The sequence below is a fragment of the Bacillus rossius genome, chromosome 7 (assembly GCF_032445375.1).
Source record: "Bacillus rossius redtenbacheri isolate Brsri chromosome 7, Brsri_v3, whole genome shotgun sequence".
Taxonomy (NCBI): domain Eukaryota; kingdom Metazoa; phylum Arthropoda; class Insecta; order Phasmatodea; family Bacillidae; genus Bacillus; species Bacillus rossius.
Genome location: NC_086335.1, coordinates 39,998,221 through 40,142,399, shown reverse-complemented (window position 1 = coordinate 40,142,399; position 144,179 = coordinate 39,998,221). Strand labels below are relative to the sequence as shown.

At 37.9% G+C, this 144,179-nt stretch overlaps 1 protein-coding gene across 10 annotated transcripts; it reads left to right on the top strand.

Moving 5' to 3' along the window:
• Positions 1-34,913: 34,913 nt before the first annotated feature.
• On the top strand, positions 34,914-127,293 carry LOC134533871 (treacle protein-like). 10 transcript variants are annotated; one of them, XM_063371587.1, is made up of 24 exons: positions 34,914-35,163; positions 43,704-43,816; positions 47,586-47,638; positions 50,531-50,760; positions 51,641-51,921; positions 52,203-52,341; positions 53,159-53,273; positions 54,718-54,856; positions 54,940-54,987; positions 55,071-55,264; positions 56,197-56,471; positions 57,266-57,508; positions 64,290-64,535; positions 65,567-65,760; positions 68,936-69,533; positions 73,839-74,047; positions 78,845-79,106; positions 87,450-87,629; positions 93,177-93,384; positions 94,677-94,846; positions 95,315-95,632; positions 96,165-96,384; positions 100,145-100,291; positions 114,752-127,293. In XM_063371587.1, the coding sequence occupies exons 5-24, from the start codon at positions 51,746-51,748 to the stop codon at positions 115,135-115,137; spliced, it is 4,467 nt and encodes a 1,488-aa protein (XP_063227657.1). In that variant the 5' UTR covers positions 34,914-35,163; positions 43,704-43,816; positions 47,586-47,638; positions 50,531-50,760; positions 51,641-51,745; the 3' UTR covers positions 115,138-127,293. The 10 variants fall into 10 exon arrangements, 8 of the variants coding, with proteins under 8 accessions (XP_063227657.1, XP_063227658.1, XP_063227655.1 ...); XR_010075403.1 differs by lacking the exon at positions 47,586-47,638 and adding an exon at positions 112,054-112,185 and having other exon boundaries at positions 34,924-35,163; positions 93,273-93,384; positions 95,315-95,623; positions 114,752-114,838; XR_010075402.1 differs by lacking the exon at positions 47,586-47,638 and adding an exon at positions 112,054-112,185 and having other exon boundaries at positions 34,924-35,163; positions 114,752-114,838.
• The last annotated feature ends 16,886 nt before the right edge of the window (positions 127,294-144,179 follow it).

The following is a 144,179-nucleotide window of genomic DNA, read 5'->3' as shown; positions in this document are numbered from 1 at the left end:
ACGTTACCAGCAGATATTAAATAATTTTTAACTATTATTTACGTAGCTTACTTCTTAAAACTGCATTCATGTAAACTGATTTTGTGTGAGACTATGTTGAGTGTTTTCTGCTACATGTAGTTTTCTGAAAAAAGTCTATTGTGGCTTAATAACTTGTTAACATTGGTGCCTGTCATGAAAAAAAAAACTCAAACGTAATTATACGGATACATGTTGAGTATAGTTAATGAATGGTTCACGCATTGCTGAAAAAACAAAAAAAAAAACATGTTTAAAATTTTACACATCTTTTTGTTGTCGCATCGCGTCCATCGCGTTGTACATACGCAACTCTGAAAAATAAATATATGGTAAAAAAAGCTATAATAAAATAATATCGTATCTTTCTTTATTCTTTTTTCTAAGCGCTCTAATGGCTTTCGATAGTTTTGTTCTTTTGTGTACGCTGCTTGGTGGAGGTTTCTTCTGCATTTATTCCTGAATAAATCTCACGCTTACAACAAAAAACATCTAGCTAAATCACTGTGCTAAATAATAACAGAGAATAACCATTCAATTATACGCCGAGCTATACCAAACACGTTCTCTTATCTACTGAAAATGAGTACGTTGACCTTCATATCAGTTTCCCGCGAAATCCCGTCTCCCCTTCGTAAACAGCAGACAGCTGTGGCTGGGTGGGAACGAGCTGCAAAAAGTTTGGAAAACTGTCGCAAGGTGTCACTACGTCCAGCGCGCTCCATAATTCCTCGTATCCGAGCTTGCACGCTGCTCAAATTTCTACAGCTACATTTTTACTTTAGGTCCGACTGCAATAAGCTAAAGACTAAAATAAAGTCAATCATTCAGCCGACATATATGTAGGCGTTTGAATTACAAATGAAAACGCGAATGTTATTAAATTCGCAAATGAATATCACGTAATTTCGTAGCAGCTTATTTATTAAAATTCAAATTGTAAATACGTTAAATTAATAATGATTACAGATAAAATAATGGTCACAGTCATATCTCCCGTGTCTGAAAATTTATCTGCGAATGTTTTACCACTGAATTCTTTATAGTTTTTTAATAAAGCTTGAATTTAAAAAAATTCCCGAAAATCAGCAATAACTTAATTAAAATAAAAAAATAAAAAAATAAATTTTACACCAGAATGGTTCAAATCTTCTCTAGCAGCTGAATCATTAACAAATATATTGTTTTTTTTAATTCGATGCTGGTGCACCAATCCCCTTAAAGAGATGCTGCAAAATCAATCTAATCGATCTTAACTTCAAACATCGTGAGATGGTTAAAGCTCTTAGTGTCGAGTGCGGCGTTCAAATGCCTGTCGACAAACACGACGGTCCGACGTAGCTTTTCAGTGGATCAGTAAAGCGCATCAAAGCCAGTGCCATAAGAGCGTGAAGGATATTGATACTCGTGCGACTGCTAAAGTTGTCGGTATCGCACGCAAGGAGATAACATAACAAATACGTCCCTCCCCCTCATCCTTTTTTTGTTAGTCACACTTTTTATCGTTCAATTCAGTCATTCTTTTTATTTGACCTTTGGTTTAAATTTCTGTACAGATGACACACACACAGATGTTTCACAACACGAGCATCAAAAAAAATTCGATGATTCCCCTCCCCCCTTTTTTTTAATTAGTAGAGACTTGTATTATGCGTTCTGTGCTGTGAGTGTACGAAAAATCTTATTCCGAAGTAAAGTGCTTGTATGTCAGTAAATTCAGGATTGCCGAGATTTATGAATTAAGAGCTTTCGCCTTCCCCCTTCACTTTAATTTCTCACACAAAAATTGACAGTGATGGAACATTACCCTCCAAAAATAATTTTTTCGTGCATGTATATGCGTGCAAATTTGTTAACAGATGACCCATTGTGAAAATAAAAATTGAATCACCGTCATTTTTATTTATTTGCTATTGATTAAAATGTGCTGAGTTAAGATTTTTTAATATTTATTTACCCTTGTATTGTTTGGCCATGTGTTCATATTATTAACATTTATTTAGCCTAACTAAAACTACGTGTTCTTGTAGGGGTGATCCATGTTAGGAAAAGACTAAGAACGTCTCAAGCAGAAAGCCTAGACGCCTAGTCACGCTGGGATTAGCCATGCAGGGAAAGGGTGGCATGCATCGTGTGCTTTGTGCGGGATTGGCCAGTAGGGACGGCATATTTATTTATTTATTTTTTTACCATGGCAACTCTGTTGGTAGTTAAGTTGGGCCCATGTGAAACCTCCACGCATTGTAATATCTTGGCACATACAGTAATAAAGCAAGCAGAAAAAATTATATAGCACAGGATGGCTAGATCTTGGTTCTACCGTGCAGGAGTTTGGTAACTTGGTCCGAAGTCTACTTTAATTCATTTCTCCACGCGAGTTTGTAATGCAACCAGGGACGCATGCGTCCCTGGTGTGGATAGCTATGAACACGTAATCTGTCCGCCTCATAGCACCTTAAAGCAATGGAAGGGAATGAAAGTACACTCAGTTAAACACCACCACCTCGCATCGGTGTGTGTTTCGCTTACCTACTTTATTTTTTTTGGGGCTAGACAATTTATTGGTTTCGTTAATTATAATATAGTAGGCCTGTCAGCGTATTTAAGTCACAGACGAACGAAGACTAAAAATCATTAGGAATGTTGATTTTAGCTTTTTATTTGAGTTAGTTCGAACACAGCGCCGTGGAAACTTTTTCCCCGCCGGTCGTAAACGGTGAGACAGGTCGCGGCAATGGGGAACCACACACGACTTAGAAACACAACTTAGAACAGTCATAACTTAAACCTCGAAAAATTTCACATAACTTAGAACTGTCATAAGTTAGAGCGACCATAACTTAGAAACACACGACTTAGAAACGTAGTAACTTAGAAACGTAGTAACTTAGACAGTCATAACTTAGAAACGTAGTAACTTAGACGGTCATAACTTAGAAACGCCGTAACTTAGACGGTCATAACTTAGACGGTCATAACTTAGACGGTCATAACTTAGACGGTCATAACTTACAAACACAACGCAGAATCAAACAACTTAGAACCATCGTTAACTTGTGTTTTCTTGTATTTTTTGTTCTGTTTTTTAGCTGTAGTCGACGTGATGGAAGAGTTCCGCAGAAATGGGAGAGACGTGGACTTGCCAGAAGAGGCAACGATGCTCAAGTGCGTTAAAGAACCTCAAGCTTTGCGAACCCAGAGCTTTTCACGAATGTGTGTTTTTTGCAAGGCTAATGGCGAAACACCAGTGTTCTATGGTGGACATTCATTGAAGGTAAATTACACTTTAGAAAATTCAAATCTGCAATTAACTTTCTTGTGTGGTATAATTTTGTTTGTGACAGTTTATTTTTCTGTATTGTTTTTAATCCATTAAGGGCACTGTATGTTGGTAGATATATCCTCCTATATGTAAACCATGTGTATTTGGTTCATGAAACTATAATAACACGTGGCCTTTATACTGCTGCTGGTCGCTTGGGTAGAGGTGTTTAAGGCTTCCGCCTACCTGGGCACATATACTGTTTTCAGAGCTTCAGAAAACAAAAATGCAATTTTAAAACTGCTCAAGATATTAGAATGGCATTTGTTGACCAAAATCATTAAATAATAGACTCTGAGCAGATGAGTAGTTTGGTTTCCTTATCTTGTTTTTAAACTGTATTCTTGGGAGAGTAAAAATGGCTAAAATGCATGTTCATAAAAATCTTTAGCCCTAAAACACAGTTCAGCGTTCAGGCATTTACATGTGACGTGTTCAGTACTCCTGTGGTTCGGCTAGCCCTGAGAAATCAGTTGTACCATTGAATATATATAACTTATAGAAGTCGCGAGGGGATAGGATTTATTATTCCAATTTTCGGATCCAAAACTGAGGTAGTTGTTAGCTCCGCCGCTAGACAGCTCTTCTTTCCAAAAGAGGGTACTCGTAGTTACCAGCTTCCACGCCAGAGCGCTGTAGCGTCGCTTTTTTCAAGGTCGTGCGCGTAATTCTCTGTTTCACTCTATCGAGAAATCCGAGCGCTTAGATACCGGCGGGCGCAACTGAATTGGAGGAATACGGCCACCGAAAAAAAAAAGAAAAAAAGTGCGGTTAAAAGATGCCAACATCAAAAATTAAGTTTTAATAATAAGAAAACTACAGAAATTTCTTAAAGCGTATCAGATGGGAATGTACAGTATAGTGTACATTCCCACTGACATTCGTAGTTCAGAATTTATAAAATGTTGTGTTAACGGAGTGGCGCATTGAGTAAAATGGCAAAACACAATTTGGAATAATTCTTGACAACGTTGAATGATTTTGGTAGCTATGAAACAACTATGGCTGCGATGACTGTTCAAACGCGTGCACGTGTTGTTATTAGTAACTGAAACTAATGGTATGATGTCATACTTTGTGGCTATGCAGTTTATAATTTTTTTAACATAAGATGAAGCATTTTTACATAATGTATTGGTTGTTTCGTAATTCAAAATAAATAATCTTAAACGTTATATGGTGAATATTCCCAGTAGCGAATGACCACAAAAAAAATCAATTTTGCCAACATAGATCTGAAAAGTTAACGATTAACTATGTTAAGTTGCTTATAAATAACGCACATTTCCCGGATCTCCAAAGAAAATAAGAGTGTTTGTTATAGCATTGAGTTCCCACTCTTTATATTCCTTGCTTTGAGGTTAGATACACAAGTGCTCGTAAAAATGATGCGCAAGTATTTTGAATACAAATATATTTTCTTTTAATAACCGAAAGGTAAATATTATTTCCATGAAATATAATACAATTCTTAAAACACAGACAACATATAAGAGCTTGTGGTATATTGTGCGCTGCCAGGTTGGCAACGCACGTCCGGACACACAGTTCCGGGATGGGAGGCTGGTGATACACGGCCAAACAAAGACTGAGGCGCAGTTTGTACATTGTAATCCCAAGGTTACTACATTGGCGACGAGGATGGGATTGGTTTCTTTGCGTGCATTACGGCTCGTGTAGTGTTCAGAAAGAATGTCGGGGTTTAAAGTTGAAAGTTTTACGCCCGGCGAGGACACGTGGGACTCGTATGTCGAAAGGCTGGAACAGCTTTTCATCGCAAACGGCGTGGGAGACAAGCCAGAGGATCAAGTTAAACGACGTGCAATCCTTATTTCGTCTGTAGGGAAACAAACGTATGAAGTGCTACGCAATCTGTGTGAGCCCAAGAAGCCATCGGAGCGCACCTACAGCGAGCTAGTCACTTTGTTGACGAGCCATTTTTCTCCACGGCCGTCTGTGATTGCCGAGCGTCACAACTTCCACAAGTGTGTCCAACAAGAACAGGACACAGTTTCAGATTTTGTGGTGAATTTAAGGAAATTAACGCGCTCTTGCAATTTTGGTACCTTCTTAGACGCCGCCTTGCGTGACCAGTTTGTGGTAGGGTTAAGGGACAGAAACATTACCCAGCGGCTTTACCTGGAAACCGATGACCTCACCTTCGAAAAGGCAGTAGGCATAGCAGTTCAGCATGAAGCGGCCGTGGGAAATGCAGCCCTTCATGTAAATGTGCCGAAAGTTGAAATTTCACACGGCTCGGCGGAACAGACCGAGGGACCAGTAAATGTACACGTGGTGAAAACACGTTCGCGGGAAGATGGCGTCAAAAACCAGGGCGGGCCTGGGTGTTTGTGCTGTGGAAATGTTACTCATTATGTGCGTGACTGCAAGTTCCGTAAGTACAAGTGTAATAATTGTAAACGTATAGGACATCTTAAACGAATGTGTCCGAACTTCATGTCGACTGATACAAAGGACCGGACCCGTCATAATTATGTTGTGCGTGAAGACCCTGATTGCCAAAGTGTACACACGTCGGACGAGGATTTTGCGTCTGTATTCCAGTTGTGTGGGTTGGCAGCCAGGTCACGACCTTGGGTTATGGAGGTGTCGGTGGGGGACGTGGTGCTGGATATGGAAATCGACAGTGGCGCGTCCATATCCGCTATTTCAGAAAGGCTGTATAGGATGCAGTTTTCAAAATACCCCTTGTCTCCGACACGGGTTAGTCTCAAGTCTTACACGAACGGTGTAATACACCCATGCGGGACAATTACAGTACTGGTGCAAGTGAAATCGAGCAAGCCCAAGAAGCTAGATTTGTTTGTAGTTCCAAATGGAGGCCCTCCACTTCTTGGCAGGGATTGGTACGATGCTTTAGAGCTGCCAAAACCGAGTCTCAACCATATCAGGGCCACTTCAGATGAGGACAGGTCAGTGCTGAGTGTCATTACCAAACAGTACCCTGCCTTGTTCGATGACGGTTTGGGTACGTTCATTGGAAGTAAGGTGTCACTGCATGTACGTGAAGGGACAGCACCAGTCTTTTTACCTGCTAGGCCCCTGGCCTTTGCGCTTAAGAGTAAGGTTGATAAAGAGCTAGACAGGCTTCTGGGGTTAGATGTACTTCATCCAGTGTCATTTAGTGAGTGGGCCACCCCAATCGTTCCCGTTGCAAAACGTGATGGTACGGTCCGTATTGGTGCTGATTTTAAGATCACAGTCAACCCTAACCTTATTGTGGAACATTTTCCTTTACCGCGAGTTGATGAGTTGTTTTCCAAGCTGCAAGGGGGGATAGAGTTTTCTCAAATTGATCTTTCCCAGGCATTCCAGCAGTTGCAGGTCGATGAGAAGTCGCAGGAGCTGTGCACTATCAACACGCATAGGGGATTGTTTCGGTTTAGCAGACTCCCTTTTGGAATAGTGTCTTGCCCCGCTATTTTTCAACGCACAATGGAGCAAGTCCTACAGGGGTTAGAAGGTGTTGTGTGTTTTCAAGATGACATTTTGGTAACAGGCGCTACCAAGGAAATTCACTGGCGAAATCTTCATGGACTGTTACAACGTCTGCAGGACTCTGGTTTCAAGGTAAATAAAGCGAAATGTGCATTTTTCCGTTCATCAGTCTCTTTTCTGGGGCATAGGGTAGATAAGGAGGGGTTGCATACGAGTAATGATAAAGTCAAAGCAGTAGTAGATGCACCGCCACCTCGTAGTGTCAGCCAGTTGAGGGCATGGCTAGGTCTGGTTAATTACTATGCCCGTTTTCTGCCTAACCTAGCCACGGTGTTGGCACCTTTACATGAGCTTTTGAAAAAGGGTCACAAGTGGGTTTGGGCACAAAGCTGTGATTCTGCCTTCAAAGAGTTAAAACAGCTGATTGTCTCCTCACATGTTGTCATACACTACAACCCGGATTTGCCAGTTCGTTTGGCATGCGATGCGTCCCCATATGGTGTGGGAGCAGTCCTAAGCCACATCCTACCCAGCGGGGAAGAGAAGCCAGTTGCATTTGCTTCTCGCACCTTGTCGTCTGCAGAGAGAGGGTATTCTCAGCTAGATAGAGAAGCCTTAGCAATTATATTTGGAGTTAAAAAGTTCTTTCAGTACTTGTACGGCCGAAGCTTTACCCTGATTACCGATCATCAACCATTAACACACATTCTAGGTAGCCATTGTGGTATTCCGCAGCTCGCTGCCAATAGGCTGCAGCGTTGGGCAGTGCTTCTTCAGGGTTTCGACTACACAGTTCAGTACGCCAAAGGTGACGCCAATTCGAATGCTGATGGCCTCTCTAGGTTGCCACTTCCAAATGTTGAGCCTTCTTCAACCCAATTTTCATATTTGGATGTTGGAGTGTCAGAGTTTTTGCCAGTGACGCCTCAGGAAATCAGGCGAGAATCTGAAAGGGATGGAGAGTTAGGTAAAGTCATTAGGTGTCTTAGAGATGGTTGGGCCACGCAACTGTCTGACACGCTCAAACCGTTCTATGACAAAAGAAACGAACTTGCACTAGAAGGGGGCTGCGTTTTGTGGGGGCACCGGGTCGTCATTCCCCAAGCCTTGCAGGATCGAGTGTTGCAGGAGTTGCACACCAGTCACTTTGGTATATGCAAAATGAAAGCCTTGGCACGTTCGTATGTATGGTGGCATCGGATAGACAAGGATTTGGAGAGGGTAGTTTCTTCTTGTACCCCATGCTTCCAGAACAAGTCCTTGCCAGACAAGTCAATCCTGCTGCCGTGGGCGTGGCCCGACCGACCTTGGCAAAGAATTCATGTGGATATCGCCGGTCCATTCATGGGAAAGCATTTCCTAGTCCTTGTGGATAGCCATTCAAAATGGCCAGAAATCAGTGTTCTTCCCAGTATTACGTCGGATGCAGTGATAACACAGTTGCGTTGGTGGTTCGCTGTATACGGGTTGCCAGAACAGCTAGTTTCAGATAATGGTGTCCAGTTCTCGTCAGAAGAGTTCAGTCGTTTTTGTAAACACAATGCCATAAGGCACACGTTTTCACCTCCGTATCACCCTTCCTCAAACGGTCTGGCGGAAAACATGGTCAGAACCTTTAAAAACAAACTCAAGTCATTGGTTCACTCTAATGTTCCGCTCAACACAGCCTTACCCCGCTTCTTGTTGAGCTACAGAATAACCCCCCATACAGTCACGGGGGAGTCACCTAGCAGTTTAATGTTCGGTAGGGTTGTTCGTAACCGTTTGTCGTTGCTAGCCCCGTCTGTAGCTAACACTGTTGCAACTCGCCAAATGGGTTCGGTGGTCTCACGTTCCACCCTCAGGAACAGAGCTTTTGATGTGAATGACAGTGTTGGATTTACTGTTTATGCACGTGGGAAACAGAGTTGGGAGAAGGGGGTGGTCGTTGGCAAGTTGGGTCCACTCACGTACAGTGTGCAAGGGGCCAGCGGAGTCACCCATCGCCGCCACCTAGATCAGCTTCGCCCCCTTCCGCCGTTGTCGCAGATGGAGGCAAACACGGTCAGCAGCAACAACATGCGGGTCAGTGGTAGAGAAGCACAGCTGCCACCCTGCCACCAAACGTCCTCAACTTCGGAGCCTACAGGCGGCAGGGCAGCACTGACAGAAAAGGAGCCACAGGAAAACGTGATGGAAAGTGCAGCTGGCAGTGTCCAAAATGAAGAAAGGAGTAGGTGTAGTGATGCGGAAAGCGGGTTTAAGGGGTTTGTGCTAGGGGAAGACAGTGTATTCGTGAGTGGTGATGCCAGTAGTCAACAACGATACCCCAAAAGGAACAGGGTCCCCAAAAAAATGATGAACCTGTGATGTGTGTGAACATACATTTCTAGTAGTACTCTTTGTCCATGTGTCGTTGTTTGTTTGTTCGCTACTATGGGTAGGAGAGGAGTGTGGTATATTGTGCGCTGCCAGGTTGGCAACGCACGTCCGGACACACAGTTCCGGGATGGGAGGCTGGTGATACACGGCCAAACAAAGACTGAGGCGCAGTTTGTACATTGTAATCCCAAGGTTACTACAGAGCTATTTTTTGTTTATTATTCCATCTGGCGTGATAAATATTATATTTTAAAAACTGTTTGTGGATTTTTAATATAAAATAAATATTTATTTATGACATCAATTTAAGTTGTTCAAAAAATTCACTTTGGTATGAATTAAACCAAATTCATGTTATCCAGGGCACAAAATTAGAAACTACCAAAAAAGATTATTTACATTGCTGTTTTGTGTAAATCTGTGCACGGACTTAGTAAGTGACATATTTATAATTCCTCATTTTAGCAACCCATTTTAACACAAGAGAAAAATGATTTTATACTAAAAAGTTATTATTTTAAACCATTAATTAGCAGGAAACATGTATGAATAATCTATTTAAATTTGCATTTGAACAGTGAATATTATTTTGCAATAATAAATATTTTTATCATCGTATATTACTGATGAAAAGTTTGTATTTCCATCTAATCAGAAGTATTATGACACAGTTAATTAAATTGCTTTACAAGTTTTTATTCACATGAAAATCATTAAAAATTGGTTGGGAAGTTATATAAATATACAAAAACAAATCATTATACATACAATTTTATTATCTTAGTGGATTTAAATTAATGGTGTCCCAGTGACTACTGCGAAGAAAAAAGTCTTGCGAAAGGTTTCCTCGTAATTGAAATTCGTCAAAAAAAACTATCTCTCATTTTTGGTGACATTTCTGACAAGTGGTACGATGAAATTTGAGACTGGCAAATGAATGTTGTGAAGCAATAAACAAAATATCACATTCGTGAACTACAAATGCATAATTGTTTTTATTTTATAATAAAAGTGTATCTAATAACCCGTGGCTTTGCTCACGTAATTTCCGGGTATTGCTGATATTCTACCATTTTAAGAAAATATGTATTAAATTTCAAAGATTTTTGAAGAATTATACACAAAGAACTGTCAAGTATAGAACATATTTAATAAATAAAAATATTTTTACGACTTATTTTTAATTGGTTTAGCGTAAGTCTATTTTAACTTTTATTTAAAATTAAGTACCTACCTTATTTTCTATCTCCCGGTTTAGTGACTTTGAGAATATATTTTTCCTTGATGAAATCTTAACTCTTTTCCATCTGACGAAGCCAATTAAAAAATAAACTAAGACTCGCGCACTTATTGTATGTTAAGACTGCCATCGTTTTAAATTACTGTAATTTTTTTAGTTATAGTCATGCTTAGTATAATAACATAATATGCCTTATTACGCATACATTTCAGTATTCATGAAACCAATGCATTTTTATTTGAAATGTACAGCAGTTACCAAATTTCTTATCTCGCATATTGATCTTTTGGTATGGCTATTATTACTTAAACTAAATTTTTTGAATTTTCACTGATGCGCTGTTTTCCCTTTTCTATGTGATTTAGAAAATATAGCAATATACGTAAGCCAATTAAACCAAAATCATCCTGAATTTTTATTACCGAAAAAAGTTAATTACAAAAAATTTTAATGTGCGTATTTTAATATTGAATTTATATATATCTTGCCAATACTGATTTAGTGGGTTACATTTTTTTTATTTTTAAAAATAATATCTACCCCTTTAACTACTTAATAGATGACGTTGAATAAGAGAAGGTTGTTTAAGGTATGTTGATTTTCCTTGCCAATATCTAAAAGTAAATTTGTACAAACGCGAAATATAGTTTAAATAAGTATTTTACTTTTAAAATAAAACCATATTTTGAACGTAACACTGACTATTGGCCCAATACAAAGTTTTAATAGCTAATTTTCACTTCACTCGGGTACAGAATCCCATCATTCAGTGATTTCCGTGGCTAGCTTCTTTTGGGATTTCATCATTCACAAACGACGGTAAGGGAAGCTCCTCTTCAAGGTCGCCTAACGATGCTGATAAGACCTGCCGGGTAATTTGAATCGTTGGTCTGGGATTTTCCTGGGGGGGGGGGGGGGTGGGTGAAGGATGATGTCACGACTGGGCTGGTTAACCTAGTTCTGCCAAATACCGCCAGGGGCGTACACGGCCGATACCCAGCGATGAAAGCGATCGCAGCGGCGGAGCTTGGAACTACAACAATTCTTCTAAGAAACCGGACAGAAAATTTAACCTGGGCTCGCGACTTCTATACATTATATATATTCAATGGTTGTACTATTATGTTAAATAGAATTATATTAGGTTATAAAAAGGAAAAAATAAAAATGTTAGTTTTTTTCCCCCTAAAATGACTACTTGTCGTATATTTATCGCGCTCAGCAGTATTTAAAGAAGTCTACGTTAAATTATGTGTCGTATTATAAGTTTATTTGCAATACGAGAACATAAATTTGCTCATTACTGATGTTGGATGTTTACACATCACTTGCAGGTACCAAAAGACTCACCTTTTTTAGTGTAGAAACTATTGACCGTAATATTTTTTGGTTTAGTGTGCATACTTTTTTCTATGATTTCTTTTATTCACATAGACTTAATTATTTTATTCACGTAGACTTAAGAGAATAATTATTTAAAAAGAAATTATTTTTAATACTTTAAAAACCACAGTTCATGGTTATTTTAACAATCGATACAAATTTTTGGTAAAAGCCAGCATTTAACATTTTTTAGTACTTAACGTCTACGAAACTGAAAGATGGTAAGTATGCAATGGGTGTGATTGCTAAGGCGTCATGCTTATGTGGGTTTTAACCCACCTTAACTCAGCAACACTGAGTCTGTATCAAACGTGGTTCACAGCCCATTGTAATTATGGATATTGCCATCTGCAAGTAATAAACTTGTGTGGTGTAAAACATTATTCTATTACAAAGGTTGGCTGGTATGTATTTTAATAGTTTTAGTGCTGTGCGGCTGGTGGAGCTTGGCGTTGATGTGCATGGACAAAAACTCTTAATCCACTTGGGTACACAACATCCTTTTTGCAAATTATGCCATGACTGAGCTTATTTCTCAACCACTCCTCTTCGTTATCTGCCTAATGGTTTAAATTAGCACAGCAGTGTAATCGGTAATGATGTGTAACAATTCATACCACACAATTTGTCAATTAAATTTTACTTGCAGCAGCTGTTCAAATCCCACCATGTAGTAAGCTTATCCCGACTAGGTTGGCTACTGGCGTAGTCCAATGCCAGAAATATCATAAATGTTGCTATACTTGTAAATTTCTCTCTCTTTCTCTATCTCTAGGATGAGCTTGGGCGAGTGGTGTGTCCTGTGCTTGTGCGCTACGTGTGTCCTCTCTGCGGCGCTACGGGCGACAGAGCCCACACTGTCAAGTACTGTCCTTTGAAACCAGTTAATGGCCACTATAACGCCGGAACCAAGACCTGGGAACGTAATGCTGTCGGGAAGGTTGTGCCTGCAAAGAAGTTTCTGCCCATCAGCAAGTAGAGTATTCCTTGCAAAGAATGTTCTTGTACATAACTAACATTGGAAGCACTGTAATTTTTGTTTGATTTCCGTATTACTGTGACAGCAACATGTGTAATTTTATCAACCCAGTTAGGTAGATATATTGTTTTACACGAAAGTGTATAATACTGTAATGCAGTGTGTACTTTTATTTTTTGATAAAAAATTAATGCAAATATGTCAAGGTATTTGCAGTACAAATAATGCTTATAGTCCACATTAAGCTAGCATTTATGAGCATGGTTGCATTGTTCATGTATTTAGTAATTTTTATTCAATCGGTGTATTTTTATTGCAGATTTTTTTCGTGCTTTATCACTGGTAACCGTGTACCTATTTAAGTAATGTTTACTTCAAAAATGTTAAGAACGGATAGCTTTAATGTGTTGATTAATTATTGCAATAAAATTTTATGCACTACCTTTTAGTTTAGTTTACTGAAAGATTTTTTGTTTTATGTTGAGTACTACCGCATACCAATTGATTTAATAGCTCTGCTTTTTTTTTGTTTTGTTCCAATTCTAATGCTTTAATGAACATCTTTTAGTAAATAGTGGAGTGTATGTACTTGATATATTTTAAATTAAAATAATTGTTAATAATTTTGGAAAGTGCATTCCAAAGTACTGAATCTTCAGGAATTGATAATTCTTATAAAGATAAATTTATTACAGTTGTGTTAATATCAAAGTTAATTTGTTATTGGAAAATATTATAGAATATTGTGAAGAAATCTCAGCTCCATACAGTTCTGTATCATGTAAGAGCAATTAATTATACAATGTAGGTACAGAGGCATTGCATGGATGTTAGTATGATAGATTTTTAGTCAATTTTTAGTCAATTTTTATTTAATTCATACACAGTGCCTTCCTTTTTAATGTACTCTACAATTCATTTTGTAGTGAAAACTGATTTCTTTGGACAGAATAAACTATTATTAGAACAAATAAAATAACATACAAATATTTTATGTTTAGGCATAGATAGCGTGGCCATGATTATAGCAAAATATATTAATGTAGCCAACTTTTATAGTAGTTATAGTTTTGAATGCATCTGTTCTAGAATATGTTTTCAAATGAAGAAAGATGACTTTTGACAATTTCAACATTGTAATATTGCAAATATATTTTTATAAAACATAAGTTAAAAGTGTTAATTTATTACAAAAATAATGCATTTGTTTTTCCTTGGATAAACATAAGAACGCTAACAATGAAAACCTTACATCTCTAGGAATACAAACATATAGACGGAGCAAATTTAGACTTTTTTGTCAGTATTTTAATGTTTGTTTTAACAATTTGACATTGAGTGAAGTATTTGTAGTGCTTTTTGTGGAAAATCTTATTCATGTACTGTATTTAATTTTTAAATGTTGCTCTGAGATGCTTGGTTTTTATTTTTAGCAATTGTGATAGAATACAGATTCAGGTTTACCTATACGTTATGGCCGTGTTTGAAGTGATCAATTCGTAATTCTGTGATTTGGTAGGTTTTAACATTGATCAAAATTTTTGTTAGTTTTTTTCCTTAAGTGAAGTATTTTTGTTATTTGAGTTATGCATTGAATATTGTCTGTTATGTCAAATCATATGTACCATTTCACTTTTTCTTGCATATTTTATTTTGTACTGAATATTAAATAAAAGTATCTTGAAATTAAGACAGTCGTGTTACAGGTTCTTTTTTTTTATATTTTGAAATTATATTTGTGTAATTTTTTTATCATCTTATTTGTTGTGGGTATTAGGGTATTAATATTCAATATAAATACATATTAATATGTAAATTCAATGGTTTTAATAACTTATTTTTGTTTGCTGTAATTATGCACAGTATTTTTGTTTGCTGTAATTATGCAGAGTATTTTTTTTGTACCTTGTACATTACTGAGCTGTTATTACTACCTTTTGAGTCATGGTATAAAATTTAAGTACTGTTAATTGCTTCAGCGCTAACGACCATTGTCTATGATATGTTGCACTTTTTTCATTTAAAATAATTATTTATAAACTGTCTTTAGTAATTTGTAAGGTACTTAAGGATTATCAGAGTATTGTCAAGATGTAGCACACAATCTGGCATTGCTCATCCCTACCAAAAATTTATAACTGAAACCATCAAAACCCAACAGGAATCTCAGGATTTCCTGTTGTATGACAAATATGATTTAAGTTTATTTTATTTGATCCTGTTGGTTTCTGCAAATTTCATGTATGTTCTGCACGTTGCTGCTAGAATTTGCTGCCTAAATAATTGTAAACGCTGTTTGCTACCATCATACGCAGATAACAGCATGAAACAATAGAAATAGCTCAGATAGAAGCGGAAAAGGTTTAAAAAAAATATTAGACACCGGCTTTGAACATGATTTTAAAAAGGAAAAACTGAAAATTCTATGACTTAAATGAAAAAGAAAGGAATGTTTTAAGCCTTAAGGTATGTTTTGTTTATTATAAATGCAGACTTTTTTTGTGGAAAAAATAATGACTAAAGTACATTTATGAAAATCTTTACAGATTTTTTTTTTAAATTAGTATTTGAGCAAAATTCTTATCACTTAATAAGACATCTTTACTAGTCTGTAGTTTCTGCTTATTGGCACCAACTTGAATCGTATTTTTGTGTATACTGATGCAGACTGTCAGTGCCCCCTCTGGTCGCACAGGCAGTTATGCCAGTAGGGGGAGCGTGGTGGTTCAGGGCTCTAGAGGTGGGTGTTGCCGCACGGCCACATGGTGGCTCCTCAGGTAGTTGTCATGTGACGTGAAGCTGTCTGCTGTTGTCACAGCTGGTGGCTGCCATATTGGTTCATGTTTTTGAAGTTAGGAAGCGCTAGTGTGGTGTGCTAGTGTTATTTTTAAGATTAAAAATCAGTACTGCAACAGGTGCTGCCCGAACCCAGGGATTCGGATCGGTAGGCAACATGCTAATCACTACATCAGGTTGACTGTTGGGTGAGAAAGAATTAAATAAGGAATATATTCTGTAGTTAGTGGCGCCAAATTTAAACACCAGAGGTGCATCACGTTTAAACACAGTCCACCAACTTTTTTATAGTACTACGTAGTTGTTGGTGGCATATTCAAATTTAAAAATACCATTGTTTGCTGAAGGCAACCATCTTTATTATAGTACTGGCTTGTAGCAGCGCCAAATTCAAACACCAGAGGCGCACCAATTTTTTAAACTTAGACCGCTGTCCTTTTTATAGTACTGGTACCAAAATTTAAAAATAGTCGGCTGCTAGTGACCACTATATTGTTTACTGGGGCTAAGTTTAAACCCAGTCTGCCATATTTTTTATAGTACTAGTTCCTGGCAGCATATTCAAATTTTAAAAAAAGTCTATTGAAGGCCACCAAACTTAAAATAAGTCTTAAATACTAAAGACATTATCTTTGACATATTCTTTATATAAACTTTAGCAAAACTATGTGTTTATTATAGTTATTAGGAAGTATCTTTTTTTTTTGTTAGTGCTAGCTTACAGCCATATTTTTTTTACTGTGTAGTATTCAGTTGCTTCCAGCATTCCTTTATACTTGAGTATTTATAAAAAAATTATACCTACAGTAAAAAAATATATATTTCATTTTAAGTATTCCTCATAAAAAACTCTTTATAGTGGTAGGTAGTATTTTAAATATATATGCATATAATCGCTAAAAGAATAAACAATTCCTACAATCATTCTGATATTTCCTGTTGTTATAGTTTTAAACTTTGACAAACAGACAGCATAGCTGTGCAAGCATGGAGAGACAGTCACGTTGGTGTCTGCAAGCCCATGTGGGAGGGCTAGATTATTTTTAAAACTGACGTGGCGCGAAGGCAGCTGCGGCCATGCCCACAAGCCACAGAGCTACGTGTAGCTACCAAGTTTTTCATGAAGCAACTGAAAGTAACTTGCATAGTTAACGTAGTATTAGTCCTTGTTGCTGCAAACTAATATTACCAGCTAAAATGAACATACATAGCAGATTGAGCTTATTAAAATAATTTAGGCGACAGCAAGCATATTGAAGTTAAAAGTATACTTGATTTTTTTTTCCAAAATTTTATTTTGCTCATTTGCCAACAAGATGGCCACCACTTGGGTAATGGGCAGTGTCGGTATGTGTGTGTTGGAGGTGAGGCATAGCCCCGTTGCTACTCTATGGTGAGGGGCCATGCCACCACCTCCACCTGCTGTACGGCGACGGTTGTGGAGGGTGGATGCGGCACAGCCTCACTCATGTTTTCCATGAAAGAGGTGGAACGCATGCCCTCCTCCACTTCTTCCTCACATGGGTCAAGCATCGCAAAAGCTTCACGATAGCATTTAAATCAAGCTATCCTGTGTATTATACTTCACTTTAAAACCAACTGTCCTGTAAATTGTTACGTTATTTTAAAATCAGGCTTATCATTAAAACAAGCTATCCTGTAAATTTTAATTTTTTTTTTAATCGTAACAGCAAGCTATTGTGTAAAGTTTAACTTGTTGCAGCAAGTTAAATGTATACAGACATTATACATACGGACAGTTTATTCTCCATATGAGTAATGAAAGTAGATCCAGTGGCACAAGGCTGACTTGACCGTGGGGTGGGAGGATTAGAGCGTGCTGTAGTTATCCTAAAACCACCCTCAAGAGTCAGCTTGGGAGGGAGGGGACCAAAAAAAACACTGGTGGGTGCCTTATACCGACTTAGGCGTGTGTATAATTCTTAAGTTTTTCGATTGTAAAACCAACTTTACCAAAACTATATAGGATGTCAAGTCATTCCTCTAGCGGAAATATTCCGACTACGTTTCGATCAACAAAACATTACGATAATTCCAGTAGTTTGCATATTATTACTGTTCAAAGAGTATATTATATTAGTTAGATTTGAAATACTAATTAACCGGGTGAGTTGTTAGGTCAGTTAGCTACATTAATAATACTTTGAAATTAAGTGAATGGTTGGATTACATTAGATGTAAGTTTTTGGACATACGCCATTGCTAGCAATGGCGTATGTCCAAAAACTTACATCAAGTCATGCACTCCCATTGCACAAATCTTTTAAAGATAACATCAATGCCCGGTATGGACCCGGTATGCATATTTCTCTGAGGAAGTTGGAAAAGAAATTAATTGATTTATCACAATGTTCGAATAACTTTTCTTAGCAATGGCGTATGTCCAAAAACTTACATCAAGTCTTGGATTACATTAGTTTAGCTACATTAAAAATACTTAAGAATTTTGTGGTTAGTTATTTTTCAATATATATATATATATATATATTTTTTTTTTTTTAAATTTCATAGTACCTCCTTTTGTTACACTTTCCTATATAGTACTAGTTGGATTTAAATGTTAAGTTATATATTTTGACTTCGTACCTCCTATAATCCCCAACCTATTATCCATCCCTGCTGGCAGCACACACCCTCGCAACGTGTCCGCTCGACGATGGTAGGGAGTGCCCAGTGAATTTCCCCCATCCCACCCGAATTAGGAGAATTTATTTATTATCATTTTAATCTGGTGAAAAACTCCAAAAATGAAAGTGCACTCTAAGGATGTGTGTGACCCCTGCAGGGCATTATAGTAAATCAACACTCAATATTTGTGGGTACCATCTTCAGCACTATTTGATGGGGGAAAGTATAATTATGTAATATTAAATGGAATAGCCCAAGCAAGTGACGAACAATCTTTCGTTTGACTCTAGCAGCCAATATTTATTCATAACATAAATAATCTTGTAAATCATAATACCTGTTAAATTAATGTTCAATGCCATTTAATTATAAAGAAAAAACTCTTGGTTTGTTGTAAGTCTGCATAAGAATAGTTAAGTTTTGTTTGCATAGTCTTGGCGCGAGATGATGCTTCTGCCTCTCGTTCCCCTTAGCCGTCACAGGGAGTCTGCACCCAACCGCAGTCACGTTTCACATCGCGGGAGAGCCTTCGATGTTGAAACTTTGATCAAGTTGTTCTGTTCGGTAAATAATTAAGCCAGAGCCTTGGCCTATGCTAATCAACGTGACTCCCAACCATTTCGCAGTAAGGGATTAACTTTGTTCGGCTACAGCTCAATCGCCAGAAGACCCTCGTGCGCGCAGTATTCTTAAGTACAGCACTAGCCGACTCCCATCCGAGATCTGCGGGTGATTGTGTCGCGCAATCACCTACCGATTGCACTATCATTCTATACAGCTATTGGTGTGTAGAATCTACTCCATGGGACTGACCAGTTAATGGTATCTCGCATACTGACTGCTGGATGCATGGTTAAAGAGATTGCCACATAATCAGGTCACAAGTGATTACAGTACATTGTTTTTTAGTGTGTGTGTGCTAACACGGCTGTGTAGTGTCCTGACCAACGTGTGTAATTAAAGTAACAGTAACAATCGGATATAATTATTTGTAGTTTTTCACCTGTCCGCACTAGTTAGGCATCAGCATCTTAGGCTGAGCAGGGAATTGGCACAATTATATTTATAATAGGTCTCGAACTATAGCAGCATCTAACTTAGTGTACCACATCGGGGCAGACAACCCACCCCTCGCTCGAGTTAGCTCTAGAAACTAACCTGGCTCTCTTTGCGGAAATTCGCATCCGCCACACTGAGTTCAGCCCTAGGATTTAGACACAGGACCACGGGTGATGGCAAGTTAGATGTTGTTAGACTAAGAACAGATTCATATTTTAACAGTAAGAATAATAAATGTTCGAAAGAATATTGAAAATGAAAACAGAGCCCATTTAAGTATTCATGTATTGAGCATCATACCTATTGTTTAAAATTTAAATTATGCGAAACACTGAGAACATGCATTTAGTAGAACTAAAACAAAATAGCTAATCCACCTGATGAAACATTCAGTATTCACGAAGTTCTTTCATATGCAAGACATGGATTTAGTTTGAGCATACAGGACATTGCTACTATTTAGCCTGATATACTATACGTAACTCAACGAATGTTTATTTCAAAAGACATTTGTAAAATGTACAACAATCAGTATGGATTTTTTTAACTTCTTTTTTATATATATTTTTCCATACCATCTCAGTATGCCGTACAATGGAATCGTAGAATTATTGTAACTTTAAAACATCATGGTACATAGAGTTTACATTATTATTCTTCGAATAGCTCACAATTTAGGTTCTAAAGTTTTAAATTACTGAATAATTAAACAAAATCCTGAATAAAATTGATTTAAAATGGTAAAAGAACACAAATTCAGAAAAACTTCACACTGTGAAGTTCTACCTCCTATGACAGTAAAGTCCAGTCTCCATTACGCTGGCGGAAGGCACCCTTGCATCAACTCGGCACCAGTGTTGCCAGGTCTACTGTTTTTGCAGTAGATCTCCTGCATTTTAAAAAATCTACTGTTCTACTGCTAAAAAGCGAAAAGTCAAGCAAATCTACTGCTTTTTCCTGCCTCAACAATTTTTTTATTAAAATTAACAAAAATGGCTTGAATTTTAACTAAAAAGTGTATATTTTTATGTTCTTGAGTTTTCTAGCCTGTAACAGTTCAAATTTTAGTGTCACACTGCGATATATCGATTTACTGCGAGATACATTTAAATCGAATCTCTGATAGTTACCTAAGGGACTTTCCCCTCGTTAGTGGTGTGTGGCTGTGGCATGAGCGTATCGTTTTCCGGGAGTTCCCTACCCCAGGCGCCCTTTTAAGTTGAGATAAAGCTGTCGTCACTCGTGACTCGTCTCGTCCGTCTGTTGTGTCGTCATCGTGTCGTGTCACTGTCGCCTGTCGGTACTCTGTTTATCAGTCATCAGATTTGTGTGCTTTGAAGTGAAACAGTTTATGTTACTGTTATTGTCTCGCGGTCGCCTGTAATAATTTCGGACGATGTGGTGTCACGGACATAGTGTGCCGTTGTTTATTACGAATGGATTTTGATATCGCTGAATTGATTATTAATTATTTGTTATGAGTAAAAAGGTGAAGTATTCTCAGAAGTACAAACGTGAGTGGGAAAACGAAGAGTTGTTTAAGGGTTGGTTACAGTCTAGCAAGAAAGGATGCGGTTTTGCATATTGTAAGTCATGTAACTGTGATATTAGCATTGCTTCTGGAGGTAAAGGTACATTAATTAGACATGTAGAGTCTGATAAACATGTGCAATGTGGAAAGGAACTTATTGGTCAAAAAACATTAACTTCATTTGCATCTCAAGCAACCAATTTAAGTAATAAAGTCAAAGAAGCTGAAATTCGTCTTTCTGCATTTGTAGCAGAACACAACATTTCATTTAATATAATGTCACTTGACACTCCTTATTAGATCAGTTTTCCCTGATTCTGAAATTGCAAAAAAAAAAAAAAAAAAAAAAAATCAAGTGTGGCCGAACTAAAGCAACTGCCATTGTTAAACATGTTTTAGGGCAGGAAAGTAAGGAATTACTTTGCAATATATTGAGGGAAAATAAATTCTCGGTGATTGTTGATGAATCAACTGACACAAGTTCTACCAAACATTTATGTGTAGTCGTACGAGTGCATTCTGGAGAAGGGGTTGTAGTTGACGCATTTTACGATCTCATTCCTGTGAGTGAAGCAAATGCTGTTAACTTGCTTAACAGCTTGGTACAGTCATTTGAGAAGGAAAATATTCCTTACAAAGAAAACCTAATCGGTTTCGCTGCTGATAACGCTAGTGTAATGATGGGTAAAAGACATTCATTATCTATTCTTTTGAAAAACGACATGCCCGACCTTTTTATAATGAGGTGTATTTGCCACTCATTCCATTTGTGTTCATCATATGCTTGTGCGAAGCTTCCAAGGGAACCGGAAGATTTGGTCCGTGATATTTTCAATTATTTTCATTCAAGTTCTAAACGTATTGAATCCTTCAAAGAATTTCAAAGTTTTGTGAATGTAAAGCCACATAAGCTGTTGCATCCAAGTCAGACAAGATGGTTATCCCTTGAGTTAGTTGTATCTCGGGTTTTGGAGCATTATGATGCCCTCGTACTTTTTTTCACCCAGACTGCCTTTGAAGATAAGTTATTAGCATCAGATGCCATTCTTCAAAAATTAAAATCACCCTTCAACAAATTGTATCTCGAGTTTCTTCAGTTTGTTTTGCCTATGTTCAATATCCTGAACAAGCAAATGCAGAGTGAGCAACCACAAACTCAAAATTTGAGGCCGAGTGTAGTTTCTGTATTAAAAACTCTCCTCGAGTGCTATGTTAAACCAGAAATTGTAAGATCCATTGATGTAGATAAAGTTGATTATAAAGATCCTAGAGTTTTTCTGCCATTGGAAAATGTCTATTTTGGGGCAAAATTTAATATTTCTTTGTCAAAAAAAAACTTTCTGAGCAGCATGTGAAACTTCTCAAATTGCGTTGCCTAGATTTCTACATTGAATCTGTGAAACAGATTACAGATCGTTTTCCTTTCAATGATCCTATTTTCACTATGCTTGAAGTGCTAGATCCTACTAAAATATCAACTTGTCAATCTATTGCTCCACTGGCTTCCCTGTTTCCAAGATTAATAAAAGAAAATGAGATCCAACAACTCGATACAGAATAGCGATTGCTACGTAATACGGAAATTGGTGGTAGTAGTGGCAGTAAAGACACAGTACAAGATTTCTGGGATAGTGTCCGTAAAAAATCATACGCAGATTCCAACCAGGTATTTCCTCTACTAGCCAAATTTATTTGGAGTCTTTTGAGTCTACCCCATTCGAGTGCTACAGCGGAACGAGTGTTTTCAGCAGTGAATTTGATGAAAACGAAAACCAGGAACAGGCTATCTTCAAAGACAGTATGCGGTCTGTTACACACCAAGAGACTAGTTTCTAAATCCGAATGCTTTTCTTTTGATGTAACTAGTACAATAATTAAGAGAGTTCAAAACAAATGTATGACAGTGATGATGATGATGATGATGATGATGATAATAATGATGACGGACATTTTGGTAATTGAAGAAGGAGCAGGCTACAAACAACTTTTTGTTTTCATCACTTTTTTATAAGGTCAGTGAAAATAAAAAAAAATTCTTGTGGTTTGTGTATCTTAATATGTAATGTGTGTGAAACAAGTTTTTTTTTTACTAATTTAAAAGTAAATGTGTGTAAAAATAGGTTTACTAAATTAATTGTAAAGGAAAGCTATATGTTTAGGATAGCTACTTCTTTCTACTGTTTTTTCACGGTTCAATCTCCTGCTTTGGTGAATGGTAGACCTGGCAACACTGCTCGGCACGAATCAAGTTAGTGATTGTGTCCGCAACAAAGTAATTATATCATGCTGTGTGTTAGGCACCTGTATGAGTACCAGTTTATTTAAATCCCATACAAATTTATTTATCTTTAAGTATGTTTGTGATACCTTAAGATTACCTGGGTTCACGAATGCCTAAATATATTTTGCAGTCCTAGGCCAGTTTTAATATGTAGTGCTCACGGCGTGTGTTTAATAATATATAAATAGTCTGACTCCAAGTAACGGAGTAGTCCACAAGCAACAAAGAGTCTCTGGTTTGACTGGTGATTTCAAGAAAATATTTATAGAAAATATACACACATTTAGACCTTTTGTCAGTCATTTCCTACTGGGGAATTTAACTAAGTAAATTGTAAGATATTAAATAAATAAGTTTTACGTGGATTATTTATTACTACTGACGTAACGACCGGGGACCATTAAGCCCGGCCTCGACCCGCCAGTATTGGCTCCTGCTGGTGGAATGCACCCCACGCAAATTCAACCCGGGTCAAACGCGGAGTAGATACGCAAGTACTCCCAGTGTATAAATTTTGTCACGGAATTGCACCTGATGCAAACAACCGATAATAATTCACGGAGTAAGCTCATCAAGCCATCCCCTTAAATTAACACGTGATAAGAAACGTGCATCGTAGAGCACAAGTGTTAGCCCCCTCCGGGCACAGTGTCTAATGAATGCCCTTAATTCTCATCGCGGCCTAGAGCCTTAATTTAAGTAAGAAACAAGGTTCTGAAGCAATATCCAGAACAAACCCACAAACATAAACATAACCAGTGGTTTTTACCAAATAGTCAGTAGTCTTTAAGTTGACTCATCTTTTAAAATAATTTTTGTTCAATTTATTAAACTAAAGATTTAATCAATATTTCATAATACATATAATATCAGCATTAATATTCAAACAAGGGTCATGTACAATTAACAAATAGTTTTCAATTAAAAACAGAATAACAGTAGGTAATTGCTTTTCTTCACTCGTGGTTTGGCGCGCAGCGGAACTGTTTCCCCCCTGTGCAACAGCCCCCTTCGGCAGTCCAGATCAGCTCGCGGCCTGGGGTGGATATGTTCGTGTGTTCGTTCCATGGGGAACCTTCAATTTAGTAACTCACTGATCTTCCACTCTGGTAAATATAGTCATGAACCAAATCCTTTGTAACGTCAATTCCCCACGCGATCCCGGGTTGGTTTTTACGGTGTAGGGCTTAACCCGACCATCGTAATTCCTGCCTTAAGGCCACGGGCCACAGACCCGCCTTAAGGTCAGTCACTTTACGGACCTGGCCGACTCCAGGGCAACCAACGAACTCCCCCCTCTAACGGACTCCCTTAGGGAGAGACAATCATAATTAATCAAGAGTAGTGTCGAGTAATATCGTGTATCAATTATGTCCAAATTATCAACCAAGAGTAGTGTCATGCAATATCGTGTACCCAAATATGTCCGTTAATAAATATGTGTACCACCCATTTTCAGTTCCAGTGCGTGTATTACATCTGTAGATAGGCACCAGCCATTTTATGCTGAACAGGGAGTATCACCATTGTCTACTAGCAGTTAATACCACCCTTAAGATACAGCCACCGAGTCTATGGAAACACGCTGGGGCCGATCGACCAACCCCATTGGTTAGACGTATGAGTTAACCTGGCGCCCTCCCGGAGAAACACACCATAAAACACCACCAGCCCCTTAGACTTGACGTCGTCCGACCGAAGGCCACCCTAAAGCCCGACCTACAACCGCCAGTATTCAACCCCGCTAACGGAACGCGCCCCTAGGGAGCCAACCACCGCCTTCCAGACCATCGCACTGGACGTGATGGGCCCCTACCCCCGAACGCCCCGCGGGAAATGCTTCCTGCTTGCTGTGACAGACTTGTTCACGCGGTGGACCGAATCAAACCCGTGCAGAAACATCAGGGCCACCACTCTGCTTCACATCCTGACCAACGAGTTCTGTCACGTTGGGGCTACCTGCAGTCCATCTTAACAGACAACGTCAGTCAGTTCCTGGGCCGTCAGTGGAAGACCTGGTGCGCTGACCACGAGGTCAAACACCACACGACGCCGGCCTACCACCCGAGGGCAAACACCACCGAACGACGGAACCAGGAACTGAAAGCGCAACTGCGCATACGACTGGGGCGGACCACACTCAGTGGGATATCCACGTACCAGACGCCCTGTTCTGCGTCCGGAGACGCACCAACGCCGCCACAGGCCGCACACCGGCAGAGATGGTGCAGGGGCACAACCTGCCACTGCCGGGGGAATGGACCAAACACGAACCACCCCACCCGGCTGAAGACGCAGCCGACCGCGATCAGCGACGCACCGTCGAACACGGCGAGGCTCGGCAACGTCAGAGTTGATATGCCCAGGAGATAACCCCCACGACTGAACAACCCCCGCCCGCGGTGCGGATAGGTGACCAGGTGTTTATCCGCGTGCACCCCCTCTCCAACGCGCCCCGCAACTACTGCACTGGACTCGCCCCAAGGTGGAGCGGTCCCCACCCCGTATGCCGACGGCTCGGGAGGACCACTTTCCTAGTACGAACCAGCGGAAGACGGGACACAAAGGTGCACCGCGACAATCTGCGGCTGGCCCACCTACCCGGGGAGAACCCCCCCCGACGAGGGAGCAGCACTCACACCTGACACCGAGGGAGCACCTGAGGGGGACACGCCCCCCGAGACCACCCCAGCACGAAGACAAACTGGTCAGAGCCGACCACATACGCTCGTGTACGAAGACACGACAGCCACACCGGCATTAGAGGTAGCCGACGAACCCAGCGGGACACCTACCCTCGAAGACGAGCACCAAGGACCCCTCATCGAGTGGCCCCCCGACACAGACGAACCCACGACTACACCGGGACCGCCAGAGGACGGCGTCGGGGCACTCTCGATCACCGAGCTCGCTGACCCTCTCGGCACCCCGACAGAAGACGGCGATGCTGATACCATCCCTGTGGTGACGGAACCAGACGACGAGGCCACCGACCTGGGGCCGCCTGGCATCCCAGAGCGGGAGAGACGCCCGTACCAATCTACGCCACGCTCGGCCCCGGACGATCTACGGCCAGACGCCACCGTGTCTCCCCACAGGCCCCTGGGCCCAGGAAACGCCCCAGGGAACCTCCCCCAGAACACCCGCCGACCACCCAGGTACCTGGACGACTACGTACGGGAGAAGGCGCCACGGGCCCCCACCAACGTCCCACCACCCGGACATCCGACGCGGGACCATCCAGGTCCAGAGCGCAGGCCCTACCAGCTGCCGGACCACCCCGGACATTCGACGCGGGACGACCCAGGTCCAGAGCGCAGGCCCTACCAGCTGCCGGACCACTCCGAAGAACCGACACCCGGCTGTTCGACGTGGGACGACCTGGGCCCAGTACGCAGGACCTACCAGCTGCGGCCACCGCGAGCACCACCTGGATGGAGCTGCTGCCGAAGCTAGGGGCGCCCCCACATGGTGGGGTCACTAGCGGCGCAAGGTCGGGCTTCTCGAGGGGGGGGGGGCGTTTGACGTCGTCCGACCGAAGGCCACCCTAAAGCCCGACCTGCAACCGCCAGTATTCAACCCCGCTAACGGAACGAGCCCTAGCCATGGCCCACCCGAGTCAGGCGAGCCACCAGCAACCAAGGTAGAACCCGGCCCCCTAATAAACAGACCGACATGACCGCCGACCACGTTGCAAAAACAAACACAGAATATTAAAAAATATTTTGTATAAATTATAAGTTGATTAACGAAAGTGCGATGTAGGAGTGCACGAGCACTCACGTGTGTAAATACGTCGATAAATGTGTGAGTGTCCCCCTGGCAGCCTTCTGCCTATATTAGTTAATTAACCATGTGACATAATTATTAAACCCTTGTGTTCGTTATTAACCCCCACCAGAGCAGTCCGGCAAGAGACGAACAGTCGCTGGTGTGACGTATATTTAGAGGACATAATTCGTAAACATACTAACTCCAAGGGACGATCTACTGCGAGGATCTAGGGACGAGTGATGTTAATTTAGCCTTAATAATTAATGTATGAATTTACCGCCCTTAAAATCTCTTATTAACGTGTCACATTAGAAACTAACGTAATGAGGTCAACCCTGGCGCGAGGGCCACCGAGCCTCGGCAAGGCGCCATGACATCACGCCAATACAGCGCGACTCGTGGACCGGGGCGGACGCACGTCCCACGGAAAGACATCATCCATTGTCTGCATTGAACTCACTTCTGGTAATTATAGTCACTCCTCGAAACCTCTTTTTACTTATCTCTCCGTGTGTACCCGGTCCAATTTTCGGTCCAGGACTCAATCCGGCCTCATTACTTTTAAAACCCCCTGCACCACACTTGGTCTGCGGGGTAGTTTCAGCATACGGCACGGGCTGCCTCCCGAAAAACAGAACTTTAACTAAAACCAGTCGCTCCGGCGCTGACACCACCCCGTAAGGGAACTTGAGCGAATTTAGCTGCGGTCCGCGCTCCACTACAGTGGACACGAACACCGCCTCGAGATATTGATATACGGGATTGGCCGCCTCCAATCGCCCTCACCCCCCTTTTGAGTAACCAGGCTCAGAACCGCCTAGTGCCACGCTAATACGTAATATTTAGTAACTTTGTGCGACGCCTTGAATCTAGAACGTTTTCTTTTGTAAACTTGTGCGACGCGCCACCGCGTAACATTCAATAAACTTGTGCAACGCACCTTCGCGTAACATTTGTTGTGAACTTGTGCCACGTCTTATTACGTAACTTTCAAACTAACTTTGTGTAATTGTGTAACTTCTGTATTGTGTGACGTCACCCTCTGTACGACGTGGCGTGTAAACAACGGTATTACACCAAGCCCACAGTCGCATGAATAAGCGACACACGTCATTTGTTGCATCACTTCAGCGTCTGATTAATTAACCATACGACTCCCAACCACCGCCAAGTAGGGAATTCCTCATAACCCACACAACACCGCCGACGGTCCTAGTGGGCCACGCAGGGCAACCGACCCCATGACCCACCTATCGACTAGAAACAGAGCTAGTCTGGCGCCCACCCGGAAACACTGCATCGACAACCGCCATTCCCGCTAGGAGCCGCACCGGGACTCGAGCCCGAGAACCCGGATGACTGCAGACTCGCCGCGGGACTCGAACCCGAGACCCCGGCCGACGGCAATACTTTATGGATGTGGTGCATGTGGGCGCTGTTCTTCTACTCTCCTGCCGCTCCCCTCTTGAGACAGTCTTCAAAAGTTTGCAATACAAGGCGAACATGACCATCACATATAGCAGCTGCAACACTTACATCATTGTGATATGCATGCCGTTAAATCTTATTAATCAACCGAAACCTTCGGTGCTTAATTTACCACGAATACCTGAACCAGTTTGCAGTGCAGGGCATGATCTTCCCACCGTTACTTCTCCTTCGCTGCATGACTGAAACATGGAGTTATAAAAGAGTACAGGGCCGACTGATTCGGATTGCACTCTTTCTATAGTGGAACGGCTGCCAGAGGGCATAGACGAGTAACGTGAATTGCAACATGTATTAACAGTGTTTCCAGTGTAATTTTTAGCATACCGACTCAGGCTTAGTACCTATCCATCGGCTCATGTAAATAAATTCATGCCAGTCAAAATGTTTGTTTTATTCAGTAGTTCGTCGCTCAACCCACTTAGGAATAAAGCACTCAAGGATGTCGTTAGTTAGTAGGACCTTCACCAATAGTTAAAGCCAACGAATTTATTGAGCCACACTGGGGCCGGTGACCCACACCAACCCTTGGGTTAGACGTCTGGACTAATCTGGAGCTCTCCTGGATCAATTTCATATTTAAATTATTTTAAATGACTTGCCGTCGTCCGGGGTCTCGAGCTCGAGTCCCGGTGTGGCTCCTAGTGGGAAAAGGCGGCTCTTGATACGTATGGTCCGGGTGGGCGCCAGACTAGCTCGGCTCTAGTCGTGAATTTGGGGTCGTGGATGTATGTGCCCCTGCGTGGCCCACTAGGGCCGGCGGCGGTGTTGCGTGAGATGATGTTTAAATAAGAGACGTGGAGTTGAGGTGGCGGTGTCATACCTTTTATTCATAGGAGCGAGTCGTACACAATACAACACTCTACATAGGTCCCCGGGGGGGGGGGGGGTTTACTCGTTATTCCGTGGCGCCGTATTGTTTGTGTTCCGCGTTACGTGGGCCTCGGCCGCTGTTACGTCTCATACGTCTCACTGGTTACGCGGGTAACGTAATTTCGTAACACAAAGGCGGGACACAAAAGTACACTGAATTAAGGGGGTGCGCACAAGTTACGTGGCACTCGTTACTCGGGTAACGTAAGCTAGTAATACAAAATACGGGACACAGAAATACACTGAATTAAGGGGGCGCGCACAAATTACGTGGCACTCGTTACTCGGGTAACGTAAGTTAGTAATACAAAATACGGGACACAAAAATACACTGAATTAAGGGGGCGCGCACAAATTATGTGGCACTCGTTACTCGGGTAACGTAAGTTAGTAATACAAAATCCGGGACACAAAATACACTGAATTAAGGGGTGGACGGTTGGAGACGGCCAATCCCGTATACGAATGTCTCTGCGCGGGTGTTGTGCCCACTGTGGTGAAACACGCACCGCAATTAAGTTTGTCCAAGCTCCCTTGCGGGTTTGTGGTCAGCGCCGTGCGCGTGACCTTAAGTAAAGTTCTGTGAGTTGCGGGAGGCGGCCCGTGTCGTATACTGAAGATCAACCCCGCTGACCAAGTGTGGTGCGGGGTGTCTTTAAACTGATGCGGTCGGACTAGGTCCTGGACCGAAAAGGGGGACCGGGTACTCACGGAGAGGTTAAGTAAAAAAAAAGGGGTTCTGTTAATTAGTGACTATATTTACCGGACGTTACTTTCGATGAAGACAAAGGCTGTTGCCCCTCCGTCGGACGTAGGTCCGCCTCGGTCCGTGAGCTGTGCTGAACTGCCGAACTGGCATGGCGTCCGAGGGAGCCTCGGCCTCTCTTGCGCCAGGTTTGACCTCATTACGCTAGACTCTAAATGGGTGTGTCTGGAAGAGACTTTATTGTCGCTAAAATCCTAATTTAATGTTCTAGGAGGAATGGGTACGGTTCTTCTCTTGTCTACTCAGGTTTTCGCGGGTTTGCCTTTAATCGCTGTTCGGCTCGCCTGACTCGGGTGGGCCATGGCCAGGGGTGTGTTCCGTTAGCGGGAGCGTATACTGGCGGGTGCAGGTCGGGCTCTGGGGTGGTCGTCGGCTGGACGACGTCAGACTTATGTATCACTATGTTCAACCTGGTTCTTAGTCTCAGGACCGTTGGGTGGTGGCAAATAAAAGGGGGTGGGGGTGGGGGTTTGTGTGTAAAGTCGGTTTACGGACGATAATTTAATGTGATAGCATTATAAGAAAACATTAATAAAAAATTGCAACCTTTTTAATTTTCAAATATTATTTACAGTTTTTTTCAAATTTAATTTAAATAATTTGTTTAAATATACTGTAAACTGGGGTGAATAAGGACAGTTTTTAATTGTTTTTACAAGTAACTTTTAAATGTAATTTTTTTGTGAACAGGCAGTAATTTTTCCTTCTTGCAATACCCTTAAGCTATTCATAGCCTGTTATAAATGTTTGCTACCTGCGGTCATTTAACATATATTAATTTTTTTATTGGTGTCCCTATTCACCCCAATGTCGGGGTTAATAGGGACAATAGTGTATCATTAATGGTAGGTAGTCCCTATTTTTAAATCACTGGGGTGTATAGGGACATAATTTACAAAGCATCAAGCAGACATTTACATTTGTACCAAATAAGGAAATAGTAATTATTTAATTTTACATGGTATTTTCTATTTTATTTAATGAAAGGAGGCTCCTAACGAAATGTTGACAATATTGTTCTGTTTACAAAAAAAAATCTTTATAGCAATGATCAATGCACACTAATAATATTTGGAACACATGTCAATAATTATAAGAATCATGAAACTGCTCTCAAATTTACTCTGAGTTCAAGTCGAAAGTGGATTTGGAGTGAATGAGTAATGTCCCATGCGCACAGTTGGTTCATTCAGGGCAGCTAAAATGTCATTCTTTGAGAAGTCACTTTCATCTGGCACATTGGGAAAAACAAATATGTTTTGAGCACTTGGTTGATTGCCGCAGAAATGTTCCAATGTACCAGTGCTCATCCGTCTCAAATTTCTTCACTATCCTTCCTATGAAAATCTTGATGCCCCGATCGTATGCAAATCTGACTTTTACCCAGTCCCCTTCTGTTGGATCTTTTTCTCCTTCCTTGCCATTAGGTATCACACATTCACTGGATGCGTGTCTATTTAAAACCAATTCATCATGTTCTGACATCACATGTTCTGATTCATAATCACTTGTATCAGATCCCTCTAAATCTGCAACTGTCACACTACGCCCTGCAGGGACATTTAGTCTCTTTTTTCTGCCCCTTGTTACTTCTTCATCAGAAGTTCCATACCTCATAGTTTTTTGGATTTCTGTTAGGCTGCTGTCTACAGTCTGTTCTTTTTGTTCATCCTCATTATATCCAGAAGGTAGCTTGTCGAGGACTCTTTTCCTGTTGAGAGGAAAAATGCCTGCCTTAGCAAAACCAGCCTGGATGTTATGTTCAAGTTCCCTCTCCATCAAATTCATGGTCTTTTTCAGGAGGGAAATATTTCTTATCAAATGGCTTGTGTTTTCCTTGAGCCTTGGCCTTCGTTTCTTTTAGAACTTTTCTCCAGCTCATCTTGAGAGGCCTGAATAGACTGACATCCAAAGGCTGTGTCAGATGTGTCGAGTTTGGAGGAAGGAAAACAAACAAGATTTCATTTTCCTCGCATAATCTGACTACTGTAGGAGATAAGTGTGAGCTTAAGTTGTCACCTATGAGAAGTTTTTTTCCTTCGAATCGACGACAGTATGGGATGATAACTCGTTTGAACCAGTCGAGAAAGCAGTTGCCATCCATCCAACTGGACTTACTATGATTGTAAAAGGTTCCAGGAGGTCCACCTTCACTCCACAAATCGTACAAATATGTGGACTTGTAAATCACATATGGAGACAACATCTTCCCAGAAGCAGTTGTAGCAAATATGACAGATACACTTGCTTTACTCTGATTCATTACTCGTTCGGGGTACTTGCAGCCTCTTTTGAAAATGAGTTTCCGCCGGCCTGGGTCGTCGGAGAGTGCTGTCTCATCATAATTAATTATTAAATGTGATGGTATGCCATCTGCAGTCGCTTCTAGTTCATCAAAGAACTTATTGATGACAGGAGATGAGACTTCTGCTCTGCTCCTTTTAATGTTTTGACATAATCTTTAAGAGAGGTCAGTTTTGTGTCGAGTTAAAAAGAGAAGTGCCCACTCATAGCCAGGCATGTTGTATTTGAATTTTGCTATGGTCTTGCCCTCTCTGTCTAAGTGGTATTTGACAAAACAGCGTAAGTCGAACGCACTTAGAGGATATCCCCATCCAGCACAAGTTTGGAGGCACTCAACAATATTCTTCTCAAAATCTGAAGGGAGCAAAGTTTGACCACCTTTACTCTTGAAATAAATATGTTTACCTTCATTGTCTCTAAACTGCTTCAAATAACGATCTAGGGCAGACCTTGAAACTCCAAATTTTTCTTCAGCCTTCCTAATAGTTATGCCATTTTTAACTGCTTGCACTGCCAGATTCACCTTTTTCCTGTCTATAGGACGATGCTCTTTTGAACGAGGATCCCTTTTGTATTTTCTAGGCATTTTAATCACTGAAAAAGAAAGTAAAGTCCTAAATTACAACTTACAAAAGAAAATATAGAACTGAATAATGTTAGTTATAATTAATTTAATTTAATAATATGACTAATAACAAAAACTGTAACAACAAAATTTTTGTAAGTGATTTGTACAAGTTGATTTTATGTCCCCATTCACCCCATTTTTATGAAGAAATTACAAGCTTGATAAAAATCAACTGATCATTTTTTTTTCGAAATAGGAGGATCTTTAATATTTTTTGTGTAAAAAATTACCAGACTACACTAAAAGCTGACATTTACTTCAAGAAAACATAGAAGCTGAAATAAGCTTGTAGCAAACAACATTATTTGTGATGGCACAATATGGCCTCCCAATTCAACAGCTGTTAACTAGGGCTGCCAACATTAAATAAAAGATACAAAATACAATTGCACTTGCTATTTTAGATAAACAAACAATTTTTTAACGTAGTCTACTATATATAAATTTCATACTCATTAGTTTAAGCAAAATATATTATAAATATAGTTTTTCCCAGTTTTTGTCCCTATTCACCCTCATGTCCCCATTCACCCCAGGTTACAGTAATCACAATTAGTTAAAACGCCCACCTTAAACTGTTTGATATTATAGATTTTCTCGCATGATGGTTAGCCGGTTCTTGCACGCTCTGCTCAGGTGGAATGTGATAATTTTTTGTGTGTGTAGCCAGCGTTTATCGATTTGTAAGACGTTATCACGTCAAAAAAAAAAAAAAAACACCATCACCACAATTTGCACCAAAATACAATTTACATCTGTATAATGATTTTAATAAACCACAGGAACATTAAAAACATCTTTATTGAAGTGCATTTTATATATTTTTACAATGTATTACAGCATTTTTATGAGAATATAATCTAATTAATTTAAAAACTCTATTGTTGCATATCACAACACAGCACCAAAGCAATATTTTGGCTCTCAATCTGGGCATGGCATGGCTTAGGGAATTCTCCAACTCTTAGCCTGTGTCAGCGCCGGTAGGTGGTCTTCTCCATACTCCTTGGTCGATGCACATTCCCAGCTGGCATAGCGACAAAATATATCAGCCTGTGGGTTTTGTCAGCATTACTCAAATTCATCAGTACCGATTCTGTGAGTTTGGAAGCTTTTATGATTTGGAATGTCTTGTCGATATAAGCCTCTGTAATTAATCCACGGGGATAATCACTTCTAGTTTTTTATATGTATAAATACCATAAGTGCGTTTTGACTCCAAGTTTGATGTATTTTTGGATTAATTACAGAGGCCTAGAGCAACAAAACATTCAAAATCACAGAGCTTCCAAACCAGTTGGTTCCAAACTCCCAGAATCGGTACTGATAAAATTTGAGTATTGCTGACTACACTCACAGGCAGGGCCGCAACTAGAATTTTTTTTTGCTTGGCTAGGGGTGAGGGGGGGCAAGCGGGGCATACTCCCCGGGCTCAAAGCTGTGGGGGCGCTGTATGTATTGCATTGTATGTCCTACTATAACTGGTGGTGGGACCCCCCGCTTTATTGGTGTAGTATGTGCAAAAAAAGAGGGGGGCGCATGAATCCATTCATGCCCCGGGTGCCAGAGACTCTAGTTACGGCCCTGCTCACGTGCCATTATGTTCTGTCTCCGTGAGTCCTCACTTAAGGGGGTATTTAATATTGGTTGATAAGAAATGCTGTTTACACATTATGTTCTTTAAATTTTGAAGGAACAAATTTACACACGATTTATGGTTATTATTATATTTAATAGAACTGTTTTAAGTTTGCTGAAAATTAAAACGTTTTAAAGACTCGAATTAAGAATAAAATATTTTTTGCATTTTCCATAGATGAATTTATTTTGATTATTCTTAGCCAAAAATTAAATTAAATTTATTTTGTAGTGGTATTTTATCCATTTATCAAATTCTTTTTTACTTTGTAATAAGAAAAATATTTCATTAATTTTTTATAGAAAGGTTGGTTACATACCGGAAGTGCTTTGATGCTGAGATTATATTTTGTAGTCCTTGCGTGTAAGCCAATGTTTTGGAGCATTGAATTGAATAGCCGCCATTATTGTCTTTAGTGCGATGTTGTTAAACAATTGCAGGTTAAAATTTATAAACAGAGCGTTTTAACTTTATATGATGCAGTTGAAAATAGCATTATCAGCACCTGTTATTAAATTAATTGATTTGAGTTATTTTGTCGTTGTTATCAATTGTATATGGTGGTGTTTACATTGATGTGTGAAGTTTTCATATATTGGAGTGTCATTTTAAGGTAAGATGTGTTGTTGTTTTGTTAAAATCATGTCGATTTATGTTAGTTAGAATACTTATTATTATTATTTGTATTGGTGAATGTTTTTTATGTGTTTTTTTGAAATGTTTTGGTTTTGAGAAAAAATATTTACATTTTGTCAAAACGAACCAAGTTATATTTTCGGTTTGAGCTGGTGGACGTAACAGATTGTATAATTTAAAACACAATTTGTCTGGTTGGAGTTCACCGACCGTTGCGAATTGTATTTACTAAAGTTTTTTCTGTGGTGTTATTGGTATTTACTTCAGTTAACTACTAATTTTAAAATCGACCATTTTTTTCTTTTCGTAGTTTTAACTTTCTATAAACATGAAATCTACAATTTTATGCATTGGAGGTTTTTTTAGTTGCTGTTTGTTTGATATTTGTATTATTTGTTTATTTTGTTTATAGTGTTTATTAATCAATATGGTAATCTGAAATATTAGAAGCATTAGGTGTTATTAAAGTTAAGTTGTACTTTTATATTAACATTTTAAAGTTATTGAGTGCTATTTTTGTAATACATAGGAATATTTATTTTTGCCTCACAGTTAATAATTTATCTTAGTACTACGTATACCAACTGAACATGTTTTCCTAATGGGTAAGTAACCTTAAAAATTTTCTTTTGTTTTTAAATGAGTTTAGATTGTTAATACTGGAAGATATGGCCAGAAAATAATATTTTATTAGTTACTTCTGCATTAGTGAAAACAACTTTTCAATCTGAAGATGCTGTTGATTAAGAGTTAGGTGAAAATGATTAAGGTCTTATACCACAAGTGAGCAAGCATATTATGCTTCTATCTGATTTGCCTCACCATGGTTTCATACATTTACTTTAGTATAATTGGCCTGACCCTGGTTTCATGCAGTCTCTGTAGTGTGTCTGTTGCATTTGGTTTGCGTGGTAACACATAAACAGTAGTAATATAGGTTTTTTTTTTTTAATATAATTATCTTGGCTTTTCTCTTTAGTTTTAGTTGAGATAAATAACCATGGAAATGTGAAATGCTGAAATTTCAATATACATTTCTTTAAAATTTAACTTGACATATATAGATCGGTTAAACTTATTTTCATGCTTTTGGAATATTATTTGGTAATTATTTGCATTTTTAGGTACTTTATTTTCCATTTGAAAGTAATTTAGTGGAAAACAAATACTAATTCAACAAAATTGTGCTCAAGACAAAGTGATGTAAATGATTAAAGGTAAATATTGAGAATGGTTGAGAACGGGTGCATCAAAACAAAGGCAAAGAAAAATATGGAAGTGCATTTCTTTATATTCTTCCTAATCACTGTAAAATGGTATTAGGATACTCAATACTTAGTTCAGCATAAATTACAGTTCTAATGGTTAGGAAGAACAATTCAACCACATTTATCTGTTTGTGAAGGTTTAAAATTATTGGAAACATTACCTGTTATGTAAATATAGTGACTTACATTTGTGTTTTCTTTAATAGCGTAGCCTAGGCTGTTTTAAATGAGAGGTATCTCTGATCCTGTTGTCGTTTTACTGTTTTCTTGATACTTTGGTTCTCTGGAGATCGTTAAAATATAGTGTAGTGCTGAGGCTGTTTTAAAAAAGTGTTTACCACCCTAATACTTTTTCCATTTAAAGTGAATATTGATCATTATTCCATTCACATAATATTTAGGCTAATCACTTTACTGATATGAGCACTCTAATTTGTTGAAAGTAAACGTGCTTGCACACCTCGACACTGTGAAGAGCAACTGCAGTAGGATTGCATTGGACTGCAGATGCACAAGGTCCAAGCATACACCCCAAGATGAAGGACCTGCTTAAGCCCGGTCTAAAATATTACTTGAAATATAAATAATTAGGGTGGAAAACAATCTTTGCCCCAGCTGTAACTACAGTTAGCATAGTTGCTCCCAACTAGTAAACAATAGTACAATCAGTTTACAGAGCGTATTTTTCAGTCCAATAAAATTCTGAAGTATTCGCAAACTACATACAGTATTGCAAATTTGTTTTATAGAATGTTAATGGGAAATGTTACGAACTAAAAATAAAATGCATATTTGAAGTTCAAATTACATGCTAAGGTATTGATCCAAAAATTCAACAGTGAAAATCATTCTTTAATGTACATGCTACTGTAAAATAATTCTGCAGTAGCTAATGAAATAAAATAAATATTGCAGGGCTGTTTAACAGTGATTAGGAAGAAGGATGTATAATCAAATTTTGGTTTGCCTTTGTTTTTGTGTGCCCCTGTTCTGAATATTTACCCATTAAAATTCAATTTTTTCCAAAGAATATTTTTGTCAGTTTTTTCAGTTTTGCATTGTCTATGGCGAATATTTTTCATATTGAATGCAGATAGTCCATTCTGACCTTAAAAATTCAAGTTTACTAGTTCTGATTGACGGATCAGTTCTAGTGACTGCACCATCAGCGTGAACCAGTGAAATGTCACATCTGCATCTGTACTTACTATTAGCTAAAACAGATGTTACTGCGTGATTGTCAGGCCCATAAATTTAACAGTTTTGTTTTGCAAAATTAATTTATTTTATGGACATTATTTTAGTTTTAACCAATGTACAAAAAGTTGGATGTGGATTCATTGCTTCAGTTAACAAATATTATTTATTATGTGTTTAAGGTCATGCAGGTCTCTCGTATCATTTCTTATGTCATGGTAAACACTGTACCTGTATTAAAACTGGTGATAGGTAATGTTTGATAGCTAAAAGTATGGAAAGTTTTAGGAAGGCATAAGCATTTAGAAATAAGTGTCTTCACAAGTAGTGTTGTTTTGCTTAAATTTAAGTTGGAATTAAACTACTAAAGTTAAAAAAATTTGTAGTTTTTGCTGTACTAGCACTAATGGGAGAATCTAAATGTGCTTACATGTAAGACAAATTCACACTGAATGCATCTTTTACTGATACAGCTTTAACCAAATGTCAGCAGTTGGCTGGCTAAGCAACAGTGTGTCATTACATGTTTCTAAAAGATAGCACCACAAACCCCTCAGAGGCCACAGAAATGCATGACAGGACATGCACATTTTGTCCTTTCATTAAAGGCTGCATCAGCAATTCTGTAAAGAGCTTGCAACTACTGGGAAGGTCAACAATAATCCTTTAAAATGTACTTTTCAAGGAACTTTTAGGCTAAAGGTTTTTAAGAAGGTATTCAAAAGAAGCCATATGTTAGGTGGTGGGTAATAATGTGAAATGGATGTTGGCCAAGAAGAATAAGAGATTTTAAGAATGTTTATAAGATTGGTATGAGGTGAAGTGGTATGTCTATTTTGTTATAAGAGCAAGAGATGGTTTTTGGACACTGTTAAGTAATTTAATTTTCAACATAACTTTCTTTTTTTGTTAACGAGTTATGGCAATTTGTGTTACTGCCCTACCTGTTTTTAATTTTTTTAGTTGCTGTAAATATGACCTGAGGTGTTAATACAAAATAATTTGTTGAGAGATGAAGTAGGACCAAAGTGTTATCATCAGCCACATAAAAAGGGGGGTAAAATTGAGAAGAGCAGTGTTAGGTGATTTTGAAAGAGTTTATAAATTTATAGGTTAATGAGTTATGAGGGGAATGTGCTAGAAATAAGTACTGTTGAGGAGCATAAAGTGAACATCAATTAAGGTCAGTAACTTACTATGCTGTAATTTTGGCTGTGGTATAATAGCACTTTTGACTTTAAACCTGCGTTACACATTTTTACAAGGCATTCAGTGAAATGCTGGTTTTAGGTTAATAAAGAGTGAGTAAAAATCAATTCGCGAGGAACTTACTGTGTTTGTATTGCAACATACAGTAAAATAGTAGATTACATGAGATTTTAGTATATGTTTAATACAAAAATATTTAAGTTAAGTATTGCACAAATTACTAGAATTACAATACATGATGTCCACATTATGAAAAGTCAGAGAAGTTACTTGAAATCATTGAAAAGTCATGGAAATTCACCAGTGATAGGATTTTAAGGGGGAAATGTTATGCTTCACTCTGCCATTACCCATACTGAAGGCATTTTTTATATGGTATTTAGTGGATTATCGACCATATTATAAATGGTGTATGTAAAGTTTGTTTGAATAAATTAAATGGAGGGAACGAGTCCAGATATGGGGATAGTGGAGGCTGGATTTTCTTTAGTTACTTTAGAAAATTACAATATAGTTTAATGATTAATAAAACTATTCAGGGTACATAATTTGAAATTTTGGTCAGGGAAATCATATAATATGTTTGTGTGTTATGTTGGGTATTATATTGTATACTAAATGGTTAGAATTCTGTTTTATTATAATATGTCTACTCAAAATGTAATTTCATTAAGAAATGGATAGCAAAAATGTTATATTTTCTCTCCCAAAACCTCCATTTATGCACTTGCCCCGTAAAAAATGTATGAATGGTAATTACGTGTCACCATTTTGACGAGATCATTAATATGGTAATGGGTTATTAGTATCATCATCAAAATGGTGACAAATCTATCCCCAGAGTCAAGTTCAGATGAAGAGGTGATAAATTTTAAGGCTCTGTCTCCCACGCCATGTTGATTTTTCTTTTTTTTTTCCTTCTCAACAATACTTTAAGGGCTATTTTGTAAATTGTATCAATAACTCCCGTTTATTTGTTCTGTCACAAATATTTTCAACAGATATTCACTTAGTGTAGTATAATGTATGTAAAAAGTAGTGCAAGTGCAAATAATTACTAACTTGCATGTTTACGCTTAATATATTACACTTACTAAATATTTGTGGCAGAATAACAAATGGCAGGGGTTTTTGTTAAAATTTACAAAATAGCCCTTAACTTATGACTAGAAAAAAAATCAACACTGTTTAAGACCAAGTTTTAAACACTATTATTATCATTTAGATACCTCAAATTACTATATTTCCTTCGATCTAATACTAGGGATGCAAAAAGCAGGTCACCTACTTGTCCAGGATGTCTAACATTTTTAGCTGGGTGATAAAAATTGAATTTTAGTTTAAAAATTATGTTTTGTGCCTAGAAATATTTGACATGTAATCAAAGTTTGAGTTTTGAAGTATCTCAGCTTATCTTACAAGGATGTGTAAATCCAACTGGAATATAATTTATGGTAATAATGCAGTTTGACATATAACACTATTGTAAAGATGTTGTTATGGCAACTCTTGCATAATCTGCTCTGTGATTTGTCTGCTAATTAAAATGAGTATTTTTTTTTTTTTTGTATTTTAAGTATGCCCTAAGATGGTGATCACAGTGACTTCAAGTAATGGTTAAAAAATAATAAAAATGATTACTTTTACATTCACTTATTCGTTTTGAGTTTTATGTCATGATTCTTTATGTTAGCATTGCAAACTTTACTAAAAAAAATAAGGAATAAAAAATGCCACAAAAAGACTAGTGCTTGAGTTTAAGTTTATAATATTTGCAAAGATATTTTTTGTTTGTTTTACAATCCACCTGTGTGGTGTTTTTAAGTTATTTAAACATTCAAAACATATAAATAATGAATGCATTTTTCTTGCACGTATACAGGAAACTATTTGCTTCGTAAAATTTTATTCTGGTGATTGATATTGTTTGTAATCTAACATAGTTAACGTTTCTTCAGTCGTAATAAATTATTTCCATACGTAACACACATTTTAGCTCTATAGTTGTGTTAAAAACAAGTTATGTTTCATCTGAAACTTAACTTTAAATTGGTGGGTCAGAAATAGCATAAATTTCTTTAATTCTCTTGTTATTTTCAATGCACCTCGGAAAATAAAATAGTGATAATTGTAATACTGGGGGAAAAAAAAATTATTACATTGTTTGAGTAGCCTTTATTTTCTCAGAAAAAGCAGTAACCTTTAATATTAACCATCGCTTAACATATTCTGTAGTCCTTATTTTATTATTTTCTGTCTTTGCCCTGCACCTTTTCACGAGATTTTTTTATTCACTCACATATATTTATGCTTATGTAATTTATTTTATGTAGCACATATGATACTCTTGAAATTTTTTGTGTAAAAATTGTTTACCCTTACTGTACAACCCTTATAACCATGCCCTCTATGCATTTTCATGTCTACCAAATTCATCAGCAACACTAATGTAGTATCTTGCAATTGTAAATCCATATGACAACTTTGTCAGACATGCGACTATGCAAATATGGCAGAGCTTTTATTCTATGTGCTTTCACTGTAGCGTGCACCCTCCCAAACATTTCTTTGACAGAACATCACTTAATTAATATAATGTTTTGGACATACATCATTGCCGTTTTGCACTGTTTGTTATTGTAAAATCCAAGAATGCAAAATCAGAAATAAAAATGAAAACTTAAATCCACAGAGAACAAGCCTAAATCAGCTGATGTCAAACTTTAAATATACAGCACAGAAAATTCCATGAAAGGAATTTAATTATGAAAAAAATAGCACAGGCAATCATAGTTGGCTAACAATGACAAGACAGTATCAAAAAGAGCCATAAATACAAAGAGTTGTACTATATCAAAATTCCCTTCCATAAATCATTAAAGAAAGCATGTAACTCATATTTCCTATTATATTACCACATAACACTCTTTTTACAACAATGTTTATAATAGCCCAGAAAGATTGTCTTAGCTATGATTCTGTACCTAAAAGTTTAGCTGTAGTGATGATTTAAAAACTATGTGAATTCCCATGGTTGTTACAGGACTAGAAAACCGGGAAATGTCAGGGAAATTAAAATGGTCAAATGGTCAGGGAATTCCCGGAAATGTCAGGGAAAATTCTACGAATTCTGGAAATTTTAAAGTTACTTATAATTCAAACAAAGCTTTGTTTTGATGCGCTCGTACTGCTACCGAACGACTTCGCTAAATTTTTTACTTGGTCTACGATTGTCCATTGCAATAGGCTGTTACAACCACCCACCATAACTTCTGGCCAATCCAGGCACTCTGTTCACTAGCGAACCCGGCCTTCATTTGTTCGTGTTTTGATCCTTTTTAATTTGCCCTTGAGACTTAGTGTTTTGTTCTGTTCCATGCAGTGAACTACAGAACTGGCATGGCGTCGTTTATCTTTTAAAGGCTATTTTCACGTGGAATAAGATGAGTACAAAGCTTATTACGTGAATTTAAAGGCGTTGTTTCAGGTGAAGTTAGTTTTTGATGCGATCATAAGAAAATAAAGTGCATTTTGATAAAGAAGCAATACCAATTCTCATTTTGAAAACTACCAAGCTGATACAAAAACACGTGGATTTTGTGTGCGGTAATGTTTTTGCATTTTTTCTATTTTTTTTAATTACTTTTTTTTTCAACCGTTATAATCCGTGAGTTCTGTTGCGTGACACTTACATTGTGTATAAAAAATATGCATAACTGAACATGTTTTTCCCCAGAATCGTTAGTTAACATTGTAAGAATGTAAGAGTATTGCATGTTGTAATGCTGCTATTGTAATTCTCTAAGTAGGCCCGTTATATTGCTAGGTGTGAATTTGTAATAGTTTTTGTATTTGTGTAGTAGTATTTTTTTAAGAATTCATAAACAATAATTTTTTAACCTAACCTGAAAATATTAATATATACTTTTTTTTTAGCTTAGAGATCTCGAATAAAACTACTTTTAAGGAGAATTGGCTCAAGGAGTCACAGTTTCAGCATATCAAACCCTCCGCTAAAAACATAAATTCTGCGTACTGCACTTTGTGCTACAAAAGTATTCAACTCGGCAATATGGGCCGAAGAGCTCTCACCAGCCATGTCAAAGGAAAAAAAACACATTCGCAATTCTGCCGTCAAAATAACACAATAAAAAAACCTTATTTTACCTCATGTTGAAATTTTTATATTACATTTAATCACATGCACTTTAATATTTATGGTATGTACTTCATAAGAAAGTCAGGGAATTTTTCTCTTAAATTTCTGGAAAACAGGGAAAAGTCAGGGAATTCTAAGATTCTATTTCTGTAGCAACCATGATACCTTGTTTGTTAAAAAAAATATCACCTGCAATTACAAATTTATAGGAGGAGCAAATACCCACAAATAATCTTATAGCTTCTATTTCTTTGAGTCATTTTATCATTTAATATAATTGTAGGTCTATTCTTGGTAATGATTTTTATTAAATAACTGAAGTTATTAAATAACTGGTGAAGTAAAAAGATTTTTCCATTAAACAATAGATCACCAGAAAACTCCACGATTTAGTTTATTGCATTCATTAGAAATGTTTGTGTTAGAAAGTTTGCACTTATTTATTGGACAAAAAATTTTATATGTAAATACACTGATATAATACATTCAATTAACAAATATGTCATATCTTCCATAGTGAGTGTATCTGGTCAGGAATCACCACATGCAAAAAAAAAGAGATACAAGATGCATTGAACAATAATTTACAAGTTGGTACTTTTTTGTTAAAATAACTGAACTACGTGTATAGTGTGAAATTATTTTTTAGGGCAAGATAATATAATTAATCTGGTTTGTATACAGGTGATAGGAGCTTCTTTAGTCATTGCAAAAACAATGTTGAAACAAATTTTGGAGAGAAAAAGAATATGATGCACAACAAACATCTATACTCAAGAACTGCCCACAAATAAAAGGTGTGTGTTTTTATTTTGTATTTTTATTTTGTACATGCAAAATAAAGTGCCTACAAAAAATATGGAACATAATTAAAAAAAAATTAAACTTTCAGACTTGTAATTTTCAGCCAAATGTGTATCACAAAGAGCTGAAGTGCTGATTTTGTCAACTTAGTAAATAATTCAGTTCATTCAGATTTTATAAGTGTGTGTGTGTATATGTGTGTGTGTGTGTGTATATATATATATATATATATATATATATATATAGAGAGAGAGAGAGAGAGAGAGAGAGAGAGAGAGAGAGAGAGAGAGAATCTTATTGCAGGAAACACAAAAATCTTGGAACCTTGCTTAACATGAAAGTTAATATAATTCACTAATGTTTTACCTTTTCGGTACTTAAGATTTGCTGTGTTCGGTTGCAACTGTCATTACAATTAAACCTCTACCATGAATAGCCTGTTAGTCAACACTTCTTTCCCGAATATGCTGCATGCAAAAAAGCTAAAGCGGCGATAGAGCGTTCGCAGTTCTATTTATAACTAGCTGCAGCAAGAGATGGGCTTCAGTGTTTCTGAGGATGGTCGTGTGAGATTGAGGAGGGAAGTGGGATGTACTGAGAATAATTTCCACCTGGGATTGTGTTCGTGAAACGTATAACCTACGTTTCAACCCAGCCTTTCATGTTACTTAAAACAAATTTACAAATAATTATCGCTGAGTCGTAGCCCACTGTAATGTTCCCAATAAGTAGGATATCAGTTTGAGGATATCTGGCACGTAGCTATGCAAGCGTCATTGCCGTTTCGTGGAGACAAGTTTACTTGAAAAGGGTTAGTCAATTTCTTGGCTGACGGATTGTTTTAAGGGTTTTCGTTCGCACATTGTGTGGAAGATCAAAGTGCGGTAGCGAAATTGAATCTCAAGTTCGACGGTCATCGACGTGTTGAAAAACATCCGCGCGGTTGTTTCTGGTGGATGAATTATTTGAAAAAAAATCATTCCATCTTTTTCTCGTGCTGTTCTACAGTTTTTTTATTCATATGCGTAGTACTTCTTTATTTTCCTCTAATGATGTTAATATTTAACCCATTGCGTGCCGTTTTGTTGTACATCGTCACCACATAAATAGTGGGTCAGCAGAAAAATTATATTCAAAGTTTATAACACAGGTCGGAAGAAAGTAATGTTGGCGAAGTATGGCGTCACCGCCGGTCTAAAAGAAACGAACCTGCGTTCCGAGCGAGCCCCTATCCTGCACGGCTCGAGTCGCGATAAGCGTGCAATCGACCCATTGTCGCGGATGCACCCAGGTGAACACCCCGGAGGACAGAGCGCGCCGCTACCGCTGCTGCCGCTGCCGCCGCCGCGCATGTCAGCGCGCCAGATTGATTTTCTGGCCGTCCCGCTGTCCCTCGTGACGTCACGATCACTTGTTTAGTTGTCATGACGATACCTCTCGTGGTCTGTCGGCACCCCTGTCCACAACGTGTGTTAGCGTGGAACACACCTACCTACCGACTTGTTTCTTTGTGCTCTGGGCAGCTAGCAGTCGAAAACGACTCCCGAGTTAGAATGGAAACGGACGTTTTCAAAGTTACTTCAGGGACGGTTAACGGGCTCGTTTTAGTCGAGGAAAGTGACTGTACGTTAGAGCTATATGCGCTGCAGGCCCTTGACGTACCTTCCCGGTGCACGGATTTAGGCGACACGAACGGAGTTTCGTGTTTGTTATTTTCTCGCGGCCGTGGCGCGGATGCTGCGCTGTCGGTCTGGCGCGCTCCTAATCGGCGCCCCTCGTGTTGATGCCATTTTCGTCCGGCTTCCTCCCTTCCCCACCCTGGCTCCCCCTTCCTCCGCCACAGTGACCCCCTCAGCAGCTCCGTGTGTAGTTAGGTCAGCGGCTGCTGTCGGTAAATCAATAATGACTTCCACGGCGTGTTGGCGATGTTCTTATGAACATAATTTAATTCCTTGACAATCCGCGATGCTTGCACAGCCATATCGCTATGTTTTTTTTATAGAGCTGTATGAATTGTAGTCAGTTTCAGCAAATGGAATTGTGCAGATGTATCTTTACAAAACCAATGCCGCGCGGATGCGGTAATGTACAACTCGAGAGTGACGCAAGTCAGGGTGTCCACAAGGAAAAAATATTTCGTACCAATTTAGGCGAGAAAAAAGTACTAGATTTGAGAAAAAAAAAAGTACTTAATTATAATTTGTTATGGTTTTAACAATTTAGGAAGTTATCATGACATTGCAACGCTCTAACTTAAATATCACACAACACACGCATACATTCCATAGATTTTAAAAATAATTACGCTTAATAATAAAACATATTGGAGTTACTGTAATATTTTATATTAAAGAAAAAAGTACTAGATATAATACGAAAGTACTAACTGTGGACACCCTGCCGCAAGTATCTGGGGAGTGGCGTCGATGTCGGCCGAGCGCCGCTCGGAAGCGCGGACAGACTCGAGCGGCCGCTGCGCGCAGACGCGAGGCCCCCCGCCCCGCCCGACAAAACGGTTGACAAGTGGGATGGGAAAAGATGCGGCGTTGCCGCGTGACCTCTCTTCGATTGCGCTCAGTCGGTGTTTTTCCCCTCTCTTTGTGGCGCTGCCGCGACGTGGCAACGCCGCTCGGCCGCCCGCGCCGTCGGACGGATGCTCGGCGCTAGGTTCGGGCCGCCGCGCCGTGGCGCTGTTGCGCGCAGTGAAGTATAGCCGCTCCCCTAAAACATACATCCCCCTGGACGTGCAAGGGGCTTTTATGAAATGTCATGTAATTTTCATTGCGATTTAATATTTTTGATGTGTAAGCATCTTAGCTTTTGGTATACAGCATTTGGTAGGAGTAATTTCGTGAAAATGAATGGAAGTTGAACAAAAATGTGACACAAAGACTTAAGTAGTTATAGTTAAAAGTTATCTCAAGTTTAAGAAAAACAGACGTTACAATGATTATAAAACATATTCTCCTTACAATATGTCTACGGGCCCGGTAGCACAGCGGTAGAGCACATGCTTGTTAACCTCAAGGGACATGGTTAGAATTTTGCCACAAGAATTTTTTTCTTTTTTAATAACATAAAATAATATATAATAGTGTTGACTGAGCTCAATAAGATTAAGGTTGGTTTGTATTATTTACAAATTTACAAACTGATTACAGTCGTAAGCAAAAACAAGTATACAAACTTATATTTAGTGTTATAGTATTTCTTGTAATTTTTTTTTTTTGCATTTTAGTAATGCAATGAAACTTTAACTTTTAAAATGTGCAACATATTTAAAGTATTAGCTGTTTAATAAATTTTTTCTTGTCGAAAATCAGGTCCAACGCTGGAGTTTGAGATTTTTCACTAGCAAAATTTACGATTCAGGAAGCGAATTCTAACAGCGGGCGCAGAAAGTGTGTGATGATTCACATCTATAAATTTCATTATGTACTTGAAAACAAATATTTTATTAATCAGAATATTTATTATGTCACCATTATTTTAAAGAATTCCACTTTAAAATCATGTCTGGGTTTTGTATTATAAGTTTATATCCAACATGAACATCATGAAAACATGTGAATTTGCTAGTTACCAAGGTTAGATGTTTACACATCACTGGCAAGTACTGAAAGACTCACATTTTTAAATTATTTTTTACATTTATTTAATATTTTTATCGTAATTTTGATATACATGCTCGTAAGGTTTGGCTTTACTGGTATTCAAACACAATTCTTTGTTCATACTCTACTGGTCCTTTTTTTTTTACAGCAGTTGCCAGTTGATACACAACATGAGTGAACCCAGAAATAACATTGGACATGGTAATACAATCAAAAACCAGCATCACTTATTTAAATTTGGGATGGTGGTTTAAATTTTAACATTGTATTTTTTAAAAAGGAAAATTTGGAAATACATTTTCTTGTATTTCGTCAAAAGCATAATCTATTAAGTTTTTACTTTTAAGGAGATGTAACAAAAAAGACGTCTATTTCAACCATTTTTTTTCAACAATTTTTTTTATAGCTTTTAATTTTACAAATTTTGCTTGTGTTTAATAAAAGCACATTATTTAATGGAATTCCTTGTTATAAATAGTGACAGACGAGACTGCTACAAATAGTTTCTTTTGTAGAATTATTTATATAGATTTTTTTTCCAGAATGTTTTCAACTGAAATAATAATGTCAATTACACTATTTTATGGTCTTAGAAAAAATCAACTAGCAAAATGAAAGAAAATGCAAAGATTATTATTAATTAATTGTGGTGTATAATACAAGATTTTTATTGTCAACAAGTCAAGTAGTATCAATCTGGCAATAGATTGTACTGCAATCTAAGCGTTAGATATTAAAGAATATATAGTTCTTTTTTCCACAAATAAGCAATGCAAACAATGTAACTTCAATAGTCTTATTTTGTAATAATTTCTTTATAATAAATTGTAAAAAGGCAAAAAAAAACTCCAACTTGGAGTGTGAAGTTGAACCTTAAAATAAATTACTCTTGCACATTTGCATATATTTTAAGTGAAAAAAGTTTAGTTTTTGGAGATGATGAAGTACTTTGCAAAATTATGTTTTGTTTATTTTTTCAAATTTTGGTTTTTTACAGAGCACATAATTAATAGTTCACAGTACCAGTCCAGTCTGAAATAATAAAAAGTTTATACATTGTTTGATATCACATTGTTATGCACAGAAGACTTAGGCCCGAATTCAGAGTTGACCTTCGAAAGCGCATCCAACTCTCATTCATCTGGCAGACTCTCCACCTCTCATACTTCAAAAACGCCTTTCGAATGACTGCCAGCTGAAAGCTTGTTCCCATCCACTTTCAGTGAAGATCTGGCAACATGGCACAAAAATTTTCTTAGATCAAGTACTTGGAGTGTGTGTGGAAAAGCGCCCTATTTCATTTCGATTGTCTTTTGTTTGCTCTCCCGCTGAAAATAATATTTTGTTTGGATTGGACACGAGGTTAGGGTTACCAGACACTGATAATAAAAAAGGACGACATTCATCTCGCAAAAGGAGGACATTCCACTAAAAAGGAGGACAATATATATTTTTTTAAAAAAAGCCATGAATTAATTACAATGGAGTACGATATTTTACAATGTTTTGGCATTTAATACAGTTTCAGTATAAAGAATCAAACAAACTACGCATATACAGCATATTAAAAACACGTGCTTCTGCATGTGCTGCTACCTGTCAAGCTGTCATAGTACTACTTACTAGTGGGATGACTCTGCGGACAGCGCGCGCTTTGCCCAGAGTGTAACTGCAGGAATTATCTCACTTTATAAAAAAAGCCGGACATTTTGGAGCATTAAGGAAAATACGGCCGGACGCAAAAAAATACATAAAAAGGAGGACATGTCCTCCTTTTGCCGGACGTCTGGTAACCCTACACGAGGTTGAGAAATTTTCTTAAGATGGATACGTTGCCTAAAATTATAGTGTTTTCTCCAGATGAAAAAGCGATTATTTTTGATCTCGTGAGAAAGCACAAAACCGTAATCGAAAGAGAGAAAAAACGGATGCAGTTTCTTACAGAGAAAAAAAATTTTGTTTCGAACTCTTGATCCCGACAAAAATCAAACGGGTCTGCTAAATTTCTTATATACCTTCGCGGAAATGGATTTTCATTTTTAAGATCATCAAAAAATTCAAATACCTCGTCAATGTGATTTGGAAATTCATCCAAATCTTCTGCCATCGCTACAAAACACGTGTCTGATGCACACTTTGCGGGCGAAATGATTTCTTTAAAAACGCATATTTAATTCCAAAACATATTTTACATATCTGCCATATGACAAAAATGTTTTAAACAATTACAAACATACATGAACACGTTTTTATGTGGGAATTATATATTAAAACCATCAACTGCTCCGCCGATTTTCAACTGAACAGGCATTCGAATGTGCTTCAGACCACGTTCACTTTCAAGTGGTTGGCTCTCCTTATCCAGCAGTCAACCAACCACTGAAAAACGTCTCTGCCGAGCAGCTTCAATAGAAAAGTCTTTCGGTGTGTTGATAACCGACGAAAGAGCTCTCTGAATTCGGCCCTTACAATCCTCATTCTTTTATTTTTGTCACACAAAGGGTGTGAATGACCACCTTACAAATTAATTGTACAGACATATACATTTAATTAACCTTTAAATAATTAAATTGGTTATTTCTTTGTTTGGTGTGGCTAAAGATCTCTTTTTTTGTATAGCATTGTCTTTTTTCCGTAGTGTATTTAAAGTTTCTTTGATTATGAGTATGATGTTCTAACAATAAATTTTACACATCTACTTTGCATTTGAAATAAGACAATAGTCTCCCTAAATGTTTTTACTGAGGTCTTGAGTGAAATATGAGCATACTTTAATACTCAGAATTCCTATATTAAAGCATAGAGGAAAATGCATATAGTTTCAATCACTGTAATATTTTAGTTTCAAAAACCTTTTTTTTTTAATTACCACCTGTGAAAGCTTGATAATGAATGTGACTTCATAACATTTCTCTTTGGTGTTCAAGTAGCCAGTTCTGTAGCGTACCTATGACTTGCAGTGATTGGGCTGCTATTGATTTAACTTCCAGTCATAGCAAACAATATTACAGACCATTAACAAGTTTTGGATCCAACTTACTCGGACACAATTGCCTTATAAAATTAGTGTTGACGTAACTTTTTTTTTTGCAGGTGTTGAATTGGGGAAGAGCGGCCTTGCGGTGTAGGCCCTCTTTCTGTAGGTGTTCGCGCTAGTGGCCAAGACGTCGGTCCCATCAGTTATCAAGTTAGGAGGCGCAGGCGGCACTGGATCGGGCCCCACCCGCGCTCCAGGACAGCCACAGCGCCATCATGTGCTGGGCCCGCGAGCGACGGCTCGACTCGTGCGTGGCACATTCTCCAATAGCTTTGTTGTTGGCCAGGTGAGTGGGAACACTTTGAAGTGAACGCATTTGTAATGATTTACAATCAAATAATTTATTTGCCTCCAAGCTGATCGGGATTTGATTCCTGGTCACTTTAGGAAAAGTAGGTAGCTTGGATTTCTCGGAGTACCCGTCTCCTCCCCAATTCTTTTTATGTAGTGAAGTATGCAGTGCAAGTGCCTCGTAATTACAATGTGTGCAAATGGTTTTACGTGCAATTATTTTGGAATCCATTATTGTTATGCCAAATGTAAAAAAACATTGTCTCACTTTTATATGTCCATGCGTAGGGACTGGAAAAATTTGTGGTTTGAATGACCTCTAGGATGGACTCCACGATCCTCTATGTACGCGGGAATATTACACCAGCTCATTGGCTACCGACACGTGACACCTGCTAACTGGGATGCTTATGATTCGATACTTCTTACGTTGAGGGTTATTCATTGGCTCACAGTCCTTCAGGCAAACTGTGTTCCAATCACTGAAGCGGCAATAAGTTACACACACTTGGATTCTAGCCTGTTCCGAAATGAACCCGCAAATGTTTCCTGTCTCTATCCATGCCTAGTTTTTGAAAGGGCGTTTAAAGGTTTTTTTTTTTTTAAGTTGTCAAAATTTTAAATTATTTAACTTTTTTATTTAAACATTCTTGAATTAGGTATGTTTTTAATGGAGGTTGTGGTATCAGCATTCAAATTTGATTTTCTGAAAGTTTCCTGTAGAGCCTTTTTTGGGAACTTTACAAAATTGTAAAATGAGGTTGTTTTAGTTATTGGACCATAAATTTTAAGTTTTTTTTAAAATGTAAATAGTATGTTTGCTTTATATTTGATTAGGTATGTTTATTACTATAGTTGTTGATCATATGTTTTAGGCGACATCGGCCACGATTGTGCCGTCAACTGCATGTGGTCGTCGCAATGGCACTGCGCCGGTGGGGACATTCATCCCTCTTCATTCCCAGGGTAGCGATGAATCCATGAATGTCATCGTGCAGTTGGGCACAACTGTGGTGGCCTCTGCTGCCTCTCCTAGCCCATCGGTGGCATTTGCTCGAATGCAGCAGCCGCATGCGATGCAGAAGGTTGCCGTGGTGACAGTGCCCAAGCCGTGCACTGTCGTGGAGCCATTGGTGCAGTCCATGAAGACTGAAGTGTAAGTGCAGCTTTGTATGTGATTCTTGCTATTTATTTTCATGATCTCATTTAAGTCTCTACTTCGGTTTTTGCTCGCTCCATCACATTCCTGATTGTGACTTACCTCAAAACTGACAACATACTCCTCATATACTTCATGCCTTTTGCTTTGATCTTCTTGGCAAATATGTACCACCGTATCTCAATTGTGCTCATTTGTGGCGCAAATAAGTTAGCTGTGGGTTTGTGCAATTTGTGTTGGAAATAAAATAAAAAAATTGTAATGTATGTTCTGTGAAGGGCTCAGGCAGAAGAGAAGGTGGACGTGAAGGTGAAAGTTGAGGAACTGCAGCAGCCGGAAGACTTGAAACCAACAACATATCATCACAGTCCGTTGGACCATGCCACCACTAAAGAGCAGAGGCTAGAAATTTTGAAGGTTTGTTCTACAACTGTGTTAAATGTGTATCTGGCCTTGAAAACCAAAGAACATGCTGGTCCCTATTTATAATTTTTTTTTTGTATATTCTTTACTGAAACATTGCCATGCAAGGCACTTTTAAGTTCTAAATATGACATTAATGGATATGACTTCCTAAACACTAACACGTGCTGATTTTATTTACTTAAACTCATCGCAGACTAGCTACCATAAATTGCTTACATGTTCAAATTTTTTTTATTTTAAATGCCAAAAATGTTTTCTTTTTAAAGTCGTGGTTGTAGTAGAAGTACATGTCGTAGCAGAACTACATTCATAGTGCACTGTATGTGCACAGGTGGAAAAAAATAATGATGAGAAATAGGGTGTGTGTTTCTGGTTTCTGCATATTTATTTGATCTAAACTAAGACCACCAACTATTATATACAGACATATGTACAAAATTACAATTTGTGGTAATCTTGAAGAATGTACTTATGAATGAGAATAAAACAATGTCCTGCTTTATCATTGCCTTGCACAATTTTTTTTTTTTTTGCTTTATGGTTTTTTGGCAGTGTTTTGTGTAAAGTGGGGTTGCCTTAGTACGGTGAGTTTTAATATATTTAATACATGATACAAGCAACATTTGTTGATGTTAGCCGTTAAGCAATGGCAAGTGTAAGATTTTAATGAAGTGGTTTTTATTAAGTGTAGATGTTGCATCAAATGACTCCTAATCAGTGCTCGTCTACACTAAAGATAGTTCCTAACAATTTGAACTTGTATGTGCTGGGTACTTGGAAGTTCTGGCAAGATGTTTGTTGTTTACAGCTGGTTCTTCAGGATCACAATTATGTTGCGCCACCGGTGGATGAGCCCCCTAAGTCTGCTCATGGGCCTCCCATCACGGCAAGCAGTTATGTGTCGAGCAGCATGTATCCATATGGTGAGAACACTCAGTGTAACCTATTTATTTTGAATAAGAGTACTATCTGAATGGTATCGATCAACTAGTAAAGTTGTACACGGTTAAATTATTTCTATTGTACTGGAATTTTCTTCAGCTAATGCTAAAAAGATTATTATGAAGCTTCTGGTCTATAAAACTATTAACTATTTCTTCGTGGAACCAAATAAAAACTGCATGTATAATAGTTGTTTTGGGAACATTGTTTAAATGAACGTATATCTCAATATTTTGAGAACTATTTTCCATCAGAATTTACTCAATTAAATTTTATTAATTAAAATTGAAATATGAATTATACTGTTACTTAAACAAGTGATCCATATATAATATAAAAAAAAATACTACTTAATTTTCCCGTCATTAAGTCATCTGAGCATAACATGGAAATCTAGCCCTGAAAATATTTTCTTTTGGTTTATTTAGATGTAAAATGTATTTGAATTTTTAACTTACTTGTTATTATTATTAATTATGTTTGAGAATTTTGGTAAGTAGAGTTCGACTAATTAAAAATTTGGTAGAAAGCCAGCGTTCGCAACTGAGGTTGGTTTTTTTTTTTTTTTTTTTTTTTTAAGTTGGATTTGGGTGTTGGTATCTGAAACTGGCCTTTGGTGTTTATGTTTTTATGCCATCAATATATGTTTTGAATTTATGACATAGATGGTACTTTTTACATTGCTTGCAAGAATTTACTGAATTCTACCTCTAAAAATTTTTGTCATTTTAAAGACTACCATTTAGGAAACAAAAGATAAATAAAACTTTTTTTGTTTAAAGAAAACAATTTACTTTAAAATGGTACTGAAATGTCTGAGAAAACAAAGATGTATTACTGATATTTATATCCAATGGTTTCACACGAACTCCTGGTACAATCCAAGGATGACTAAAAAAAATTTGAATTCTCGTTGCATGCCAACACTGAATAATTCTAAATAACATGTCTAAAGATTTTTAGAAATCGGTGCCGCCTCGACCGCAGCTTCAAAATTCCTTAGCTACATGATTATATTATTTTTGAGCCATCGCCCGATCGTGACCTTCAGTACTATGATCACATGATTAAAGGCCGACCTGAGTATGACCATCCACGGAGGGAAGTGGTCACATGTCCCCTACAACCCATCACATACAAGCTTAAGACACTTTCAAAAATCAGCCAATCAAAGCACATGTTAAGAGAAATGAATAAACTCTCCATACTAGGGATTTTTTCACCTTTCGCCAAATAGATGATACATTTGTCCTTGAGTTCCATAGATGAGCTTAAATCTACTGTATAATTGATATTATGTTCGGATTGAATCCAACATTCTAAACTTTGTTGCTAAAAAATGTTATGTTTTAAGTTCAATATTATGGCTACTGCTCTATTTAGTCATCAGCAGACATTATTTTTAACTGGTGTGTATGTTTCCAGGTGGGAATGTGGAAGACGACGACGCGAACAGTGTAATCAGCAGCGGCACGGGCAGGGAGGTGGAGCCGGAAGGGGAGGAAACAGAGACGGCCCCAGAAGGTGAAGGTGATGACGACGACAGTGTCACTCGTTGTATCTGGTCAGTGGCCTTTTGTACCCTAACTTGTATTGTGTCTCAGCTTTTTTGGAACGTCTTTTCTAACTCTGCATCTTTCATTGCAGTGATTTTCAACACGATGACGGCTACATGATTTGCTGCGATAAGTGTTTGTAAGTACACAGATGATTGCTTTAATTATTTAATTATTTTTTTGTGTTAGTGTAGGTGCTGACATGTTTGTTTGTCTGTGCAGCGTGTGGCAGCATGTCGACTGCATGCAGATAGACCGCGCCAACATTCCGGAGCTGTATTCGTGTGAGCGGTGCCAGCCCAGGAAGGTGGACAAACAGAGGGCTCGTACGTTGCAGATGCGTAAGAGAGAGGAGTTGTTTCACGTTGACAGCTCCACGGACAGCAGTAGTTCTTCGTCGCCTGACTGTGCCACATGTGAGTCCACTATAAGTTTTAACTGTAATTAATTGACTATAGGAGAGGGGAATCGTGCCGACATTGCGGCGAGAAAAGATCATGTGGGCGCTGAGGGGAGGGTAGAATGCTGGTGATGCTGGGAACGGTGCTTGCGCAGCCAGATGCATAGCACTGTGCGTGTCTGGCACGACGGGAAAGGGCAGCCTGGATGTAAAGAAAAATGCAGCACCTGCACCAGGCACTTGAGATCGTACGTAATAACACAGCGTGGGTGGCGTGATACGTCTGGCCGCAGTGGCCTGACCAATTGGTTAAGCATTAAAGTTTAAATTATAAGAACCTATGTGGTACATAAATTAAAGAAAATTGAAAACGAGCCTCTTGATGCTCATCAAAACATGAATAAATAAAAAATGTAAAAGTGTACCAAGGAAATCCCTAATTTTTGGCACATTGCAGTTAGGGACCAATTTCTGTGTAACTATCTAGAGTAGCTGCGTTTGGGGGGGGGGGGGGGGGGGACTGAAGGAAAGGTTGGTTGTGTTAGGTTAGCAAAATACAAACACCAATTTATTTTTATTTCAAGAATTTAATAATTTTAAGTATAATTAAAGTACCTGATTTCACCTAACTGACCCTTTACCTCAGTTTTATTTGTTTTATTTTCCAAAAGCTATAACAACACTACTTAGTTATAGTTAATGTTATTGGGGAAAAAAATTTAATGGGATACTGATATTCGTAATTGATTTGAACAGGCATAGTAATGAATTGATACTATATTGATGTTGAAAACATAACTTTCGCTCTTTAGTGTCTTATCTGTTTTGTGTGCATAATGATAGCTTATCTAGACTAGTTGTTTAATGTGGTGATTAGTTTGACCACCTGCTGTTCCTGTTTTATCACGGCATCAGCGTTACATGTGGTTCCTGATTCATTGTGTGCAGTGCGCTCCAGCACCAGTACTGCCACGAAAAAGAGAGGGCCGGTGGTGCCTCCATCTACTGCGACAACATCCCGCCGCAAGAGTGAGCCTGGCCCGAGTGGCGGGCAGGCAAAGTCTAGTGGCAAGAAGTCGGCGGGCAGCAAACAGCCTGCTGCTCCCCTGCCGCCCCCACCCCCGCTCAGGCAGAGGCGGGAGTCGACCACCAAGGAACAGAGGAAGGCTCCGGCCCCGGTGATCCGCAGAAAAGAGAGCAAGAGAATGCCAGTCAGGAGAAAGGTGAATGGTGCCTATTCTTATTTTGCATGTTGAGGGAAAAAAGTTTTTCACAAAAAAAAAAATTAGGTGTACCTTTGTGTTAGTGTTATTTCTTATTTAAAGAATGTGGTAAAATCACTGTCCAAGTGGCCTCACGAATTGGGAACCCTTGAATTTTTGAATATTTACCCACCAATAAAAATTACAGCTGTATTGACATGTTACAGATATTGTTATACATAAGAGTTTTATTATATCCAATAAATTTGAGAAATTTTGTCCTACTTTGGAAATAGTGACAAAAATTTCTCCTGTTTTCAATTCCGTTTTACATGTGTTAAGATTATATATGGTAATCTACATTTGATTGTTTTGCTTTAGCGAATTGACAGGAATAAAAATGATGGTAGTTATGTATGATAAACAACAGTACAGATGTTAAGAGACAATCCTGAAAATCCAGATAAACACATAAGACAGTTCACATTCTTTCTCCTGATTAATGCTACCATGTGGTTAACAAAATTTGAGTTTTTTTTTTAATTATCTGCACTATTACCATTCATAATTTTAGGAGAAACAAATAAAGAAATTACTTATTTACAATTGCTAATTTTCTGTGATGTTTTTATTTTTTCTACATATTTAATTTCATGTAACATCATAAACTGTATGAAGCAGGAAACATAATTATTCAGCTCTGGCTTCAAAACTGATATCTGCACTAGCAGGGCTACTGGAATTGTTCTTTGCTAGTTTATATCACAAAGGCTTACGATTATAGATTATTAATGTGCTGTTTATTGGTTTGTCAGAGCAAGAGTCGCACAATGGTTAGCGACTCTGACGATGACAGCGATATGGAGAAGCCCAGCTCGGTGCAGGAGTTGCGGCAGTGGATCGAGCACTACGAAGAAGCTGTAACGAACCACTATTCCCCGGAACTGCGAGCTCGCATTTCCAGCATTAAAGTCAATGGCATTCATTCAGACCTTAGGGTTGGCAGCCTTCCTGTAACACCTAAGTGTCGCACTACTATTCTTGGATCAGGACTTCGTGTGAGTTTTTTTTCTCCCATTAATATAATTTCATTACTATAAACCTGGTGCAGTGTTTTCTTTTTCTCTCATATATAATTTTTTGTGATGAAATTTTTATTAACTTTAAGCATTATCAAAAACTTTATTTAGAAAGATTTTTTTTTTGTGATTACATTTAAAAAATTTAATTTCTCTTTAATAGAGGGATTACAGATTTATAATTTCCGAACCATTAATAACAGCTTAAATTGCGTCATTCAACATAAGTTTTCAAAAGTGACAGCAAACTATACTTTAATATAAAACAAAGAGTTCTGAGTACACCAAAACCCTTTATTTACACTTTTAAGGGTGCACAAGGTAACAAGTGTAAATTGAGGAAAAACTCTAAAAGTCATCTAATACATTATGTACCCTATTTCTTGTATGTATTATTTGTTCAACAAATATGTAACATCAAAGAAAAAATAAATACTGACACGCATCAACATTCAAGCCATGCCCAAAATACCATCATATTTTGTTTCAAAAAAATTCAGTTTAACTGACATTATACAAAAGAACTTTCGCGCCTGATTTTTAACAAACTGATCAGAAATCATTGTTTACTTCTTTGAGTTTTTAAGAGATACAATTTACCTCCTTCAGGCATACAAGTTTTTGAATACACTGCCACACTCTTCAACTTGATAGATAGTTCTGTAGTATTTGAAGAGCCATTAGAGTATTTTTGATGATAAGTATTGTGAATTCTTGCTCGTACTTGTCTTCATTATTATTTGGGACTCAATTTTATGAACCACAAAATTCTCGAAAAAGACTACATTTGCCCGTTTTTAAATTTTTTGACGAAATTTAAACATTTTTGATAAAACACTGTGAAATGTGATTTTTTCACGAGATCATTGATGCCATTTCTGAAAACGTCATGATATGGGTTATTTACAGTAGAACCCTGTTATAATGTTCCTGCTTATAATGTTTTCCTGCTTATAATGTCATATTTTTAAAGTCCCAATATTTCCCCCATAAGGACAATGTATTTATTTCCTGCATATAACGTTCATAAATATTGTAATTTCCTGCTTATAATGTTTGCTTTCTAACATTCAATAAGTAGAGCCAAGATTATATGGTTTTATGCGAAATCGCGAATTTTCACGCGAAATTCATCCCAAACCGCGAAAAATGCGAAATGTTTTCTAACCACAAATAAACACCTCAATATTGATTTAAATCGTTAACTACCGACTATTGGTTGATTGACAAAAATTACGTATCTGTTTGTAGAAGAAATGGTCATCATCCAACTGCAGTGTGGTGGTTATTTAATGCGTTAATTATTCATCTTAAAAAATTACAAGATATCACAAAAATTGACGATTTCACGAACAAAAAAAGATCGTTATCGGAGTTAGGTTAGGGTTTTTAAACGCATCTAGCCACTAGAGATCACGCAATATTAACAACTGACGATCGTAAACTTAAAATTATCAAGTTAACAAACACAACAACGTGAAAAATATCAGCGCCTTGTTTGCTGTATCCTTTGAAAAATACACGTGAAAAAAAAAATGCATTCATTAAATAAATACGTATGAAAATAAAATAAAAGCGAACATTGATATTTAATGATCACTTAATATTAGGAATGGGGCGACCGAATCCAATATCCGCCGAATCCGCCGAATCCTAGGGATTCGAAGATTCGGCGGGTCTGATATAGGATTCGTCAAAGGATTCGGTTTTTTACTATTTACGGAAAAAAAAAATACAGTAAAACTCGCTTACGAGGTCCCGCATGGTAAGTTTTTCCGTATAAAGCGTTTAAATTGCCCGAGGTCTCATCATTTACGCCATTAAATGTGTGATATAAAGTCCATTAAAATTTTTTCTGAAACTTCCTGTCTCAAATAATGGCGCACGTAAATATGAAGAAAAGACAAATGAACAACAACACACGAAGAAATATGGATGATGTACCATAACTACAGTACAAACCCAATAGTTATTTTAAGATAATTACCATAAAAAGAACTAAAGATTCTTTGTATAATACCATAATTACTACAGAAGCATGATAGCTACCATATTTGCACTATAGTTACCGTAACAACCGAGATGTATATTTACCGTGATTGTAATGTATTATTTATTTATGACATATTAAATTAAAGAACATTATTGAAAAAAAAGAGGATGTTAAACTTTGATATGTAAGGATGGCACATGTTGCTAAGAAATAATGCGATGTGAAAGAATGCAGTACTACTACGAAAAGTGAAAATGGTACTCGTGGATTTTTAGGTTATGGCAGTCTCTTTCGTTTTTCAGTAATATCGGCCGAAAATTAACAAGCGTACTGTATCGGAAGTCGGCAGAAATGCCGATTCAACTAAATATTGGCAAAATCGGTTTCTTCAATACAGCTCTACATTTAATGACATGAGTAAACATATTTCAGACTTCAGGATATTGAAAAAGACTTTAATTTCCATGTAGGTTTTTGTGTGTATGTTTTTTTTGCAAGTGTAAATTGAATGAAGTTAAATGCTTTTATTTTTATTACTTTCAATTGATTAAACTTTAATGACCAGTTACAGATATTTATGACACTAATTTTGAGGTTAAGCAATTTTACTAAAGCATTCCAGCCAAGCAGGTTGCCAGCGAGAGACGCTTCTCTTCTGCTGGAAAAACTATCTCCAATCGTAGAGCTAATTTAACTCCTGAACGTGCAGAACAAATTATTGTTCTGCATGATAGATTAAAGAACATAATTTAATACTCTGTGACAATCTCTCTCAGAATTATTGTGTTGAAAAGTGGAAATGTTGAAACAATGTGAATGTACTTTTCAAACAACATGATTTTTGGTGCTAAGTTTGTTGAAGCTCAGTAAGGACTCCAGAAAAATTGACAAGGATGAAATTTTCCCAAAGATATGTTACATTTACACAAACATATACTTGGTTATGTTAGTTGGATGATATCAGTTACTAATGAACCAATGGAAACAGGTAAGATTCAATGGAAAAAAATGTTATTTTTTTCTAGCAGTTAAAATGTAAACACACACTGTAAATAGTTACCCAAAATTAATAAGCCCACTCCATTTTAATACTCTATTCAAACATTATACTAAGTTTAAGATAAAAATAATTTCCCAAAAGTGTAACTGTACCACATACGCTCGAGCTCGGCTGGAAGTAAAATTCTTAGGCTCGCAGACCTCTAGTTATTTATAGAAAAAATCCTAACCGCTAATCTGTACTAAAACTGAAATTTCTCAAGAAAAATTTTTTGTCTTTATATACACTTAGGCTATACCAGAAATGTACCAAACTACATGTGATAAAGTCAAGGGACTTTTAGTGCAAGCAGAATACATCTCACTTACATTAGATATGTGGACATCATCTGTTAAAATATTCGGGTTTGGGTTCGAGATTCGGCAATTCCAGTCTAGGATTTGAATTAGGATTCGGATTCGAGGAAATCAGGATTCGCCCCATCCCTACTTAATATTTAATGAAATTTCACTGTAACGCAATTTTGTGTGCTTGTTGAATAAGCAAGCAGTTTACCGTGAAGCCTTCATTTTCATTTCACACTTCACAGGCGAGAGTGCCAAAATCGTAACATAATCGAAGTTTTCCGATCGCTAATGAAAAAGCACCATGTTGCAAGGATTTATTTATTTTACGGTCATTAAATATTTTAAATAACGCTTACCTACCCAACCCTCCCGGAAAATAAATAAAAACATTTATTTCACTGACCTGACATAACCTAACCTTTTACTTCGGGTTGAGTATATGGCTCTCTCGCCTGTAAAAAGTAGGCTTCCCGCGGTTTATTTTTTCGCTAAAACTTCAGTAAATGCTAGTTTTTGGTACCTCCGGGCTTTGTTTACAAATGACGTGCATAAATGAAAGCTAAATTTCTTAATCATGCCGAAAAATAAAGCTACTGCGGCATCACGTGCTGACGAGTTTAAGAATGAGGGATTATATGTCAGTGACGGAAAAATACTTTTCTGTAAATATTGTAATTGCCGTTTGGAGCATGAACGTAAGGACACGGTAAACAAACACATAATTAGCGACAAACATGTAAAAGCTAAACGATCCCCATGCACTTTGAAACGACAGCTTTCTATCCCAGAAGCAGGAGTGGCGCAAATATGCGCAAAAAAACAAAAGGAAGATTTTATTCTCGAAACTGTTGAAGCCTTTGTAGCTGCAGGTATTCCTCTTGAGAAACTTGACAACAGCAAGCTGACTGCATGGATGCAGAAGCATGTAAGTGGTGCTGGTGATCTTCCAACAGCGGATTGGATGAGGAAAAAGTACATTCCCCTACTTAGAGAGAAAAAAGAAGTGGAAATCAAGCAGCAGCTCTTGGGGCAAGATGTGGTCATACTCGCAGATGAAACCACTGACAAGAGTAATAATTGTGTTTTCACATCTTGTTTAAAATTCTGAAACCAGGTGCTGAACAAGATGTTATCTTAGGGGCTTCTTGTGTCCTTGATGCAGCAAATGCTGTTTGTTGTTCTCGGGCAGTGATTGATGTATGCTCCAAATATGAAGTCAAAGAAGAAAACATAATTGCGTATGTTACAGATAGTGCCAAGTACATGACAAAATCTGCTGGTACCCTTGAAGGTGTATTTGGTGACCACATGTACCACATACAATGTTGGGCCCATAAAGTAAACAAAATGAAAGCGGATTATCCTGCATTTGCAGCTGCTGCTTTAAAGTTAATATGGATACCTGCAACGAATGTGGACTCAGAAAGATCTTTTTCTAAGTATTCTGTAGTTGTGACAGAAGATCTCTAAAACCAGAGAATGCTGAACTGCTGACAATGGTGGCTTTTTCCTGAGCTTAATTATATTGCATTTATAGAACAAAAGTTTAACTGTAGTTTCTATTTTAATTAATTTAGACTCTCTCCTGAACTCAGGAACAGTAATTACCTGCATAAGAATACTAAATATTTTAGTTGTTAATTTTTTATGTACTCTCAACATAGTATTGTTTAATGTGCATATTGTAAGTCTCTAACCACGAATTATTGAAGCATTTGATCAAGGCAGCTCTGCTAGGTGTGTACATGTTATTACATGTGTTTTAATTTTTTATGACGATAAAGACGAAATCCACAATTCTTAATGACGAAAAGTCCTTTTTCATAACACCATAAAATCTTGGCTCTATCAATAAGTGGGGAAAAAATGTTTTAAAACCAAATTATTCCAACACTTACGATAAAAAGTTTCCTTTATGTATGTTTATGTTTACAATCACTGCCATACAATACATGAAGTTTGTTAAAATACAATTTTATGCAATATACTGAAGGTACACAATGTTCATAGTTACGTGTCAGTTGGCACCCTTAGTCAACTCTTCTCTTCCTTGCCATTCCAGTGGCTATTCAGATGCACGTACATAGTCCTACGATATTTAAGTTGCCAACCATTGAGCGAGGGCATAACTAAAAGTGTTTTCTATTGCTTACAAATAATTTTTTTTTTTCATTCATATGTAGGAATCCCAAAATTGAACATTTTCAGGTGGCGAAGGAGTAGACGTTCTCACTCTTAATGTTGTCATCATGAATCGTGAGACAATTTTACAAAACAATGTGGCAGTGTATCTTTAAAGACAAACAAAATTTAACCAGGGAACAAGACGAAGTTGAAAAATTGTTGGCTTGTTTCAGAAAATTCATGTATCAAGTATACTATCTTTGGTTTTACCATTAAAGTTGTTTACGAAGCTTGGTGAGTCAATTGGTACAAAGCTCGAACATTGTTAAGAGTTAAATTGAGATTTCCTGCTTATAACGTTTTCCTGCTTATAATGTTTTTTTCTTGTGCTCCCTTGAAAAACAGTATAACAGGGTTCTACTGTATTTGTAACATAGGAAACAAATTTCAATATCGGAGTATTTAAGTATTTCTATCGTAGTATTTTTTTCTACCAAGGTGCAAATTAATACTTTGGGAAAAAGAATACATACAGGAAATGAAGTACTTATGTATTAGAGTTTTCCTCAATTTATACTTTACTGCAATATTGTCACTAGAACATTCAAAGCCTTTATTTAATCCAGTTCATTAGCTTTGTCAAAAGTGTGTTTTAAAAAATTTAAAAGCAAACCAAATAGTTTTTTTTTACCTAAATGTTTTCAGTGATTATTCAGTATGTAATAAGTTGTAGCAACATACCCTTCAAAACTATAAATAAATTTGTATTAACTTTTATGGAGACTAACGTGGGGAAGTATGGTTAATACATACCTTGTTATTACGAAGTTGGTAAATTTCTGTTCCCTCAGATTTGTATTATTGAGGTTTCACTGAATAGTTTTTTTTAAAGTTAATTTAAAGCTGTCTATATCTGATAACTTGCAGACATGGCTTAAGACTTACAAAGAAAAATGCTATTTTGGGTATTTAATACTCCCATTTTTTAATAAGCCAGTGAAAAAAGTAAAATTTAAATTTGAAAATATTTTTAACCTTCTTTGGAACTAAGAAATATTACAGAAAAATATTTAATGTTTTGATTGCAGTTTTTTTATTAACTTTTAACAATATATTTAGTATTGTTTTATATACATATTTTAAGCCATCTTACCACAAATTTTTGTTGCAGTTGATGAATGTTGTATTTTATATGTACTTATTATTACATGTTTAATGGCAAAATTTTCATTTTTATAACACCATAAAGTCTTGGCTATTCGTATTGGTTGTTCTGATGTATTGTTTGTGCTTCAGATCCTCTACGCAGCTGCCAATCTCCCGTCGAACCAGCCAGTCATAGAACTTCGGGGGAAGTACATGCTCTCTATTCAGCACCATGCATCTGTGTCCATGCAGAACAGTCGGAGGGTTCGGTTACCCCCTGGACCGTATATATTTTTTTATCGGTTGCCAAAAGATGGCACTGAGGTGTGTGTGGACACGAGCACGTATGGGAATGATGCTAGGTTCGTCCGGCGGTCCTGCAGGCCTAATGCTGAGGTGAATATACTTTTGGTTGTTTTTAATACACTTACCTAGAAAATACTGCAAATAATAGTTACTGGTACATGGCTAGAGCCGGGAGGAAAGGTTTATGAAAGTTTAGTTTGAGAGAAAAAAATCTAGAGCGGAAACTGATTGGGATTTGGTATTAATTGAGATGACAAATTTCTGTAATTTCTATACTTTAACAAGAAATTATTATATCATTGTTATGTCGACATCTAGTGATTTTAAATGTATAGAAATGGGTTATTTCAGAAGTATATCAAAAAACTTAAATAATGGTTTAAGATGCTGGGTGAAATAAGCTAAATTTGTGTTTATAATACTAATGAACAAAAATACATTGGTTTTCACGGTATTTTATGGTTCGTGAAAATTTTCTGTATCAATATGTAGAGTAGCAGGTTTTGGAAAATAAGGCGAATAGGAACTGAAATGAAAATTTGGTTGGTTAGGTTAACTGCATAATTAAAAAGTTAGTTCAATATTTAAATATTTTAACAAACATTTGCAATATAATTATTGTAGTTTACTTAAATCAACCAATATTTCACTTTAGAAATATTTGTCTAATTTTATGAAATTGTTATATAGCATGAAAAAAATCTTTTAGTGGATTCTGATTCCCATTGTGAGTATTTGAAATTGTTATTCGTATTCGTGATAATTAAATATTCGTAATCAGTTCGAACCAAAAAACTTATATTTGCATCAGCCAATGAACATTCCAAAGCAGCAGGTGGTGAATGCATATTGGCAATGTAGTAGGAGATTGAATTAAATGGGAGAATTAATGAAGGAAAAAGAAAGGTTCATGTGCCACTGATAGCCTGCCAAAACATTTTTTATTTCTCACTGCATGCAACATGCAACAAATTTCAATGTATTCACTATTTATAAAACATACCATATTTGCCTCCCCGTGCAAAAACATCATTAATGAGGTATATGCATTAAAACACAGTATTTCAATTTATGCTGTATGGTTTTTTGAACATATGTGATATTGTAATTTTTGGTTACAGATGAGACACTGCATAGAGAAGGGAACCCTACACTTGTACCTTGTCACGCTAAGCAAGGTGGATAGAGGTGCAGAAATAACGATTGCCCACGATAGTTCACAAGAGAATCTCACTCCAATATCTTGCGCCTGCGGTAACCCCAGTGAGTGCTTAGCATTCTCTCGCAAAAATGGTCTCCACGAACAAATTTCAGAGTAAGTATTCAGTGTTTTGCTTGATATTTTTGAGATTAGCTTTTAAAAAATGTGGTACTGTATATCATCAAACTTCATTTCATAGTTCTTTTCAAATCATTATTTCAAAGTGAAACAGTTGAATTAAGTGTATAACATCCTAAATAAACAAAGGTGGGATGGAATGTGTAAATGTATACTCCACATTTTGATGGGGTTAAAAAATAAGTTTTAATAAAAGTTATTTCACTATTGTCTCGCAATACAGTTGAGGAAAAATGGTGTCAACAATAATTGTAAACATTTATTTATTTTTTAATTTTAATCTTAAGAATAAAGTATTACAGTACAACCCGGTTATAACATTCCCGTTTTTAACATTTTCCCGCCTATAACACCATAATTTCATGGTCCCGTCATTTCTCCATTTATCACAATGCTTTAATTTCCCGCCTGTAACAATATTAAAATTTCTACATTCCCGCCTTTAACGTTCAAATTTGCTTTGATAACTGCCACAATTTTCAGCATCCCTTCCTTCAAAGTCATAATTTAGAGCGAAACTATAGCTAGAAAATACAACACGCATATACAAACATCAGATGTTTACATTTGTGTAGTTCACCATAGACGTGGTACACACGCACTCCACAACTTGCACCGGATTGACTATCAAAATGGCGTCCTGTTCGCGCTCGTTAGCCTATGACTTGTTCCGTTATACTTATGATGCGCATTTTGTGCACTGATACATGGTCGGAAACAGTGCTACTGTATTCTATGGTGCTGGTTTTTGTATCGAAGGTTTAACACCTTGAGATGGTTAAATGTTCTATGGATATATTCACGGCTTTTGTTTGTGGTTAACGTTTACCGTAATTATTTTTTTTCACTTACTTATTGTAGTCACGGTCGTATTTAATTAAAATACGCCGTATTGAAATTTTATTCAGGTTATTGTACGGCTATGATGGCCGATAAATATAAGCGAAAATCATATTCTGTAGCTGAAAAAATTCAGTTTATTAACCAAGTGGACAGGAACCCCAACAAAACGCGTGATGCGATTGCGAAAGAGTTGAATATTTCTGTTTCGACTCTGAACTGTATCGTACTAAATTTTTATTTTTTTTTTTTGCATATTAGAAATTATCTATAAATAAAATTAACCAATTTTCCATTCTATTGCTGTACTTAGTGTATTACTCCTGTATTTTGTGTTGTTTTACCTATACTCTTTAATTTAATCAATCCACGCGTAATTTATACAAAGTGAAGATGTAATTTTATGATTTCCTGCTTATAACATTTTCCTGCTTATAACATTTTTTTAAGTTGGTCCCTTGGAGAATGTTATAACAGGGTTGTACTGTATTTGTACAGTAAAACACCGTTTTAACGAACTTCATTACAGCGAACATTTCATTACTACGAACTATGCCTTTGGTCCCGTCAGACGTCCATATAACATAACGTAAAAAAATTTAACTAGTACGAATTTTTTCGCTCAAATTTTTAAAATATTCTTTAAATATTCATTTGAACGAACACTTTTTTGCCCGGCACGGTAAACGACAAACGGATAAAATCTTCGCCATTCACCCACAAACTGCCATCTTATTTATTTTGATACGCGCCATAGATGACTGCAATGGACTAGTGTTGAAACTAATGCACAAAACTGGTGTAGCGACTAAAGCGCTGCATTGTGGTGTTCGCTGACACTACTCTTTGTTCTATGCTCGCACGACGTGTTTAACCGATGCGAAGTTCTACATCATAAAGTATTGCTACACACACATCTCTGGTCGTTTCCTTGTTTATTGTTTGAGAAACGTGGCTATACTGGGAAGCCAACAACTTACGTAGTTTCGGTTCCCTACCACGTTCGTGCAACTTCGGATTTCTCTCAAAAATTGAAATTAAAAAAATCGAAGGGATAGGTTAGGTCAGTCACAAACATGCTTGTTTTCATTGGAAACTTCTGATTTAGCGGCTGAAGTGGCGTTAATACCAAAACGCAAAACTTCGGAAATCTTCGGAAATTCTTGCAGGGAACCGGAACTACGTGAGTTGTAGGCTTCCCGGCTATACTACGAGTATAACTTATTTTTACATGTGTCGGGTCCATTTGTGTTTATAGTTTAAAAATCCGTACTACTGAACATGTCTTCTAGGAAACTAAAGGCGATTGATGTGAAACTTGAAATGTTAAAAGCAGTAGATAAAGGAAATAAAAAGACTTAAGTGGCTAAAAAGTTTGGTATCTCCAAATCAACATTATCCACAATAATTCTCACCCAGCGATCCAGTTTGGAAGACAATAAAATGTAAAAAGTTTTTCCTAACTTTTAAATTTTATATTTTTGATTTATTACAGCATTTTTGCAACAAGCTTGTCTTGATTCCAAAGGTAGGCTTACTGCTTTGGCAAACAACTTATCTACGTATTTCTGTATTGTACATATACATACTAGTATGTATGTATGTATGTATCTTGATCCCAAAGTATAGCTGTTAAAGTAATTGATGCTTGTACCACTCATATTGGTATTAGATTTTCTACTTTGTTTTTTTTAACAAGATCGAGTTATGTTAAAAACCCCAAAACAGGCAATATTTGTGATTTCGGTATAAAGAACTTCATTATAACAAACTGCCATAATTTTGGTCCCTTCGTGTTCTTTATAATGAAGCTCTACTGTATTATGTTTTGTCATGCGTACCAGTTGCAGGAAAAAATTTCAATTTATTTTATGTAAAACACTAGCCAACTTTTCAAATTTTTCAGTGACTTAACTGACAAAATAAAGTCTTTCAGGTTTAAATTCCGTGTACCTTGTGACTTCGTGACATATTTTGCAACTAAGAAATTTCATTTACGTAAGTGATTAAACTATCAGAAATTATAAATTCTTATACTATTTTGTTGTTCTTTGTAGTCTCCTATAGCATAACATTTGTTTGGAAATAATAGAACATTTTATGTGAATTCTCATGATTTTTGGAGTACATGGTGAATATTTTAGTAGAAGTTATTTTTTGTTATTTGGTGTATTTAACAGGGTAATTATGAACACTTAGTCATTCTGTTGATTCAGCATCAGGTAATTTTCAGTTTAATTATTTTTTTTTTTTTTTAATTTACATTGATTTGATTTTTGAGGTTTATTAACAAGTGATGTTTATTGATCAGTCGGGAAAAGCGAAGAAGAGTTCGGAGATCGTCAACAAATGACGGTGACGGACAGGCAAGTCAGTCACCTGCTCCGGCCCCGGTGTCACCCAGCAAGCCTTCTGCTCCCGTAACGAGGAGAAGCTCTGCAGTGCGGAGTCCAGTGAAGCAGGCCCCGCCCCCTAGACCGGCCACGCCTCCTGCGGAAGAGTCTAGTAGCGCCACGTCTGGCAGTAGTTGCTCTCCCAAGGCGAGGACAGACACTGCTGCAGCCCCGCCGACGGTGGCCACCACGACCGTCGCTACAGTCGCTGCCACGACCACCGTGGTCGCTGCAGCCACCACCACTACCACCACCACAACCACAACCTCCACTGCCGCCGTGGTGGCGGTGTCCCCGTCAGAGAGGAAGGCTGCTGCTTCGAGCTCAGTGGCCACTGCCGGTGGTGGTTCTTCTCCTGCAACTTCAGTGACAACGGCAGCGACAACTGCAGTTACCACCACGACCACCACAGCTGGTGTGAACACTGCTGCCACAACCTCAGCTGCCACGAGTACCACTGTGACCGCTTCCACGTCAACTGCATCCACACCTTCAGAGGAGTCCAATAAGAAGTTGGTAAGATACTTGTGCATTTGAATTTTTTTCTTTCCTAATGTTCTTTGGTAACTTTTGTAACGAGTTTGTTCACTTTCTTCCGTTGAGAATTGGCTTTACAATAAAACCTCTATTTAATAAAACTTAAGCGACTGTTATATAGAGAATTTCCTTAAAAAATGGTTTAACAACTGAAAGCTTAGTCTGCTTTATAATATTTTTCATATTTTCTGTATGTAATGGTAAAATTTGTTAGTGTAACAGTCACAACTTCTGTGAATTTGTTGTAGCAATTGGTTTCTGAGAGAAAATAATTTTACACTTAAAAGTTAAAAAATTACCTAACTGAAGTACACTAGAGTCCCGTTATAGCGAGGTGTCACGGTTCCGGGTTTGTTCCTCACTATAACCGTGTCCTCGCTATAACCGAATTGGACAAATTTTGGCCCCCAAAAAATAAAAATTAACCGAAAATAGCATAAAAATTGTGTTTAAACCTGTATAATTGGAAAATAACAGGTTATATTAACGAAATCTTAATTTCTGTGAGCATATGTGTGAATTCTCTTTAAAACGATACCCCATAAGTACGGATGCGATCACCGATTGCGTCAAAATAACCAGATTACCCTACCACGCCACGTAAGTACAGCATCTCAGCCCGCGGCAGACGCAGCATTGTCCTGCTATCTATTGTCGACGCGGGCTGTCTGCTGGCGGCCATGTTGGTTTGGGATGTTGATAAGAGGTGGTGCTAGTGTAGCGCGACGATTTAATTCCTTACAAAAAACAGGAGTGCGGCTGCGGCAACGCACGTACGCCTCAAACGAAATAGTCGCGGAAAACTATACTTTTTTCATTTAAAGAAACCTGTCAACTTTTTTAGAAAATAAATTTGTAATTAAACTCAAACAATCACCATCCCTTTCCCGGACAGATACCACAACAACTGACCGAAACAAAAGTTACAAGAAAACTGTCCTACCGATTCGGAAATAAATACGGTAGTGCCTACTAGAGGTGTAAAAGTAACGAAAAAATGTGTACCCGTATGTATTCGTTACTATAACAATTAATACTCGTTACTATCGTTACGTTACTCGTTACTTCTGATACCGCATAACATGCTATGTTATGTTGCAGCAACGAATCCAGTCGTATTGCGTACGCGTACAGTAATTTGTAAAAAATACTTTCTTACGTTGTTTCTGTTCCAATCTCAAACTTTGTCTACACACAGCACAGATAACTAACGGAAGTTTGATAAAAGAAAGAAAGGACGGGATTCTATTTTTAAAGCCACGCACTTAGGTGGCGACTGCAAGGCTGAAGAATGTGACAGGCGTCAACGGCAAGATGTCTAGTGGCGAGTGTCCGAGCGAGAGGGATGGAGATAAAGCAGACAAATAACAAAAGCGCGCTTCAAGCGATCACACCGTAAATTCCTCAAAAATACCTCGTTATAGCAGTGTTCTCGCTATTACCGTGCTCGCTATAACGAGATTCTACTGTATATACATTACTCAAATTCTCAAAGGATGTGCAGCTTATTTATTTTTCTTGTCTTTTCCTTTACTGTATTGGAATACCTTAGAATTTGTAACATAGGTTTGTGATGTTGCTGTATTTAAATGTATATGAAAGTTTTCCCCCCCATCTTTATTTTAGGGTATTGTTGGCAAAAATAAAATTGCCTTGCTCTTGCCATCCGCTGTCCTGTTATCAGGGCTGTTTGGTCCTAAGACTCTTATTTAATTATTACTAATACAATTTTTCCAATACAATCATTACAAGCTTCTCTATATTCTTTAAATTTTATAGCTTCTCTGTATTCACATAATGCCACAATCACATGTGGATTAGCAATATTTAGAGTCAAGATTTTGTGGTGTTATTTTAAGACAAATTTCGGGGTACTGAAATAAAGATTTCGGTGTTATATGGTTTTATTTTTTTGCTCAAAATACCCACGGCAAAATTTTCTTGCTTTTCTGTACGACATGCAAATTTATTAAAACAAATATTAATAAACACTAAAACCTCATGATCTAATTACAATTAAGTTCATTTGCAAATTTATAGATAATTAAGTTCATTTGCAAATTCATAAATTCAAACTTTTAAATAACTACTAAAAATTTCACGACTTAATTACAATCACATACACTACAAAATTACACAATTAAGCACTTCCAAAGTTACTATTAAGACGGTTTTATTGAAATACTATCATAGTTATTTTTCCGCATTTTCTGGAGTGAGACGTTGTCTTCTGTCACTAACTACCAGTGAGTACCTGGAAAATGAACGTTCTGCATCAACATTTGATGTTGGGAACCAGATTGCCCTTAAACTGGCTTGAGCAAATTCACTATAGTCCCCTTTAAGGGAGCAAAGTACCTTTGCAACATCAATTTGGCTTGTTTCTGGCAATGAAAGTTCATCAATTATTTTTTTGAAAGCAACAGAGCCATGTATGAATGAAACAGAAGGCAAGTTATGAGACTTCTGTAGGTTTGCATCTTCTATGCTAACCCTACTCACATTTCTTGGGTTGCACAGCAAATTAATGGCATTAAAGACTCTTAGACAAGGATGTCATTTAACAGATGAGTTTTGCCTCAAACGCTTATGTTTCTCACTCGCGACATGTTTCACAAGCGTATCGTGTTTCTCGTAGTCTAGCCGGCAGTTACAGAATTTGCACATTAAAATTTTATCACTGATATAAAATCCTTCGCTGGAAAATTCTTTCGTTCGGTCACTGGCAGAAACCTTAGTTTTAGGCATTATCAAAAAAAAATTTAATCACATAGGAAGAATTTAACCTCTAAATACGCTAAAACTTGATCAAAACAATGGAGAATAGAAATAGATGCGAATACCAACATACGTACGTGAAAATTAATACCGACATAAACATGTACTATTTATTATTTACAATCGTTACGTTAAGCAGGGTTAATTTTATTTTTGTAGCCTACGTACTTTATTTTAAATAAACAGTAAAAGCAATGCGCTTTAGTGTGTAATATTTAATGATTAAAAACGTAATCTTAGAAAAACATATTTTGGACGTTTGTTATTATTGTATTTACAGAAAGTGAACGGCGGCCATTGTATCATAGTTATCAACATCTTAAATTATTATGGTACACAAGATTACCGTTTAAAGAAAATATTACGTTAATTCCGAGACTTCATTTTAAAATCTATAATGAATCACCATCGCATATAGTATACCTATATGGCTGCTAGTTACTGTAAGAAATATTTGATTGTGCTGAAGATAGTGAATTGTCCTTACAGAATGGGGGGGGGGGAAACGTAAATAATCAGGATAGACGAACTTTCGTGACATATCGCGGATTTCGTTTTATTTCGTGTTTTCAAGCGGTTTTCGGTGTTATTTCGTTTTATCGCGCATTACCATATAATCGTGGCTCTAGCAATATTATGCTGGTCCCATGCTGGAGACAGTGACCTCAGATCTTATACTGAAGTGCAAATTTATTTATCAGTTTTCATAATTGAAAAGATTACATATTAAGGTAGTTGTACATTCAAAGTAGTCATACATATGTCACTATACTGAAGGTTGTTTTTTTTTACACAGTGTCTTATAAGCCACCTTAGGTCCACTAACAAATTTTTCTTAAGTAGGACTTAATTTTCATTGGCTTATAAAAGCAAGTGTCTGAGCTTGTTTTAATAATAATAATGCAGGTTTGGTGCATACTATTAATCTGGTTTTTCTATACCCTTATTTAGTAGTAGTTGAATTCTATTGCTTAGAGCAGCTAGAAATTTGCTAACTGGGAAATATGCCTTCTTTTGAGTTGTTCCTATGATTTTTTCATTACTGTTAAGCGAGACAGTAGTGAAAAAACAAACTTAATACTTGTTGCATGTTTAAAATGTTGCTTATTGTTCTTATTGATTATGAAGTCCCATTAAAACATTAAAAAAAGGCATTTATATCACCTAAATGACTAAATCTCAACTGTGAATGTTGGTATACAACAAACTCACGAGGTATGTTCTTTCAAATATTTTGTAAGGATACTAAATTTGTTACTTCAAGGTCGAATTGAATATTCACACAGGCCTAGTTATTATAACTATGCGTGCCAAACTTAATGCTTAAACATATTGTACATAGCTCTTAATGTCCTCTATTTTTATAGCAAAACAAAATGCCAGCAAGATATTATGTTACAATTTTTTTCATTTGCAGTAGATTAATTTAATGCTTTACATGGCTCTAGTTTTTATGTATTATTAATTATTAAATTAGTTGTTAGTAATTTTTGGTAACCTGTTTAGAGTCGTGAAGATCGGAAAATGGCAGCTATACTTAAAGCTATTGAGAGAATGGAACAGCAGTCACAGAAAAAGGAAGGCGGTCAGACTAAGCAGGCTCACCGTAGGGAATCAGAACCTGTTAAGAAACCAGAACCAAAGCCAGAAGTGAAACCAGACCCACCAAAGAAAGAACCTAAGAAGGCTTTTGTTGAAAGGCCAAGAAGGAAAAGGTAAGTTTTTATTTGCTGATAAGAAACTGCAAGGTCTTTTGCTTTTATGTTGTTAACCATTGGGGTAATTTAATACGCTGGAGACTACCTGCTCCAGATATCCGATCAATCATATTTTAGTTGCACCGTCTAGCACAGGTAATACAGGTGTGCTGGGTGTGTCCTTGAATGTCATTGTTTTCCCAATGTGTGGTTCCTTATATTTCTCTTTGTCTTGAAAGCTATTAAACATTTAAATTTTAATAAATAGAATTGTCTAACATAACATTTTATGAGTCTCCAGGAGTGATTGGTTTGCAATTTTGGCCTTAGAGGAATTTGGGTTAGGGTTCTTATTACATAACATCAAAAAGTAAGTACTGTACATAGTGGCTATTGAAGAGTTCCAACATTTGTGAATGTTTCATTGACTGGTGTCTTGAATAACTTACGTAACCGAAATTGACTGAAATGAGAGACACAATCACAGCTTATCATTTATTATTTTATCAGTCTGGTCATTTTTGTCATTTTCACAGTGTGAAAAATGTTAGTTTTCGGTTTGGGTGTTTTAGTTGATTTAGATGGGTCATAATTGGTCCAAATTGTAGTAGCAACTTGTTTGCAATGAGGACTATTTTTGTGTGAACTATTAAAGGTATTAAAAACAAGAATATATGTTCTATGGTTTTTAGCATGACTAAAATAATACACTTTGGCTATCAAATAACAGTGTTTATTGCACACCATATATCTGTGAGTCTTAAAGCTACAAGAAAAAAAACTTGGTAGGCATAGTCATTGTTTCGTGTTATTCTTCTGATGTGATTTAGTTACTTAGTAGACTTGGTTACCCCTTCTTTTCTAACAAAATTAATTCATTTAACTACTAAATGCACAATAAAAATTAGAGATGGACGAGTCTGCAAATTTTTGGTTTGGTCGAGTTGAGCTGAGTTCCATATTTATACTTAAGAGCAAAGTAGAGCTGTAGCAAACCGTATGTATTCGTTACTGAGTAACGGGTGTGGCATCTAGTAACGAGTAACAAAACGTTACACACGAATGCATTTCGTTACTCGCATTTTTCGTATGTTTTACGCATGCGCACGCTTATTCGTTACAAAGAACTATGTTTGTTTATTAAGAAAAGTATAATTTGGAAATTCGTCGTCCAAGTTTTTTACTGTTATTAAAGGTATTGTGTGTGTAGACAAAGTTTGAGATTGGAACAGAAACAACGTAAGAAAGTATTTTTTACAAATTATAAATATGTATGTTTTTGTTTTTTATTATCGTGTATTTTCACGGTTTTTGTTCTTATCTTAAAAGAGATATTATAATAAAGCTGCTCTAATGAGATGCTGCTCTTTAGAAGTTGTAATGGCATTATACTTTGCAAATGTACAGTCTATATTAACATATGGAATTATTTTTTGGGGAAACGCATCACTGTTCAAAAAAGTGTTTAAAATTCAAAAAAAGATAGTTAGAATAATAAATGGTAAGACACAAAGGACTCACTGCAAACCATTGTTTAAACAATTAAATATTATGACTTTTCCTTGCCTGTACATTTTTAATACTATACTTTACACAATGCGTAACTCCACAGTAATATCAAATAGTAATATACACAGTTATCAGACTAGAAATACACTAGAGTCCCGTTATAGCGAGGTGTCACGGTTCCGGGTTTGATCCTCGCTATAACCGTGTCCTCGCTATAACCGAATTGGACAAATTTTGGCCCTCAAAAATTAAAATTAACCGAAAATAGCATAAAAATCGTGTTTAAACCTGTATAATTGGAAAATAACAGGTTATATTAACGAAATCTTAATTTCTGTGAGCAGATGTGTGAATTCTCTTTAAAACGATACCCCATAAGTACGGATGCGATCACCGATTGCGTCAAAATAACCAGAATACCCTACCACGCCAGGTAAGTATAGCATCTCAGCCCGCGGCGGACGCAGCATTGTCCTGCTATCTATTGTCGACGCGGCATTGTCCTGCTATCTATTGTCGACGCGGGCAGTCTGCTGGTGGCCATGTTGGTTTCGGATGTTGCTAACAGGTGGTGCTAGTGTAGCGCGACGATTTAATTCCTTACAAAAAAGCAGGAGTGCGGCTGCGGCAACGCACGTACGCCTCAAACTAAATAGTCGCTGGAAAACTACATATACTTTTTTCATTTAAAGAAACCTGTCAACTTTTTTAGAAAATAAATTTGGGATTAAACTCAAACCATCACCACCCCTTTCCCGGACAGATACCCCAACAACTGACCGAAACAAAAGTTACAAGAAAACTGCCCTAGCGATTCGGAAATAAATACGGTAGTGCCTACTAGAGGTGTAAAAGTAACGAAAAAATGTGTACCCGTATGTACTAGTTACTATCGTTACGTTACTCGTTACTTCTGATACCGCATAACATGCTATGTTATGTTGCAGCAACGAATTCAGTCGTATTGCGTACAGTATGCCGTCGCGTAAATAATAATAAATAGAATATAAACAATTAACAATATTTGATAATTAATAGTTTTTGTTAACCAAGAAACAATTAAATCTCATTAGAGCGGCTATTTAATATTATCTCTTTTAAGATAACAATCACAAAACGTGAAAATACGCGATTATAAAAACAAAAACATATTTCTAATTTGTAAAAAATACGTTGTTTCTGTTCCAATCTCAAACTTTGTCTACACACGGCAGACGGCACAGATAACTAACGGAAGTTTGATAAAAGAAAGAAAGGATGGGATTCTATTTTTAAAGCCACGCACTTAGGTGGCGACTGCAAGGCTGAAGAATGTGACAGGCGTCAACGGCAAGATGTCTCGTGGCGAGCGAGAGGGGTGGAGATAAAGCAGACAAATAACAAAAGCGCGCTTCAAGTGATCACGCCGTAAATTCCTCAAAAATACCTCGTTATAGCCGTGTTCTCGCTATTACCGTGCTCGCTATAACGAGATTCTACTGTAGATGTGATTTACATTTAATCACACATAGAACAAAACTATTTTCACAAGGACCCTACTACAGTAGTATCAAACTAATAAATAAATTACCAACTGAAATTAAGGAAATTGTCCATTTAAATAGGTTTAAACAAGAACTAAAGAAATATTTGGTAAAAAAATCCTTTTATTCAGTTGAAGAATACCTTAGCGTATAAGCATATTAATATGTTGGCTTTTGTATTTCAGCAAGTATGGTGGTTAGGATGTATCAGCAACCTAAATAATATTGCCAAGACAAAGATTGTAGTATCCAGGAGTGTGGTTATGTTTTGTATTTAAGATTTGTGTTTGTCTATATGTTTTAATTTTTTGTATCAATTTTGTATATTGACAACTCCCTTCTAGTATGTACTGGAGAAAACAGGAGGCAACCAAATAAATAAAAATAAATAAAATATTGTTTCTTGGTTAACAAAAGCTGTTAATTATCAAATATTTTTAATTGTTTATATTCGATTTATTATTATTTACGCGACGTCATACTGTACGCGTACGAAATACGACTCGATTCGTTGCTGTTACATAACATAGCATGTTATGCGGTATCAGAAGTAACGAGTAACGATACAAAAGTAACGAGTACTAATTGTTATAGTAACGAATACATACGGGTACACTTTTTTTCGTTACTTTTACACCTCTAGAGCAAAGTCCAGTCCAGTCCTATCTTGATTAATTCTAGTCAAGTCAAGCTTGAGTAGTTACAAAAGGGTTTTTTTTAGTATTAAAATTTATTATGTTAGAATACTATGGATTAAAATAATTAATGTTTACAAAAACTTACTAGTAAAGATTATATTTTGGTAATTGTTTAAAAATGTTCATCATTGGTAGTAGGACAGATAAATTAACAAAATAAAGTTTATCAGCATCTGGGTGCAATAGTATGTTTTTGCCCTGTTCAAGAATATATTAAATATTTTAGTATTTCTGCAGAAAAGTTTTTTTTTCCAGGATTAATAACTTAAGTGAAAGGTTGGTTATGTTAGGTCAGCTACATTAATTACATATTTATTATTTTTGTATGATATAGATGTTATTAATCTATCTTATTTAACAAGCCATAAATTTTAGTTTGACTTTCCAGAATATGTAATGTTTTCTATATATATAAGTAACCAAATTAAAATTATTAAAAAATTTTTTGGACGTGTTAAAAAAACTCCCCTTTTACTCACTCATTTTAAGCAATAATGGGATGCGAATTGCATTATAGCCTCGTGTATAAAAAAAAATGAAGCTGTCCGGCATTTTAAATAGATAATAAAAGACATATATACAACTGCAGGACTTATTCCTAGGTTTTCGTCTGTTCACGCTAAACATTGATACTTTTGATTAACACTAGTAGAAAAAAAGTTTGAAGGATACATTAAAAAATATCATTCCAAAATTGTGTCAATCTCTAGTGTATGTAAATGCATTTAAATGCTAATTTTACAAAATAAATGCTAATTTTGGGGGGGAAAGTTTTTAATTTTTTCAGCCCCTGCTTATTAAATATGTATCAAATTTAAAACAGTGTACTCTCTGGTCTTATTTAGTCCAGTAGACTGAACTCGACTTTGAGCCGAGTGGAGTTGAAGCTACTCTCGTGATTGATTTATTTTAAGTTTTCGAGTGTTTGCTTATCTCTATTAGAAATTGGAAGTAGATGTTTTGTATTGGTGCGGTAAAACAAATAAAACTGGAGACCTGATATTTGATCAGCCCATCCCTAGTATTTAGTAATTTCTGATTAATATTTGATGCATTAGATATGATGTACTGATTTTGGTTGCCAGGAGGCGAGGGCGAACTCGAACAAACAGCACCTCGACTCGCAGAAGTCGCCGTGACTCGGTAGACTCTGAAGGAAGCTCTGGCGAAGAAGGTGCACAGGGGCCAGTGCAGTCGTCCCCTGGAGACTCTCAGGAGCCAACAGAGTCTCCAGGCCAGGGTTTGTCGACGGCTGCCGGGCTGCTGTTGGCTCTCGCCAACGCTACCACTCCACAGCAGAACCCACCTTCTTCATACCGTCCTCACACACCACCATCTTTGGACAAGGTAAGCTGTGCTTACTGGATTTTCTTTAAATTTACTGTGATATTTTGCTACGGCCGTCGACCGTTAAGATGGAAATGGAGGGAATATGTGCATGAAAAGTTGATAGTGAAATGAATCGTGAAGGATGATGGGGAAAGGGAATGGAAGTGAATCTACCGGGATCGTATGTGTTCCTGATATCGTGACGGCCCTGTCATGAGTATCAGGTTCTGGGGGCGGTTCCACCACTCGTGTTTTTCCTTAAACAGTCCTTACGGTAGGGTGACGAGTCCCTAATGCAAAACATTTCAAAAAAAGAGGTTAAGGGTGAACGTTTCCACAAGAACATGTTTATTTCAGAAGTGTCAACTAACAGTTTATTCAACACATACTCAATTCTCTACTTCCTGGGTCTTTACAAGTACAATTTATAACCTCCTATTAATAACACATAATTACTGAACCATAGTCGTGCCTATCAGGGATACTGTCGTTAATAAATAAACCGTGCTGTCGGCCATTTCCTAGAGCTTATTCTTAACCTCATTTGTCTCGGTGATTCGTAGGTGCCTTTCCCTTGTTACCAACTGTTGCAGACTAATTTATCCCAAGTTATGTGACGGTTTACTTTAAATTATTAATAATGTCGATAGAGTGATTGTTAAAGTGAGTATTTTTAGGTTTGAAATGAGAAAGATACCTACTAAAACCAGCTACATGGGCCTAAGGCCGTTGTGCTGCTGTCTAGTATTAAACCATCGTCGCATCGTGGCTGGTCACTCACCAATCGTCGTCCTGGCGGCGGAGTAGTGTAGCTTCCCACTGACTCTGTGACTCTCTTCTCGAATAAAATCTCCCGGTATAAGAAGCCCCTCCTGACCCTGTTTGTGTGTGTTGTTAATAACATAAACAGTTCCTTTCGGCGCCGCTTCTGATGTCATTACACACTCCCCCTCAATCCCTGTGCTTATGACCAAGTTTCGCTGCGCTGTAACGAAGGTCACGCCAGCTGAGCGAGCGTGGCAACCCCCTGTTTGTTTCCGCGGCGGTGTTATGCTATCGTTCGCAAACATGTTTCCGCAACTCTCGCTTGACATGTCCTGCAAAGTTTCCTGCTGTGTTTGTCATTTCCTCATCGTGTCCTGCTGGTCCTGATCGTTGTGCTAGTTATTCTTTATTATATAAAAAAAAAAAAAAAGCTTTCACTGGTATCCTACAGTATTTTAGGCCGTTACAATATAAAAACATATTAAAGTTTACTTTTGTTTGTACAGTGAAACCTCTATTTAACAAATCTCAAGGGACCAAAATTTGTTGTGTTTGTTGTAAAGGGGTTTGTTAAATAGAGGGTTTTGCACGATATATTTCTAGTCATCATAAAGCTTCACATAAATGGCTAGAACTGGTTTTTTTTTTTTTTTTTTTTTTACTGTTTAATACAATATGAGGAATTAAACATGAAAAAGTGCATAGAATACACTTGTTTAATGGCATGTTTAATAAGGTCGAAAATAATCACTAAAAATCATCAATTCCCATCCCCAGTGCTTCCTGGAGTGCCTTTTATTGTAAAATTGGCCTTAGACGTTGATGTTAGATGCCCTAACCTCCATTAGCCAGTCAAAAAGTATATTGTCCAAATCACCATTTTTACATACTTTCACACGTTTTCGATTTGTTCCTACCAGAGAAGCGTTGATTTCGATCTGTTCCCGGTTGGATAATATGGTCGAAAGTGTAGACGCCGGGAAGTCTAAACGTTTTGCTATATCACTTTTTTTTCCCACCTTCAACTGCATTTAAAATTTCTAATTTTATTTTAATGTCAATCTATAGCCGCTTTTTGGGATTAGAATTCATTTTACAGTGGTACATAACGTTTTGATTTCCGTAACTACGTGTGGAAATAAATAAACAACAGTAAAAACAGAAAAAACGGAAATGTACTACACCATAGTTAAAAATAATTGTGTGTGCGCATCTTCAACCATAGAAACGCAAAATATACTAGTTGTTCGTCTTGCCAGAGCGATGGTACGAGAGGTTTCCGCCACTAGCGCTAAATGTAACCGCCATTTTGAACAAAGTGTGGCATGACGTGTGTTATCCATGATGCTTTGTTTATTTGTATTCCGCGATGGTGCATATTATTTTAAGGTTATACGCACGTATTTTTAAGCAGTGATTGCAAAAAAATTAGTGGATATCTTGTAGGAAATGTTTATTTTTGCGTGTTTTTTCAAAATCGGGTCAGTTCGTTGTAAAGGGAATTTCACTATTTCGGAACAAATAAAATTCGGTATTTAGAGGTTAAAACAGCATTGATCTTATGGAGGTTCGGCGGGACCAAAATTTTATTTCGTTGTATGGGGTTTTTCGTTAAATAGAATATTCGTTAATAGAGGTTTTACTGTAATAGGGTAGAAATGTTCACTGAACTGTTTTTAATGAAGTATTTTATGTAATTAAAAGGTGAATAATTTTTTGGTTCTGTTTGTTTTATTTACTATACTAGAATGAATACAATAAAGCTTCACCTTTAATGAAACTTCAGGAAATCTTAACTGTCACATTTTTCTTTACTGAATTTAGTTATCTTAAAACCAAGATGTAAAACATTTGTAATCCAAGAAATTTTACTTACCATTAGTATCAATGAAAAAAATAGAAAATGAATTTCGGTGCTATATTGGCATTGACAGTAACGTTACGTTTTAGGAACTAACATAGTTCTATGTTAAAAGCATTTTAATTCGTTAAGAACGACAGTAATTAATGACTCACCCTTAGAGTCAAAACTAAGAAACCATTGTAATAAATATGAATGTATCTACAAATTAATATTGTTTTTGTACTCTGAAAATAAGGTTTTAGTACTTTTGTGCAACTTATTTTAAGAATTTTGAATTTAGATTCATCTAGCATATTAATTTTTTTGTATATGATATCTATTTTTGTACAAATTTGCACATGAATTGCTTACCGATATATTGTTTTCATAGCATAGGTCCAACCACCCTTGTTAGACAAAACATTATTTTTAATGTAAAAAAAATAAAACAATTTTTTGTCAACAGCAGTAAAATTTTTGGTTGTACCGTAATGATTCATTCTATTTTATTTCTCAATTTCTGGTAGTAGATTCACAATCTTTTTTTTCTCTCTCCCCTTCTCCTTTCCTTTTCTCTTCCCCCCCACCCCCCCCCCCCTCCATATTCTAAATTTCTTTAAACCTCAGTCATGAGACCATCTCCATTTAGTGTTTTATCGCCATTTTTTGTTTAAACTAGGGATGGGTCGGTACCGGTTCTCGGTTCCTACGGTTCTCAGCATTTTAACCGGCACCGAGAACCGCAGCTAAAATGTCGGTGCCGGTACCGGTACCGGCAGTATAGCAAAACCCTTTACGAAAATAGCCCTTCACTACAACTTAACTGCAGCATAAAATGGCTCAACTCACGTTCAATTCACATATGAATTATTTTTTGGATTTCTGTGGAATAATATTCATCTCTTAACTATAAAATAAATTACACGTGAAAATATTTAATGTTCTTGTCACATCTGTAAACAAAGTACGTTATACAATCAAAATATAACAGTTGAAGGCACCATAGATATATGTAGTTCATAGATGTGTGCAACTCTATGACGTGCCTCAGCAGAGATGTGAGAACAGAAAGACGCCATGTTTGTTTCAATTTGTTTTTAAAAATAGGTAGTTAATTGAGTCGTTGACACGTAAGTAAGGGTGACTGGTGTATAAAGAACAATAAATTAAAAGTGCAAAATTCCACAGAATATTTGTTTAATAGAATTAATGATTGATTAAAAATGTGCCGTAATAATTTTCGGCATTCTAAAATTTTATGCTTTTTGTGCAGTGCTTTGGACTGTGAGTTCATTGCATCTGCAGCCATCTAGCGTAATGGCTAGTAACTTCCTCTTTTAGGTAAACGGGATTGCTTTGAAGGGGGAAGTTTTTTTTTTAAGTAAAGTTGTGTATGGATGTGTAGATGTATTTTACTATTGGCTGGTCAAACGAAATGCTTTTTGACAATTCTAAACTCTAAGTATAATTATTCTGGCCAAATAGAGCAAATTGTGTAAGAAATGGCATCAGAAGTGTGGCAGTAATTTACTGTTGACTGTGCAAACAAACTGAATTCAATGTAGGCAATAAGTTTGATGGACAATTTAATATTTTAATTCTTTGGAAGTTCACCAATATTGTATTTATTTACATTATTGTAACATTTTCTTTTTATTCCTATGTTTTAAAGGAGGGTGTATGTAGATTTCTTGAGGTAATTACTAGATTGATATAGTAAATTATAGTTTTATTAAGTGTTCTCTATATTATTTCGAAAAATTTTTTTATTAATACATATTACATTTTTAATAGGTTGGTGTGTTTACTGTAGCTTGAAACAGTGCTTTTTTGTAGCCAAAACAATAAATAGTTTATTACTTAAAAATAGAGGTGGGACGATACCACACTTTCGATACTTAATTCTGTATTTTTTTTCAGTTCGATACTTTCGATACTTCGATACTTTCGATACTCCAGGGAAAAATATTTTCCCATTAAGTAACAATTATTACAAATAACATAAATTAGTTTTAAACTATATAAATTCCCTCTTTATTACAAAAATACAAACTGCAAACATCTTTAAATATTTGAGTATAAAAAATAGAAGCGAAATACAAACTATCTTCAAGAGAGTTAGCCCTTTATTTTCCAGTGCACTTTTTTTTTACCGCGAACAAATGTAAATAAAAAGAAAATCAGAAAATTTGCTTGTTTGTTTCATGTTACAAACAACTTTATGCAACAGAACAATTTTAAATAAAATTTTAACGTGAGAAACGTAAAATACAAAACAATCCGATCGTAAGAAAACAATAACAAATGGGTATATTCAGTTCAAAGATTAATGAATGCACAAAATATGAGTTCCGTACCTTGGTAAAGCGCGTGAACCATTTTCATAATCATTGATAGTTTGCGCCACTATCCTCGCTTGGTGCTGGCCATAGATGCTACTATCAAAGTGCACAGTCTTCCTGATACTAACCATATCTATGGTGCGATAAAGTTATTTTTCTACGTTTGCAAAGGTAAACATAAACAATGAACTTTTTGAAAATAAAAGCATTAAAACGTTGTTTATCAGGAGGAATATAACAAAAAAAATTGTGAATTTTAGGACTTTTCCGCTTCGTAAAAACATATGAAACGGAAAATTAATTATTTTATAAGTGTATGTTCCGGGAAAGTAAACCATTGTAAATATAGTACTTTCGGCGGGACCAAAATTAATCGGCGTATGACACGGGAAAATGTATGAAACGGGAACGTATCATCGAGGTACTACTGTAGTTGTATTTTGTACGATGGCGACTCAAAACTTAATTCCATACAAATGAACAAGCATTCCGGTATCGAAAAAATGTATCGAACTTACAGTTTCGATACTCGATACTTTGCGATACCGTCAAGTATCGAAAGTATCGAGGTATCGAAGTATCGAAAATCCTATCACTACTTAAAACACCTCATAAATAATGTGTGTATAATATTTATTTTATTGTTTAAGTCAGAACCGAGAACCGATTTTTAAGAACCGGTACCGAACCGAGAACCGGGAAAAAACAGGAATTGACCCATCACTAGTTTAAACATCACTTGCCTTGATTGGACAACAAAAAATTGTGTTCTATAAAAAGTTTGAATATCACAAAAATAAATGAAATTTTAATTCCCAAAACACGTAAAAAACTATGAGTAAAATTTAATAGTCTACTCTGGAAATGTTTTCTTTTGTCTTTCTGCTTGAAGTAAACAAACCATAGGCCATAGACATGATCATTTGCACATGTACAGTAAAAATTGCTTATGATGTTTCCGCATAATACTTTTCCTGCATATTATATTCAGAAAATTATTCAACTCATTGTTTCCATATATCCGTATGTTAATTCTTCCTATTTAAAAACATTTAAGTTTATAAATATTTCCTGCACATAACTTTCAGTGTTTGTGTAGAAGAAAATTATAAATTTGTTTATTTTTTAACTATATTTATCATTATATACACTGATACCTCATTTTTGCATTCTTGATATTTAAGTTTTCCTGCAAATAGTAACTTGTTCTTTAGGTCTCATTTACATGCAATACTTTCTTTGAAATTACATCGCTGTAATTACTTTCTTCCCACTGTTTGTTATTCTCTCACAATACAAATTCCCATTACATGTTTCAGTCCTGCCATTTTCTCCGTAAGATATACGGTTTATGTCATTATTTCTTATGTACAAAGTTTCCCAAAAACTTCGTTAACCGTTTAAAACAATGTTTTATTTTTTAATGTTGGACTTTATTTTTTTTCTAGAAAATTGGTGTTTACTTATTTATTGAACAGAAGTATGATGTCTAATGTGTAAATTCTCTTTATATGTGTTTTAATTATCTATTACGTTGCTGTGTAGCACATTTGGAAACTTAGGCAGTGCTAGTTGGTATCATGTTTATTTGAGTTGATGGCTGCATAGTGTGTGCTTACTTTATCTTGTGCTGAGTAAACTATAATTGATAACCCCCAAATAGGTGTTTTGATTTAATTGTGTTTGGTTTGCGCGCTTTTCGGAGGTTATTTTATTATCAAGCATAATAAACAATTACGTAGTGTTCGAAAAACACTGCATAATTTTTACAAGTAGTAGAGGACCGATTAAATCACTGTTGGAAAAAAACCTGTTTTTTTTTTTTTTTTTTTTTTTAATTACCTTAGTAATTTTGGTTCTTACTATTGTCAAATGAAAGCCATACAATACAACATCCCACTTTCTGCAACTCATGTTGAACCAGAAAAGTTATAACGTCAAAGAACTGAAGTCCAGCAAATTTGCACATCTGACTGGGTGTATTTCCCCACAGGATGATGATTCTCCATAGATTGAGTGTTTCCCACAGGATAGGGATTTACAGTGGTCAGGGATTTCCCAAAAAAGGAATTTTTTTTTACATGCTTTATATTAGCTTCACCTGTATGTTTGTCTGTCCGTCTGTAACTCTTTTGACTAAGAGTGAGTGGCTCATCACTGTAAAATGTCCCACCAATTTCATTACGTTCGTTAGCCGAGCGGTCTAAGGCGCGCGACTTCTGGGACGTTAGCTTTCGTATCCAGCGATCGTGGGTTCTACTCCGGCCATGCCGACAAAAAGTGTTTTTTTTTTTTTTTTTTTTTTTCCGGAAATTCTAAGATTAAATCCATACATCTAACTGTAAATTATTCGGAGAGACTTTACCATTTCTTTGTGACGTTGCAACTCCAAATAGTTATCTCAGATGGTAATAGGTAGTGTCGGTAACTCATTTCCCTATGATAATTATACATAAATATAGTTTAAAAAACTAAAAAAAAACATGCTTTTAAAGAATATCAAACTAAAGAGTTAAAAATAAATATAGTTTAAAAAACAAAAAAAACCATGCTTTTAAAGAATATCAAACTAAAAAGTTAAAAATAAATATAGTTTAAAAAACTAAAGAAACATGCTTTTAAAGAATATCAAACTAAAAAGTAAAAAATAATTTTAAAATTTAATTTATGACAATAGTATATAAGCAATACTAGTATAAATGAGAAAAAAGCATGGGGCGCTTAATATACAAAAAATATGGCACAAAGCGCCTCAAGCTTTTTTCTCATTTATACTAGTATTGCTTATATACTATTGTCATAAATTAAATTTTAAAATTATTTTTTACTTTTTAGTTTGATATTCTTTAAAAGCATGTTTCTTTAGTTTTTTAAACTATATTTATTTAAAATAAAAAAAATATTTATATATGTATATACATACACTTTTTTTTTCTCCACTTTTGACAACCATTTACTAATTATTTTAGAAAAGTATTTAGCTGGTTAAAATTCACATTCTTATCAGATAATTTAATTGATAAGATCTGGATTAGTATATAATTATTTGTTTCTATAAATAATATTATTGAGCAAACTATTTTTGTTCTCGGGTGGAATTAGACCTTATATTAAAATTTATTAAGATAGTGTATTTAAAAATTCATTTAAAAAAAAATAATTTTAAACCATTGTGGTTTAAATCGGCCAAACCTGCATTAAATGGAAAGTATTGGTACCTATATGTTATAAACATTAAATATTACTCTAATTTGCTGTAATACCTTATCTTTGAAATATTACAGTATTTGATGGTGATTGTACTGATGTATTAAGGTTTTTAATGTGTGGCACTTAAGATTGTACTGTTTTTAGAATTTTTGTAAGTACTCTGTATATTTGATTGATATTTTGATTCTGTTTTATGTGCAGTTGAACTCTGAAACCCTGGGTGGCGTGAACCCAACACTATTTAGTTCAGTGTGTGACAGTGGAGGAGGAAGTAGCTCACAAGGTTCAACGCCACCCACCCCTTTGTCTTCTGCATGCTTATTGGTAGCTGCTGCAGTGGATAACCTTGCTCCTGGCTTCAAGTTCCCCAAGACAAAGAAGGTAGGTAATTGTTACATCACAGACTTATCTGTATTTTTGGTATATCAGCTTTATGGAAACAAGTGAATTTAGAGGGTGAAATAAATCTGTATGTGCAAATTTTCATTTACAGTAAAACTCGCTTAAGATGTTCCCGCTTATTAAGTTTACAAAATTATTCCCTTGATCACTTCCATATATCACTATGTTAATTTTTCCCATTCATAACGTTTGTTTTAATAGATGCTTCCCGCAAATAACGTTCAGCGTTTAAAAAATAAAATCATAATTATCTTTGAACTTTTAAACTCTATTTAGTGTTAATTTTAAAAAATTTATGTATTTCCAAACAATACCAACATTTTTATTGCACATGACCGTCAAAACCTTTGCGGCATGCCACACGCTGTTTCAAGTAAATTTTTCAACCAATCATCTGTCACATTTATGTAGACTGAAAGGCTGTTTCATCTGCACGCCATTTCCCCCATTCAAGGTATAACATCTGACGAATAATAAACACACAAGAACATTGAAACATGTACGCTGTTACTAGTGAATTTTTCGACCAATTATCTGCTTGCATTTGTTATACCAGGTGGCAAATACACTTTAAACCAGAATACCATCAGCCATTATTCTTTGACCTGTTCTGCATTTTATTTTTTGCAAGCAATGCGCACACTTTGTATTGTGCTCAGTAAACCATAATTAATAACCCACAAATTAGTGGTGTTAGTTTGCAATCTCTTTAGGGGTGATTTTAAGGTTATCAAGCTTAATAAAAGTTTAGTGTTGTGAAAAACAGTGCATATTGACATCTACACGTAGTGAGGGACCCATTAAATGTAAGGCGTTATCATTTGAAGACAAACTAAAAATAATATTGGAAATTGATGCAAATCCCTTGATACCAAGACTCCCAGAGTGAGTATGGCAAAAAAAACTAGGGTTGTCGCCCTCAACTTTGAACGGAATCATGATGAAGCGGGACAAACTTTTGGATACTATGGTTTCATCAAAGTGAACATGAAGGTTGGTATATGCACAAATATTTCAGACAATGTGAGGAAGAGCTATTGGGAACTGGACAATTTTCTGATGTATCAGTCTGAAAATGTGTTAAAACAACTCTGACCCAGTATTTTTCCAACCAGCAAATGTTAGTGTTTTTTTTATTGTGCTTATTGAATTAAATTCAGTTTAAATAATTAGTTCAGTTTACTGATATACTTGTATAGTTTTTCCACATGCTGATGGTAATAATAAATGAGTTTAATTTTTGAGTTAATGCAGTATGTCATTTGAGTAAAATTTGTTTTTATGTAGCAACTGAATTTGAAATACAGTAAAATCTCGTTATAACAGTCTTATAAAGCTAGAGATTTTGTTCTTTATACTGAAATTTCTTTTAACTGAAATATCCCAACGTACATATACTATTCCCATACTACAGAATGCAATGGCAAAACAAAATGGAAGTACAGTAAAACCTCGTATTTACGTTCTCGTTATTTACGTTTTCCCGCAAATAACGTCATTTTATGTAGGTCTGTTTTATTGTACATTAACTTTCGTGTTGCATTTTCCCTGAAATTACACCGCTACGTAACCAAAAAACCCGGAATGTACGTTTCAAAACACGGTAAAAATGTAAATACTCGTCACGTTAGTCATAGATGTGAAAAGTTTGAAGTAGTTCGCCTATTGTCTGTAACCTTTCGTTTTGATGTATCGACAAGTTCTATGGTGCCTATCCTCTACTAACGTTTTAATCTTTGCTGCCATAGAGAACTTTCGTAGCAGAACCACAAACGGTTTTATTTATGGTGTCATAGAGCACTCTCGTAGCAGAGCATAGTCCGAAGCGCTGAGCTATCGATACTACCGGAAAGCGCTCATACACAGTACGTATATTTAGTAGTGCTGCATTATGTACAGTACATATCTATGATGGCTTTCATTGTTTACATTAGTCAACGTCCGTTTTGGTTAGCACGTGTTTTTTTATCGTTCACAATATTATTTATGGCAAGATTTTGATTGAAGATGGATAGGTATAAAGTTCCACGAAATACTTTATCTATTGAAGATAAAATTAAAATTATTGAGAAGTTTGACAAGCATGTGGGTACCCGAGTGGTTTTGGCCAAGGAACTGAATATTCCTGTTAGTACTTTAAACACAATAATTAAAAATAGGTGTTCTATTGAAGCAAATGCTGCCCAATGCGGGCCTAGTGCGAAGAAGCGCAAGTACGTGAAAGACTCTACATTTAAAGAACTTGAAAGTTTGTTGTATGAGTGGTTCATTTGTGCTCGCTCTTCAAATCTTCCAATCAATGGCAACGTACTACGCGAGAAAGCAAAAGTCATTGCTTTGAGGCTTGGAATTGATGATTTTCAGCTTCTAATGGATGGATAGACAGATTTCGCCAGCGCCATAATGTTGTTTATAAGGTTGTGTGTGGTGAAAGCAAGAGTGTGGACGAGGAAACTGCTGATGTTTGGAAAAACACGTCGCTCAAGGAACAGTTGGAGGGGTACTCAGCTAAAGATGTTTTCAATGCTGATGAGACAGGTTTGTTTTACTGTGTATTGCCTAATAAAACATTATGCTTTAAAGGGGAAAAATGCCATGGTGGCAAGCTGAGCAAAAATCGCATTACCATTCTCTTACTTACAAATGCTGATGGTTCTGAAAAATTTCCGTTGTTTGTAATCGGCAAATCAAAAAAACCACGTTGTTTTAAAAACATTAAAACTTTGCCAACTTTGTATGAAGCAAACAATAAATCCTGGATGACAGGGTCTCTTTTTCAGCAACAGATCCAAGCTTTTGACAGAAAAATGGCGCTGTGTAACCGAAATGTCTTGCTATTCATTGATCAGTGCCCTGCCCACAAAATAAACATAGAGCTGAGGAATGTGAAGATTGTGTATTTCCCTGCGAATTGCACAAGCACACTCCAGCCCCTAGATCTGGGCATCATCAACTCTTTCAAGTGCTATTACCGCAAATGCATTGTATCCAGAGCAGTTGCCATGCTGGACAATGGCAAGGACCCAACACAAATGAAAATAAATCTACTAACTGCACTACATTTCGCAGCAAGAGCATGGAAGGAAGTTACACCAGAAACTATAACCAACTGTTTCCAGAAAGCTGGTTTCTTTGTTGACAGTGGACAGAGTGCTGGATCCAGTGAAAACTTGCCTGGAGCAGATAAAGTGAAAGAAGAATATCTGCAACTTTCACAAAATGGAGACTTCACTGACTATGTACAACTGGATGATAATGTTGTAACTTGTGAAGTCCAGACTGTGGAGGACATTGTTGATAGTCATCTGGCAGAAAAACAAGAAAGTAGTGAAGATGATGATTCGGAAGTGGAAACTCCCATACCGACGACGATCGATGCACTTCAAGCCCTACAGACTCTAAGGAATTATATTCTCAGTGCACCAAACAGTGAAAATGCAGTTGATGCACTTCATTCCTTGGAAAAATAAATTCAGACCATACAAACTGAACAAAAGAAAAGTCAAACAAAAATTTCAGATTTCTTTAAAAAGTGTTGAATTTATACTAGTATGTACCTATAAAACTGTACTAGAGAAAATTTAATGTAGGCTTTATGTTGCATTGTTTTTTATATTTAAGAAAATTATATTTTTGCAGTGCCCTAAATGTGTTGTAAACAACTATTGTTTGTCTTGTAGCACTTGTAAATGCTGATACATTTTTTTAAGCTAAAATTTAGCATTAACTGCCATTAAAAGTGCTTTCCCACAATTTACACTTTCCCGCAATTTACACTTTTTCCTTGGGGTTCCTTGAAAAGTGCAAATAAGGGGTTTTACTGTATGTATGTACCTACCCTATAATCATCAATATTATTTGAGCTGCATTATGCTACATGGTTAGTTATTTATTTTGAAAAAAACATTAAATTAATTCAATCTCTGTAAAAGAATATTCTTTTGCAGTTGGAACTGAGCTATGATTGTTCATACATCTTCACAATCTTCCCCCATTCTTTCAGTATTGTAGAGAGTGCCAAAGCAAACTGCTTGGTCACGTGTGATTTTTATGTGCCTTTGTTTACTTCCTTCAAGATTTCCATTTTTTCTTTTAAAGAATACTGTTTCCGTTTTTTTTTTTATCGTACATGATGATAAAAATTAAACGGAAACTTGGTTAGAAAAATAATAAATGCATAAATAAATACAGCACGTCACTGAAAATCACTGATGGCAACAAAATGTAGTAAACAATCAATGATGGAAACGGAAACCGAACAGACCAAAGACTGAACGATATTTGCAGAAAATGGAAACCATTTAGTCGCTGATATTGCCAGTTTTAGCGGCATTTAGTTTTCCAGTGAGTTAACTTTGTGCAAGTTTTTCATAAATTTTACCGCTACGGAAAAGCTGGTTGCCATATCTCGCCACAAATAAAATAAGTGAAGTGCGCACATCTAAACATACAGTTCCTACTACTAGTAGTGAATTTTTAAGTCTATGGCCGTGAGTAAAAGCAATTGGCCATATCTTGGGTAGAAAAAAAAGAAAACAAATGCACATCAAACTTTGCAGTGCCGTTTTCAATGTAAATAGACAACAAAATAAAGCAGTTGAATGCTTGAATCATTGAAATTATGCCAAGAGAACGACAGTAAGTAAATATTTTGAAGCATAGACTAAATATTCGGTAAATGCATATGATATTGACGAAGAAAACCGGTAAAATGCTTTCGTTGTAGCGAAAATATATTTAGTAAATTTGAAATATTTTAACCTTGTATGTGTACAGTCATTGTAGGGGAATTTCAAATCATTCGGTAAAGTATTTTCGTTAATGTGAAGTTCGTTATATCAGTATTTTACTGTATGTATTTTGAAATTTTAATTTAATAATCAAAAATGGAACCTGAATTTTTATGTTTTAGGAATCGGCCCAATACTTAATTATTAATATTCATACAGTTGCCGTTAGTGTTTCCAAGAACAATTACTGAGTGTTTTGTGCATAAATAATTTGCTAAAAACAAACATTTAGCCTTTTTCACTCTTCTAAAATGAAATTTTAAAAATTTAATCTGGAAACGGGACTATTCAACTGCTCTCAGCATATTCTGAAATGCTTTTCGTAAATAGACATTACTTGATTGAGCGATTTTGAATTTGTGTAGTTTTTCCTGAACTCTGCACACATAATGTGTGCCGAGATAGGTGGGGCCCTTAACAGGGTTTTGCTGTAAAAATATTTTTTGATTAGAAATATGGAAACATTTTTCTAGACTATTTAATTTTATCTGTTTTTAAAGTAAACTCTGGATGAAGTGGTGGTTAGATAATGGCATGTTCACTTGTAGCCTATATGACATACTTATGATATAAATCTATTTATTTACTTTATTTTTTTTTAATTTAGACCCTATTTTGTGTCAACATTTAAGAAAATTTGATTTTATTCTTTAGTTTGTGTTTAGTTTCTTTCATCCAACTACTCTTTTATTTTTGTTTGTTTTAAACTATGGTCTTGACTTTATATCCTTTTCAGGCGTTGATGAATGAGTGGTTGAATCAGCCCCCCACCCCTCCTGAGGTAATGGTAGACAGTGCTCTAGCATTATCGCATAACAAATGTTTGGTGCAGGGGCAAGGTGTTACCCATGCTAAGGCTGGGTCCGGTTCAGCAAAGAAGCGATGGTTGCGTCAGGCCATTAGCGAAGAAGGGGAAGTTGGAGGAAGTCCTAACAGCCGTGCAGGTGGGTTCTGTTTCTGTTGAAAGATTGTGTGAGCACAGTTTTCTTAGTTATAGCATTATTTGGAGTGAATAACTTCAGCCTGTGTTAAGATAAATATGGTACCATGACATTTCAATATCTTGCAGGTGATGCTGAAAATAAAGTAGAATAGTTTTTTATGCTGAGATTGAACTTTTTTGGTGCATCTCTTGACTTGTGTTCATGGAAGTTAATTTCGTAGATCTGTGGGAAAAATAACACAAGCTCAGTATACTTTTAAAACTACCTGTAAAAATTAACTACTGTGATTTAGAATTGTATACTACTAATAAACTGCAGGCATTTGGTAACATTTAGATAGCTCTACATCATTTTACTTCAAACAGAATTTATATGTAAATACTTTTTCATGTGATCTCTGTTTATTTGAGATTTACACACCCCTTTTGCAATATATAATGTTTGTATAACTCACAATTGCTTTGGTGTGGGGAAGATTGTTATACTACTGCCACATTTTTTATTACAGTATAACCCCTTATTTTCACCCTTCAGGAAGGGAAAAGTGCAAATAGAGGGAAAAAGAATACTTTAACTTTACATTGAAGAAAAGTTCTATGTGTACTGGCCGCCTACTATACCATCAATACTCAAACCATGCCCAAAATACACCATATTAAAAAAAAAAAGTTTTATATTGCTCAGATGTGACTACTGCGACCACTCTAAGTAACGTCTGATGTAGTCTTAAGGATTTGCGACTTCTTGGCAACACCAAAATTCACAATAAAGTTAAAAGAATGTGAGTCAGTGTTGTTTAGTCTTCCAGTGTTTTTTGTGAAAACAATGTTATATCAATCATTTGCATTAGTAAAATGATTGCATTTTTGTCAAACATACTAAATAAAACCTCCTAAATTTATATTATTTGAGGAAGTTGCTATCCTGAAAATTTTGCTTACATTTTTCTTAAATTGATTTTGTTAGACTATTTTATTTTATTACAGTATCGGGTGAGAGAAAAATTCATAGTAAAAAATGCATTTTACGTATCAGAAACTGTGAAGGTAAATTAATAATCACAGATTTTTTTTTTTTTTAATTTTCTAGGTTTTTTTGGAAATTTGGTTGATTTATATTTGTGGCAGCCCTTTGTCAAGTTATTAATATTTGCTGTCTTTAGTTAAAGTTTTCATTCTAATGTTTAATGCACATATATTAAAAGTATTTATTTATTTATTAAGGAAGATAGGTAATTGCTATTGTTCAACAGAGCAGTTGTGTTACTTTTCAATGATGTTTATTTTCTGCAGAGTCTCCCCCAGGCTCGGACTGTGTCCCACCCCTGAAGAAACGCAGGTTTGCTAGAGAGTCGATGTCTTCAGAACAGTCCGTCACGCCTCCACTTACCCCTACACAGACAGTTGACAGCTTCTTGCTGAAGGAAGGTGGAACTGCCAGAACCACCACTGTCCCTTTATCTGTGAGTATCATCAAAATCACTTTAGAACTCAGGCATTATAATGCAGATTTTGTTCTTCAGGATTTAAAACGAGATTGCTTTTCAATTTTTTTTTCCATGTTTAGGTAATTAAGAAATGATTCTGTAATTTATGATCCTAGTATAAAACAAAATAGTGCAGCTTTCGTAAGCTAGCTGGCAGCAGGCGTCCAACTGCTTGCTGTGGGCTCTGGAAACTAAATATGGATGGTTAATCTAGTCATGTAACTTGCTATTGCTATGAAAACTTATTTTCTCCCTACTTTTCTGAGTAATAATATTGACTATTAGTTTTTGTAGTGATTAGCAATAGAAAATAGTAGTAATATAGAATATCTGTAAATTATTGTAGTTGGTGATTGGTATCCATTTTAAAATAATAATTATTTTTTGTATACTTTTTAGCGGTTGTACGTCAATGTAGTAGCAGTTTGTGTTTTCTTTTTGCAGTCCATGTGTGAAGATGATGATGATGAGGAAGAGGCAGAAGAAAGCACTGATGCCGTAGATGAGGTGGAGGTATTGGAGGAGATACCTCGTGTCGGTCACCATGTAGAGGAGGATAATAGCAATGGCACAGAGGAGGATGTGTGCAGAGGGTTCGAGCAGACAGAGAGCATACTGCCCCGACCCGAGCTTGCACCCTTGTCGCAGCCTGCTCTGCCGAGTCTTGCCCCAAATCCACAAGATGAAGAAGAGGATGATGAATCGGAATCAGAGTCTGCGCTATCAGGATCGAAAAAACCTGCAAAGCGCAAGGTTAGAACGGTAGGGACTGCACAGTCCTTCGACGTTACTATCACTGTCTGATCTTAAATACTTCAGTAAATCTTTGCTATAAATTACTTTGATACTAAATTATTGTTGGTTTGTTGAGTCACGTTTATTCTGCATTGAATCAAGTGTTAGCTGGGTGAAGTAATTATAATTAGATTAAATTTTAGTGAACATTAGTAGATGTTTTTTTTATGAGTCTATTTGAATTTATCTCTGCATATTTTGCATATCTTGGTTGTATGTGCGGTTTTGTAAATGTTGCATTTCGGAAGACTAAGATCACAGTGCGTAATGTCATGTTGTTTCATATTTATCTTAAACATTTCTTAGAGAATCACAGATTACTTCTGTATGGATAAAAAATAAGTGAGGAACGATTCCAAAATTTATCTTTAGAAATGATAGTCTTTTTAATGTTAGTGAACGTGTGTTCGAATAACAAAGTGAAACTGGTCCTTAGTCATAGTCTCATTTATGGGTTGATAACTATTTTAATTATAGTTGTTTTTTTTTTTTTCATTAGTTGTCAATATCAGAATATTGGCAACGCAAGCAGAGAGGCAGCTGCTCAGAGCCAATGAAAGCTGACGATGATGCTCCAATGCCTGCCGCTGACGGGAAGCAAATCCATCGTTCTTCAAGTTCTTCATCTCTTTCGTCAGATGATGAACCTGAGCACTCTTCGCCTGCTCTTACAAATCTTCCTGTATTCAGTGCATTGGATTCTGCTGAAGAAAAGAAAGGTAAATCAATGTTACATAATTATAGGTTACAAGTAACCTCATATTTGTATAAATATGATTAAATAAGTTAAATCTTAACAGCTCACCATTAAAAATGTTTATGATCGACTATTGTTTACCAGAATCGAGGGAAACCTGCACATAGTTCAGTGCACACTTATACTGTTTCATAAAAATTATCTTAGGTGTTTGTGGTAAAGAAAAACACTTTGCTGTAATGACAAACATATTCATTAAAATATACTGTACATTTTAGTGCAAGAAACCCCATGTATTTTTGAAAGCCATCTGGATTTCAACAACAGGGATGTTGAAAAGAGCTTAGTTGATAAACTGCTTGTCGTACTGATGAACTGCATCACTTTTGCCATTTTGTTGTGGAGCTCTTTTCACAGCTTAGTTGGAAAACTACTCACTGTGCCAATAAACAGCATCACTTACACCATTTTTGAAAGTTGTTTGCTGGCTAACCTCCCTATCAGATGTGAGGAATGCGATGCGACAGGTGTTTTAAATAACTAGGTGGGTGGCTGTTGCAGAAGGTGGAGGAAGTCATAACGTAATTGCTTTTCTTTTTTCTCTTACGCTACACACTGTGGCAGTTGCTGAGAGTCACGCCCTGGAAATGTTGGAATGTGGACGGAAAGCAAAGTATAGTTCATTTGTGTTAAAATAAATATTTTGAAGGCCATGCTAAATTTTTCCATCCAAGAAATTTTGAAGTTTATGATTTTCTAGCAGAAATACTGCTGTGTGACTCAACAAGTGTACCTAGACCATTTTTTTTTTAAATTTAATATCTAATGCCATAATATCTCAGCGGGGCTCTGGGAACATGCCTAACCCATGAGAGAGAGAGAGACAGGGTTGGGAAAAAAAACATGTTTTTTATTGTTTTAAACTTTTTTTTTTTTAACAGTTTGTGATGTTTTAAAGAGTTTTTTTAAGTTTAAACTTTTTTTGTTTTTAATATTAATTTTAATCAAAACCACCACAATATGTTTTGCACATATGGTTTCAGCAGAAGTCCCATCAGGTGTAAGGTATATTGCTAAACTTTTTGAATATGGAATTCCCTGGCATTTCCCGGTTTTCCCTGACTGTAGCCATTCCGGATATTATTAAGTACAAGGCAAAAAGTGCACCTTTCAAGGAGTACTTATTCAGTCCTGACTTTATGTAAGCTTTTGGACATACGCCATTGCTAGGGGCCGGAAAAATTCGCAATTTGCGATAGATGCGATTTTTTTGCGAATTTTGAGGTTAGATGCGATTTTTTACTAATTGTTGTTATAAATGCTATATTTGCGAAATCGCGGTAAAATTGCCATTATCGGGCGAAAAACCACTATAGAATGCAACAAAATGGCTTGAACACACATTCCTCAAAGTATTTTTTTTGAAAATAGCCACCATAACACAATTACCGTAAACAATAGCTTCTGACAAGGCTTGTTGAAGGAATAAAATCCGAATCCTAACCTTTATTTATAAAACATTCCTTAACCAAATATCACGCATGATAGTATAGAATAAGTAATTTTGTAAATTTATTCTTTACGATTTACTCAAGATACCGTTGAATGTTGTTTAGAAAAGAATGTTCACACTACTTATCGACGCAGTTATTTTGTTTTGTTAGATCACATCACGTTCGCCTACGTTCGCCATTGCATCGTGTGTTGCCTGTTCATGAAGAGTATCTAACCTAACAAAACAAAATTTCCCGGGAAGCGCATCGCGGAAACCAACAACCTAGAAAATATCTAGGTCGTTGACGGGATCGTAGTGAACTTGCAAAGATAAAAATGAAAATATTTTAAATGCTGAAAACTACTACAAATATTTTAGTACGCGGTTTTTTACATTCGTTGATAATCACTTTAGTCTTCAAATTTTTTTCTGATCAATATTTTACATAGGGACAAATCATACATTTTGTGGTGCACGTTTAGCGTACTGAAGTTGGTCAACTCGAATCGTCAGTTTGTTTCCATCTGAAATTACTAGTGGTCAAACGTTTGTTTACAAATACCGTTTAATGATTTTGGTTTGTGTTAAAATTCGTCATAATGGGTATAAACACTATTACAACTTCTTGTATTGTTATGTAACTTTAATATCTTATGCAAATTTCTTAAAAATAGATGCTAATTTCTGGAAAATAGATGCTAATTTTCAACATCATAACTGCTAATTATGTAATAAATAGATGCTAATTTTTCCAGGCCCTAGCCATTGCTAAGCACAAGTATATCTGTAGAAGAAAACTACAAAAAACACAAATGACAAAAAAACAAATAAAGCAAAAAATTTCTGTTGTCAGGATATAAACACCACACAATACTCCACTTTTCATCTTGTTTTTCGACCATTTTGCGCTGTAGGATACATACATGTATCTTTGGAGAAACGTTTGTTTACATGACGGTTATGAAGACGATTTACTTTAGACTTCGGCGGTGAAATTCGTATTAACCGTTTACCTACTTATACACGTTAACAGCTACTTGAGGGTTCAAAACAACTTCGTAATTCATATTAATCGTATTTCGTATTAAAAGTACTGAATAACATAGGAAATCATACTTTATTTTCCGGGACTGTGAAAGTACTTCGCATAAACGAGAATTTTGTACTAAGCGGATTCGTATTAATGAGGTTTGACTGTAGCAGTAATAGAGGGACAGGTGTTACCTGTATCTCATTCCTCCTGCAGGCTAGCGTGCATGCTGGCTGGCCAGCATCCTCATAACACAATGTTGTACAAATATTTCCTTAGACTTCATCAGTTGATTAAAACTCAACAGATGAGGAATTGAAGTTTATATTTGTGACCTCAGTGATACATGTGGCACAAAATAGATAACATTGCTTCGCACTTAATGTGGTTATGTAATATATATGCAGTTATAATTTTTACAAATGGAAGAGACAGGTTAACTAGCAGTAACCGTATTTATTGCCCTAGACTTCCTTGATCGTTAATGCTATTTTTTTTTGTGGAAATTTGTACCTCATTTTCCTGCGTATGGGTCAGGCATTTTATGCTGATTTTTTGTTTGTAAAATATTTTGTGTAACCTTAAGCAAGTTTTCAATTTAGGTTAAAAAAAAATTAGGTCATGTGGCAGTGTTGACGGTTCTCGCCCTCTTATCATTGTAAATGTCCTGTGAACTGGAACCGTTAACAATTAACGTGTTTATGATACAAATGTGCCCAAACAGTTGTAGTTTTGGCATGAGTTTTACCATGCTTTCAGTTTAATATTCCATGACAAAACTGTAGCAATTGGTAATGTTTATAAGTACACCTTTTATATTCCTTCAGCCCCGTATATGTTTGCCTTCATTATAACGTGAGTACTAATTATAACAGAAGGAACCGAACTAGCTTGCCGCCTCTTCTCTCTCCGTGGCAAGGATTGGTAAAATAATAATAATAATAAAAACAATAGACAAATGGGAAACAAGGGTATAAAAATGGCTTTTTTGTTAGGATGTGCATACTGAACATATTTCATAGTTGCCCTATGCCCAATGAGAAGACTGCGTGTCAGTTCAGAGAAGATACAGCATTAGAAGCACTAGGTAGTGTCACACTTGTCATTTAACCTCACTAACACACACCCCTGACTAAGGAGTCCTCTTAACAAAAACTAATCCAACCTAGTGGTAAAAAATGTTGTGCAGGATTTTCTATGTATGTGAAATTTATGTGAATATAATATATTATATTTAGGTTGTTCATTGTTGCCCAGGTGGAGAGGATCTGAACTACATGAAGTGGAACTCTGCTCCGACTATGGTGGAACAGCAGCGGGAGAACCTGACTGAGAGACTGCGCAGAGAGTTTGGTTTGTTCTTGAGTGATGACGAAGAACAAGAACGTGTTCGCAAGCAGCAAAGTAAGATTTATTTGGTTGAAAATAAGCATGTATTCGCTAGGCAACATGTGATGCTCAATGTGTTTAGCAACGTTGCACAGTAGCGTGTGATGTTGCGTGTGTTACAAAACTCTATATTTACTTTTTCACTGAATTAACATGTCTTTAGGTCCTATTTATGAGCGTCATTTACAGTAATGCAAACTTTTCTTCAAATTACATTGTGGTCATAACTTTCTTCTCATTATCCACATCTTGTATACAAAATGAAAATCTGTTTTATTTATGTTAAACTCGTGTAAAATGTTCCCACTCAATATGAATTCCCATCAGATACGGTAAAGTGTTTTGGCCTCATCATTTTCTCCAAAAGATGTATGATGTTCATTATTATTCCCCAATTAAGATGTTGCCCAAAAACTTTGTTTCCTGATTAAAACTGTGTTTTTTAACTTTGAAATCCATTGTTTGTTTGGAAAATACAGTTTACTTATTTAATTAATAGAAATACAAAGTCTGAAAGTAAATTTTCATTTTCAAGTATCTGTTCCCTCACCGCTGTGTAGCATGCATGAAAATGTAGCTAGTGGTATTTGGCATCATGTCTGACTTGATGCTTGTATAGAGTGCATATACTCTGTCTAGGAAAGGGTAAACTATTTTTGTTAGCCGGCACTATTGCGTGGTTAGTGTGTACTACAATGGCGATTGTTATCTGTACACTGCGAAGTTCCATCTTGTGTATAGGTAGAGCCCATGAATAATGGTAAATAAAACTGCCTGATTTCTGTAAATAAATTATAGGATTTCGGTGCTATATTTCGGTAAAAAAAAAGTATTTCGGTAAAAAAAAATTTTGTTTTACTAATTATTTAATTTCATGATACACACACAAAGCTGTACGTGATACTTGATACAGCAATCGCTAGATCCCTGCGTAAGCCTTACAGAAGTGGAAATGTTTTCTAGTAGATTATATACACATTACTTAAATATTTGCAGAAACAAATGCATGCACTGTATAGCTTGCAAATTTGACTTTAATTTCCTTTGCTCGTTTATGGAGAACAATATTATCCTCGAGTGTCACTTGCCTTTTAACTCTACAACCTAATGGTGATGTTTGACTTTTTTTCTTCTCTAAATGAGATGCTCGCTGTTTGCAGTGTTTTTCACAAGTATCTTTCCTTTTCCAATCTACTACCGTATTGCAAAATTTACACATCATTATCTGCTTTTCTTTATTAAAAACAATGAATCCTTCATGCTCGTATTCTTTAGCTCGTTCTAACACAGATACAACCTTAGGCATTGTGAAGTATCAAGTAAACTTCAAACAAAACAAACCGCAACTACCTATTTTCATTCACATTTACCTACAGTAAAACCCCTTATTTGCACTTTTCAAGGAACCTCAAGGAAAAAGTGTAAATTGCGGGAAAGTGTAAATTGTGGGAAAGCACTTTTATTGGCAGTTAATGCTAAATTTTAGCTTAAAAAAATGTATCAGCATTTACTGGTGCTACAAGACAAACAATAGTTGTTTACAACACATTTAGGGCACTGCAAAAATATAATTTTCTTAAATATAAAAAACAATGCAACATAAAGCCTACATTAAATTTTTCAATAATTTTAATTTTATCTTCAATAGATAAAGTATTTCGTGGAACTTTATACCTATCCATCTTCAATCGAAATCTTGCCATAAATAATATTGTGAACGTAAAAAAACACGTGCTAACCAAAACGGACGTTGACTAATGTAAACAATGAAAGCCATCATAGATATGTACTGTACATAATGCAGCACTACTAAATATACGTACTGTGTATGAGCGCTTTCCGGTAGTATCGATAGCTCAGCACTTCGGACTATGCTCTGCTACGAGAGTGCTCTATGACACCATAAATAAAACCGTTTGTGGTTCTGCTACGAAAGTTCTCTATGGCAGCAAAGATTAAAACGTTAGTAGAGGATAGGCACCATAGAACTTGTCGATACATCAAAACGAAAGGTTACAGACAATAGGCGAACTACTTCAAACTTTTCACATCTATGACTAACGTGACGAGTATTTACATTTTTACCGTGTTTTGAAACGTACATTCCGGGTTTTTTGGTTACGTAGCGGTGTAATTTCAGGGAAAATGCAACACGAAAGTTAATGTACAATAAAACGGACCTACATAAAATGACGTTATTTGCGGGAAAACGTAAATAACGAGAACGTAAATACGAGGTTTTACTGTATTTACATGGAACGTAGGATCTTTTCAAACCTCATTTGGTCATTTCACATGACCGGCGTATTGCGACGTTAAAATCCCATAACCTCTCTGTTATTATTTACAAACAATACAACAACGGAACAGAGATAAGTATCTCTGCAACGGAAACGAATATGGCCAAACGGCTAACTTCATCCACATCCCGCTAGGATCGCTGATAAATGGTTGCCGCTTTCAGGCAGAGTGTTTGGTATTTATTTTGCTTCAACTTATCTATGGCGCATCTCATAATAGTTGGCTTACGATGTTTTTGTTTACCAAACGAATACGTTTTGTGGCAAAAGTATTATTGTGAAACTTGATATTCATATCGCGTTAAAATTCTGACATTTCGCGGATATTTTGTGAAACAAGAATATCGCGAATAGTAATGAATTTCGCGGCATCGCCAGTTATTTCGTGAAAGCGAAATGCTGTAAAATCAAAATAGGCGTTTGGAAACACATTTTTAAGTGCTTAGAATGAAGTTCCTAAATCGTTAGTAAAATTTCGCGATTTCGTCATTAACGAAATTCGTGTACCTCTATGTATAGGTCATGTTTTTATTTTTAATTTATTTCGATTTGGTACAAAATATATACTTGTTTTCTAATATTTATTTACTGGTGTTATGGTGTCAATCAAAAGTGAGATCAAACTAAAAATTAGAATACATATGTGATACGTGTTTTAGAGTAAAGTCTTTACAGAAAAGTTTTAAAGATCTAAGTTTCTTTGTACCTTTTTATTCAACCATATAATGCTATATGAATTAATTTGTTCTTTTTTTTAGTAATAAATAAATTTAAATTTCTGTTTCTAATGTGATTTTTTTGATAATGGCTTGAATTTTTCCTTGATGTAAAGTATTTGCTAAAGAAGGAATACATACAGGAAATGAGGTAAAATTATCTATTAGATGAGTTTAACAGTTTTGTCTCAATTTACGCTTTCCCAAAATCTAGACTTTTTCATTTGTCCCCCCCCCCCCCCCCCTCCCTTCCCGAAAAGTGTAAATAAGGTTTTTTTCTGTGGTTGCCCATCAAATATGGACATGCATAGACATTTGCGCAACATCAATAATAGTCATGTCATGTCACGTTACGACAAGATATCGATGACTGATCATGTAGGATAACTAAACCAAAGTTCTGCATCGTCACTCAATATTTTGGGCTACATGTTGCACGTCAGGTATTGCCTAGTGAATCCATGGCTTAATTGTTCCTACATGCATGATTTTTGTTTAGTGCAGAAGTGCTACTTTGCTAATAATCTACGCTGACTTAGTGCTGATTAAAAGGCCTATGCTAAGAGTTAGTATCAAACTTACCCTATTTTCCCGTGTATGGGTCACACTTTTATGCTGATTTTTATTTTTAAAAAAATTTGTAGGGTCTGTATGTGAGTTTTTCATTTTGGTTTTAAAAAAAACCTTTTTACTGTGTGGGTTATTATGGGCTTAAATAACTATCCTATGCTGGTTTTTGATGATGATGATGATAATAATAATAATAATAATAATAATAATAATATGAGTTAATATAATTTGTTAAATTAAATTATCTCAGAAGTTACGTGAACAGTGCAATTTGTCACCACCCACCACCTCCGGCTAGCTCAAATTAGGTGATGAGTGGAACATACGGGTTGCAGGTCATGAAGAAAGAAGAAATTTATAAACAATGTTCGATGTATTACTTTTTTATTTATTTATGTAAAAATTACACTATTCCGTACAACAGAGCACACAACTAAAATTTAAACGGTACAGTCAAACCTCTATCTATCGAACTCGCATGTATTGATTGTCCGTGTTTATCGTATACTTTCTACGGTCCCTGCAAAATTGCCATACAACTAAGGTTAAAAAAGTCCGCTTGTACCGATGTTCGAATTATCGTTTTGTCCGCATTGATCATACAAAATATGTGGTCCCGTCACTATAAATTATAATAGATGATCGTTTAACCATAAATATTTTGCAGAAATAACCATTTCTTAGACAGAAACCGTCATGAAAACAATAACGATTGTATACAGAAGTAGTAAAAATCACCTTAAATGTGCAGCCAAGTAATGGAGCACGTAAACATGAAGAAAAGACAAATGAACAACAACTTACGAAGAAAATGGATGATGTACCATAACTACAGTACAAACCCAATTGTTATCTAATGATAATTACCATAAAAAGAACTAAAGATTCTTTGTAGATACCATAATAATACAGAAGCATGATAGCTACCACATTTGCACTATAGTTACCGTAACAACCAAGATGTATATTTACCGTGATGGTAATGTATTTATTTATGACATATTAAAATTAAAGAACTTTATTGAGAAAAAAAAGCATGTAAAATTTTTATATGTACGGTTAGCACATGTTGCGAAGAAATAATACGATCTGAAAGAACGCAGTACTACTACAAAAAGTGAAAAGGGTAATCGTTGATTTTTAGGTTTTGGCACTCTCTCTCGTTTTTTCAGTAATATCGGCCGAAAATTAACAAGCGTATCGGAAGTCGGCAGAAATGCCGATTCAACTAAATATTGGCAAAATCGGCTTCTTCAGTACACCTCTACATTTGATGACATGAGTAAACATATTTCAGACTTCAGGATATTGAAAAAGACTTTAATTTCCATGTAGGTTTATTGTGCGTGTGTTTTTTTTTTTTTTTTTTGCAAGTGTAAATTGAATTAAGTAAAATGCTTCCATTTTTATTTATTTTTTCAAATGATTAACCTTTAATGACAAGTAACTGATATATTTCTGACACTAATTTTGAGGTTGAAATATTTTTTTCCAAAATCTAAGCGTGAAGTCCACATCTATTGAATGTCCGTGTCTACTGAATTTTTTTGTTGGTCCCCTGAAAAACGAAGATAGAGGTTTGACTGTACCTCCATAAAGGAGAAAAACACGTAGACTTTTACAAATTACATTGTATTTCCCGGATAAGTTCCGGGCTGGACAAAACCCTTTTGTCGCCTCGCTGTGGGCTTCGCCTACAACTACCGTCAAAAAATTCAAATTAATTTAAATGTTCGAAAGAAAGATAAAAGTTCTTAGGCATCGCCCGGACCGTAGCCGCAAGGTTGTACTTCAAAATAACATTGCTAAATTATGCGAGCCATCGCCTGACCATGACCTCTCGGCACGGTGCTCAGACAATGACTAACTTTACAGCCTTCCTTTCCTTCGTGCGGGCAGTGTCCTGGGCTCGCTGACATAATTTTCAGCCAATCACGGCGCATGGTAACACAGGCTTCCACGAAATGCTTGCTTCTGTTCCCACGACGTAGCGATTTTATCTTTCTCACACACCCGTGACCGTGACTCACAGGCCTAGCATGTGAAACAAAGCCTCGGTCGTGGAAAAAATGAAGGAAAATCACGTCAACATGCCTTCCCACACAAAGAAGCCAGCAAAAAAAAATAAAAAAAAAAGAATTAAAAAAACAATAAACCGGGAGAATTGCGTTTACAATAACTTTAAAAAAGGAAAAACTTTAAATCTAACCTGAAATATGACAAAAAATTAATAACAAATTATTATTGATGGATGGGGAAGGCTGTTATCTGGGTTGTTACAAATTATTCTCTGTCTGATGCCTGCTCGGTCTGTACCAGCAAGTGATGTGTACTGTATTGCATTGGTATAGCTAGGAGGGGAATATCCAAAAATAAATCAACCATAGAATGAGAAGGGGGGGAGGAAAAGAGTGAGTGTGTGAGTGAACTACTACAGTGTGAACATGATGGTGGATTGCATATAACTATTGATTTAAACATAGTTTCTTATAAATTTTGTCCACGGTTCCTAAGTATTTTTTGTTGTTGTAATCCAGGGTGGTAGAAAGTTTTGTTTATTTTTTTCATATACCTATAAGTGGAACAAAACAAACAAAGAAATGTTTATTACACATTTAATATGTTAAGTAGACCACTTTTCCACTATGTACTACCATTTTGCAATAGTACTGAGATGAATTAAATTATTAATTTTAAGTTCTAAGTATACTGGAAAAGTTATTGTGTAAGATTGAACCTGTGAGTGTTTTTATGCCACTGTTAATAGTTTTAATTTGAACTGCTAAAAATACAGTAGAACCTCATTTTTATGTACCTGGGATTTACAAATTCCCGCGATTAACGTTATTTTTTTACTTGCAACATTGTTTTCCCTATAGTATTAATGCATTACTTTCCTACTTTATGTAAAAGCATTTCCTGCAATTTATGTTGAAATAGTGTCACATTTAATAGCAAACCAGCAGAAACGTTTAGATGGAACAATAAAAAGTTAAAAGTAAATAGTATGGGGTAAACTTTGTTTCTCTATGTTTTCATTTTCTTAATTATGTTGCAATTTCTTAGTAATAGTATATTTTAGCTTTGCTTTTTCATTAGATTATTAGTAACCAATAGAAAGATAGTGTAGTACCAATGTTAATGTTTATAAAAGTTTATTTAATAAGTTATTAATCATATGAAGTAAAAATAGTGGTTGATTTTGTTAAAGTGAAATTATATTTAGCACCAGTTATACGTTCGAAGAAGTGTAATTAATTTCAGATAATTTTATAACTGCACAAAATATGTAACAAACAATATGTTTGGTTAACTGTCACCTGTTGCTGAAGAATTTTCGACAGGATTCAATTTGGAACGTTCAGTCATGAGTCAGCCAATGTAAGTAACAAATGTATACTAAGTTCATTCTCAAAATTTGAAATTTTTTCGTTGAAGAAAATGGAATATATTTAAGCAAGATAGACAGGAATATTATTTTTTAAGCATTTGATGGTGGATGTACATTTCTACGTTGAAATTTAATTACCTTTGAATCTAGTTGAGAGAATATTAGTCAGAATATCTGCAAAAAGTCTACTTGACAGTTGGAATTCATCTTTGCTGGAAATAGAATATTAACAAACACTATTCTTTAATTAAGAATTAAAATACTTAAACTGAATTTGTAACTGTGAATTTAAGAATATCTACTAGAATTCTAATGAAGACGTCATCTTGGCTTCGAGCAAGTTTTCAGAGTGCAACAATGAACTTGATACGCCCCTCGTGCCCTAAAATTATATTACTTAGGTTTAATAAAAAAAAGCCTAGGAAACAGCTGGGCAAAATTATAGAGAAAAATACAAGTATTACCAGAGGGGACACGAGGTGGTGAACAAGACAAATTTAGACTCCCTGCACGCAAGCAACTTGGGAGCTAGTGGATCATTAAATAGATTAAGGATAAATAAATAAACACTACATAAGTAGCTTGGTCTATAGGTTTCCCTGGTTTATTTAAATAGGTTTTGTTTTGGCATTGTTTCGCAATAAAAGATATTAGCAAGTAACAAAAAGGAGGGCCGGCCCAAAATTATTTAAAACAATTTATATTATATTAATTCAACATCATCACAGAACAAAAAATTGAAATATTCCACCATATTAGATTCTTTCACTGATTAGTTTACGTATTCTCGTGGATTAAGTTATCAAGTCACTGTTCGCTGGTTTGCATAGAATAATTTGTTTCGTTGCCGCTAGGGGGAAGTTATATGTATGTTAAATATCACCCGGGGCTTCAAGTTGAACATCTGGTCGGGAGGAAGCTCTTAAAGAAATTTGAAGCTGGAGGTCCAGGACCACATGATGGGTGCAATTTCGCCGCCCAAATGTTGGACCCTGTCTGAAACACAAGCCAAATTCCAAACGAATTAGACCTGCTTCCAGACAGTCAAACACAGTCGCCTGAAAAGGCCAACAAACGGGAATTCGGGGAGGAAAAAGATAGAAGTAACTCACCAAGCAGGGTGTAGCTCCTGGGCTCAGGAGATGTCTCGCGCCGACATCCAAATGGCGCGGACCGAGAATAGCGCGGATGGCGCGACCGAAATCGTCATTTAGAAAATAAAAAAAATAATAAAATATAAACTAAGACATGACTTGTACTAATTGTTTCTATTGACTGGCTACTACTGAAATTTAGCTGGGATCACATCCCTTAAGGCAGCTGACTACATATCTTATTCACACGATTTCGCCGTTGCCGCGAATAGCCTCTTAACACAGAGGACGCCGAGATGACGCGGTAAGTAGCCGAAGTCAGTACTGAGTGCCGCGGTGGCGGACAAAGCTCCTAATTAAAACGAGCGGTCAGCTCTAGGGAAAAAGAGGAGGAAGGTTTGGTTCTAGGCCGAAGACATCCGGAGGTGACCGAGTGGTCATAAGCACGACTTCAGTTGTTTGCGCCGAAGAGCGACTGCCGGTCTCTCTACCGGCGGGCACAGAAAGCAACAAACAATCGACTTCTACAGGTCGCGATTTGAAAGCATAGGGGCATATGGCGCCGCGGAGCTGCTCTATAGCGGCGTAAAGGGGAACTAACGGATGCGGTGAGCTGAATCGCCGCTAGGTGTCACGAGCGTGGGCTCTGCACGCTGGTGACCAGGGCCGAAGTTACTTTTTCTGTCACTAGGTGTCGTGGAGGGCTCTGTAGGGCAAGAGAGAATGTCCTTGGAGTAGGCCACTGCCTTGGCGGGGTTCACGCCAGGACAATGATCTTGGGCTAAATTCTTAGAATCAAGGGGGGGTGTAGGTGGAGTAAGGGAGGGGTATAAAACGCAACCAGGCTGGGAACGAGCCTCCTAGCCGTGACTTTCGAGGAGTGAACCTAAGACGTATTCGTGACGGGAAAGGCTACGGTAAGCTCGTCTCTGAGAAGTGGTAACGACTCGTCCAGAACTGCTGTATGCAGTTTTGATCATGCAGGGAAATAATATTACAAACCTCGGACGTGATTGCAGGCGAAAGAAATGTCCTACGGGCTACTTACGTCTACATTAGACTAGCAAAATATCAGATTGGCCCCTGAGAAAGGGTGCTTCGGTCCACTGGCACAAAGTTTAACTACGGAGAGTACACCAGCCTAACAAAGTGTAAATCACCCTTTTGTACCTAAATTATATAGAAAATTAAATTTCCAAAAAATAATTTAAAATTATAATAACAATTTTAAAAACGTGTCGAAATTCCTAATTTCCGGCACAAGCTCATAACTGGTGACTTGAATTCTACAAGAGACTGTAACCCGCCTTCGATAGAATTGAATTATTCAAGGCTAAGAACTCTGCGAGTGAAGTGTAACCATTGCTACGAACGACATACATTATCTAGACTACAACATTGGAACTTCATATCAAGGAGATGATACGACGTTCCCGAGTAAATTTTGTTACTGCAAGCATAGGATTGGTATGCAAGAGTTCTTCAGTCGGTATGTAGTTAATTTTTTGAATGTGTCTCGTATAGGTTTCTCATGAGTATAATTGATTGATATGAATGTTAGTTTCAAGTTCAAGTATCATATTTTCTTTTAAATAAAATTATTTGTTTCATTGTATTTTGTTTATCGCATACCTGCAAGTTTAGCTAAGATAATTAGTAATTTTTCTTTTCTCTGATATAGTAGGTAATGTAATACTAATAGTAATTAACGTGTATTAATTTTGGGTTTCATTTAAATATTTATCCAGCTATTGTTCAACGATAGTTACCTATTTTCTGTTTATTTGTAGGTGAAAATATTGATTGCCACATATTATATTCTAGAGTTTGTTAGAATATTGTATAGGGTGTCATTGAATTACAAATGGTCTTGTATTGTCATGGTATGAGGTCGTATTTTTATTCCTCATGGTAATTTGAATGAGAACATAGTTCACTGTTATCTTTCATTGGTATTATTAAAACTTCAGCATTCAAAATATATTCCTGTCTATATTACAATTTTTGGTATAGATGTTGATATCTTTGTTAAATTACTTTAAATTATTTAGCCTGAACAATAATTATTTGGTCCTAGTTAAATTTACATCAATATTGTGACTAAATTACTGTAGCTCGGAAATACCATAAATAACTTAAGGATAAGAGAACAGTAAGAGTTAATGGTTAAACACAACACAATCATAGTAAGATAATAATAAAAATTATTTTTACACTCCCTGTTTTATGTTTTCCCCCTTTTTACATATTTTTGTTCTGGTCCCTTTAAATTAGTAAAAACGAGGTTTTACTGTAGTGCACTTTTAATTGTATGCATAGGTAAAAGTAAAGGGCTTTCTTTGAAAATACATAGTTTGTTAACAACATAGGCATGTGGACATGTATACTACTGCAATAAAACATGGAAATGGGATAAATTATTTTCCCGCCCAATATTCCGGAAAAGATACATTACTGTTATTTCCTGAAATATCTGAATCCCGCCCAGGGTTGGTTAAATAGTTTGATTCCCAATGTGTTAGGTGACTGAGAGTGATCTGACTTTAACTTACATGGTATCATTTTCCTTCGCAAGATATTTGCGTATTAAAATAAATTATCTTGCAGAAAAATTGGCATTTCCACGTTACAGAACATCAACAGGAACTTCTTGTAAACACAGTGTGATTTTGGTGTTTGGGTGTGGGAGTGAATCAAAATTGAGCCAAATCCCAAAAACAAGTCCTTTGAAATAACAAATATTTTGCCTGGGAATCATGAAACTAAGTAGAAACTAGAGTTGGTGTAATTTCTTATGCTGCATCTCTCGTGACTTTAAGTGTAAGGGTTCTGATTTCATATTTTTTTTTTTTTAATCATTTAATTAGTTAAACATAAACTACCAATTTCATTCTAAAAATTAAAATGAAAACTGAAAATAGAAAGTTTGTGATTTTGAAAGAATGTTGTGACATGCTTAGATGCCATATAATGCCATGGTTACTGCAGTTATAGATAGAATTTGTCAGTTTTTTTTTTTATTTATTTTGGTGACTATTACTTCAATTTTACAAAAAGAATTCTCTTAGCTTTTTCTGTTTATTGTTACATGATTGTGTGAAGATATTGCCCTTTGAATTTTGCCTATTACATTTTTTTACTGTTTTTTACTTTTCTAATAGCTTGTTTGCACATTTTATGAATGAAAAATGTGAATTATTTAATTGATAAGATAAGTTTTCCACAAGCCAGGGTGTTATTTAATCATCATACCAAATACAGTACAACATTTTGACTTATAAAATCAACACATATGCTCCCCTGTTCTTTCCTTACCTTTTCCGTCCCTCTCTTGCATACTTTGTGGTTTCTTATTGTAAAGGCTTGAATGTTAAAACCATCTTAAACTCTTTCTACACAGTTCTTATTTGTCATTTCATGGAGTACCTGCTCTTAAACCCTCCAGATAGGTTTTCAGAGGACAGCCACAATCTTCAGAACTTAATGCCATGGTTACTGGCTGGAACAAACCTATTCTCTGGGAATGCAGTTTCCAAATCACAGATTATAACTTTTTTTTTTTCTGTATGCTGGGTTATCATTGAAACATAGTTCCTTGGAATTAAACACAACCACAACCACCACCACCACCACCACCACCTTTAGGCAGAGCTAAACTGGTCACAAGACTCGCACGAGCTACAGTAGTTTCGACGTTAACCTACAGGAGCATGCAGCATCTCACAATAAAGATGTTGACTTCCGCCATACCAGAGTGCTGAGGGCTGTTACCACCTTGAAACCATATCTCAGAACATCAGTTTACCACCAAATCCAGTCAGCCCTAGAGTACCATTTTGTAAGTACTTCTACTCCTATTTGTTATATGTGTTATTAATAGCTGAGAAGACTGGTTCATGCCATGTGTTAACCTTGTAAATTTCTATAGCTAAAATGTTATCGTTACACTTGGGTCGATTTCATTTGAAGTACTTACATTTTTTATTAATTCATTTGAAATTTTTTAAGATGGTGTCTCAGAAAGCTTTATAACACCTCATATTTCTTAGCAATAATATCTTCATGATGTTTTCCATGTGATAGGATAAATGTTAGTGGTATGAGAGAAAGTTTGGCACTCGAAAGTCAATTTCTGTAGACCTTAGAGATGGAGCTGATGTTCCTAGCCAGCTACATAGTGGTTGGGGGATGGGGGACATGGTATTACAGCAAGAAATCACCCCACCAAATCATTAATTCTTTCAAGTTTGAATTATGCAAAAAAAAGGATTTGCACATGCATAATCTCTTTTCTGATCTAGGAAAACAGATAAAACAAATCCCTTTTCCTTTCAACCTGTTGTGGGATATTTCGGGGTCTGTGTTTCTGGATTAATATTTGATCTGTTTTAACATTTTTAGCTGTTTTGTCAATGTTCAGTGACTGCTTGTGATTTTTATCTGACCATTAAACTGGCCTTGAAACCCAACTACAGTAAACTGTTACTGACACAGTAAAATAAAGTTGGCTTAAGGTGGCTGCAAGGCTGGGCTGCCGAACGGCGGGCAGAGCTTCGGGTGTTGACATCATTTACGATCAGTTCAATATTTATTAAAGGTTTCTTGTTATGACTATATTTAATAGAAATACGCTTGGTGCCAGTGCGTAGAGGCAAAGACATGCGATGCTTGAGTCAGTGTTGGTTTTAGACAAGTCTTTCAATAGTGGTTTAATAGTCACATCTTGATGCCACTCGAAAAAAAATAGTTGCTTGTCCAAGCTAGTTGCAAATGGAGTATGCCAACTTACCCACTGTATACTTAGTGACTTTGATGTGCATATTAATTATGTACAGTAGTAGTTTGGCGATGAAGATATAAGTAGAAGGAATAATTATTGGCTCTTCTCTTTTTTATTACCAGGCATTTTAAACTGCTACATTTATCAAATTAAATATATAATTAGGAAATATATTAAGAAAACTATCTGTAGTGGAACTTACTAGGACTCTTCTATAAAATATTCCATAAAGGCTGTATTATATCATCTTCCTTGTTGGAACCAAGTATGCAACTGATGTGTGACAAGCCTTACTTATTTATATAATTTGACTATATTTATAATTGATTGTTATTTAATTATTTCATACAACTTAAAGCTTTTAAGACATAATTCATACTGTAGTATTTTTGGGCACCAAGGAATGTGAATTTTACTTTGTTCTTGTGGCAAAGGGTAACTTGAAAAAAGTTTTGAGTCAAAGGAGCACAACCAAATGCTATTGAGCCGGTCACTGTTGCCCTAGTTTAATGTGTGGCAGAATCACTGTTACTGAGCTGCCTACAGTATTCACTACTACAACTTGCCCTGTTGTAGAGATGAACAAATAAGAACATGCTCTATGTTTATAGTAGGATTAAAGAAAGTGCTGTAGATAATAGTTAAACAATTCCTTTTGTGAAACTAAGAACATTTGAGCTCTAACCGACATGTGTCTTTTAACACAGTGAGTATCAGCTATGCGACCCTTTAGGTCTGCAAAAGTCCAATGGTTTGGCGAAGTGTAATCGTACGATAATGGGGTGTCCGAGAGATATATCTGGAGTAAGTTGGTTGAGGGTTGTCATTTTGAGGAGTGCTTGAATGATCAAGTGGCTTCTGAGGCTGCATCATGAGTTGGTCAACTGCTGTGGGCCAGTGAAGGCTGCAGAGCTGGAGTGGCCTCTGTTGCATGCAGTTGAGGTGCTGGTTTGAAGGTCTGAGGTGGAAACCTGTGTCAGCTCGTAAGGCATGTTATTTTCTTGTTTGGTGTTAATTAAGCGATTTTACTGAAAATGTATTTCTACTTCTGTCTTTCATTGTAGATCTCAAATTATTTTTACAGATATTTAATAAATATATTCTGATATAAGTAAAAGGTCACACAAGTATTCATAATTATGATCACTCGCATGACGTTTTGCAGCTCGAAAATAACTTTTAGTAAATATCTGGAGAGTAAATTGTGATCCGATAAACAATGCAAAAAATGTTATTTATATATTTTCAGTAAAAAAAACCTTAATAATGACAAGAAAATGAAACATGGCATGCGAGACATAGCCTTGAACTAAGCACTAGCATGTTAAACTCTATTAAGCAGCTGCTCCACAATCTGGTTCAATTTTTTCTCTCATATACCACCATGTGTAATGTGCGTACATATATTTCAGGCAGAATTTGAGTGGGATATCCCCCTGGTGTTTAAAGGGGTGAGAATGTACAGAGTGGTGTTGAAAAGAGCTATTTTTTCTGCTCATTTGTTGTGGTAAAAGAAAAAAATAATAGTTGTGGATGCAACTTCTATTAGTTAAAACAGCAAAATGCATTTAAACACTGACTTATGTACTTGCATGCATTATAACAGTGACTCTTTTTTTCTTAGGTCAAAACACAGAAGTGGCTGTGAAAGAGAGCAAGAAGAGAGCCCCGCCGCCCCCGCCCCCGCCCCACCCGCCGCCTCCGGACTCCGTGCAGCCTCAGTTGTGTCACGGCTACGCCTCGCCGCATGTCGGGTACAGCTACCCCGCCTACGCCATGATGGCGGGCCACCAGCCTCCCCCTCCTCCCCCGCCGCCGCCACCACCAGGCAGGTTCTCGGCGAGCAAGAAGCCGTACTTGTTGCCCACGCCCCCGGGCAACCCCGTCTACAACTCACACACTGTGTACGCGTCTGGATCTAACGGATCCGGCAGGCCGGGGGCAGCGAACTCCTCCGCGTTCCTCACGGCGGCGGCTGCCAAGGCTTACTTTCCCGCCAATCACCCGTGAAAGATTGGTCCGTGGTATTACCTTCGCGATGAGTTTCCAGTTAGATTGGTTGTGTGGTGTGAGGAAAGGACTTCGACGGGAAGCCTGGCCAAGTACAAAAAACCGTAGACTTTTATATATGCGGTGATACGTAGCTATATTTTCACCGGCCAACGTGTCCTAATCCGAACACTGATGCAGGTGAACTTGACTAAATTGCAGTAGGTGTACAAATATTTTCCTTGCCTGTTTCTGTTTTACATATAGTGTAACTTTTCACATATTCGTCTTTTCTTCTACTAACGAAATAATATTTAAGATCTGTACAGTGTTTTCTCGCAAAAATTACATGTAGTTTCTGTAGATTGAGATAGATAATTAATTGTAAATAAAAACTATTTTACTGAAAAAAAATGTGCGTGGATTTTGTATAGTGTGTGTTTCGCTTGTTGCTTTGTATAACTACATTTTCAGTAGGAAACATGTTATCTGTATTTGATAAGTGAGGATAGAACAGAAACTGTTTTATTTTGATAATACTGCTGTGGACTCGTGAATTAAAGTAAAACCGTTTGCATTGTCTGTTCAGTAAACTTTAGATGTCATGCGTCAAGGTGTACATCATTGTTGGATTTTATTTTTGATGCCTCTTTGTAACAGAAGAGTTACTTGATAGCAATGTATTATAAATAAGAGTTGAGGACCGTCCTTTTAGGCAATCTCAGCAAGATGCCGAGTTGGTCTCTGATTTATTCATTGCTGTCCAAAGAATAAGTAAAATATGAAGGAAAGTGCTTTTAGTAGTATGTTAAGGATTTCTTTTTGCAAACTGTTTGGTGCAAGCATTTTTTGCTTTGTGGTAAGTTTATTTGTGTAACATATTTATTAAATTTGACCAAAATATTTCGGTATGGAGTGTCAGAAGGCTGCATAACTTGCTTGGAAAACTGCCATTTGTAATTTTTAAATAATATTAAATTATTGTAATTATTACTATCACTCAGTCCAAACATTAGGTTGCATAATTTGTAGGTAACAACAGTTTGGGATAAAACAAAAGTTTGTGAAATTTAAGAAAGTAAAATATCAGGAGTTTTTATGTATTTTTCATATTTCCATGTTCTCCTCTATTTTTATGCTTTGATAAATACTGTATAAAGGGTGATAAACTGTCAGCAGCAATAATTTGCATGTCTTGTTTCAACTCAAGGTACCATTATTGTGCATATACTGATGATAATTTTGAACAGGAGGTGAAATTATGCCTTTGCATTTTGCCAGTACAGCACTAACATAATTGCATGTAAAAATTGCATTTGTCATGTGGTACAAGACTTATTTTTTCCATGTGTACTTATGGGCTGCTCGTCATTCTTCATTGTAGTAAATGAGGAATAAAACACAATATATTCCTTGAAAAGGATTTGGTGATCCTTTGAATGGTTTGGTTGTTAGCACTACAGTGACTGTATGGTGTAACTGGCTCAGAACAAGTAATCAATATGGGAAAAACCTTATTGTCTGTAAATTAAACTTAGTACATGTTTAACTTCCCCGCCAGGTTATTGAGATTAGGAACAGCAACTGAGAAAGAAAAGCATGATAACCAACACCAGGATGCAGTATTTCCTTTCACAGTTTCCAAAGTGGTATTTTTTTTTATTTATGGCATCTGTTTATAGAGTGGTGATTACTCCCCATGGTGATTCACAAGTTGCAGTTGAGTAATTGTAATTTTTTTTTAGAGCTGTGTTGAAAGTAACAGTAATTCATTGCCCTTGTAGATTTTCTGTATCAGGGTGTCTACAGGTCATGAAAAAAATACTAACTTTTCTAAAAAGTGACGTAACATTCATTTTCAGAAGCTGTTTGCTATTTTGTTTTTTAATGCTTTACTTTAGTTTAAAGATTCACAATAAATATAAAATAAGTGCAGTGCTGCCAGTGTAATTATTACTAATTTAGATATTTGGTTACAGTATAATAGAGTGTTATTTATTTACTACGAAACACGGAAACCTAATGTCAAAAATATCATAAGTATCTGTTTCTTACGATATGCACATTGCACCATAATTTGGTGTTCTCTGCACTTATGGCACCGTGGTTCCAGTGATAGGCATATGTAATGTTTTGACAACAGTGGAAGGCTTGCAAAGGTGACAACAGCTACCAATTTAGCAAAAAAAAACTGTCGTTTTACCTTTTGCATCGCTATTAAATGACGTTAAATGTAAACAAGAAACGTGCTGGTAATTTTTTTTTATTAGACTTCAAAAGTTTGATCAAAGGTTCAGTAATAACTCCACAATGGCATGACTGTTCCGTTCCATCTACAGTATCTGAAATATATGTGTGTGTGTGTATTATGACTGTCAAAACCGCTGATGCATCAAAACTACCGGAAAGTGTCACGTGTATATCATGTGGTTGAAATTGAGACTACAAATGCTTAACTTTTATTGTTGTTTCTTGTGGCGCATAACATTCCATTGGCTGCTTCTGATTGCGACATCATTCATTGTTCTGAGAGCTAAAGTAAATTTTGACATTATGTTTGCAGGAAAAAAGTATAGACATTCAAAAATCAAATGAAAAATAAAATTGCATCAGTTTTTCCAATTTTATCTTTGAAGCAACTTAGTATTGTGCTGTGAAAACAGTTTTACCCCTAGAGATATTGAGAATCCAAACATGCTATGCTTGCATTATCAGGTGATAAAAGAAGGTTAACATGGTAATTCTGAAGGAGATCTTTTCTTCACTTCCCGACATGTTTTAATAACATTCTCTAAAAGGAAAATGTGATATTTCAAGTAGTTTACCTGTAATTTATCATTATTACAAAATAATTATTTTATACAGTTAAACTCGCTTAGGAATTTCATAATACATTTGCTTGCATTTTATGTTCACAAAATTATTCCCATCATTTCCATACATCCATATGTTAATTCTTCCTATTTAAAATTCTTTCAAATGTTCAATATTTGTTGGGAAATAAATGTGTTTATCTTTAAATTTTTAAACTATATTTATTGTTAATCTTTAAAAATTTACATTTTTCCAAACAATAGCAAAGAATGTGATATCAGCACATGACCATCAAAATCTTTGTTGCATGCTTTTGCAAGTAGTATTTTTCAACAAATTGTCTGCTTGCATTTGTATAGTATAGACTTTGTGAGGCTGTTCCATATGTACACAGTTTCCCTCATTGGAGTTATACATCTGAAGAATACACAGCAAACCACCAGCCATTCGTCACCATGTTGGCATCACTTTTTTTTTTGTAGGAAAAGGTATACATTGATAACCCATTATTGTGTTCTCAGATTTAGGTTTTCCGTAATTAACAACATTTTCTTCGGGTCCCAATTACTTTTCATAACTGTAATGCAATACTCTCCCTTGAATCACATAGCGGAAATTACTTTCTTCCCGCTATTCACATCTTAAACACAACATTTAAAACTTTTTTATTTATGTAAAACTTGTGTCATTCGTTTTCATACATTACAGTTTCCCGTTAAATAATTGAATGGTCCAGTCCTGCCATTTTCTCCGTAAAGTATGATTTGCATTATCATTTCCTCTGAAGTTTCCCAAAAACTTTGTTTACCATATAAAATTAAGTTTTTAATGTTGGAATATATTATTTCGTAGGAAATACTGTTTATTTATTTAATTATTTGTTCATCACCACTGTGTAGTACGTGTGTAAATGTAAGCAGCTCTAATTGGCATCTTGTTAGTTGAGTTAATGCCTGTATATTGTGTGAGTACGAAGTCAAATATTGATATTGATAGCCTGCAAATAAAGGTGTTTTGTTTTAACTTTATTAGGTTTGTTATCTTGTTAGGTGTGATTTTAAGGATATCAAGCATAAATATTTACTGTAGTGAATAACAGTGCATAATGGCTTCTACAAGTAGTGGAGAACCCTGTAAATGGGAGGCATCATTCAAAGAAATACTGAAAATAATATCTAAACTTAATCCGATTCCTTTGATACCAAGGTTGACAAAGCCAGTAGGGTTGTTTTGTTGTGATAATTGTTTCAATTTGTGCATGCCAACTTAATTTCAGTTTAAATAATTCAGTTTGCTTATATAATTGTATAGTTTTGTGGAATAGCTATGTAAATTGAGTAAAATTTGTGTTTATGAAGCAACTGATTTTGAACTATTTCCTCTTCAAGAAATTGTCCCTGTTAATTAGTTTTTAGCATCCAGGCCCTTTAATAACATCTGTACAGGGTTTTACTGTATGTTGAACTTTTTCTGTGAGCTGTGAAAATTGTCAGTTGGGTTAGGATCCCTACATTTAAAATACTTTAAAATCATTTGGACGGTTGGTTAAGAAATACCAATTTAAAAATGTAGCAAACTTAGCCAAGTAACGATTCATTCTATTTTATAGCATTTTTAATGTAGCAAATTTAACCTAACCATGTTCACACAATTTCAAATAGGCATGGCTTTTTAATGTAACTTATCTTAAACAATTTATACAATTTCACAGTATTTATGTAGCTAAACTACCAAATTATTAAAATTTTAAATTTCATTAAGGCAATCACACTGTCCTCTTTGAGAATTATTATAAATATGATGGAGAAGTGAAGAAAATGGCATTCTGAAATTGTTATTTATTTATTTTGAAGAAAGATGTGTTCCTTCAGAATTGATGTACAAATTTTGTAAAGTAATTAAATATAAATCTTGGACACTAGTGAAGTTTTTTTAATAGGCTTATTAAGTGGTGCTGTATAGGAGTGAGTTTAAATTATTTTGTAGAGTATAGTATTTTAAATAAAATGTATCAGGTTTCTTTTTACAATCTTTTATTGTATGTATTCATAAATGTGGTTACTGCTTGGTAGTTAATAGCAATATCATGGGGGAATTATTTCTATAAAGGTTTTAGCTTTTTCATAAAAATTTAAGTTCCTACAAATTTTTGATTTATTTTGTATTAAGTATAATCTGGCTTGTTAAAAAAATTAGCAATGTGATATAAAAAAAATGTCATGGAAAGGTCCTGAAAATGGTGCACCTGGTATTCATAGACTTCTGTATATGCATGGTCAAACTCTACAAGTCAGTTTCACCAAATTCGTAGAGCGTGTTGGCTACATAGTACTAGCTCTCAGACTGGAGAGTGCAGATGCACTGTTGGGCTCCTGCTGCAGGTCATAATTAGTGTTTCGCAAGACAATTTGTGCATGGAAGACTTCTTGTAATTCCACCATTTCCCATTGAACCTCAGTACTTTGTTTACATGTCAAATGCTTGCTGCCACTCATTGGTGTGAAGAGGGGTGGAGATCACCACTTTCTGCCATTAGCTTTCAAATTCTTTCCATTTTTTTTTTCCATTCCCTCCCATCTATCTTCCTGCTGACACCAAACTTATTTTTAAAATCACTTGTTACATGCATGTTGCAGTGTGCTCTTTTACCAGAAACAAGTGAAAGAATATGTAAATTTATTTTCACTGTAGTGATGAGGGTCAATCTGTGTCTAGTTTCTTATTACCAGGTTGCCCCTATTGATATTAAATTGTAGAACTGCCTTATCAGTGCAGTGTTAAGTCAAGTTGTTAATATTTTCACAGTGTCAAAAGTTTATCTTTATTATGTGTACAATAGTCTTGAAGTGATCTTATCTGCAGATGACTGCTGTATTGGAGAGTTGACAAGCATATGACATGTTCTATGCAAAATTTTAGAGAGGAAAATACTAGCGGTGTTGCTGTCTCAGATTGCAAAATAAGTGTAGAAATAGTTATGGAATTAAAATGATGGCAGTGTTCAGCGAAACTGTCATAGTACTAATGTGTAGGGATGTTCAAAGTTCACTTTTTTAGGTTCAGTGTTCAAGTTATATATTCGTAAATTTTCAAAGTTTGTGAAGTTGAAATTCAACTTTTCAATAGAATTATTGTAGTTTTTTTGTTATTTAATACTTATTTTATGGAGTGAATGTAATGATATTTTAATAAGTATCTGTGTCTGGTAACGTGGGGAAAATTTTTCTTGCCGTTCTATGAGTTTCGATGTTAATCAAATGCATGCAACCTAATTATGACAAGTTAGAACTGTTCATAATCATTAATGGAAATTGGTTTGGCATTGTTAACGTTCCAATTTCAACACATAAATATGTCAGAATGCATAGAATTTAGGGGAGGGGGTATTGAAAACAAACTTAACCTTAGATGTAATTTTTGTACTACACTATACTTAAGCATTTTCACTAAGTGTAGTTACATGCAGTTGTTTGAAAACTGCATTATGCTGCAGCTGAAGTTATACTACATACCTTGTGTTAAAATGGAGATAAAAAATTCACAGATATCCTTTTTTAACTTGGTAAAGAGGATTTATTCCTTGGTAAAAGAGGACCTTGCTTGTTCTAGTAATCATTTATAATTTTTGCAGCTCACGAGGCACATTCTCATTTTATTTATTAATTAATCGCATATTAGCTAACCTTTATGAGAATTTAAACAACATTTTCTGAACTAAACTAGTGTTTAATGAAGCTGCAAGAATTTAACACATTAGTTATTCCTTCGACGGTATAAAATTATTACAAATTTTGACGTGTCAACATAGGGTTCAGATCAGCAAGCTTTCATTCAACTTTTTCCAAGTTTCAAACATCTCCTGATTTGTGGTAATAGATACTGCAAACTTTTCTCAAGAGTTCATGGTAGGCCTTATTTTAGTTTTATGTATTTCTAGTATAGTTTCTAATCTTTTAAAATTAGAACATATTCTTAAGTGCATAAAAATATTAATGTTGTGCTGTTCTTTTCATTGAATTTTTAACATGTTATGGTTTTATATATCATCTATTATTTAAATAAGATGTCTTTGATTGCATTTGTATCTTTGTAAAAAAAAAGTGAAAGTACAAAGTTACAATGAAAAATAACTTTTAACTTTCATTTTAGCTTTTGTACAATTGAGCATAAGATGTTACTAATTATTGTGTTCTTCTGTAGTCTTCCCATAACAAACATTTTTTTCTGGTAATAAGTGTAAGTAAAAAAAAAAATTTATTTCCCTCATATTTTGTCAATTAGTTTATTATTTTTTGATTGGACGTTTGTGCTAGAAGCTTGGGTGGAATATTAAGAATAACTTTTTGGTTATAGTGGATTGATCTGTGTTATTTTGGATTTCTTGATGATTGGCTAAGACTCATTTTATTTTTGAATGTCATTATTTAATTCTCAGCTTTGCAGAAGTAGAATAGCAATAGTTACATTCACTGAACCATTTTGATTTGTGTTATCTTTCTTTGACTTGCAAGTTTCTATCTGGCCGATGTTTAGGAGAATTACAAAAAGAGAATCTATTTTAGTACTGCTTGAAATAGTTGACTATTGAAAGATTTAAAAACATGTGGGAGTTCTTTCAATTGATCGTGGTCTGCAAAGGTTGACCTAGGGTTGTGCCAGTTTTCATCATCTGTATCGTAAATACATTATGCTGTTGATTAAGTCAAATAAAATAAATATTGACCCAAATCTTTAATGCTAAAAAAATTATTTGGTTCTTATAAAATTATTATATGTGATGTAAACTCCATTCTTCTTCAAGAAACAGTTTTAAAGCATCCAGATAGTTCTGTTCCAATTTTCAAATCTTAAATAATACCTTTTGTAGGTAAACATTTAATATGGCTTTAAATCAAAGATATTTTATTTTTGTAATATTATAAAAAGGCGGAGAACTTTCTAAATTCAATGGCTGTAATTTCATTCTTGTTTCATTCAAGGAAATCGGCATTTCCACAACTCTAAGGAATTCCAAAACATGACTTTGTTTGGCTGTGAAACACATTCCGAATTCATGATAAACTATCAGTAATTTACTTTATTGAAAGTAGTACATATGTACATAATAGTGAAGTACAAACTCAAAATGGCATTCAAAATTTTTTAACACGGACATCGTCCCCACCGAAAATTAGTAGGGAGCATAAGTAGTAGCTTATGTTGTATTTTAAGTATTGCCTCTATTTATAGTCAAGTCACAGTGTTAATATGAAAAATAACTACATTAAGTTAAAATAATACAATTTATTATCTGTTGGGTTTCACATTTGTTGATGACAACTCACCCCTAATATTGTACTTCACGCACAACTAAAGTTAAATTTATGAATATTTTTAATTTTTGGAAAACATTAAGGTGAAAAATTGTACCTTAGAAATAGAGTTAGGTATATTTCAGAAATGTTCAGATTCCATTTTAAGTTTTCATTCAGTTTCGGTCCTTTGATTTTGATCTTGAATCCATCTGATTCCATACTTGTTGAGATAATGATTATAAATATGTGATAACTCCAATAACAAAACATTTTTGCCTTAAGCTGTGATTTCAAAACCATTTAAATCAAGTGAATTCACTGATCCAGATTTGGAATTGACCCAACACTAATTATAAATAACTGAAACATTTTTGCAAAGTTGATATATATTTTTTTTTCAGTAAAAATTTTAACATAATAAACACATGAACAATTTGAACTTACATTAAAACAGTGAGGATACTAAAAATACATTTTTACCTAAAGTCAATATTGTGTTAACAGAACTGGCACCAACTGCAATTCAGAAAGAGAAAATCAAAGAAAACTGGAAATTTGAGGGTTTCCATCACAATGCGTAGTGTGAACTGTGCATTATGCTGTTATAGCAATATTGCATAGTTTCATTACAATGGAACCTAAATCTGCCCAACTCTAGTAACAATGTGCAATAAATTAAAGCCATGGAATGTTATAGTAGGATGTAGAGTACAGGTCATCTGTGAGTGGCTTATTTGCTGCACATATAGGCTGTTAGAATAATGTTATATGAAGAAAAAAATTCTGAAAAAATAGAAGACAAGCAATAGCATTTACATAAAATAGATTTCATATATTATTTTGTAGCACGTAATTAATAAATTGGTTATTTTGTGTTAGTCTTGACACACCTCAGTATATAATACAATACAGTTTGAAACAAATTCTATTAAAAATGCAGTTGCCATGGTTCTTAACAGCTATGGTAACACTACCAATGCTACTGCTGCTTGCCTATAAAGCAGATCCACACAGTGCATTTCTTTTTTACTACACTTGCCCCTTTATCCTCCATACCAGTAGAGATGACGTAACTAATCTCTTCATTCTCAGATAATCACGTAAGGCATGTTCATAAAAGCATTGCCACATACATGCTAAGGCATGCGTAGCTCTGCGTTTACGCGAGGAAATAGTTCAGTTGCACTGCATTTTCACAGTTTTCCTTCATAAGTAATTTTAAAATTATTATTTTTTGGGTGCTAAAATATTGTCATGTAAAGATTATTTGTTTATTGTGTTAAGAATATAATGAATTTACACAATGCTAGCAACTTAAGATATCCCAAGAATTTTTTACACAATGAAACTTTTCCCAAAAAATATTTTTGCTACAAATAGTGATTATTAATTAGGTATGAAAAATATAAAATTACTTATAAAATATGTCTGCTTTAAAACAATCTAAAGTAACATAAAACAGAGAAAGGAAATAACAGACTTAGGCATGGGTTAAGTGTATTTAATTCAGGACTACCAATAGGCTGGCTGCTACCATAAAGAAATGCTGGGCATATAGTAGGCCAAGTATTTTTGTATACATTATGCATAAAATATTAATAGGATGTACATGTAAATATGGAACGTTTATTGTTATAGAAAATTTATTTGTAGTGAAACAAACTATTCATTTTGTTTGCATGTTTCTGCACTTTTTATAATTTATTGTTGGATTGGGTGCAGTGATAACTTGATATTAGTGAAGTTTTTAGGTACCTAGTTATAATGGAGGTGTTACGTCTTTTTCTTCTAACGCAGAGAACTTTGGTTTGTTTTGTAGAATTTCTATATAACATATGTTTCAACATTAAAGAATGAAGAAACTGACAAATCAAAGGGGAAAAGATTTTTTCATCCTTACAACTTTTTTTAAGTTCCAGAGCTGTGGTAAATGTGTGTGTATTTGTGTTTCTGGGTGCTTTTACATTATTATTATTTTTACAGTTGATGTGGTTTGTTATAAAAAAAATTTTAATTTTTCTCTCTCTCCTGTATTAATGGTTCTAAATTACAGCAACAGTGGTTTAAATGAAAAAATAAATGCTTGTTAACGTAAGTGGCAGCTCTCCAAGCAAGTAAAAAGCAAGCTCGTTATTATAAAGTGCTGCTGGTCTGGAGACTGGCGCACTCGTGCACATAGGAGTACAAAAGAAATTTTATATAAAGTAATATGCATGTTGTATGTTGTAGAAAGATTCACTTCTGTCAGTGTTGTAAATACATAGTAATTTCTTTTTATTTACTATGGAATTGTTATTTTGTGAAATGAAAATAGTTAATTTGTGTTATGATTTTTTTAAATGTAAGTTTGGTGAAATAAAGTGTTATAGAGAGCAACTTTAAAAATTTATAAATTTTTTTAAGTTGTGATGTGTATAGACTTTCCTGCAAGAATTGTACAGTTATTAAATAATACATTTTAAGATATACTTTTTAAGTGAGAAAATACTTTTTTCATTTGTTTTATCTTGTACAAATATAGTATAGAAGTGTATAATATATTTTGACTTGGTTTATAATATATAGAAATTGTAAAAGTTGTATAAATTTCTGTCCTTTTATGGCGTTAGAGCACTGAATAAAATTAATTGCAAATTTACTATATGCCTTTTAACTGTTATTTTCTTTAGATGCACTTCTTGGTGTTAATATAACTTTGTTATAATATTGGTTGGCAAACTAATAGAAATGCATTGAAGACTTATGAAATAATAATATTTTTTTTGCCTTGTGTTTGTTTCCTTTCCCACTCACGTTCTTGGTCTCACAGAGCAGTAACAAACTACAGATGCAGGCATTCAGCAGAGGAAGGGAGAAACTTAGCCAACTTACATACAACGTGGGACAGTAAAAAGCACTCTAGTAAAACCATGAAAGGGCTGCAGCAATCAGGTTTTTCACCAGGGTTTTGCCACCAGAAACACATTATAGAAAAAAAAATTAAATTAAATTAAGTAGACCTAGAATGTTGATTCAATAACACCAGATAATATTTTGATCAAAAAATAGACCATTCATTTGCTGAAGTTGGTACCCTGAAATTAGACTACCTACCTAGGAACATCAATATGTTACATAACAGGAGGTCTACATTCTGGGAATCAAGCCAAAGTCAATAAGGTTGTGATTGGTCACAAAATTTGTTTAAAATTTTAGTAAACTTAAGTTAATTCTTCAGTGACAGTAATTTGAACCTGAAAAGTTATGCTAACTGTGGAAGCTTTGTTTACGTGTAAACAGCTTTCTATATACAGCATTTGATTTTAGTAGTATCGAGAGTGAAACGAAAATGTGCAAAGATGCGCCTGCACGAGTGTCAGAAGCCTTGAAAAGATGGTGGACGCACATAATTTGCACGCGCGTGTTTCTTAGGAAAAACAATTTTTATAATAGTAAGAACCACTGCTAAACTTATTTTTATATTATAAAATAATGTGCTGTCATATCTTCGTCTCATGTAACAAATGGAAACTTTGCACATGTATTGTACAAATCACAAAGCTATCACCAGAAAAATTACAGACACTTGTGAAATTTAAATTCAACACTAGTTATAAATGCTGTTAAAAATATAACTTATTAAATAAGTATTCAATGTGATCAAACACATTTGATCTTTTTTTCTTAAGTTTTGACGAACGTACACATCTGTACCGTATTTATAGGTTATGTTTGATCACAAACTTCACAAGAGAAGCAATGAATAGAGGTGGGTCGAAAAGTATCAACCTTATACTTTGGCACTGATACGCGCCTGTATCAGGAACGGCAAACGAGTACACTTGAAAAGTATCAAGTACTTTAGTATCAGATCAGAAATCGCCTGGAACAACACCACGGCCAATGTGCGCAGAACCCGATCGCAGATGACGGTCACTTGGGCGGAGCTTGTGAAAGGGGAGGAAGCGCAGGGGAAGGCGTTGAAGGAGAGGCGCAAAGCGAAATTGTTACGAGTCGTTTGGTTATTGTCCCACATCAAAGTACGCTCAGTGCGCAGTGCGTGCACAGTCTCGTTCAATAATAAAACTAATGAAATTTTAATATTAAAAGTACATTAATACAAGATATAATATTTATATTTGTGCACCTAACAGCTATGAAAATGCAAATAAATTCTCAGTTGACACTAATAACAGATGTAATCAACATATGGACTTTTTTTTCCGAAAACAATTAGTAACTAGTGTTTTCATAATTAAAAGATTACGATTTTATCAAAAAAATAAAAATAAAAAAAACAGATACGTACATTAGTGAGCATACTATATCAATGTTTACGTTTCAAATGTTTCTTCAGATTAGTCGATGATGATTTATAACTCAGTTTTTGTTTACACAAATTACAATTAGCAAACTCATTATTTTCCGTAAAAAAATTCCACACAAATGAAGTCTTTTTCCTGCACTTATCCATTCCTTATTTCACTATAAAGATACTAACTAAAAAGCATGACAGCCCGCAACAATGTACATGGTGGTAATTAATACACGACCAGGACGAACTGCAGTGAATGTTGAACTGATTGATACTGGCTGTATCAGGCGGGCATGAGAGTAACAGAGGTAGAGAATTACCGAGCGTGATAAATAATGTATCAGAGACACCGATACCTTTTGACGCTGGTGATGACGGCACGGAGGATGTGTTCCCTGTAACGAGAATGCTGATACCTTGTCGCTTCCTGGGACCGCTACTGTTCTGATACAAAAGTATCAGAAACTTGTACCTAGATACATTACTGTATCAGTAACAGGATGGAACAGATACCGAAAATTGTTGTAACAACCCACCTCTAGCAATGAATAATGGCACACGCAGTTCATTCGAGATTATACACAGATTTCAAGATTTTGCATTTGGTCATCATGTATCATCAAAAGTAAGGTACAGAAAATAATAGATGTTCCGAAAGTACACAACGCACATAAAAAAAAGTTAGAAAATAAATAAAATTAGCTTTTAAAATAGCCTGGGGTGGAATGGGTTCGGTGAAGTCAGTTTAACATTTTAAACTTTTTTTTTTAGTAGGTAAACAACTTTTGCCATTTTCCCCCTAAAATGAATATATTTTGTATATTTATCACACTTAGCATTATTTTTAAGAATTATACACTGAACTTTGTATCTTAGGGCGCGGTTACACGGGAGTCTGAACTACTTCAAGTGAACATGTTCAGCTGTTGAGTGCGGTTACACACAGTCTGAACATGTTTCGTTCGAGGCCATTTCTCATTTAACTTAAACAGGTTGGCAAAGTCGTTCAGATCGACATATCTTCTACATTAGCCTCTGATTGGCTGTTTAGAATATAAACAGTTCTTTCCAGAAATTCAAGATGGAAAGTGTTCCTGGCACAAGTTAGAGTAATATTTTACCGAATGCAAAAAAAAAAAAATATTAAAAGGTAATTATATACTTTTTTTAAAATTGATCCTGACCTTAATTATCTTAAAACTTAACACTCTCACTCAAACAATAATAAAAAATAAGTTTAAATTGTTTTACTGTGCATGTTGTTTGAATTCCCGATTTGTAAAAAAGTGTTGAGCAATATGAAAACACATTCAATTTCTGCTGATAATACTGTATAAACAAGTGTGAAAATCCCGCGTTTTCTGGATACAAAATAGAGATCAACAACAGACATTCGTTGACAGTAGACAATCGGTTTTTAGAGCTGAACACACTTTTCAGCAACTACCGTGTAACCGTACACTTTCGCGTTTGTAAACGTGTTTACTTAAACATGTTCACCTGAAGTAGTTAAGGGTCCCGTGTAACCGCGCCCTTAGTTTCGTATTATAAGTTTATTCGCAACAAGCAAAACAAAAAAATACTAGAATTTTCTTGTTACAAAGATTATATGTTTACACATTTCTGGCGAGTACTGAAAGACTCACAGTTATTTTTTCAGATGATTGGTGGTATTCGAAGATGACGGGGTAAGATAGAGAATATGCACTGCCTTATTAGGATATAACTGTGACCTAACTCGCAGGCTATATTCAAGAACGTGTCCAAACCGCACCCAAATAAGAGAACAGAAAAACAATGTTTTAATAAACGGTGCCCTGCACGAGGCTAGAAGCTGGTTTCAATGCATTCTAGTGGACGTTTGGAAACTATCAATACACTTTTACAACAAAAGACCAGGTGATAACAGCACCATCGCACGATTTAAATGGTATTAGGTATTTTAATTTACTCAAATATAATTTATGTTGTGATAATTTCTTTTAATGACCATTAAAGTGTACAAAATGTATTCCAGTATATAATGGCTACCATAAGGTTTCATTTGGCACACCAATACATTAGTACATCCCTAAATATTTACGAAATTACTATATATGAGTTAATGAGCCCAGATGTAGTTCCGCCATCTGGAAGAAACCAACGATATAAGTGAACTCTGGGCATACGGGGAATTTGAACAGATTGGCAATTGATATGACACAAAAATTCTGTGCCCTAAAAATAAGTGATTGATTGTGTCCTATCTTGCAATAGTAATACTGTTCGTTAACATGAGTAGCATAATCAACACCTAAACCCTTAATTTTGTGTCTTGGAATATTCATATACATGAGTAATGCAATTAGTATGACGCCGTCCCCGCTGCCTGTTTTGAAATTACGTTAAATTAAAAGTTTTTAAATATTTTGATCTCAAATGCGAGGTTCCTGGCCTCGTGGCTGCAGGCAGGGACGTGTCGGCAAAGGGCTCCCCGGGCTGTTATGGCCTCCCAGGACGCCATATTAGAGAAAACACACCCGTACGTTTAACAGATTTATTACGTCGCACACGTTACACTTCGCTACGTCACATATGGCACTCTCATGCGACTGGCCGCATCACCGTCGACCTCCACTCAGCCTACACCACCCTCAATTGGCGGTACTCTTCACGGTCGCTCGGTAGCCCGGCGGCTAGTACTTTAAGAGGGGTAGTTACCCGGCGAGTTGCGAGATGAATGCTCAGGTGAGCGGCAAGCGCGTTTCTGCACATGTGAAAGTTTGTGCGGGACGTAACATGAAGTACGCTAACGACTGGTTATACAAGTTCACTTAACACAGAAACAATTCACTAAGGTCACTAAGGGCTAGTCCCGAGTTCGGGCAAAGTTCAAGTGTCCCACTCAGGTGGTCACACAATGGTGGCTAATCCGCGTGGTGGCGAGGGCCACGTTATGCTGGGGACGGGCGCGGCGGAATCCGGCGGGATATCTCGTCCGCGACCGTTGAACGTCCCAGGTGATGAATCGTTATTAAGTTCAGTGTCGCGTTCGGCACTGTGCCGCCCTGCGTGGGCTACGAACTAGTTCCCCAAGGGGAGGTTTAGAACGTGAGGCGCAGGCGCCACGACGGGTCGCCTAAATAAGTTCAATTACGTAGCACTGGAAAGACTCGGTGGCGAGTCACACATTTTAATGAAAGACCGCACAAAATATCGTACGGCTGGTTTGGGCCGACCGGGGAGCTGTTGAAAAGATTTAAAGATAGTTACCTATTGCTGTTAACGTGGAGATGGCGCGAAAGATGAAGGCTCCCCGTGCGCAGGGCTGCCGGCCCAGGTGAGAGCTAGGTCGCTACTGACTAACCTCCCTGGCCACCGGGGCCAGGGAGGGGGAAAATTCCGTGGGAAACTGCGTAGCGCGGGAAGATGATTCCGGCCAGTTTTGTGAACGATATTGGTTTACAAAATGATTAGTTAATTAACAATAATTATTGGCTGTTTAAAAGTTTTAGTTTTTGATTGTTTTATCAAATGCATGTACAGACTACCTAGTTGTGCAGTGCCACACCCGGCTGGGCGCTTTGCACACGTAGGAGGCCGTGACTGACGTCACGCCATTCGGGGCACTGCACTACGTTGAACGCACGGGCGTGTTCGTGGTACGGCACTGATCAGGTGTTGAGGACACATAACGGCTTGTGCTCTCAGAGGGAGCACTGACGGCGCCGTCAAGTAATGCAAGGTTCTGTTAGAACTATGCTAGCTATGGGGATGATAGAGGTTAAATTTTCTTTATTTCTTTAAAATAATTACAAAATATGTTTACTCCCTACCAAAAATTTTCAACAGAAAACAAAAAAATCCAACAGGAATCTCAGGAGACAGAGAATTTAGTTAACGCAGCCGATCAAACATCTGCTAGCCTCAACCACCTCCCCTCGGGATTAATTTAATGTGATTAATTCGCACACGTGAATTAGGCTTACCGCTTGTTATCTTTAATATACAGACGTGGCCGACTTTAAATGACCACTAAACCTCCACTACGACGAACTGCCCTAGGGAGAGATATTCGTAACACAATCAAAAGTATAGTGTCATATAATTCTCGTGTATCCATTTCTTGCGAAAGAACTAATCAAGACTAGTGCCGTGTACAATCCATGTTCGTCAATAAATATGTGTAACCCACATTCACGAATGAAAATGAGTGTTTCTGTTGCGTAGTTAGGCACCAGTCATCTATGCTGAATAGGGAGTGCCATCATGTTTCATTAGCAGCTAGATTACACTATTAAATCCAAGCCACCGAGTCTAGGGAAGCACGCTGGGGCCGATCGACCCACACAAATGGTTAGACACACGAGCTAGCCTGGCGCCCTCCCGGAAAATCAAACCATAATCCACAACCAGCCACTTAGACTCGCCACGGGAATCGAGCACGAGACCCCGGCTGACGGAAAATTTAATGATTTCCATTGTATTCTGTTGGTTTCTGTTATAAATCACTCTGTTAAGATCCATTGTTTTCTAGTGTTTTTAATCGTTTTGATGGTCTGTTATAAATAATTATATTGTATTCTACTGTTTTCTGTTGGTTTCTGTTGCAATGCATAATTTAGATTTCTAATGTTTTTTTATGCATTTTATTATTTTTTCTGCTGTAAAGCACTTTCTTGTTTTGTACTGTTTCCCATAATTGTATTCGGTTCATTTCTGTTGCAAGGCACTTGTTTGGAATCTGTTGTTTTATAGAGTTTACCATTGTTTTTGTTTTTTGTTGGTTTCTGTGTTTTTTTGTTATGTGTTTATTTTATTGTTTTATATTTTCAACTTTTGTATTGCGGCCATCCGGGTTCTCGTGTTCGAGGCCGGGTGTTTATCCTAGTGGGAAACTGGCTCTTATTAGAATTGTGTTCCAAAAGGGTGCCAGGTTAGCTCGGTGTCTAACCAAATTCGGGTTTCGTGGGTGCGTTGCCCTGCGTGACCCGCTAGGACCGTCGGCGAAGCTCGTGGTTGGAGGGGTCCCTAGCTGGTATCACGTCACAGGCCCTGTGCAGCATAATACACTGGTTCCTAGCTGGGATAGGGAGACTCAATACAATAACAAACTGAACTCGAGATTTATTCTGTCGATGACAATTCGCGCACGGAGTGTGTGGAGTGGTCGTTTAATCAGGTTGATAGTTACAGTCGCAATTACACTTACATTACACTTGCACGGCGCACAAGGAATTACCCTACAAAATTACACTTGGTTAAAAATAGTATTCGGACGCACTGTCCCTAGTTTAAGCCTTCATGCCAGCCGTGGATTAGGGTGATTGGGTAGGGGGGGGGGGGGGTTGATTGGAGACGGCCAATCCCGAAAGTTGCTAATTTGGCGGCGTCCGTGTTCACCTGTGTGAGTCGCGGCCCGCAGTTCAATTAGATGAAAAGTTTTTTACACATAGCTGTCATCGGCGCCCGTGCACTCGACATTAAGTAAAAGTTCGTAGGTAACAGGAGTCGGCCCGTGCTGTAAGGTGAACTACCCCGCGTGATGGCTCGTGCGGGGAGTTTAAAGTTAAGCGGTCGGGTTAGGCCCTGCACCGTAAAAGAACAGGGGATGCACGGGGAGTTTACGCAAAGAGAATAAAAAAGGTTTAGGTCGATGACTTATAATTACCAGAAATACTGCTCAGTGTAGAACAAAGGATGATGGCTCCCTGTGGAACACACGTCCGCCCCGGTCCGCGAGTTGCTCGGTACTGGTGTCTGGCCTTGGTGCGAGGGAAGTTCTCGGCATTCTCTCACGCCAAAGTTGCTAAAGTTCCGTTATTCGGAATTAATTTTAATAATAATAAGCTGAGAGCAGCTCTAAATTCATACATTAATTATTTTTAACTAACCTGATTGGCAGATGGTCTTTAATAATTACGGTTAATTAATTTGTGTAAATTAAGTTTCAGTGTTCAGTATCACACCAGAGACTGTTCGTCGCTTGCTGACCGCTCCAGTGGCTAGTTATACATAAAAAACAGGGAGGTAATATTTACGTTAACACATTACTTTAATTAATTAAGGCTGAAGGACGCAAATGAGACACTCACAAACTTATTATGGCAAGTTCACACGTGAGTGATTCGGGCACTCCTGTGTCGCACTTTCCCTGGGCGGGGGTTTTAATTAATATTGAAGTTACCTTCCCTTAAATATTGTTTTATTGTTAATTAATGGGGGTCAAGGTGTTTAATTAATTAGACATGGCCCTTGGTTCTACCTTGGTATCAGAGGCTCGCCTGACTCGGGTGGGCCATGGCTAGGGGTGCTTTCCGTTAGCGGGGTCGGATACTGGCGGGTGCAGGTCGGGCTTTAGGTGGCGGCTGGACGACGTCAGTAATTTGCACTTTTTGTAACAAATATTATACTAATTATATAAATTTTTTATTGGATTCAGTGTTTTTTTTAATGGTTTCTGTCGTAAAAATTGCTGTTGAATTATGTAGAATATTCGTGGGTTTGTATTGGATGATTATTATATAATTGTTGTTATCTTATAATAATGATTTTTGGATAATTTAGTGATAAGCTGAAATAAAACAAAATAAACTCCGAAAGGTGTAACAGATTCTTAAAAAAAAAAAAAAAAAAAATTAAGCTATGGAAGTTACATGGCTGGTGAGACAAAGGTTGAGGACTCCGCGACACGAAACGCAGCTTATCCTGTCGAGATGAGATGATGGACATCCGGGAAAATTATTTTCCCATCTATAAACATATTTTAACTATAGATAATTATAAAATTATAAAAAATATCCAATTGTAATTTAATTTTATAAGTACACATTTAATTACAAATAAGATTGACGCCGTCCCCGTTGCCTGATCTGAATTTACGTAAATTTACACTAGTGGGTTAATTTTGAATCTCAAGGGTGTGGTTCCTGGCCTCGTGGCTGCAGGCAGGGATGCGGCGACAAAGGACTCCCCGGGCTGTTATGGCCTCCCAGGACGCCTGATTAATGAAATGCACACGTACTTGTAGTCGTTTTATTGCGTAACACACTCTACATGTCGCACGATCACGTAACTGGCCGCTTCATCGTCGACCTAAGCTCCGCGCACGATGAACCTGTCCTGGTTTATGCGAAAGTCCGCGGACGTAACGCGAGGTGCGTGAGTGATAGGTCCCGCCAATTACTTAAGAAAACACAATACACTACAAGGGCGGTAGGTCCCGCGAATTTACTTATGAAAACACATTACACTATAGGGCGGTAGGTCCCGCGAATTTACTTATGAAAACACATTACACTAAATCACTGTGGTACGTCCCGCACAGGAGGATATGCACAGGCGGCTAGTCCGCGTGGTGGCGAGGGCCACGTTAAGCTGGGTACGGACACGTGGGAATCTTGAACGATATCGTACACGTGGCCGTGGCAAGTCCGAGTTGATGACTCGTCCGAATGTTTGTGGTCGCGTTTGGCGCAGTGCCGCCCTGCATGGGCAAAGAACTATGTCCCGAGGTGGGACGTAATAGCGTGAGGCGCGGGTGCCACTAGGGGTCACCTAATTAATTACGTAGGAAATAGAAAGTCCGTGAATGGACTACACACTTTATTAATAGACCGCGCGAGATCGCTAACGGCCGGTTTGGGCCGACCGGGGAGCTGATATAAAAACGATTGGACTATAATTACCTATTGCAGTTACAGAATGTTGGCGCGAAAGTTGAAGGCTCCCCGTGCGTGGGCTGCCGGCCCGGGCGAGTGCTGGATGGCGACTGACTAACCTCCCTGGCCGCCGGGGCCAGGGAGGGGGGAAATTCCGCGGGAAAACTGCGGAGCGCGGGAAGATGACTTCGGCCAGCGTTGTGAATTATAACCCTTTATAAACTGATTATTACATTAACATTGATTATTGATGGTTTTAGATTTATTAGTTTCTGTTTATATTCTCGAATGCATGAAAAACAATACCCTTGCGCAGTGCCACACCCGGCCGGGCGCTTTGCACACGTAGGAGGCCGTGACTGACGTCACGCCGTTCGGGGCACTGCACTACGTTGCGCGCGCGGGCGCGTTCGGGGCGCGGCACTTATCAGGTGTTGAGGACACATAACGGCCTGTGCTCTCAGAGGGAGGCGGCGGCGTCAAGATATCGAATGTAATTAAAATATTTTTATTCTTAATGATTTGCATTTGTTTACAAATTTAACTTCTAACGAACTTTAATATTGTTAAATTTTTTAACTGTTCAAAGCAAGTGAAACAAAAAATTATTTTGAAGTTAAAATAATTAATTAATTAATTTTTAAAATGCCAGGAGTCTTATTTTTTAAAAATATTAATTTATTTTTTTATTATTTAAACCATGACGCCGACCGCCAATGCTCCTCTGTCGCATAAACCGCTATGCCTCATCAACGTCTCGCAAAAGCGTGTGCACCGAACGCGCCCGTGCGCGCAGCAAAGTGCAGTTCGTGCGACGAGGCGAACGCCATACAACGAGTGCTACACCGGCGCAAGGATCCGGCCGGGTGTGGCATATCCTTCCGCCGCACTACAACAAATTGTTATAATTATGTTTTTCCACAGGATTTTATTAAACATTATTTTTTATTAATTAATAATTAAGTCTTTGCAAAATCATGTTTCAATGTGCGATTTGTCCCGAACCTGGCCGGTTCAGTTTCCCGCGAAATTCACACGTTTCCGCGGGAGGGCTGGCGGGGGAGGGGGGTCGCGCGCGGCGACACCGCTAGTGTCCTTCGAGAGCTCAACCAGGCCGGCAGCCTGCGCGCAACGCGGAACCTTCAACCTTTGCATTCACCGACATGTAGTTTTCCATAGTGTAATTTCTTTTCAACCTTTTGTACAGTTCCGCGGTCGGCCTAAATTTACCATGAGGTACTTAACTTAATTCAATCAGTGCTCCGAGATGAGTGTTTACGTCATACGTAAGTACTGTGGGGAGAGTATGTGTTTTTACGTCGGCGCTTCACGCCCAACCTAGCCTACAGGCTACTTAGTTTTGGCCCGCACGGGGCAGCCAGCAGGCGACACGTGCCATCCAACTTAATAACGATTCAGTCCCTGGGACACACCTAGACACCACGTAGAGTCGCCGGAGACACGGGCCTACGTGTTGCTAGCCCAGTTTATCAAGTGTAATGTGTTAGCGGAATAGTTGTTCGCCTAAGTGTAATTCGTCATGTCAGGGCTTATGTATCACCGTCGTACTGCAGTGCGCCACCAAACTTAATAACGATTCAGTCCCTGGGACACACCTAGTCACCACGTAGAGTCGCCGGAGACACGGGCCTACGTGTTGCTAGCCCAGTTTATCCAGAGCTAGGTATTAGTGTAGTGTATTGTGCTTCAAAATATCGTGTGCCATGTCAGAGTGTCTTTTGTAACTTTCGCGTCACGTATACGAGTCTGCCCCTCACGCGCATAAGAATCGTGAGCCGCCACTGAGGAAGTGAGCTGCGCGTGTGACTAGTCGCGTCGGGCAAACCGTTACGGCCAGAACGGGCAGCACCATGTATTGGGCTGTGCTGTATTAAATTCACCAACTATCTGAAGAGGTTTTGTGTTATTATTCAGGCGTCCCGAGTGGCCTCAACAGCTCGGGGGGCCCTACTACGTTGACCCCTACCTCTAGCCACAAGGCCGAACCTTCCCTGAGATCACGAACTGAACAAAATCACGTCTAAATACTCAGAGGTAGCGGGGACGGCGTCAAATTGGCGCCCGACTAGTGTGGCTTTAATTTTCTAAAAATTAATTTCCAAATTTTGTTTCAAATTTTTCAAATTTTTTCTCAAATTTTTCAAATTTTATACTTCAAATTAGTGTACCAGTAAGGGCTCGCGTAGGAAGTCGGGAATCGCGCGGAAACGGACGCGACGCGCAGACAGCCAAAGGAGCGGGCACCTGGCGATAGGCGCGCGTCAAGTTACACGCCAGACGCGCATCAAGTTCCGCGTCAGGCGAGATAACGGCTGTGGGAGCGGAAGTCCGCGCGCCTCGCACACGGATCAGGTGGCGCAGCTGCGCAGCTGCTACGCGCCGAACAGGAGCACGAACATGAGCCGTGACGGAGCGGTAAAGATAGACATGGAAGGGGTATGCCACGCATGCCTTCTGCCAGGGTTGCCAATAAATCATGCCGCGGCAGGGGTTTTCGCCACCTGTACCTGCGACACAGATAGGAAGCACAAAACAGACTTTGACGACAGAAAATCAGGGCCGACGTCTACAATTCAGTGCGGCGCGAGGGGATGTCATCGGCGGCCCGATGAGGTGGCGTTCTGCCACCAGTGCGGCACCGTGAGGCACCGCTCGTGCACCGAGGCCCGGGAGTTCCTTAACTTCCGGAATGGGCTATTCATGTGCCGAGCGTGCGAGCTCGCGCTGGACAGACCGTCAGCGACGCCGGCGGCCCCTGTCGCACCGCGCCCCGGCGGCACCCTCAAGCTGCTGGAGTTCGGAGGGCAGAAGCACGAGGACCCCGCAAAGTTCCTGCGGACATGCCGAGACAGGCTGGCACGATACGCGGTGCCTACAGATGAGTGGACGGAGAAGGCGTGCGATCAGCTGAGGGGGTGTGCCCTTGACTGGTGGACCACAGCCGGAGAATACGGCATGGAGTGGGGTGACTTCGCCAACGGACTGGAGGAGCGTTTCAACGACGCCCGTGCCCGGGCCCGGTGTCAACAGTCACTGTTCTGCCGGCCTCAGGAGGCGGGGGAGAGCGCGGAGGCCTTCATCAGGTCTAAGGCGCGGCTCCACCGACGGCTGGCGGAAGGGGAGGACGACAGCAGCATGCTAGGGGTAGTCGTCCAGCTGATGCTGCCCGAACTGCGGCCATTCCTTAGGGCCGCCACCGACAAGGGACTGGAGACGTTCGTGCGGTTGGCGAACGAGGTGGAGCGCGACGTGCAAGCTGTCCGTCGCAGCCGCGAGCCGCCCACCCGACGGCCAGGTGCGTCGCCACCGATGTTGGCGGCCCCCGAGGTCTCCAGGGCTCTGGTACCGTACGTGGAGCCAGTGCCGAGGCAACAGGGGGAGCAGCCGTCCCGACGTACCGCACCCAGGGAGAACACCGGGGCACCAAACCAGGGGGCTCCGCGCTGCAAGTACTGCCGTGAGGAGCGGTACCACTGGCACGACGTCTGTCCCACGCGGGCAGCTGTCTGGCAAGCCCGTGGGGCGGGCGGCCTTACGTCGGGAAACGCCCGCTAGGGGGTAGTGCCATGGCTGGCCACTGTCCCTGGAACCCTAGCCCGGCCTCCACTGTCACCCCGGCGCGCCCCGTCAGGACGGACGGGCGCGGCGCACTCGACTCGTCAGCGGCCTGCACCGGGTCGTCGGCGAGCCGCACCGGACACCAGGTGGCCCCGGCGACACCGGCAGCACCTGCGGTGTCCGCGGACACACCGGCACGCTCCGTCAGGACGGACGGGCGCGGCGCACCCGACTCGTCAGCGGCCTGCACCAGGTCGTCGGCGAGCCGCACCGGACACCAGGTGGCCCCGGCGACACCGGCAGCACCTGCGGTGTCCGCTGACACACCGGCACGCCCCGTCAGGACGGACGGGCGCGGCGCACCCGACTCGTCAGCGGCCTGCACCGGGTCGTCGGCGAGCCGCACCGGACACCAGGTGGCCCCGGCGACACCGGCAGCACCTGCGGTGTCCGCTGACACACCGGCACGCCCCGTCAGGACGGACGGGCGCGGCGCACCCGACTCGTCAGCGGCCTGCACCGGGTCGTCGGCGAGCCGCACCGGACACCAGGTGGCCCCGGCGACACCGGCAGCACCTGCGGTGTCCGCTGACACACCGGCACGCCCCGTCAGGACGAACGGGCGCGGCGCACCCGACTCGTCAGCGGCCTGCACCAGGTCATCGGCGAGCCGCACCGGACACCAGGTGGCCCCGGCGACACCGGCAGCACCTGCGGTGTCCGCTGACACACCGGCACGGACGGACGGGCGCGGCGCACCCGACTCGTCAGCGGCCTGCACCGGGTCGTCGGCGAGCCGCACCGGACACCAGGTGGCCCCGGCGACACCGGCAGCACCTGCGGTGTCCGCTGACACACCGGCACGCCCCGTCAGGACGGACGGGCGCGGCGCACCCGACACGTCAGCGGCCTGCACCGGGTCGTCGGCGAGCCGCACCGGACACCAGGTGGCCCCGGCGACACCGGCAGCACCTGCGGTGTCCGCTGACACACCGGCACGCCCCGTCAGGACGGACGGGCGCGGCGCACCCGACTCGTCAGCGGCCTGCACCGGGTCGTCGGCGAGCCGCACCGGACACCAGGTGGCCCCGGCGACACCGGCAGCACCTGCGGTGTCCGCTGATACACCGGCACGCCCCGTCAGGACGGACGGGCGCGGCGCACCCGACTCGTCAGCGGCCTGCACCGGGTCGTCGGCGAGCAGTACCGGACACCAGGTGACCCCGGCGACACCGGCAGCACCTGCGGACCGCCTGACGGCAGCGGCAGCGCCCCGGGAGCAGTGTGGTGAGTCGTTCCAATTAGGGCAGTTGGGACCTGGGGCGGGGCATTTACTCCGGATTCCCGTCAGGATGGATGGACAGCCGGTGCATGCTCTTGTCGACACGGCCGCCAGCCACACGTATGTGTCGGCTCAATGCTCGAGCGTACGGGACATTGTCTCAGATGTGGAGGAGGTACAGTTAGCGACGCAGGGGGCGACAGCGCGTATTGTTGGCCGCTCGAACATCACCCTCTCCATCAGGGACCATGTTAGTCACACAACAGCACTAGTAGTAGAGGGACTACGGGAGATGCTGATCCTATGTCTGCCTTGGCTGGCGCAGGAGGACGCCACTGTGGAAGTCAGGGAGGGGAGGTTGCACGTTGGCCACCACGAGCGGCGCACAGTTTACAGCCTGGGCTATCGGCCACCCGCCGAGCAGGGGACACCCATCACGCTCGCGGACTTGAGGAACGGTGTGCCCGCTGCCCATGTAGAGCTCATAAACAATGTCTTGTCTTAACAGCCACAGGTGTTTGCGGCCACAGATATGCTCCGCCGTACCACAACCACGGAACACACCATCCCCACCCGACCTCACCAACCCCAGTTCGTAAAACCATACGGGTTCGGACCCACTGAAAGGCACGTCATCCAGACCCAGATCACGGAAATGTTACGCGATGGAGTCATCGAACCCAGTGAGTCGCCATACAACTGCCAGATTGTCATGGCGAACAAGAAAGATGGCTCCATGCGTTTTTGTGTGAATTTCAAACCAGTCAATTCAGTAACCATACCCGCCCCACCACCGCTCATCAACATAACAGACGCTTTGGCGGGGCTGGGCGACGCCCGCATCTTCACGTCCCTGGACCTCAAGTCCGGGTACTGGCAGGTGCCAGTACGTCCAGAGGACCGCCCGAAGACTGCGTTCACTGCCCCTGACGGCCGGCGTTTCCAGTTCTGTGCCATGCCGTTCGGGCTGATGGACGCCCCCGCGACCTTCCAGGCCATGATGGTGCGTGTGTTAGACGGGTACGCGGGCGAGTTCGCCGCCGCATACCTGGATGACGTCATCATCTGGTCACGGTCGTTGGAGGACCACGCCCGGCACCTCGGCCTGGTCCTTGAGCGGCTGGCCAGACACGGCCTCACGTGTGCCCCCCAGAAATGCCACGTGGGCGCGGCTGAACTGGAGTACCTAGGGCACATGGTGTACGCGGAGGGTTGCCGCCCTCTGCCAAAGCACCTGAACCTTATTGAGTCCAAACCCGCCCCTCGAACCCGCAAGCAGCTGCAGAAGTTGATGGGCCTTCTCAACTGGCTGCGCTCGTTCATTCCGCATTTTGCCAGCGTCACCGCCCCGATGACGGACTTGCTGTCACCCAAGCTCCGGTTTCAGTGGACCAGCGAAGCGGACGCCGCCCTGGATGCGGTGAAACGGCAGTTCCGCGAGTGCCACCAGCTCGCCCGTCTGCAGCCTGACCTTCCCCTGTTCCTTCAGACAGACGCCAGTCAGGAGGGGATGGGGGCCGTCCTATACCAGGTGGGGGACAAAGGCGTGCGCCGGGTGGTGGAGTACGCCAGCGCCAAGTTCGGCCAGCCCGAACGGCGGTACCATGTGAACGAGCAGGAGTGCATGGCCGTCGTTTGGGCTATGCGCCGCTACCGCCACCACCTGGAGGGCCGCCGGTTCACGCTGCGGACGGACAGCCAGTGTCTCCGCTGGCTGGACTCCGCCCAGGGCCGCAAGTCGAAGTTCACGAGGTGGGCGTTGATGCTCCAGAACTTCGACTTCGCGGTCGAGCACGTCCCTGGACGGGACAACCAGTTCGCCGACGAGTTGTCGCGCCATCCCGACCCACACAACACGTTTCAGGATGACCAGGACTGGGAGGGGCTGTTGCCGCCAGGGGGAGTCGCGCCGCCGGTCACTCCAGGGGAGGCGCCCGCAACTTTATTCCACATCCCAAGGGCCCCCGATTATCCCGCCGTCTTGCCTGTGGAGACCCTGAGCGGATTAGTGGAATTCGTGAAACAGGCCCAGCGGACAGACGACCCCACACAGGCCGAGGTGCGGTCATGTGGGGAGCAGGTTCACCCCTACCACAGGTGCGTGGACGGGGTGTTGGAGACCCGGGTACCAGGGGACATGGACGCCTGGCGCCTTCATGTGCCGCTCGGTGCCCGCGAGCAGGTCATGGGCTTCCACCACACGCACGAGCTGGCGGGACACCCAGGTGCGCACCAAACCCAGTTAGACATCCGTAAGACCTTCCATTGGCCGGGGGTGACGCGGGACGTACGGGACCTGGTGCGGCGCTGCCAGCAGTGCCAGCAGAGGAAGACGAGGCGGTCTGACGGGGTGGAGCAGCAGCGCCCCCGACGGCCCCGCGACCCGTTTCACACCCTGGCCCTGGACATAATGGGGCCCTACCCGCGGACCACCCGGGGAAGGAGGTTCTTGGTCGTCATCACAGACATTTTCACCCGGTGGGTCGAGGCCTTCCCGGTGTCCAACGTGCGCGCCGGAACCATAGCCGCCCTGCTGGACCACGAGATATTCCCGCGGTATGGTTTCGCGCGCGTGCTGTTGACGGACAACGGCTGTCAGTTCAGCGGGAGGCGCTGGAGAGCTGACTGTCGCCGTTGGGGTCTCGACCACCACACCACCCCCATTTACCATCCCCAGGCCAACCCCACTGAGAGGCGGAACCAGGAGGTCAAGGCGCAGCTGCGGCTGAGGTTGGGGGACGACCACTCCAAATGGGACGTCCACCTGCCGAAGCTGTTGTATTGCCTCCGGCGCCGCACCAACGCTGTCACCGGTCATTCCCCTGCCGAGCTTCTGTACGGGAAGAACTTGGCTTTGCCCGGGGAAAGCAGGGTGGCCGATGTTGCCATGGGCACGGTGGCGCGCCCCAATCATGAGGAGGGGAGGGAGCACGCCAGACAACGGCAGGCCCAATTCCTGGCGGCCCACACGCCCATGACTAGTCACCCCCCACCCCCCATCCAGCCAGGTCAGCTGGTATATGTCAGGCAGCACCACTTGTCGTCCGGGGCGCGTAACTTTTGTGCGGGGTTGGCGCCTCGATGGTCGGAGCCGCGGGAGGTCCTGTGGAGGACGGGCCCCTCATCCTATGCGGTCCGGACGCCAAGGGGACGGCCCGCTAAAGTGCACCGGGACGACCTGCGCGTAGTCGCGCACGGGGTCAGAGTTGGCCCAACGACCCCCTCTTCACCATCCCCCACACTCCAGGAAGCCACAGATACGCCGCGGGAAGGAGCAGCACCTGAACCCACCACCCGGGGGGACATGCACACGGGCGACACAGACGTGGGTAGCCCTGATCAGGCACATGAGTGCAACCAACCCGACCTCCGGGACACCCCGAGCAGGTCCCCGGTGCCGCTGGCCACAGTTCCGCACGTCCCCGAGGAGGTGGGGAATCCGTTGGTCTGGTTTCCTGACGCGGAGGGGGAGGAGGTCTGTGAGGAGGAGGACGTCGAGCCACTGTGGCCGCTGGACCTCAGCCTGGCGGACGCCACGTTCCGGGTATCCGTGGACGAGCCCGAGGAGGGGGAGGAGGAGCCGGACAGTAGGGATAGGCGCCCCACCCGCAGACGTCGGGCCCCGGTCAGGACGTACTGCGCGGACGACAGCGAGCCGGTAGAGTTCGCTCCTGTCCCCGCCGTGGAGGCGAGCTGCCCGACCACCCAACCGGACACGAGGGGACCTACCACACTCTGCACAGTGGAGACCCCTACCAGCACAGTCCCCACCACACGACCACAGAGGGCCCGCCGACCCCCGGCCTACCTGGCGGATTACGAGTGGTCCAGGTCCCCGTCGAGCTACTCCACCCGGGCGCGGCCCGTAAGGGGCGATCCAGGTGTGCCAACACTCGTGGCCGGACCCCTATCATTCCCCCCGCCCACGTCATCCATTCCACCACCCTGCCACACCCCGACCACACTGACCCCCCCACCCACTTGTCACCATATTGAGCTAGAAGAGGCGCACGTCGCTGCCCAGTCCCAGGGGGGGAAAGGACACGGGTCAGGGCGTAACCCCTTATCATTCATTGAGTGGGAGAGGTATTCAGGGCAGAATGTTTACATCACAACACACCACCACTCCGCCGCGTAGTGTAGGGCTCGCAGTGCGGCGA

What these genes read in the sequence shown, in the direction of transcription:
- LOC134533871 (XM_063371588.1), top strand. Translation starts at nt 51,746, where the DNA reads ATGAATGTCATCGTGCAGTTGGGCACAACTGTGGTGGCCTCTGCTGCC. An exon ending in CAGTCCATGAAGACTGAAGT is followed by an intron (nt 51,922 to 52,202) that starts GTAAGTGCAGCT and finishes TGTTCTGTGAAG; the next exon opens with GGCTCAGGCAGAAGAGAAGG. An exon ending in AGTTCCCCAAGACAAAGAAG is followed by an intron (nt 87,630 to 93,176) that starts GTAGGTAATTGT and finishes TATCCTTTTCAG; the next exon opens with GCGTTGATGAATGAGTGGTT.